The sequence below is a fragment of the Sinohyriopsis cumingii genome, chromosome 18 (assembly GCF_028554795.1).
Source record: "Sinohyriopsis cumingii isolate HCF-2022 chromosome 18, ASM2855479v2, whole genome shotgun sequence".
Taxonomy (NCBI): domain Eukaryota; kingdom Metazoa; phylum Mollusca; class Bivalvia; order Unionida; family Unionidae; genus Sinohyriopsis; species Sinohyriopsis cumingii.
The window spans coordinates 2,371,275-2,501,351 of NC_142978.1; the positions used below are offsets into that span (position 1 = coordinate 2,371,275).

Here is a 130,077-nt window from a genome sequence, read left to right on the forward strand (position 1 = left end):
TTTTATTAGTATCAAATTCAGTATATACGTTGACAGTTGCAAAAACGATGCAGAGAAGCTAGGTTACGATAAACCTCTCACATCGTGTCTGTTTCTGTTTGTATATCATACAATGAAGTTGTTTTCCTTGATTCGGAATGTTTTAAAAGTATATAATCGAGAGTGTTGCTTTTTTGGTGTGGTCCGTCGCAGAATTACATCATTTGACAGACCCCCTAGTTCGGAAAGTTAAAGGATTTTATGTCTGTTTGTTTTACCCTTTATACTGTGTGTTTATTTTATTTAATTGAAAATTTCATTTTGAATAAATTTTGATATAGGTTTTATTCACCGCCCTAACTAGTGTATCGCTAATCCTTAACCCTGGCTGGTTTAGGAGTTAATTACACGAGTGATCCAGGTCAGTGGATCAATGTTGTCCGATGTGTGCTATGTGTCTGTTGCTATATTGTTTTGTGCATTTTTATCCCTTTGTGTTTTTGTTCGGACTTGCTTGTAGTGATCAAATTCTCTTCGAGTTGGTCTTAATGTTAGAACAGAAATGTAGAAGCATTTTAGTGTAGGTAATATATTATAAGATAAGTGTATTTGTTGTGTGTATAGCATAATATAGCATGGAAAAAGAGGCAGGTGTAGGTAGTATGTGTGTGTTAGTGTGTGCGTTGTATGTGTAGTTATTAGAGACAGCAATAGATGACCTCTTAAGGCGTACCCTTTTAAATATTTAGAATATTAGTGGTTTAAAATCTTATTCATTATAAAATGGTGTATAATAGTTTTGAATTAGAAATATTCTCTTGATGGAGTTCATATACAATATTAAGTCATTATATAATATCTTCTTTATTGTTATTTAATTATGAGAAAATTTAGGTTATTATTTAATTATGTAAAAGAAATTTTAATGTAAGTAGAGAAAGAAAGAAGTAAATGTTTTATTGTTTGGTGCATAAAAAAAAAAAAGAAATTCCATTGCTTGTCGCATGGATTCAATTTTGGATCAATTGTTTAATCACGAACTCAGATCAAATTAAGCATCATCGAGCAAGTGAGCACTGTTCATCCTCCACACTTGCTCAGTGAGTGCTAGCTCAAGTGCTACAGATTTATTGTCAAATATTAGCTTGCTTAGATGATTATGTCGTGAGTACATTGTTTAAAAATGAATTTTTCAAGTACCAAATATAAGTTCAGAAAACTCAAGTTACAAGTTACCAAGTTTTTCTAATCTGGCAATTTGGGAGCAAATTATTTTTTGTTGAGATCATTTTGGAAATTTTCAAATAAGTCTAACAATATTTATTTAGAATTATTAATTTTCATGATGGAGTTGATATACAATATTTAAGTCATTATATATCTTCTTATCGTTAATGTTGTTTGTATATAGGAGTTGCATATCGTCTGATATTCATTGGTGTTCATAGGCAGGACTTTCATGTTAAATCCATCTTGACTATGGACTGGTAATTAAATACTTATATGCTTTTATTTACAAATTGTACAGATAAAAATTATTGTGTATAATAATTCGAAATATTATGTAGGCTTTGCTAGTGAGTAGTTTTCTTTGCCATGTATTCCTCATTATTATTCTTCTTTTATCATCTCTGTTGAGACTGACTGTACGCCTTATCTGTTCTTTTCCTTTCATTTCTTTCATGGATTCTCTTGTCTCATTCTTGTCCGGGGACTTGCATTCCTTAATGAACGCCGTGATCTCTGCTTCAGAAGGGGTTCTTGGCGTTGACGCTGCTCTTTTTCTTTTTTTGGGTTACTATTGGTGTTTCGATTTCCTGTCTTTTTTGGGTTACTATTGGTGTTTCGATTTCCTGTCTTTTTGGGGTTACTATTGGTGTTTCGATTTCCTGTCTTTTTGGGTTACTACTGTTGTTGCTGATTCCATTTGTTGATCCGTTGATGTATCTTTTTTCTCTGTGGCAATTGTTTCTTCTATGACTGATATTTCCAAGCTGGTTTGCGTATTATTAGATGCTTGCTCCAGATTGTTTGGAGTCCCTGCAGAATGTTGCTCTTTCAAGATAAAATAGGGAGCTATCTGTTTCTCTACCAATTTAGCTTCTTCTCTCTTTCTGTATCCTTCTGGCTGTGCTTTTGCTTTGTTCCTCTCCACCGAGCTAGTTTGATCAGCTGATTCCTATTTCCCCTGTGAGAGACTTTCTGTACTGTCATTTTGCACGTGTATCCTGAGGGGAATCCCCAGTATGTGGCTATATTTGTAATTTGTACTCCGTACTTCTTCTGTAGCTTGTTTTTCAGTTCAATTGTCCATATTTCCAATGGTAGTCCTGAGAAGTGGACATCTATCGCGTTCTCTCCTAGGTTCTTTATCAGAGGTGGAGGGGCGTATATTTCACCGCCTTACCTCTAAATTCTATTGCCTGGTTGTTTCCGTATAGAGGTTTGTATCATTTGGCCAAAGGAAAGTATAGCCCTTTGCCACCAATTTGTAGGCTCTTGATATCACAGGTCGTTGCCCCTTTTGATGCCACATACTGCAATATTTCAGCTGGGCGTGGTCTTTCTGCCTCAGTGAAGTTTGTAAAAGGGCAAGGACCTGCTATCCCGCTGATCTGTAAGCAAGTAGTATTCGTCCATTTTTAGAGTTCTTCAGATCTGTGGGAAAGTAGTTCCTTATCTTCCCTCTCTTTTCTGCATGAGTTAACATGGACATTTCAAAAATTGAAACTACCTACTTTATGCTTTTGAAAGGGGTTAAACGCCATAAAATTTCCAAAACTCAGAAACACATAATTTTCTAAATAGTATAAATAATGGCAACTTACAGTATGGGTATGAAACTAAAGTATATTTCTGAGGTCCTTGTAAGAATTCACAATAAATTATAAGATCAGGATTCATTATATGTGAGCGAAAAACAGGTACTCCGAAAAGATCTGTCCTGGAAATCAATACTATTTACACGAGACCAATTACAAGATGATCCTTAATGTACAGTATTTATATCTCAAGTGATGTAGATTACTTGTTTTAGCTCTCCATCAAAAAGCTTTAGATTGTTGTAACTTTGTTGCATGTGACATACTTCAACTTGAAGTAGATGAATCTGCATGAACTTGGAAACTGTACTTGTTGCGTTTTAATGTATCGATCCAACGTAGAGTCATTGTAATGTTTCACAATAAGCATAGATAGGAACGAGTTGTTTTTATGATAAGATATAGACTACAAAGCATCCAGGAAGAAGGATTTTATTGCGCAAGAACTTACTCTCTAGACACTCAGCTACAAATATTACACATATCAACGCAATCGAAAATTAGCAGATTAACAGAGGAACCCAACTATCGTAGAACGTGAAAATTCAACGAGCACAATTCAATCTAATCGAATATATACTATTTCTAACGTGTCTCAATCTGAAATAGAGTTAATTTTTGCTTCAGATGTTTCAGGAATATGGACCAGGAATTTAAGTATTCTATATTTGCAATAGTCTTTTAGCACGGTGGTATCCAAGGATCATTCTAATCATTTCAGTCCAAAGCCAACAAAACTGAATTATATGTTTGTGTTCAGTTTCATCATTATTTCCATACAAATCATTTTACTATGGTTGATGTTAAATCTGTAACGTAGGTTGATAAAGGAAAGCAGTCACATGGAAAACCGAAGAAAGCAAGGCTGCTTTTTCCTGTCTATGCATGTAAGGGGCCGATATACATTGGCGCTCATTCAATTGAAATATAAGGTTTAGATTCTGTTAAGAGGTTAGTACTCATTTATGTTGATGGACTTTGATTCACGTGCAAGTAAGTTCCAGCTTTTATCTGATTGACAGCGGAACATACAATAGTAAGTCCTTATACACTGTCATCTTCTATTGTTTATTTGTGGGGCTGTTATCCAGTAATAGCAGGAAATTACTTATATATAATCTTCAAACATTGATAACTAGCAGTATTGTCATGATTAGTGACATCAAGGAAGCAAATGTATATGTCTGGCGAAATATGCAGGGGAGAATGAGCTACCAGTGAGGGTTTGAATAGCATGATGGGAAATGTGCATAGGAGAATACTCTACCATTGAGATTTTGAATAGCATGATGGAAATAACATTCAAGACTTTTATCCGATTCTTAGTATAAGCAATTTCACGTCTGCATATCAGTAATATTGCACTAATATAAAAGAAGTCATAATAAAATTATTCTGTTGAAACTTCTTACTCACACAACTTGCTGATGGCGAAATAAGAGGTGTGTGCGCACCCGCGCGCGTGTGTATGTGTGTGCAGGAATGGCCTGTTCAACTCACTACTCAGAAAACGAAAAATAATGCAGGTCAGTTACAAGGAAAGGCAAATGTGTACATATTGGCAGCGTATGTCTATTAGGACACACATTCAAATTTTCGTTGGCTCAAAATGTGTATAGAGGTGCGAAAACATTCCATGCCGATGGACACACGAGGCCTCTTGGTACATTAACAAATGAAAAGAATATACGGCTAGACAAAGTCGCTTTACAAGTTGATGGGTGGATATTACAGGAATATAAAACATGTTTTTTTTTTTCTTGCAGTACTTATATCGTAGGTGTTCATATTGACACGTTACTATTGAATCAGATAAATTTAACTGTTGTGTTGAATTATATTGAATATAAACCACATAACATATTGCAGAATATCTGCTTTTAAAGACAATCCAAACTATTGTAGATGAAATTCTTACTAACAGCAATTTGTGGATTATATAATAAACTCAAGTTATAACGTACTGACGTCACACATTACTGTTCTTTCAAGTAGGATTGCTGGAATGCTCGTATTAAACTTTCGATTGAAAAGAGTATAGGTTAGGAGGTTTACTGAGGAAGCTGACCACAACAATACATTTGAATACAATTTACCTGTATTCTACATAGTGTTCATCCTTTTAGAAAGCCACGAATAAGCCAGGAAAGGTCCATAAAGACATACTATATCATTGGGTAAAAATGTAAAGGCCTATATCGGAACTAACAGTAAGTGCCACTCGATGAGTCTAGACATAACGTGGTTATCTCCCCTGACTAAGCTTTCTGTAAATCTCAGTAAAAGGAAGATAACTGCTTCAAAATTCATTAAAATAAAATCTGCATTGTCTGAATGGTAAATTAGTAATAAATTTAAATATTAATTTAAATAATTGAAAAATAATGTTGAAATCCAATTTATGCTAAGGTGCAAAAATCTTTCAAGCGGTAAATTGGTAAAAAAAAAGATATCTGAGTTTATAATGAAGTAATATGTTTTGCTAATATCCTCAAATTTCAAATTCACATTGTGCATCAAAACATCAGATTCGCCTTTTAACCATCTGCGTATCTAAGGATGGTCGTATTTTACGTTTTATTTACCTAACACAAGTGTGACGAAGTAATCTTGTAGAAAAAATGTATTGTCTTTTAAACCAGCAATGCCAGTTACTTCCTGCAAGATGCTTGTATCCGTTGATGCATCAATACTATTGAATGAATCCTTAAGATCAAAGACCAATGTAATATTCCCATGTCACGCATATTCATGGTATTATCAAGATAGTCATGTGACCCTTTTACAGGATCCAGCTTCACATACGTCGAATTCGGAGGAATCATCACTCCAAAGCAATCTTTAAATGAGTCACGTGTTACAACAAACAAAAGCATTTTCTAGAATTACTTCCATAAAATGTTCAGCGGAAAGATCAATGTATAAGCTACATATGTGTCACTACAAAAGATCAATGTATAAGCGACATATGTGTCACTACAAAAGATCAAAGAGCGAAAGACATCATAATGGGCATCCACTGTATACAGAGTAGATTAGTCTATGGGCAGACAAAACTGTTGTGTTATCTGTCTATGGACAGACAAAACTGTTGTGTTATCTGCCTATGGACAGACAGACAAACTGTTGTGTTATCTGTCTATGGACAGACAAAACTGTTGTGTTATCTGTCTATGGACAGACAAAACTGTTGTGTTATCTGTCTATGGACAGACAAAACTGTTGTGTTATCTGTCTATGGACGGACAAAACTGTTGTGTTATCTGTCTATGGACAGACAAAACTGTTGTGTTATCTGTCTATGGACGGACAAAACTGTTGTGTTATCTGTCTATGGACAGACAAAACTGCTGTGTTATCTGTCTATGGACAGACAAAACTGTTGTATTATCTGTCTATGGACAGACACAACAGTTGTGTTATCTGTTTATGGACAGACAAAACTGTTGTATTATCTTTCAGACCATTTCTTGCTTATCAGAGCAATTATTAAACATTCTCAAAGCATATAATCTTCAAATCGTCATTCGGAGGGGTTCTGGTGTCTTTATTAGTGTAAACATATGCAATTTTTATACTTGTTATACGGTGACGCAGAGATGCGATGTCCGGTTTAACTCTCCACGGTGTGTAGAATCCAGCTCTCCACGGTCTGTAGAATCCAACTCTCCACGGTCTGTAGAATCCAACTCTCCACGGTGTGTAGAATCCAACTCTCCACGGTCTGAAGAATCCTCTCAAAATGCGAATTTAATACACATTTTCACTTCTTCACAAATCACTGTAGGTGAGTACATCTTAGCGGATGCAGCGCTAAATGGTAACTGACATATGTGACCTAAGCTTGTGACTTAGCGCATGAAATGCTGTCGTTATCTCCCCTAGGTACGCTTAAATCGACTCTGTGTTTTGTTTTAACAATGTGCCTTTTCTATGTGAGAAGCATTGCTTTAAGTCTCATTTTATATAACAAAAAACCTGTGTGTGAGAGAGAGAGAGAGAGAGAGAGAGAGAGAGAGAGGGAGAGGGAGAGAGAGAGAGAGCAATGAGAGCTATGATTGTGCTTTCATAAAGTGCATCCATTGCAATTTCCATACGATGGATGATCGAATATAATCGCTTAAAATCATCTGAGCATTCTAATTACGTTTGTATCTTTTATACAGTGGTATAGAAAAGTTTTCTTCTATGGAGTGTAATTAACTTTTATGTATTTGTTTCAGGACCAGTAATAGAAAAGTAGCAGTAAGTTTTTCTATTTCAAAAATGCAGATGGTGCACATTTGTACCTACACTACAGACTCATTACCTACAGACTCGTTACCTACGGACTCATTACCTACAGACTCATTACCTCGAGTGGTCTTGGAGCATAAGAGCTTATGCGATGGCCTGTCGTTCCTATTCCGTTTGCGTACCTTTGTTGTCACTACTCTTAAAAGTCTGGGATGATTGCCTTTAAACATTACACATACATATATCCCATGGTTTAGTTGGTCCTAAATTCAGACTTTATACATACATGTATCCCGTGGTTTAGTTGGTCCTAAATTCAAACTTTACACATACATGTATCCCGTGGTTTAGTTGGTCCTAAATTCAAACTTTATACCTACATGTATCCCGTGGTTTAGTTGGTCCTAAATTCAAACTTTATACGTACATGTATCCCGTGGTTTAGTTGGGCCTAAATTCAAACTTTACACGTACATGTATCCCGTGGTTTAGTTGGGCCTAAATTCAAACTTTACACGTACATGTATCTCGTGGTTTAGTTGGTCCTAAATTCAAACTTTACACGTACATGTATCTCGTGGTTTAGTTGGTCCTAAATTCAAACTTTACACGTACATGTATCCCGTGGTTTAGTTGGGCCTAAATTCAAACTTTACACGTACATGTATCCCGTGGTTTAGTTGGGCCTAAATTCAAACTTTACACGTACATGTATCTCGTGGTTTAGTTGGGCCTAAATTCAAACTTTACACGTACATGTATCCCGTGGTTTAGTTGGGCCTAAATTCAAACTTTACACGTACATGTATCCCGTGGTTTAGTTGGGCCTAAATTCAAACTTTACACGTACATGTATCTCGTGGTTTAGTTGGGCCTAAATTCAAACTTTACACGTACATGTATCCCGTGGTTTAGTTTGTCCTAAATTCAAACTTTGCACATTCATCTTTCCCGTGGTTTAGTTGGGCATAAATTAAACTGTGCCGATATCATATCCAATAACCTAATATACACATGCGACATTCTATAAAAGATTTCTTATAATGGCTAGATAATTCTAAATGAAAATGATGTCAATCAGATATTGAACAGGACCATTATGGTGGTCATCTTGTTCAATTGTGTTATTGATACTCCTTCTTAGTGGAAGGTATTTTTAATATGGGTTTTCCCTACAATACTTTTTATAATGTTCAGCTGGTCTTTAATTAAAAACAAGACCCATCAAACATCCAATATGGCGGTCATGGGAGTAGCGTGAACATGTCGTTATTGATACATCTACAACAGGGTGGTTGTATCGACATAGGGTCTTCACTTTAGGACTCTGTTTGGTAGGCATTTGATTATTAATGAAAAGCCGGCTTAAAAAGCTTGATACGGTGTGGTTCATGAAAATATTGTCTTAGTGGAATGGGTGTCATATATATATATATATACAATTTATTAACAAATAGAGATAAACAGTTTACTAGGATAATCTTTATAGCTGTTAAAGTGGTTATCAGAACTCAATTTATTTAATAAAAATATAATAAAAATATCGTGTGCATTACGGTTACTATCAAGTATTTTATAAATAATTAATCATGTTATATTCATAATTAATTACAAATTCAATTTCACTTTTAAAAAATTAGTAAACTTATTTTTATGTTATTAGATTATACTTTTATCAATTAAGATTTTCTGCAAAGTAAAATAATATGAAATATTCATATCTAATTGTAAAAGGGGACATAATTCAGAAAAAAATTAATAAAAAATTACTAAATGTCATATAGTGTTTTTGAATTTAGACCTTTTGGATATACCGTATTAAGACGGTGAATCCAACAGGTTTCCTTTAGTAGACGTTCCATTTCAGAATCAGCTTTAACAATAGGTTGGAAGGAGAAATCTTGCAATGTATGGGAATTTTTGTTAAAATGTGCGGCAACATGAGATGAAAATGATTGATCGATATAATTTTTTATATCTGATCTATGGTGGTTCATACGTTTAGATATTTGTTGACTGGTTTGTCCAACATATTGGATGCCACATTTTTTGCACGTTATCAAATAAATAACATTTGATGTTGCACAATTAATGTCACAACGTATATTAAAAGTTTCTTTCGTATTATTACTATTGAAAGAAGTATTTTCATTAATAAATGAACAGTGTGAACATCTAGGTCTATTACATTTAGTTGATGATCCTATTTTATATGATGGTTTTTCTAATTTGGAATTAGTTAGGAAATCTTTAAGATTTTTAGTCCTTTTATAAGCAAGTGTGGGTTTGCTTTCGTGTAGCGATTTAACACTTGCTTTACATGATAAGTTTAATAAATCCCAATATTTATTGATAATCTTACCTATATTAGGCAAACTTGGATTATATTCAATAACAAAAGGAATGATATCTTCATTTCTACTTTTGATTTTATATTGTAAAGATTCAAGCTGTGTAAGAGAAGATACCTTTTGGAAAGCAGTATTAATGATGTCAATAGGGTAATTTCTATTTAAAAAATGCTGACCTAGCTCTGTCAAAGATGATTTAAAAACAGCATCATCCGAAATAATTCTTCTGTATTTTTTCGCTTGACTATATGGTATCCCATTTTTACATGATTTAGGATGGCATGAAGAATATTCAACATATTGATGAATATTCGTGTTTTTAACATGAACCATGGTAGTAATTTCATTATTTTCATTTTTCATGACATCAACGTCCAAGAATGAAACTTTAGTTTTAGAGACATTGAATGTAAATTTTATTGTTGGATGTAATTTGTTTAAACTGTCTATAAAGTAATAAAGGTCTTCTAATGAATAACTCCAAATCATAAAAATATCGTCTAAAAACCTTAACCATACATCCGGTTTTAAGAGGCATTTATTTAGAAAATCATTTTCTAATTTTCCCATAAATAAAGATGCATAAGCAGGTGCCATAGGACTACCCATTGCTGTTCCCATTTTTTGGAGATAGTTTGTATTACCAAATTGAAAAAAGTTATTTTCGAGCACAAGTTTTATCAAATCACAAATATGTTCTTTTGATAGTTTATATGTAAATTCGTTATCTTCAAGATAATATTTACACGCTTCGACACCATCATTGTGTGGTATATTCGTGTAGAGTGAAACCACATCAAGTGTAACAAGGAATGAATTTTCCGTTAGTTTCGGTAAAGATTTCAATTTGGTAATGAAATCAAAAGTATCTTTGACGTATGAAGGTAGTGATTTCATTAGTGGTTGTAAAATGTGATCAATATATTGCGATATCTTATTTGTAACTGAGTTGTATGTAGAAATAATGGGTCTACCTGAGTAGTGAATGGGGCCACCCTAGGGACAATGGGACTTAGCATTAAAAGCACCCTGGGCCACTCTAGGGACAATGGAAATTTAACATGGAGAAAAACGCTGGGCCACTCTAGGGACAATGGGAATTTAACATAGAGTTTGGGCTTGTCTAGGGACAAGGGGAATTGAACATTGGAATAGAGTTTGGGTTTGTCTAGGGACAAGGGGAATTAAATATGGGATTTTTTTTTTTTTAAAATAAAGTTTTTTTAAATTTAAATTTAAATTTAAATTTAAAAAAGGGTAGGCAATGGAAAGGCTATCTCTTTTCGAGAAATATGGCTGGCCCTGAAAAGGGCCTTTGGGTTTTCTTCTTCTTCTGCTTCTAATTTCTTCTTTTTCTCCACCAACTTCTTATTTTATCTCCAACACTCTTTCTCTTCTTTTCTTTCTTTTTTTTCTCCTCCTCTTCTTTCTTCTTCTCTTCCTCCACTTCTTTCTTCCTCTTTTCATTTTCTTCTTCTTTTTCAATTTTTTCATTCCATGCTCTCATCCTTATCCTTTCCTCTTCATCCTCCTTCTCCTCCTTTATCTCTTTCATTACACCACTTATCTTGTCCTTTACCTTTCTCAAGTTATTAATTTCCATCTTTACACGATGGGGACTATAGGAATAATGGTCTTCAACGAGTCTTATTAACATCTGTTCCATCATTCCTAAGTTGTCTAAAACGTCGTGCAATGTTTGTATTTTGTCCATTTGGTTAGAAGCCATCTTCTTTGTAGAATGGTTTGAACGACGAATACTGTGGGTTCTTATAGTGAAAGCGCGGACGTGAAGGAAAACATCCCCTACTTTTCTCATTTCATGTAATAAAACCCAAACTATACTCTCCACATACGCTAAGAAACAATAAACAAAATCCATAATCTACTATCCACACAATCGTACGTGATCTGTTACAAAACCCAAACTATACTCTCCACATACGCTAAGAAACAATAAACAAAATCCATAATCTACTATCGACACAATCGTACGTGATCTGTTACAAAACCCAAACTATACTCTCCACATACGCTAAGAAACAATAAACAAAATCCATAATCTACTATCGACACAATCGTACGTGAGCGGTTACAAAACCCAAACTATACTCTCCACATACGCTAAGAAACAATAAACAAAATCCATAATCTACTATCCACACAATCGTACGTGAGCAGTTACAAACACAAACACACAAACACATACCCTCGCACTATGAAAAAAGAGTTAGTGTTTATAATCACACTACTCTATCTACACACACACACACACACACACACACATTGGCAAATCGATAGTTATTTCTTTTCTAGAGTATTGGGTAGCCCTTAAAAGGGCTGGTTTTTTTTGAACTCCAGATGCACCTATCTAATGGTTGCACCTTCCTAGCCTGGCGCCACACACGCATCTTCTTCCCCAGTCTCCTTTCACCTTTCTTCTGGGGAGCGCAGAGGGAGGATGATTCGCTTCAACACCCCAATCCTCTGTCTCGGGAATATTGTACGACATCCTTTCTTCTAGTTTCTTTTCCTCCTCTTCCCTCTGTCTTCTCTCCTCCTCTTCGTTCTTCATTCTTTCCTCTTCTACTATAGCCTCCGCGGCCAGTTCATTTAACAGGCGCCTGACATATTCCAGATGTATCTGGAGTTCAAGAAGTTTGCTTATTCTGCTATTCATTCTTGTGTTGATCAATCAACAAGGGTAGCTAGACTGCCCAGCGAGTTTCAATTTATAGTGAAAGCGCGGACGTGATGGAAAACATCCTCCTAAAACATAAAATTGATCTTACCTAGATCATAACCAAAAAACAACAACGCGCGGACCTAAAAGAAACACTCACTCACTTTTTTATGCTACCCATCACTATTTTAAAATTTTTTTATAAATCACTTCAATAGACTATCCACATACGCAAAGCAATCCAATCTAACCCCAAATTTACACCTCAAACACCAAAAAAAAAAAGACATCATTTTAATCTACTATCCATACCAGCTTACTTAACCACTTACAAACACAAACACATACCCTCACATTTTTTTAAAAAAGAGTTAGTGTTTATTTTCACACTACTCTACCTACACACATTGGCAAATGGATTGTTATTTCTTTTCTAGAGTATTGGGTAGCCCTGAAAAGGGCTGTTTTTTTGTTTGCTATGGCATTCTTTTTTAGTTTCTAAGAATGCGATGTCCTCTGAGGATAGACTTTCTGGCGATAGGTCTGCTTCTTCGAAAAGAGAAGAAGAACTCTTTGGTGTCGATACGACAATCGACAAAGCCTCTGTCAGCTTCAGGTTGCTGCTGCTGTTGTTGTTGTTGCTGCTGTTGCTGCTGTCTCTGAAGTCTGTACTTCTCTGTCCATTCTTCTTTTTCCCTGTTCATTTCTTCTCTGAAGAGCTCTTCTATCAGGTCTTCAGTGATTTTTAACATTCTCACATTCTCTATTTCTTCTGGCTTCGGTATCAGACTGTGTCTGACCCTATGCAAATTCACGTAGGCTTCGTTGAGTTTAGCTAGTTTGGAACACATCTTCTTAGGAGGATGAGTCGACAATAGATGGTTAGACTGGAAACAACCCGGTTCTTAAAGTCAAAGCGCGGACGTGAAGGAAAACATTCCCCACACGGTTTTTGAGTCGCAACGTTTAGTGAGTGTCATGAGAGGGATAGTAAGAAATGAAAGAGCATCAATCCAACATTCTTATAGCTAAACTAACTACAAAGGCATTTTTTTCAAAACACAACATTTTTTATTCAAAAATCACTTAACACTAAACAACAACTCTAACATTTTTAACAATAATCCAACAATATAACATCAAACAATTTTTTCAAAACACAACATTTTTTATTCAAAAATCACTTAACACTAAACAACAACAACTCTAACATTTTTTAACAATAATCCAACACTAAAAGTTTCTCCACTAGGTAAAGAGGGATAACAGTCTTCCATGGTTTCTAGTAATCTAGGATGACTTCTCTCAAACTGTTGATTTCTATGGTATTATCGAATTCTGCATACAGGATGACGTTCACCGTTTCATCAGGGTCTCGGTCTTTAAACTGAATTTCCACACGAATCTGGCCGGATTTTATAGGGTGGAAATGTCCCTCGTCGCTGCCTTGGTCTGGAGTGAAATCGAAAGCCCACAAAGCGTAGCCTCCTGCATAATCCTCGTACGTAATACCGTGACTGGTATTGGTTCCTAACTGTCCGGTGGCTTCGTACAGGGACAAGTACGATCTCAAGTAATTCTTCTTGGTAAAGTCAGGTTCGAAAGGTCGGGTACACAAGGTCTTGCCATCGCGACTGACTTCGATTTTGGACACGCCAAAGTGTTGAAAGTAGAAAGGATTTTTTTCGGCAGCTCCGTTGAAGGCTGTATTCTCGACGATACCAACGATCAAACGTTTGGGTAACTGTCCTTGGAACAGATGATCTTCGATCATGGATCGCTGTCCCTTGGGAATGGTGAAGGTTTTCACTTCCACGCGTCGTATGGGATACTTGGCAGTCGTTCTGCTCAACGTCTGACTGATGTCGTTTCCCACTTTAGGTAACACTTCCACACGGCGTACGTAGAGTCTGGCTTCTAGGATTTTGGTTTTGTAACCGTCACTATCAGCCATCAGATGGAAAGCGGCACTGTTACGATTCAGTCTCAGGCGGACATCCACCCCGTTCAGCAAATACTTTTCTTGCAACCACATGTCCAAATGCAAACGATCCATCAGTTCTAAACTTGTGTCGGCTCCCGTGATTCTCTTTCTTCGTTCTAGAAATCCATCATTGTTGTCTTTCTTTTCATCAGTTTCCAAATTTTCAAACTTGGTAGGTTCGTCATCTTCCCATACCACACAGGCATTGAGATGAGTGTTCTTGGCATCAATTCCGTACGTCAAGAGATTTTCCAGGTAGGCACAATAAGGGTAAGTATCCATGCTGCTACTGACCAGTTTGTTATTCAAGTACAAGTCCACTCCACTGAACAAGGAATGCATGAAATTGTTGACGGGAGCTACTGCTTCATCGTCTATAGGACCTCCAGTCCTATCTAGAATTTTGACTTTCAGGTACAAGTAACTGCTATTCAGATCGATGTAATCTTCGGGCTGTCCTTTGATTTCAAACTCGATGGGAGCGGAATCGGTCAGTGAGGAGACGGGGTGAAATTCCACCCATTGGGATTCTTGCATCGTCATCATCGTGGGGGGGGCATGGCAAACAGGTCCAGTTCCGTCTTGGAACAAGCGCAAGATTCTCGGTGCATCATTTTTTCTCTGGGTCTCAATAATCGAAAACGTCTAAGTCTCGAACGGTTCTTCTTTTCTTCGCCTTTCTCGCTTGAAGTCTGGTGAAAGGGTGTTTTCTTCGTCGTCTCTTTCTGCCTTGTCCTTGCTGAATGCCTGATTCGGTAGCGTGCAGGGCATTTATAGGTGTGTCTTGTCGGCCTAAAATGTCTTTACCCGTTTGCAGCAAGACATTTTTGCCTGCCCTCATGAAGGCTTCTTTAGGGTTTTGTTTGTCGATGATGACATTTTGGAGAAATTCTTTGCCTTGCGTCAGTGCCGCATCTTTCAAGGCGTGCAATCCGCGTGTCACCATCGGTTTCAACACCGGGGCCACCGAACGAAAGGCCGATTTTAACATATCTCCTAAGCCGTGTCCTCGCTGTCGAGCAACCCCTCGGTACACTGGATACATGACTTACTTACGAGTCGTGAGAGAACCGTTTTCGAAAATGGAGTTTCACCGTGACTTTTCCTTTGGTGAATGGAATATTTTGTCCCAGATCTCCTTTTATAGCAATGTTGACCGTGTCCAAATACGACTTGCTGACCGGCAAATAGTGAGGATGGACAAATTCGCGGTGAACGTGGTAAGTGTTTCCATCTTCCTCGTCAGCGTTCGTGGCAGAATCCACTTTGAAAGGAATGACACGCAGTAACGGTACGGAGGTGTGTCCCACCACGTTGTACTCCACCACATCGGAATACACGAACATCAAATTCAGTCCTTGGTTCAGTTCTACCGGGGCACGAAATAACTTGCTAAAAGATTCGTTGTCGTAAACGATGGCTAATTCGTTTTTCTTGAGCATGACCTTTCTCATGTCCATGTCTCCGCCCAACATGTCAAACAATTCAGGACAAAATAAAATGGACATGATTTTACTCCGTTCAAATTTCATCAAGAAGCGACGAGCTACTTTGTGGTACTCCATGCTGACACTTTTGTTGACATGCTCCAAAGCTTTCCCAAACACGCCATTAAACCTGGAGGCTATGGTGCTGACCAAATGATGACCACTAAAATAATAGCCTGGGAGAATGGACAAGTGATAGGTGGTGTACTTTTGTGTACGGGTTTTCTTGTCATATTTGACGTTCTCATCCAAGTAGCGATGGAATTGCTCGTCATGAACTTCCACATCAAAAAAATTTTGATTGGGAAGGACATTGAGGACTTGGGTCGGGTGAATCATTTCTACTAAAGCCACTTCCCAATGGGCTTCGTGATCTAAGGGGATGGCTTGAGGTAATTTGGCCGTGTAACAGCACAACGTGTTGTGGGGAAACACCTCCATGGAACTGTCACTGGGTAAAGTTAAGTAAAATTGGTTTTGGTGACTCAAAATTCCAGAGTTCTGTCGCTGTCTGAGGGGTTACTGGAGGTCAGAGGCGTGTCTCCGTCTAAAATGGGGTTCTGATTGTGATTGAAGTGGTGACTGGCACTGGCACTGGACACAAGGTTCCCGGGGTTCCCGTTCGAGGAGAATTTCAGGGAGGGATTAGGAAGCAGGTAACCGATGCAACTGCTCAATAAAATGGTCCACAATTGTTTGTCTCCTTGTTGCAAACTCAAATTGGCTATGGCTGCCCCGATGACACAATACACCACGAAGATTTGGCAGAAAAAGACGATTTGCGTTTTAGGCACACGTTCTCCACACCACACCCACAAGGGTTGTTTTTGTAAACCTTGCACAGAAGAACTAGGTGAAGAAGGAGTGGTCGACGTAGCTGCGTCTGCTGTGTGAAAGGGCATGATGGTCACTTCTTTTTATAGTCGATGACTTGCGAAGCGTCGATCCAAGAATCAAATCTGGGTGGATATCCTTTCCAACGTACTTTGACTTCTTTGACACGTCGTTTGCCCACTTTACGGGTTCTGCGTTCGAGAATGCTTTCGATGTCGTACACGTCGTCTTCTTTTTTGGTCACACGTTGTAACTCGGGCAAATAAAACGTTCCTTTGAGTACTTCTCCGTTCATGTCTTCCAATTTATAGACGGCAGGATGACGGCCGTGCACTCGTCCAGTGACGCGAAACAATTCGGTCGTCCAGTTAGGTAAGTAACCTTTGTCGAAAGTGCGTTTGGCTTTGCAAATGCGCACCCAATCTCCTACGGCCAACATTCCACTTTTCTCGGGGACAGCCCTCGTCGGGGACGTACCAAACAGGCGCTCAAACACCAACACTTCGTTGTCGGGAGTCACGTCTTGCGGGGCACGTCCGATGCTTCGATGGTAAGATTGGTTGTACGCTTGCACCAGGTGTGGTAAGATGTCGATGTACTTCAGAGTGTGGTGATGCGTAAAATATTTCCACATGCGTTCTTTCAAAGTGCGTTGAAAACGTTCCACGATGCTGGCTTTGGTTTCGGGATTCTCGGTGGTAAAAAAATGAATGTCACGTTTCTTTAATTCTTTTTGGAAAGCTTGGTTCAGAAATTCGGTGCCTTTGTCCGTTTGCCATCGAAGAGGGTGACGACCGCTTTGTTTCAACACCCGTTGCAGGGCTCGCACTAACTCGCTGCTCGATTTGGAAGTCAAGGGCACGACCCAGGCGAATTTGGAAAAGACGTCGATGACACAAAACAAATATTTGTAGCCACGACTGTAGCTGGCCAAATGAGAGACATCGGCTAAATCGGCTTGCCATTGATGATCGATGCCTTCCACTCGGGTGCGACTTCTGACAAACATGCGTCGAATGGGTTTGTGTAAGGTGTAGGTAGCTTGTTCTTGTAACCATCGTTGCACTTGAGGTAAACGGAGACTTTTCAGTCGAGTTTTGGCAGCACGATACAATTTTTGAAATCCTGCGTAACCTGCAGGATGGGAGGGATCGTAGTAAATGCTGGCTAAGACTTTTTCCATTTTTATTTTTTTGTGTTAATAAGACACCCACTCTTGGAGGATGCTACTCTTTTTCTCTTGGGGTATTTTCTTGGATTGCAATGCTTTGCGTGTGCGGCCGGCAATAGGTGTCGAAGAGGAGGATGTCTGAGCGGGGTATATCGGTTCTTGTTTCACTTCTGTCTTCACTTCTGTCTTCACTTTCTTTTTCTCTTGTGATGAAGAAGGGGTGGCCATCATCTTTTTAATCCATCCAATTCTGGAGGTAGGTGGTGTTGTTAACTTGCGTACTTTTTCTGGTGGAGTTTGAAACCCTTCTTCTTCTTCTTCTTCTTTTCCTTTTTCTGTCTTGGTCACTGGTACTGGTACTGGTACTGGTGATGGTGCTGGACTTTTCATCAAGGTCTTAAAATCTTTCAGAGTGGGTAGAGCTGTTTCGTCTAAAGCTTTCTGGTGAAAGAGTTGCAGTCGTTGCAAGAGTTGACAGTACTTTTGCGATTTTTCTGTTTCGGACAAAACTTGGCGATCCATCAAGGACTGCAATTCGTGTTGTAACTGGGACATCTCGCTCAAATTGGGATTGGGAGGTAAATGCGGGGTGCGTTGTTCTTGCCACCGATGGTATTCCATCCATCGTTTGTAAGGCACTAAAGCTAGTTTTCGTCCTTCCATGGGGTTGTCAGGGGTCGATTCTGAGATCTTGGGACTTCCGAGGGCCTTTTTATCTTGCTCCCACCAGTCCTCCCAACATGGTTCCCAAGACTCCTTTCAGTATGGGACCTAACAAGAGAGGCAAAATGCCTCCACGTTGGACCAACATCTTCTTTTTTTGACGAATGGGAATTTTCTTTCGAACCATTTGGCGAAGAACGTGACGATGCTTGCTTAAGCATTGTTTCTGGTGTTTGGACAAAGGGATCGTGCCTTTCAAAACGTTCAAACAACATTCGCACACGGTATCGATGACCTCTTTGGAGGCTGTTTGAATGAGTTTTTTTCGTAGAGGTGGAGAAGCTTTGGACAGGACAGATAACATGTCCCCATGTTTGGCTAAACGTGGTGGCAGTCCTTTCCTTTTCTTTCCTTGGGGTTTTCTGGAGGGTGACATCTTTGAGTCTTCAGGAGCACCTAAAAAACACTGATACCCGACTTGGTCACAGGCCTTTTTTGTACTGGAACGCGTCGCCACTGATTGTCTTTACGTCGTATCAGTTTGAGGACAGGCATGACACGTCGTGCAGGGGTACGCAACGGACTAAATCGAGCCAGTTTTTGCTTGGACAAATCCAGTAAACTTTGTAACATGCCGGATCTTTCATGGACTTTGATTTTGGGAGAAGGTACTTTGTGAGCAGCAGCCACTGCCACTAAATTGGAGGGTCCTGCCACTGGGGAAGTTCTTTTGGGGGTCATCAACGCAGAAGTTCTTGGTGTAATCAATGTCTCCAAGTACTCTTCAGTTCCAGGTGTCATCAACGGAGAAGTGGACAAACGTGAGGATGCCGGAGACGCAGTCACTGCCGTGGGAGATCGTGGTTTGCGAGTGTAAGGTTGCGTCCTGGCTGAAGTGCCTCTCTTGCGACTAGTTTTCTTCTGTGGACTTTTCTTTTTCTGGGGACTTTTTTCTGTTTCTTTTTCTGGGGGCTTCTTTTCTTTTTCCGGGGTGGTGGTGTCTGGTCAGAGGAGGGTCCTGCCACTGGAGAAGTTCTCCTTGGGGACCTGGTCTTTTTCTTCTTGGGGCTTCGTTGGACTTTTGTCTTGGGTATAACTTTGGGGGCATTAGGATCCCATCTTAAGAGTGAGCGAATGATGACCCCTCCTAGAGTACCGCTCCCTCCAGGTTTCGAAATGATTTGTTTTTTGGTTTGAGTGTCGATGCGGGGATCGGCCAGTTGGACCAAAGCGACTTTGTTTCGATCGAAAAAGCGTTTGGTTTGATGAGGAATCTGAATGATTCCTTGGAGTAATTGACGTGCCGTCACCGTGAACCATCGTAAGACTTCTTTGAGACTAGCTTCTAAGACACGAGCTCGTGTTCGTGGATCTTTTTCTCGACTGATGCCATACAAGGCACGAATCAATTTGACGGGAAGATGCGACTGAAGGGACGTCATGTTCACACTGTGTGAGACAGACGAAAAAGGGTCTGAGTTTTTTATAGATTTTTTTATGGGGAGTGAAATGAAGTCGAGGACGGAGACGTGTACAGGACAGGCCCTCCGTCTTGGCACCAGTGGTGAAACAAGTGGGTACGAAATCGCAAATCTTCGGGAGTCGTAGGTTTCAAATCGACGAGTAAATAGGCGTGTGGCGTTTGAGTTGCATCGTCGTACGCCTGAGTCAGCCAAGGCGTTCCTAACTGTTTGGCTAAGACTTGCACTTGCGATTTATCTCGAGGGCTTTTAAACAAGACCACGTAATGCGCATTGAGACTGATGGTGCGATGGGCTTTACTTTGTTGAAACAAATTTTGGGTGATGTAAACGACACTGGCATTACGGTGATGCCCTTTGCGCGTGAACCACAGTTTAATTTCTTCTTCGTCTTCTCCTAACATGTCGTCGAAAATGACCAAATGGGTTTGACGGGAGTCAGAGACGATGCCGTCGTCTTCTTTAGGAATGCCTTCCACAAACACGATGGAATCGCCTTGACTTTCTCGCAAGAGGTTGTACGCCGATTGCCACTCTTTGTAACACCACACGATCCGTTGAGGTGGCCGATCGATCAAATGATGTTTATGTTCGATCAAACGTTTGACGAATTCGGTTTTGCCTGAACCGCTAGGTCCAGCAATGAGCATGTTAAAGGGATGGCGAAGATACAAAGCCTCCCAACTGGCACGATCTAAGTGTTCGTCGATGACTTTGACAGTAGAGGACGAGGGAGCAGAGACAGCAGAGGTAGCCATGGTGTGAGAAATGTCACTTGTGACACGAAAAACAAACAAGACAAGAGTTTATATACTTTTTTTCAGAACACGTTTATTGAATTTTTTTTCCAAACATGAATACGAAAGACAAAAATACATAAAAGCCAAAGGCTTAAGTACAAGAATAAAAGGCACATGATAACCATGAACGTGGAATAAAAACAAGTGTCTGTACAAGAACCACATGTTTTGGGTAAAGTTGTAACCAGTTCTATAGTAGGGGGTAAGGTCACACAAGTGTCCTCCCGAAAGGGTCTTTCAGGCCTGTCCACGACAGTCCTGTCCTGGGTGACGGGTTCTTCTGGCACCGTCACTAACACAGGTTGAAAAGTAACATTTTTCCTTGAATAACTCTCGTACATACTGGGCCACCTCTTGTGTCCAAGCCTCAAAACCCTGGTCTCGGTGATGTCCAACATTTGACTCCTAACCAGTCTGGTTTCTTCTTCGTCAACGACATGGTAAGTTACTTCAATGAACAATGAACTATCGATCTTGCCTAGGGTTCCTTTTTATATACAGACCAATACCGACGTGACCGTACGGCAACGTAAAGTGATTGGGAAGTCGCACTCGCTTCTGGTATACAATTTGATAGACTTTTTCCAAGGGTCGACTGACGATGTGGTGAGTGGGTAAACGTACAATCTTGTTCGGTTGATAGGTGGTCACTTTAAAGTTTCCATCCTCTCCCGATTGCAAGGCTTCTTTCAATACCCCAAAGTTGACCACTCGACTGGTACGATAATTCAGAGTCAGTCCTTTCACTTTACACGTCGTGTGCACTTCTCCTTGTTTGTCCCGGTATTCGTAGCCGTAATTTTTGGGGCCGCCACTGACGAAACTTAGAATCTTGTCGTCGGGATGCTCGTCTGTCCAGGCTCCTAAACGGTCTCCTTCGATGTCAGGGTGCTGTTGACTCGGGTGATGGATGTAAATGCAACTGTCCGTGTCAAAGTACAGGACGCGTTCTTCTAACAGTTCTAAAGCTTCGTACAATTTTAAGCGAGCATGAGCTGTCACGTAAGCCGCAATGATGACATTTCCAAAAGGGTCGTCTTGTACAGAGTCCAGATCTTCTTCGTAATTGACCAAGATCAAATCCTCTCGAACGACGTCCACGTGTTTCATGTATTTGGTTTTGTCGTGAATCATCTGGAAGTAGCGGGAAGGTTCTGTCAAATATTCCGTCTTGGGTAAACACGGTCGTTGTGCCATTTTACCTCACAAGCAATTTAACATCACTTTGGCAAACGATCGCCTGCCTTCGTTTTTTTCGATGTGGTCTAAAGAGATGCCTTCTTGTTCGTAGTATTTCTCTTTGAATTTTATTTGGTCTTCGGGAGTGTGACACCAGGAAGGATAGCCGCTGGCTTCTTGTTTCAGTTTCAAAAAGGCATCCACGTGATCTTGGTTGCACGTTTCGGCACAAGTACGGCACAAGGGAAACATCAGTTTGCCTTGACAATGGTGAGGTAAGACGGGATGGTATAGGTTCGTGGGAGGCAAAACTTTACACTTGATCAAGCCTTCGTATTGTCGAATGTTTTTCAGGTCGATGTGTTCCGTTAACAATTGCGGGTGGCCTACAGGAAAGCGACAATATTTGCACACGTAGGGATACAGCGAACACACGTCCAAGTATTTGATTTCTTCTCCTTTCTCTTCGTCGGCTTGGTACAGCAAACAGGTGGCATTGGTCCTTCCTCCGTACAAACTATCCCTCGGGTTCAGCGGGTCCATGAACTGGTAACCTTGCACGAGGCGTTTAAACTCGGGATCGGTTTTCATACGGTGATCGTACTCGTGTTCCCACATTTCCACCACTTGGTATCCTTCCTGTTCTAACTTTAGGCGCCGCTGACAAGTGTCCTGGTACAAGTCTTCCATGGTTCGTTGCAAAAACTGATTTTTAGTGCCACGGTCAGGGTAACAGACGGGACATCCGTGAAATAAGCAACCGTTAAACTCGTACACGATCTTGGGGTTTTCTAAGTCCCAGCCATCGACCGAATACGTTCCGATGGTCTTTTCGCCCTCTCCGTTGCGGGCATGTTGAATCCACTTGTCTTCCTTGTCGCACAAGTAATGTAACCAACGTAGGGCTTTGACCGAGTATTGACGTTTGACAAAGTGGGTCGTTTGAGGACTGATGACAGCCACAGTGTTTTCAGGCATGAATCGTTGTCGATACACAAAGGAACACGCTTTGGCAATGGTGCAAGCTTCTTTCAAAGGATCGACCCCTCCGTGTTCCATGAACAGTTCTCGAAATTTTCCACAGCAACGTCGTAAAATGTCCACGTCAGAACGACAATACTTTAGCATTTCTTCCTGAAAGTCGAAAGGGTCCGAGGCGTGAGCTTGGTACCAAGCGTAGAAAGCTTCTCGTTGTTCGGTACGCATGTTGTCGGGGTCGTAATAGTGAGCCTCAGGTAAATGGGGGAGAACAGCATGTTGATTGGCTTCCGTATTGAAAAAGTGAGGAAAGTACCCTTTAGCCATTTCTGTCATTCCAAACGTTTTAGGCATTCGACTCAAAGGCATGGCCAAGTAACTCATCGAATCTTTAAACTGCACTTGTCCCACTTGCATGAAAATGATTTTGGCTCCGTTCAAAGTCACTTTAGGACGCTCGGTGCCGTGTTCCGTATAGTATCTGAGAAGAAACTGTCCATCGTATCCGGAGAAATTGTGAGCCATCACTGTGGCATGACGATGACAATCTCCGTAACGTTCGATGTCCTCTTGGCTCCACGTCTTGTCGATGGGATCTAAGACCCATTGGGCAAAATCGGCTAACGTGTTCGGTCCTCGAAAGATTTTTTCACGCCCTCCAGGAATCTTGCTGCAGTGAGGGCAATGACTGAAGATAGGTTCTTGAATGCACTTCTCGCACGCTCGATGAGCCACGCAGAAATTAGGAATGTGAATGCCGGTCTCTTGCATGCATTCGAAATCGAAAAAGGTGAAATTGCTTTTCTTCTTGTGACCATCCTCTTTCTCTGGTGGGGGTTGGTATTTTTGCACGTAGCATTGGTGTTCCAAGTCGACGATGTGGTGACAAATGTGACATTTTTTCTTTCCTCGACATACGTGTGCCTTGGTACTGTTGGTACGTATGCCTTGTCTACACGTAGGGCACAATCTCAGGAGTTGACAAGCACATTTCTTCTGTGAACCTTGTGTTTTCAAATGTTGTTGGTAACAGGTAGGGCTGACAATCGTGCGCAGACAAGTCGAACAAGGCACTGGTTCTTCGCTCAGACAGGGTGGAGAGGCGAAACATCCTGGGCATTTCCATCCACAATGCTTGTGTTGCTCTCGATTATTATAACCATAGTCACATTTCTCACAGTAATATCTGTATCCCAGGAATCCGGTGATAGTGGTAATGGTATCGAAATGGTCATCGTGATGATAAACATGAATGTATTTTCCGTCCTTAAAGTCTTGGCCTCGAAACAACAGAGGTCCGCGCATTTCTTGAGGGTGCACTTTCAAGGTGTAGCGTGGAGCTAGGGCATCTTGCAATTTTTGCATCTCAGGAATGCCACAGGGTGTGTCTTTGGACAGGCCAGCTTGTTGCAACAGGAGTTCTGCTTCGTTTCGTTGTTTGGTTCGGTTCGATTTTCGAATGTTCTCCCAGGTTCTTTTCCATTCTACCGTGTCGTTCTTGTTGGCATAGGTTCGTCCCACCACGATGGCACGGGCTAAGCACATCTGGTCTTGAAGGTTGTTAATTCGGACGAGACTTGTTTTGGTGTTGCGAAGGTCGTCCACCAATAACATCTTTTTGCGTCCTGTCCCTTGAGGAAGAGAGACGTGAGCCATTTTCAGTGTGGCTTTACCATCGGTGATGTCAAACTGGTCATTCGATTGTTGTACGTGTTGAATCTTGTCCATGACTTTGGAAGGGGTTAGTTCTGCGGGTCTGCTAAACTCGATCCAAACAGGGGATTTCAAACCGTCGTGATCTATGGATAGTGTCAAGCGATCGTCTTCTTTGGGTTGACATTGTCGCTTGAGTGAGGTGAGCAAAGAATCCCACATCTCGGTCATAAACCCTTCTGCTTTCTCCAAGGGTACGTCGGCCTTGAAATCTTTAAACTTCACCGTGTAGGTGTAAGCCGTGGTTCTAAATTTTCTAGAGGAGCGCTTTTCCGTCTCTCGAATGGAATAGTACTTTTCAGGGTTGACTAAGGGTGGTGAACTTGGTTTAGAGGGTTCGGATTCTGGTTCACTCATGTCCTCTTCAAATCCACTGGCATGAATTTGTGCCAAGATTTCAGTCCTGGTACGAGGCGATAGATTACGTTTCTGCCTCTTACTTTCTTCTTCTTCTTCTTTCTTCTCGAATGAATAGGATCGTTTCATCTTGAGTGCAAAACGTCAAATGACACAAGTTTAAACACCATAAACTAATTTATAGTCATGACAAACCAGCGTATATAAAAGGGTGTGTGTCTTGTCTTTTCACTATTCATTTCACTCTCAAACCGAGCACAACGATGGAAGAGACTACCCAGATGGAACGTTTCGTCAGAGCTTTGCGAGGGGTCATTAGAAAATTCTCTTCAGACCAGCCTACGGACTACTCTCCATCCTTTCGAGATAAAAGTCAGGATACTTGCTATATCTGTCAGAAGAAAGGGCATTGGTCTTCAGAGTGTCCAGACCGTCAAAAAAAAAAAAAAAAACAGGGGCTAAAAAAGACAAAAGTCAAGATACCTGTTATTATAGTCAAGAAAAGGACATTGGTCTCCAGATTGCCCAAAGTCAGAAGAAAAGAAGGATTCTTCAGAAGAAGAGAGGGATTCTTCGGAAGAAGAGAGGGATTCTTCAGAGGAAGAAGAGGAAGAAAGAAGACAATTCTATTTAAAAGAGGCAAAGAAACAGGAGAAGAAAAGAAGAAGGGAAGAAAATGAGGAAAAAACGGTGAAGAAATTCATAAAACAGAGAGACTAAATAATGAGAAAGAAGAAGTGTACGAACTTTTTAAAGTGTTCTGTTGTGAATTGTGAATTGGAATGTAAAAAATGGATAAAAGAATACATTAATGATATAAGGTAAGTGTCTTTGAGTTTTGATTTTAAAATAAGAAGCTACACTCACGCACTCATACACAGACACGTGCTATAAGGGTAAAATGGGTGGGGTTTATTTTTGAGTTATTGGCAAATTGAAATTGTATTTCTTTTCGAGAAATGTGGGTGGCCCTGAAAAGGGCCTTTTTTCTTTATGGTGTAGGAGTGAGTTTAACCAATCAACTTTAACTGCCTTAAGCCTTTGCCACGGCCAAGGCCTACTTCTGATGATTGGGTTGAAATCACTAAGGGTGGTACGACAGGCTTAGTCACAGGGTTGGCGTGTTTAGCTCGGGAAGGTCGTATTCTCTTCGGTCGTGATAAAGAAGTCTGATACATTTGTTTCAGACTTCTTAACTCCGCTAAAATGTCCAACAGTACGGTAGCCGTTTGATTTTCACCCTCTTGTTTCTTTGCTGCTACTTCTTCTTGCTGTTGTTGCTGTTGTTTTTTCTTACCTCTTCTTGTTGCTGTTGCTGTTGCTGTAGGAGAAAAGCTTGTTCCGCTTCCTTTTGTCGTTGCATAAATTTCTCCAATTCTTCTTTCTGTCTCTGTCTAAAATTCTCCACTTGCGGTAATGACGAAGGTTCCGGAACAAATTCTTGCGAGGTAAGAAAATCCACAAAATCCCAATGTACCTCTTCTGAAAGTAAGTCCGGGTTCCCTTGGGCGGTCTCCCCTGCTGGTGCACCCCAATGGATCGTTTTCTGAATTTCCGTCATGTTGAATCACTGTCGCATAGATTGACTGCACACAAGCGCTAGCGAATCTATATAGACCAACTGACGTCACAGACTAATCTCTTCGGATTGGATGCGGGCTGACTGAATTTTGTAACGCGTCTTTGGATTGGTGAATGAACTCAATCCGTTTCAATCCTACCTCTACCTATAAATAAGCGCAGTTCAGTGCATTGATTCACTTGTTCTCGTCGCTTCAAGATGTGGACCGATGTGCAATCTTCTACGCTTGTGTCTTCCATGATGTTCCGGACGGACATACCCATGTATGTCCGATCCAAGTGGACCGTTGTCCACAGGACAAACACCAGTCTGTGGATACGTAGGATCTACGTAGAAAGACAAGGATGCCTCAAAAGAGTCCTGATTTACGGTCCTACAGTGAAACGCAGCCTAAGGACAAGAAGAAGACCAATGCGGTGCCCTTTATGTTAATGGATACATTAACATAAACCCAAAGGCCATTTTCAGGGCCAGCCATATTTCTCGAAAAGAGATAGCCTTTCCATTGCCTACCCTTTTTTAAATTTAAATTTAAATTTAAATTTAAAAAACCTTTTTTTTAAAAAAAAAAAATATCCCATATTCAATTCCCCTTGTCCCTAGACAAACCCAAACTCTATTCCCATGTTCAATTCCCCTTGTCCCTAGACAAGCCCAAACTCTATGTTAAATTCCCATTGTCCCTAGAGTGGCCCAGGGGTGTTTTTAATGCTAATTCCCATTGTCCCTAGGGTGGCCCCATTCACTACTTACCTGGATATCCTAAAGGTAGTGACTTATCAACCGCTTTATGTATTTTTGGTAAAATATAAAACTGAGGTGTGCGTATTTTATTTGGGAAGATATCTAGTTCATCATATATAGAACAGTTGTGTACAGAGATTAAATTAATACATTGGCTTATTTTTTCTTTCGTTTCTTCAGAAGGAATATAGGAAAGTTTTGTGTAATATTCTTCATCATTTAATTGTCTTTCCACTTCTTTAATATAATCCTCCTTATTCATAATTACTATGGTGCTAGACTTATCCGCTTTTTTAATAATAATGCTTTCATCTTGCGATAAGCTACGTAAAGAATTTAATTCTTCTTTAGATATGTTTGTAAAATGTTTTCTTTTAGGACTGCTATTTAAAATTTCTTGTTTAGTTGCTTCAATATAAAAATCGAGATAAATATCTCGTCCACTAAAAGGTGTAAATGTTGATTCTTTTTTATTGTAAAAGGGCTTATTTTGTAGATGGAAACTATTTTCATACTGTGAAGATGTACATGATTGTGAGAAAAATTCTTTTAATTTTAACGATCTTGTGTATTTAAAAAATGCTTCTGCTAAATTAATATTATCATGCACTTTGGTTCTAGGACAATATGATAATCCCTTACCTAGAAGAATGTAATCACTATTAGAATTCGTTTAGAAAGGTTTAACACAGTTTCTTTTCCTCTTTCGATTTCCTTTATTCTTTTCTTTTCTTTCCTCCATCTGTTCTTGGTTTGCATTTTAATGAATCTCCTATTCTTTCTTCTGTTTGTGTAGTTTTCAACAGATCCTTGAGGGTTTTCATTAGACTTTGTATTGTTGCTATAACCGTTCTGTTGGATTCTTGTGTAGTTTTCTTCGCCCCATTTTTTACTGCATCTGCATAGGTCGCCGTTTGTGTGCCTGGGGCTGTTACGTTTTTTGCTTGATCATTTTTGCAATTGTGTCGAATGGATCTATCATTTTTTTCAATGTGATTTGGTTGATAGGTAATTTTTGCTCTTAGTGATGCTTGATTCATTTTCTTTTCATGTCTTGGTTGTTGGTTATTCCGTGTGTCATTTTTAGTTACTACATGTTTCTTTTTTACATTGATGAAGTCAATTTCATCTGCTGATTTATTTGATTGTTGATTAAGTTGTTGATTATCTCTTTTAGATTTTCCTCTCGTTATTTTTGATGCCGATGTTTCTCTTTGTCCATGAAAATTGTTTTTCTCTCTCTGTAAATTCTGTAACTTTTTAAGTTGATTTGATAAAAGTTCGTCTTTTTTGGATTCCGTTTTTTTAAAAAGTTCTTCATCAAAAATGCCCGTATTTCCTTTTATCAATGTTTTTAGTTCATCCCTATGTTCTTCTAGTTCCTTGCCTATCTTGATCACTCTTCTCTGATGTTCTTCTTTTAGTCTCTCACATAATTCCAAAGAGACCTTTTCCAAAGGGAGTCAATTGATTCTTGGAACTTCTTTGATGCTGTATCATTTCCAATATGAACTTTTAATTTCAAACGCAATCCCTTTGGCACAAGATTGTCTTCCAGACAATTTTCAAGAAAGCGTGCGTGTAATCCATTTTTCATCTGTTTTTCCGCTAATCTCTCCATTGTCGTTTTTAAATAAGTCTTTCTATTGCTAATTCGTGGATCCGAAGTTGATGCCATGGTGTTGTCAACGTTTTCTTGATAAATTATAAAATAAACAACACCAACACGTAGAATGTGTTTGTGGTTTGAATTCAGTCTGATGAAGCATTAAAGCGAAACCGGTCACACATTCTACGTGTTGGTGTTGTTTATTTTATAATTTGTCATATACATATATATATATATATATATATATATATATATATATATATATATATATATATATATATATATATATATATATAGTTTCTCAAAAGAATAATGATATACAGTTATCCATTTAATTGTAATCGAGACTGAGCTGATCAGAGCTGCAAATTGAAAGCCAAACTAAAAACATCAAATTGCTATTTCTCATGAGCGTATCAGCTCCTATTATGGCTGCCATGGTGGTTGTCATTTTTGACAAGCTTCGTATAGCTATTTCGTCTGAAAAAGTTGTTCGCAATATGGACTTTAGGATTTCACTTAAAGACTTATAATGATTTATTGTTGCTTCCAAACATAAATTGTGCTGATCATGCCTCCAACGGTCATCATGGAACTCTTGTTATAAGTAGCTCTTTTTTAAGGTATGGCTATCCTGACAAGGGACTGTCACTAAACGTTTTCTACTGTATGTAGTTAATGATAAATCAAAACGATACAAAAATAACACTAAAATGTGACAAATCGCATCAAAGTTACTTTTTTGGAGTGAATGACCCATGAAAAATTAAAAACAAAAAGTAACATTAGCCCCAGCCCATTGCATATGTTTCTTGCAATACATATTTGATCTCAATAAAATGATCATTATGCAAAATCAAAATAGCTGCATGGATGGCCATTATGAAAATGTATGGATGGTTTATTATCCTAAATGGATGGTTGTATTGACATAGGGCTTTCACAGAAAGCATTATGTCAATATGTAGCTGGATTGTAATGAAAATGACGCTCGTCTAACGTACAACATGGCAGCATAGTGGCCATCCTACAAAAGCTTGTTGTCACATCAGTTCTTATGTACTTTTCAGTTTCTTGGGTCAATAAAGCTCCTTTTATTTAAAATTTTCAAATTGCCTAACAACCAACATTACAATTTATTATACTGCCCATGTGATGAAAGGTAGACAGATTTATAATGAAAGTACTCAAATTGGTATGTACACGTGTATACATTTAATTCAGGAATCAGGATGATTTTAACTACACCTATTATCTATCCATTCAATTTTCCATTCGTTCCTTCATCTAATCCTTTACGTATTAACTGACATCTTCCACACAAAAGTTCAAGTAATGAACTGTTTATTTTATAAGGACAAAAAGACACAATTCATTTCGTTTTATTTTAGGTGGTGAGAAAATTTATTTGCAAATGTTGAGTCAGATAATAAAGAAATTATGACAATCTTAACAAAAGATATAAATGTACAAGTAATACTTAATACTATTAATTCTAATGATCTGTCGTATATAGACCTGTTGCTTAATGAAGTATCCAAAAATAGGCATCGCTATGTGGATAGTAGATTTATGTGCCTTTTCCAGTGGATCTATTTAATACAAATATTATGCATTTATTAAAAATAATTTGACTCAGTTAAATTCAATACATCGAGGATCTTTGCTGTGTACAAACCATTTCACATTCCACAAATAATCGATTGGAATTAAAATGTGTGTATAAAATTAAATCACATCCGAAAAATGTGGACATTATGTCGCATGGCTTTAACGTGCCACATATAAAATTGGACATCTGGAAAAGACACACCAGAGTTTCGTCTCCACGATCTTGCACTCTTTTGACGTAAACTACTTTTGACAGTGTACCTTCATTAGATATGTATGCGGGCAACCCAACTCGAGAGATATGTTTCCAGGAACAAATGTGATTATCTTAATTTAACCTTAGGATTGTTTATGCTGTGAACCTTGTCTTCTAAGATGTTGTCATATGATGGAAATATCAACACGTAACAAAGGAACTTTTGAATGAGCTTTTTAGTAATATATCTGTACTTCTAACAACTAATTAAAAGGAACATCACACTGCCTATGACGATTGCATATCAGCTAGTTTAAATTCTGAGCTAAATTTAGTCCTTTTTTAGAAAGACACATGGGTCAAACCGTGAAGTGGAATAGGGTCTAAAGAAGAACAGATTGGCATGCGCAGAGCATGTTTTCCTGTGTGTTAGGATATATTTGTGTGCAATATTAGCTTACATACTAAAATACCGGGAGACGAATAGTAAATGTACATTGTCAGTACAGAAACAAACAGGCTAGAAACATGTACATAGCATAAAATTTCTCTAACGTGCATCAATAAAGACTTTGAAGTTAACTTCATCAGCGACATAGACTAAAATGTAATTAAAATAACAAGATCTAGGTGAATAAACGTTAGTCTTGACAACTTATATAAACACACATTATGCTAATAAGACAACACAATGCACATAGAGAAATTACAATAAAAGAGATTCATTCTGTATATAAGAATGCAGCAATGTAAATAAAAGCCAACATCAAACTAAAACCTGACATATATCACAGGAGAGAAAGTGTACCAGTGTTTCAGTACCCTGAAAAATACGAAACACAGAAACATATAAATACAGTATTGCAAACAATGCGAATGTCCAAAAGTGTACCAAAAATAGGAGTGCTTAAAACTGCAATAAAATACATTTGAGCGTCGCAGGTAAATATCAATATCGAATGATGTAGATGATGCGGTAGTGGAGAATTAAACCTGTCAAAATATATGCTCCTAAACAAGTTATTTGATATATATAAATATATTTTTTTAATATCTAAAGAAGCATGTTACGGGCAAGCACAATATCATAGAAGCATGCCATCGGCTCAATTCATGGTCAAAAGCCAATGTTTTACTACAAATATAGACCATGAAGTGCTTCAGGATTCAAACACCTAGCTTTGACTGGACTGTTGGGGTATACATCGTTTGCATTTAGTACTTATGCGCTACACCTACTATTGTCGTTGCTTTGCTCAAATAAATATACGCTGAACATGAATTAGCGATTCGTAGCAGAATATACTTTAAACATATCATTTGGGACAATGTTGAACAAACCTAGACCAAAATATTTAGGGATGTTACATGTAAGAAGTACGCTTACATTTAGAAGAAGATCCAACAGAACCTAGAAGAAATCTGGTGGATTTGAGATGAACTACACCAGTTAAATCTCCAATATATTGGAATCGTTAATTGTCGAAGAATCAAAAAGTGACCGAACAATAAGCACAAATAGTAAAAAATCACCAAAAGGTAATAACTGCAAAATACTTAGAATGAATTTATTACAATATGACATTAGGGTGTGATATTATGGTGTGTGTTTGCCAAAAAGGCTTAATGAAACAAGTTGCAGCCGTCGTTGGCACATTGACATCTCACCGCCAAAGAAAGAAGTCCTTAAACAAATTGATAGGGCCATGCTAAGGCTTGAAGGTATTTTTGTACGTGTTAAATAAGTACGTAACCTGGCAATGGTAAAGAATCAGGAACCATAACATAAAGCATACGATAATCAACAAAACATTCCGAAAATATGAAAGAAAGCCATCCAAATGACGAGACTTCAATGCTGAATGGCGATACGATTACCGTTGATGTAGTAAACAAAAGCCTTATATTGAAGGACTGCATCAGATGACCTGACCAAGAGGTAAGCTAATTTCCAGTCACTGAACATGAACTATAAACAGCATGTAATCCAAAGACTTTCAAAAGTATCACAATTTACTGGTGCTTGTCGAGACAAATGAAGATCCTTAATGACTGTGTGTTCAAAAGGACAAACGTTTGTAAAATCTGCCACAATATTGTCTCTCTTCTAAGAGAGGAATCTGTTCATCACAGCAAGAGATCTGAGAATGGATATCGAGCTTTACCAGTAAAGAAAGACATTCTTCTACAAAATATTTAGAATCACGACAACAAAAGTGTATTACACAATGGTCAACACTGGTATGATATTTTACATGGAAAACATTAACATGTATGACAGAACAGTTAACACTGAAGGTGACAAAAAACATACCAAAGAACACTTCAAAAAAGAGCGGCAAAGAATGTTGCTGCTGCATACACAGCATATATATATATATATATATATATATATATATATATATATATATATATATACATCGAGACGATGTTTCAAAGGTTACAAAATGTTATCAAAATATGCTTGTCGAAGCCTCTGCTCTTGCTTTACGCGGAATATTTCTTTTTTGCTGGATAAAAAGAACTATGGATTAAAAGCGGTAGTCAGATTAGACTAACAGATAAACAAAGATGGATATAGGAGCGTATTTTTGCTGTCCAAACATTTAGGCCATGGTTAATATTTTAACATGCACACATGATAAATGTGCAATTACTATCCCAGAGAACAACATAACAAATCACGCATTTGTCTCCAGCCGGAGTTTAAACCAGGGGAAAGAAACAGTGATCTGTCTGGTGTCATCACCAACAGCTAGTCGATTACTGAACTTCTAAGCTCAGACTTCGTTTGATAAAGTCTCACTGTAAAACAAGAATACGCATGAAAAAATAGAAAAACTTAAGACTAAGGTAAGACGTGGAATTCCAGACAGCTTATTGAAGAAGGTGAAAAGCCGTTGGATGCTGCAAGTGATAGATGTCTGGATGTATTGAACTAGTGAAATGCATTATTCGAATATCTATATTTCTAATACAAACTTGGCTAATCATATTAAGCCATTCTATTCACTATCTGAATAAATAAATCGGACGACAAATTATCCTGTTAACTGCTATATCAACTATATATATTGATTTTGTGTATATTTTTTTTATAAAGAAACATTTAAATTATTAACTATATCATAGCATGCGATTTTATTCCACCTCTGTTAGTAGATACACAGGAATGGACAGAGTATATTAGTCATCTAAATGAACATTATAAGTCGCAAACACAATAAAGTTAATAATTTTGTTATCATATTATAATTTTAGTTACGGATTACCGTATGTTCTCGCTTATAAGACGAGTCCAACAGCAAACTGTACAGACCCAGCTGGGTTAATGCAGTTAGTTAGGAATAATCAGTAGAACAAACAACATGGGCTCTGACTGCAAGTGCATTATGCAAAGACATATCATGGTATTTGTTGCTTGCAGCTGGACTCAACATATAAGCGAACACATACGTTATAATGTACACATTTATAACTATTGAAACGTAATGTACACATTAATAACTATTGAAACGTATTGAAACGTAATGAATGGAAGACTTTTAGCTTAGTGTTTTAGAAGATGGATCAGTATTTTGGACAGCGGTATAAAACAGATATTCATGCAGAAATATAACACAGCATGAATTGCACAGTTATTGCGAAATGCAAACAGTATTGCAAACAACAACGTAAAAATAATACGAAATACAGTCAAGCATTATAATGATAAATTGGCGGGAAAAAGCGGCGTGTTTACACTTTGTATATACACTTATACAACTTGCAACCATAAAAATCAAGCCAGTATGATAAATGTTATTGTTTTTCATCTGCTTTTCTTTCAAAATTTATTGGTACATTTAATTAGAATATTTTATCTTTATGATACCTTTTAATTGTACCTACGCAACAGCCTGTTTACAACATTTTTTTAGCAACATATAAATGTGTGTATATATATATATATATATATATATATATATATATATATATATATATATAGTGTATGTTAAAGACATTTTATGTCATGTGTATTACATGTTTTATTTATGCGTGTTAGAGATTTATGTCACTACGTATCTCGAGGAGAAGGTGTCATTTATGTCACCTTGGCATCCATGGGATTAATCCATTTGTTTGCTTTATTGATAAAATGATACAACATTTCTTTAAGGTTCAAGCTTTCCATATGTTCAAATCACATACAAGCTTTCCAAATGTTCAGATCATATAGAAGCTTTCCATATGTTCAGATCCCATACAAGCTTTCCAAATATTCAGATCCCATACAAGCTTTCCGTATGTTCAGATCCCATACAAGCTTTCCAAATGTTCAGGTCCCATACAAGCTTTCAATATGTTCAGATCACATACAAGCTTTCCAAATGTTCATATCCCATACAAGCTTTCCAAATGTTCAGATCCCATACAAGCAATCTTCATATAGAAATGTTGGCAAAGCAAACGGGATAAGGTATTCATAAGTATTTGATCTAAAGCAAAGTAATCCCGACAAGTAAAACTGATATTTCATCTATCATAAGAAAATGCATTCAAATATTTCACCGACTGAAATATTACAGATGCATCATTTGAACAGTCAGCATTCGTGTTTTCATTTCTAAAATTCTAATGATGTGACTGGGTAAAATAATAAAATCCTGATAGTATGATTTAATTTGGGTAAATTATTAAAATCTGATGATACGACTTAATTTGGGCAAATTAATACAATTATAATGGTATGATTTGATTTGGGTAAATTAATAAGATCCTAAAAGTATGATTTAATTTGGGTAAATTAATAAAATACTCATGACATGACTTGATTTGGGTAAATTAATAAAATCTTGATGATACGATTTAATTTGGGTAAATTAATATAAGCCTTTCAGCCTTGTATATCAAAAATAAAATTGATAATTTTACAAAGTATTACAAAATAGAGATTATTTTCAGGACCGTCAAAGCAGTAATAGAATATAACAAGCTAACTATTCAAACTGGCTATGAAACGCCAGCTGTTGGCTACCATAAAACTGACCAATAGAAACTAAGACACCTCAAAAAGTGTATTTCTGTCTCGCTCTAAAAGTATGTCCTATGAAAGAAAAATATGTCTAAAAATAAAAATCTATTCATATACAATGTATAAACTTTTCTAACGACTCCATCTCTCTTTCTCTTTCTCTCTCACACACAGACACACACACACACATACGCGCATAGGACACTGTTTACCAATGTCAGTCCCTATCAGCAAAAATATAGGTGATGTGTCCATAGTATAACTACTCGGCACTGACTTCTTTGTATCACATTGTCAATGTATATTCTCAGCCTATACAAGCCATGTAGTTAGCATTATCGCTGATAAAGTGGTGGGTTGGTGGGAAGCGTAATTGTGCACGATTTTGTTTCCTACACTAGTGCTGGTACCAATCTGGTTCCACCTCTTTTGGACACGATTTCCTTATTTTAACGTTCCTTATACAATAGACCTGAAATGCAAAATGAAGGCTATATTTCAAACTTTGAGACAATCATAAATGAAATATGTTGGTCATACTAGAGGAATGGTTACGAATAGTCATTAATTTAAATGGAATGGACTTTCGAACCCTAAAAATTAAAATGCGGTACCCGTTAACATTTTTTAAGATGATTTTTAAATTGTAAACGAAACAATGTGTGTGAAATACTCTAAAATTGTCATTTTTATTTGCAAGTCATGAAAGACAAACACTGACATTTCTCTACATCGCCCACCCTCCCCTTGCCTAAGCCCATGGGAAAACAAAGGAGTTCTTTTCTTCTTATAAGAAAATGATTTCCTGATTTTACTCAAACTCTGAGTTTAAAAGAGACATAACAATTCCTTTGATATTCTACCATTAGAAATGGTTTGCAATATGAAGAAAAACCTTTTTATTAAATTATAGTTCCCAGCTAAATTCATTGTGTTAGATAAAAATATATTTTTATATTAAGAAATCAGACTTCTTACATTAAAAATAATGTTTCAATACACAAAAACGATAATGTTACAAATTTACTACAGCATATGAAAATGGTTACTTTCAAAGTATTAATTAGGTTGACACAGGCTTGTCGACACGAAATAATGGGCATATATCTATGTTACGTAATAAAAGATTTTCTTGTACAAAATTAAATAATTAATATGTTCTAATATGATCGAACATTAATTTAAAGATTTGATCTCACATAGTGTTGCCTACATTCTTGTAACAGTTTGTACGGTATTCAAGAATGATTCTCGCAAAGAACATGCGGCGTATACATGAAGAAAAAGCGGTGTATACAGGAGATAAAGGAATGGTATAACAGCTGAAAATGGCCTTGTTTAACACGAACAAAGGATAATATATTTCTTTTGATACTATTTAATTTATTTTTAATTTTATATATTTGTTACAATGTTGTGTCTGAAAAAGTAGAATAGAGTAAATGAAAATACAATGCTAGTAATACCGAAAGAATCATGCAAAAAGAAAAGAAAACAACATAATAAAATACGATAGAATAGTGTAGAAGCAACCGAAGAGAACACAAAAGATTAGTACAAAAATAAACCAAACATGATTTAATAGTTCATAGAAAATTCATATAATAGAAAATGAAAGTCTATAACTGGGCAGGACAGTGTAGTACATAAAGAAATAGAAGAAGAGAGAAAATACATAATAAACAGAACATAATGAAATTAAAAGAAGAGTAAAATAAAGTTCTTTACAACGGTGTTGATCACAAAATATCGGAAAAGTACGAAACAGAATGAAATATATTTCAATACATTTGACGTAACTTGTATAGAATGTAACAGAAAAGAATGGACAAGATATATCCAGATGATGAAAGAGGTAACCCTTACTTGCAATACAAGCCGTCAAAAAGGTGGACACATTCCCTGCTATCATGGACCTTAGTACCATGCTAGAAAGTTCCTTCTTTCTGTTAGGGGCCAAAGACCCCATTCCTCCAAGTGTGATCCCTATTGAGCCAAAGTTAGCAAATCCACAAAGTGCATAAGTGGCTATGACTTCTGATCTGATCTGAAGTGAGAATTTATTTTGTCTTATCTTTGTATCTAAACTCTGAGACATTTTAGAAACGATAACTCGACATAGAAAATACTGTACTTTGTATTTTTGTCGTCAAAGCACTTTTAACGAATGAATTAGAAGAATTGCTGATACTGTATTAATGCCGATGGAGTGTGTGTGTGTGTGTGTGTGTGTGTGTGTGTGGATGGAAAGTAAGACATTATGCAAGTTAATAGTCTTATTTAACAGGTTTAGTTTGTACTAACACGCCCAAAACTGTACCTGGAAGATAAGGATTGAAAAGAAATTTATCTACTTATTTACACTTGTTTTCAGACGTTTCAAAATATTTAGTACTTTACCATTTAGTGCTAAGCTCTTCCCATCCAGTTTTAGCATACAAAAATTGCACAGAAGCATTTTTTCTGCCAAGTTTGCATTTTAAGTTTTGTAACTTTACTAATCGGCAGACACTTTTATGTAATATGATCCTTATAGTTAAATACTTAAAATACAAAAAAGGTACAAGTCAAGATGACTGCAAGACGTGTAATTTTAAAACAAACCGTTCCGATTACCAAGCATATCATTCTGACGTAATTTGAAAAAAAAGTCTCAATGTCAAACTCTTTCTAAAGTTTTATAAATTTAACAATACTTATTTTTGTAATTGTTTGTGAGACATAATGGATAGACGAGCCCATCACGTTCGCAGAGCCAATTGTAGTGATCTACATCAAGTTCAACTTTCACCATTTCCATGTTGCATATAAGGTGGAACTGAAACAGCCAATCATTTCTTTTTCATTATTCAAATGATGTAAGATAAACGCAATATATCAGAAATGAACTAGCGCGTGTTCAAATTATTACATTTAAGCATTTTTTATATGTGGTAATAGAAATCCATGTGAGACAAAGGTAACAGTTTTGTGCTTTCAGAGATATGTTAAAGATACTAACCTTTTGTATAATGGTCCACATTTTAATTCTCTCTCTCTTCTTATGTATATCTAAATTGTGTGTTTGATGTTTATCCATGATTGTAGGTTGTAGTTTAAGCTAATAGTCATTTATAAACAACATTTCAAAGAGAGATAACTTGTATCTATGATTGTAGATTGTGCATTAAGATAATGGTAATTTGTAAATTTGACCTAAAACAATCTTCTAGAAGCTCTTGTTTATAATCTGGAGTAACTTTCCATTAGTATAATTGATTTTGTTTCCTTCAGAAAAAGCTATTACAAGATAGATCAAGTGGGGATGTATATAAAAATGTAGGAAACAAAATTGCACATTCATATTCTGCTATAACTTTCTGTGGAATCAGTTTTAGTTGTGTTCAGATAAAAGGTTAGAGGAATTATTTATTTAAATTATTCATTGGAATTACAAAGTGGTCTTTGACGTTTAGACTAAAACACAGCTTTGTGATTATTGTGAATTCATTCACTATTGGTACATTGACACATTCAAGGATATTGACAAATTCAAAGGTGAATTAATTCAGAACATTCAATAATTTTGACCTGTGATAGAATATTTAGTATTATTTGGGATTTAATTCACAATACGGTATGTTCCTCTTAAATTTTCATCTGATAAATTAGATTATTAAATTGGTTGTTGAATTTTACGAGACTGGTTGGATTTGCTTTATCGGTTACTTAGGTTAAGGTTTATGATATTATCTAGCGCCATATTGACTAATAATGTTTTTGATCACGTTTACTACATGCCATAGTGTTCCTCATCTTTTCATTTGTATATGTTGTTATGGGAAAACGATGTAAGTTGGCGAGTCACTGCATATTATCTCACAATACCATAGGTTTAAACTAAATGATGAGGATATACTCTGAATCGGAATATTTCAGTGTTCGTCACTGATAATGATCCTTCAAATGAAAGAAAAATCCACGAGGTTAAGCATGACCGAACTTGCTCGATCTAGATATTACGGACATTGCCGTAACTCACCGAAATGACGCCTCCTTTAAGCGTCTCACTGGTGATGCCCAGCACTATATTATCTCCTTGCCATGACCAAGAACCTGTCCCATTGAAAAATTGCGTATAATTTTCCAGCTTATGTCTGTTACTTATGAGGTCCTTTAGCACTCCATAGGCGATAAATTCGTTGGTGAAAGTTTTTATGCCGACCAGTGAGGCCACTTTTCGGCTGTCTTCAGGTGCCGTGCCCATGAAGTACGCCACTGGGTATAGGACGTAGGAGCAGATGAACTGTAACAATACCACAGACGACAATTAACATCCATCATCATATCACCACCATCATCGTCGTTATTTTTCCTTTTCTTTTTCTTTTTTTCCTTGGATATAAATAGATGTTAAGATTTGTTTGTTAATAAACTCTCATATCATAGCCAATTTCAGAACGAATTTAACTGACATCTAGATAAAAAACACAAGTTGTGGGTATTAGTTTCTGAAAACAAGTTTTCGTCTAACACCAACTAAATATTAAACGTTCATTCCTTGCGGCATTCTTACGTTATCGAGATGCTGTGTTATTAAAACAACTTAACATTGTGTCCCTAAAACAGAAAAGGCTACTTCATGATTTTGCTAACAACTGTTTTTCCTTTACCAATATACAAGAATAGCACAAAATCTACACTTGCACTCATATAAATGAAACAATCATTAATGTGTTTTGCTTCATAAAAAAATGGTAAAATTCCACTAGAGATACAATAAAAACCCTACTGAAACCTGAATAACATTCAGATGAATTGCAAATAGTTAATGCTACTAAAATATTGCTTTCTGAATATCTAGACATGACTTTTTGTGTCTTAAATCGAATGTTTACTGTTCTCGTCTCATTCGGAAAGAAAAAGATGTGCACAATTGTTTGTACTGGCACATGGTCATACTGAAACTAAGTAACTGTCTTATCCTATAATAACATGCAACAAAGATCCATGTTTATCAATAACTATGACTGATTTACTTGCCTCAAAGGAAAAGTTCTGTAATCCGACTCTGTCCCCAAACCAGATTAGAGTGGCGTTCACAAAATCCAAGAGGGCCAGAAAAGCAAGAACGTTTACAGCAATGGCGCTTATTAGCTTGACACTAGCAGTGGCACCGACAGAGGCCGACTCGATCAAATTACGCTCTTCTCTAGGTAATACATAAATCAATAAATTAATAAATAAACAAATAAAATCATGAACAACAGAGGTTTCCATTACTCTGACAGATGTACCTATGTGTTTATCTTTGCGTGTAGGACAATTTTCAATTCCAAAACATATTTATACATAGCTTGTACAATGAGATAGACTAAAAGAATGTATATAAGTTTGAGACATTAACAAACAACTCGGCTAACAAATGATCATATACAAAATTAGTAACAAAATAATACACTATTAAACATACATACATACATACATGCATACATACATACATACATACATACATACATACATACACGCATACATACATACATACATACATACATACATACATAAAATACATTTTGCCTTGGAAGCTTCATGAATCTTACTGACAAACTAGATACAGTTTGTCCACGTATATGGTCTACATTTTGTTGTTACTATAAAATTCAAGTGGAAGTATATAGATGTCAAATGAACTTACGATTTCTCCATCCGCGAGAAATCTCTTGATGATGCCTTGATTTGCTCTGTCTCAGGATAGGTTAGCTTACTAATGGCTAATGACGCAGGGGCGGACATCACCGACGCTGCAAGTAGATGGGTGGCAGAGACCTGTACGTGAAAGACATACATTATACTTATGAAGTAATCTGTGCATCACATCCATCACAAAAACCATCCCAAGGTCACCCTACTAAAACGTCTCAATGAAAGTACAAAGAAAGAATAAAACATAGAATACGACCACTAAAGACGCAGACATTAAATCCAATAAAGGTAGCGTAAATTATTTATGATAGACACATGTGTTTGAATGTACTTAGATAGCCTTAAATGGTCATAAAACTGTATTTAAACGCCCTTTTCTAACCGGTGAAATTGCGTTTACATGCAATATTCAGTTTCGTCAGGCAACTTGTGCGCGACTTTTGTGGTGGAACTCAAAAGAGTGCATAGTTGAGATTCAAAGTTTGTTCCTGAGCTTCATAATTCCTCGTGAATTCGATATATTTGTCTCCAGTTTCTATTATATACCTCCTTTATATTTTTTCTCTTCATCGTATGTAACTATGTCGTTCTTCAACAACATGGCGCTTAATCTTAGTTTATAATTCCTATCTCATGGATCACCATGATCAAATCAATGTGTAACCCTTTAAGTGTTACATGCCAATAAGTGATGCTCAGGGATATGTATTGAAACTGACATGTCGGGTTATAATAGGTATATCCTGCCTGTGTTTTATAGATATATCCATTACATTCTTTGAGATCCTCAGTTAGAAAGTAGTGATCAACCCGACACGCCCCAGTCTTGAATCGCATTCAGTCTTTGCGATGGTTGATATCTTTACAAATGACCAAATGTCTCTGCATAGTAGGCAAACGACAGGAGGTCACCTTTATTAGGTAGGTGAAACCTGAGTTCCCAGAGGCGATCCGATTGCCATCGGGGGTAACATGGACCATACTTCAGCCATATCGCTTTATTCCTGGACTCGAACCAGAGAGATATTGACAGCAGTAAATATGCCTATATCAGATGATATATGTGTGTTTTTAGTAGATATAAAGACATATGTGACTAGTGGTGGGAAACATTCTATTGTTCCGAGTGGCGAAGTCACAAGTCACCATACAAAATGTTTCCTACTTGCCAAGTGAAATATTTCATCAATAAAGTATATTTCCTTTAAATTATATAATTTTCAAGGCCCAAATTTGCATTGATAGTTTTTCAACTCTGTGCCAATGCAAAAACGGCTGCATTACTACATTGATAAAAAGAAGTTCCAAAATATAGAATAATTTTAAGACAGCTCCCTTTTAAAAATTTAGCTTGTACATATAACGTTTTAGATGGTGTCAAATAATGACATTTGTTTCAAAGGAAAATGAAGAGATTTTTATTTTCATTAACATATTTCTTGTACGGATGAATAGAGTAATCGTTGTTGGAGTAGGGATTACAAGAAATCTCTCGGAGTGGTCACATCCGACAGATTTCAGGGCATAATATCTTTAAACAAACATTTAATAATTGACAGTTTGCTTGTGTGGATATTATTTCTTTACTTTACTCATCTCTGCATGTAAAACATTATACATTTGGCCTTAGCAACCTTGTAGTCTAGTTTCCTAACTTTCGACAGTCACATAATTTCGGCTTGCAATCAATGCCCGATTTCTCCATCGTTCTCAGGCATGGTAATAATTGTGTCGAGAATTAAAATGGCTACTGAACAATTTTATGACTATATTTAAAGAAGACATTTTTCCTAAAAATGTGTCCTTTTTTCGTAGTGTGTAAAAGGCACACTGTGTGGTGACATAATATCACAATAGTAACAGTTCATGTAAGTGCAGTCACTAATGATTTTCAGGATTCGTGTGGAAAACCAATCTAGAAACGTTATACTTGAAGCCTACTATTGTTCTTCTGAGTTCATTTTTACGAATGAAGCCTACTGTTGTTCTTCGGAGTTCATTTTTATGCATTTATTTTATGTCGCCTCCACATTGATTAAACGTATGCTATAAAGTCTACAGTCTTACCATATTTTAAGATATGTTCATCCTGGGAGAGAGAGAGAGAGAGAGAGAGAGAGAGAGAGAGAGAGAGAGAGAGAGAGAGAGAGCAGTGAGGTGGGGTAGGGAGAGAGACGAGTGAGAGGAGAAGAATAAAAGGAAGAAATATGCCTAAATTTGGAAATACTGATATGAATAAGGTACTGAAAGGTAGATATAATTCCTAAGGAAAGTAATAGACGACTTAGACATATACAGTTCAATTTATCAAAACCGAACCCGACAGAGCTTTATTTCCAACTCGGGCTTAGCAATAGACATGTGACAATAACTGAAGTTCCATCAGTTAATAAATGTACAGAAATATTCTATTGGTCAGAACATAACCGTGTGATCAGATCCAGTTGCGTTTATATCTATATAAATAATACGGATAACTATTTTAAAGTATTTTCTATCAAAACAATCACGTGCAAAGGAACTAATGTAAACACTGAATCAGAAGGTATACACACTGCATGCCTTTAAAACGAAAATAAAACATTGGGTTTATATTTTATTTAGAAAATTTAATAAACCGATTTAACAGACTCAAATAACAAATCTTTGAAGATTTTTTTCTGAAGATAAACAATGCTTTCATTGACTAGATTTGAGACAGCAAAACCCACTGGGAAACTCAAACTGGTCAAGAAGAATTCAAACTTTGGAAACAAAGATTATTGGGGATATGTTGTACAGTACTTTCACTGCGGCTCGTTACAAATGAATTTAGAACTATAGGAAAATGAATCTAGTGATTGGGAGGAGGGGGTTCAAAGACCAATATTATAACAACTGGACTCACAGCCCTACAATGTAAGATGGCGTCCCTGATAGTTACGATGTTGGGTGAGTGTGAGAAAAAATCCCGCTGTTCCCCCATCGGAATTGTCAAGGTCCAAGTCTTGCATTATTTGATTATTGGGCACCCATCACTATAACCGATAACCGATAGTCTTAATTTTCTTTGTAAGTAGCCCCTGTAGGTAGCCTAAACCGTTAGTGAACAATCTTCATATAGTGTGATAGGAAGGATTGACCAATCTTCAAATAGTGTGGTGAATTCATGGCCTTTCGCTATTCACCTATCAGACCTGCCAACTTGTCTATAATTTATAGCTAGCATAATAAACATTCCAAAGTTTCCAGACTAACGTTTTTGACAGTAGCAGAACGTAATTTATAACGTAGGTCAAAACATTTATAGAGCAAGTGAAAACAAAGAAAATATGCATAGGTTAAATCTAGACCTGAAATTTTTCTTTTGTAAGTAGCCCCTGTAGGTAGCCTAAACCGTTAGTGAACAAGAAAATAGATTTAAAGGAACTAAACTGGTTACTGAGGTGTATGGTGAATAACAATTGGCCAAATCACAATGAAATCATGACAGAACATCAAATACAAGAGTCATTCGTATGTCAGACAAAACAACACATCCTTTGCTTTGAATATTGAACTTCTACTCACATCACATATGCTAGTTTAGATAAAATATTAAAACCCTGCTGCGTAATGCTTAAAACCTTAGATCGCCTACCATTGGTAGAATTATTTGCTTTTATTGTGAATTGGCTATTGCGTTACTGATGGAGAATCCCCTGTTTTATAAATTCCTACGTAGCAGACGCCTCAGCAAGAATTCATACGCTTGAATAAAGCCCTAAAACTGATAGAAAATGTCGTTAAAGAACAAAAAACAAAAAACAAAGAATAAATACAATTTTAGCGAAATGCAATTATAAGAGTTTAATGGTTGTTTTTGTTTCTTCTGAATTTACCGTGGTATAAACTGTCTGTTGCCAGTTCATTCAGCTTACAAGACCGTTTGGGAGTTATTTGCTTTGTGATTAGGCAAATGACAGTTTATACTCCTATAATCTCAGACCTCCCCCCGCGGACATTAAATTCTAATTTTTTTGTAGACGCTTACCCCAAAGCCAATGTAAGCCCCCAACACACCGCCAGCGATGCTTGCAAATCCAGCGGTCATGACTGCATGTAATTCGGATTTCGTCATATCCGCTAGAAATGGTCGAATCATCAAAGGGGATTCGATCTATAATAATAATAATAATAATAATGCATGCTAACGAAAGAGTAGGGAAGTAATACACATCAATGCAGAAACAAAGGCTATATAAAGTCATACAATAATGTTATGTTGTAAAATAAACAAAGTCGATAACGAATTATGTCTTCACAGTACTCATTAGAACAAATACCAGCCTAATCCGAAGACCACCCATCTGTCATTGAAAACGGTTCAACTGGCGTTGCACTGTTGCAACACATTGTTCCGAAAATCACGAGTGCAATGACTGATCGCCAACACACTCCTTTGCAAAGTTCCCACAATCCTTCCGCTTAAAAATCATAAATGAGCCCCTGTAACCCAATCTATATTTTCCCGCGAGGCACATGCAGCTAAAATAAAAAGAAATTACATACCAAATCAGCGTGTGATAAATAAATTGGAGCAAATGCAGCTAAAATAGAATAAATTACATTCCAAATCTGCGTGCGTTAAATACATCAGAGTAAATGCAGCAACAAGAAAGGAAATTACATGTAACCGAAAGCTGTATGTGCTAAATACATTATAGCGCGTGCAGCTAATGTGATGCGTAATGCCTAAAGATTTTAAATAAAGAAAACTAGCACAAAAACCATTATGATGGAAAAAATCTAAAATAAAGTAAGCTCTAGAGTCCTCTGATGAGTCCTCCCCTAGTCAAAGGAATCTGGACCTTTTAACTTTAAATGCTTAAAATTAATAGGCTTCTTGTTTATCTTAAGTCAGATGACCATGGAATTTTGAAACAATAATACGCACCCAAACTAAACTTTGCATGCATACAATCTACACCTTCTCTTCCTCACTGTATCCTTGACCTTCAGCCACTGCATACAATCTTATACCTTCTCTTCCTCAATGTATCCTTGACCTTCAGCCACTGGAAACGTGTCCCAAATCAGTAGTTTTCTTTGTACTTTTAAGGATGAATTTTCTTTTTTTCCCCAGCGTATGTTTTAGTGTCAGGAACCTTATCATCAAGAAGAGTATGCTTAATGGACAAATGACTCACCAGAAGACAGGGTTCACCGAACTTTATATAGTGTGATAAGCTTCGCCAATCTTCACATGGTGTGTGATAGAAAGCATGGCCTATCTTAACATAGTGTGATAGCAAGGATTGGCCAATCTTCATATAGTGTGATAGGAAGGATTAACTAATTTTCACATAGTATGTGATAAGATTATTGGCCAATCTTCATAAGGGGTCATAGAAAGGATTGGCCAATCTTCACATAGCGTGTGATATCAAGGATTGGCCAATCTTCACATAGTGTGTCATAGGAAGGATTGGGCAATCTTCACATAGTGTGATAGGAGGGATTGGCCAATCTTCACATCGTGTTTGATATGAAGGATTGGCCAATATTAACCAATCTTCCATATAGTGTGTGACAGGAAGGACTGACCAATCTTCAGATAGTGTGGTGAATTCATGGCCTTTTGTTATTCACCTATCAGACCTGCCAACTTGTCTATAATCTATATCTAGCATATTAAACATTCCAAAGTTTCCAGACTGAGGTTTTTGACAGTAGCAGAACGTAGTTTATAACGTAGGTCAAAACATTTATAGAGCAATTGTAAACAAAGAAAATACGCATAGGTTAAATCTAGACCTAAATTGTTTAAAGAATTTAGGGTTTTTTGTTAATAGTTAACACTTCCACTTACCGTGCCGAGAAAAATATTCCCAGCGGCGCTTATGGATTCAGCCGGTGACGTATCCATGCAAAAACATAGGAATCGGCCAAGATGTCGGATCACAAACTGCATCACGCCAATGAAGTACATGATATTGATGAAGGTGGCGAAGAACACTACAATGGACAACACCTACAAAGAAGATAGACTGTGAAAATGCACCATTATTAAGAAAAATATTGTATTATTTACTTGCAAATCCAGACTTAGATAGTCAGGTTATAGTTAACATTCTTTTGACAAACTAATTTAAGGTTTTTGAAATATAGGACAATGGTTGACACACACACACACACACACACACACACACACACATATATATATATATATATATATATATATATATATGTACGCCTTTTGACATTTGGTAGAAAAAATATAAAAAAATATATAAACATTAAGCTGACATTATTATTATTATTATTATTATTATTATTATTATTATTATTATTAATAGTATTATTTACATTTGTAAAACTATTTTTACGTCCATGTTTAGTCAAACCTAGTGACTAAATCCAAAACTCAACCACTCAAAGATCACCTCGACAACACCACACTCCCAGGTTCCCAGCAGCATAACATGTCATATATAATGCCTTACCTTAAAAGCAAAGAAATGCTGATACCACAAATCTCCGAAAACGAACGTAACACCTGCCATCGTGTATTCCAGCAACTCTGTAACACGGTCTCCAAACCAGTTGAAAATGTCGTATCCCCACTGGGTCCTCAGGATAATAAGGGCAAATATGTATTGGATAGCCAACCCCCAAAATATGGGATGCCAGTTGACCTGTGAAAATGCAGAAAAGGAATAAAGTTATATAATGGAAGAAATGGACAGACACAAAACTAGAAATAAAATAATATCCGTTCCAATAAAAATAATCTAATTGAAAGGTATTTAATCACTTTAGTAGAATTATACCTAGACTAGAGTTAGTACTTATTTAAAATAACAAATTTCTTTCGACTTAGCAAACTTTCCCAACGCCATTTTTTCCTACTCCTCTAACGGCTCTATCGTGGTCTATCCGTACAGCCGAAATAATGTCCTGTAGCTTGTCAGGCTTGAATCAAATATTTCCACTATTCGCAAGTTCAAGGTCAGTCCTATTACTCATACATGCATACATCGAATGTATGCCAGTAGCAGTAATTAGCTGCAGTTCGGAGCACCTGGAGCATTTACGAAACAAGGATTGGTTATAAAATGCAAATGCAGCAACCTTTTTATTTGCTCATTGAAAACTTCAAATGGTCAATCCAGTCGTATAAATCTCTAAGGTGGTTAGAAAAGATCGCGGCTTCTCTTTTACTAATTAATGCATGTTTTTTGTCTTCAGTGATTTAATGCAACATCATATCTCTTAGACATTTTCCTCTCGTGGAAATAGTTTAATCGCTCCGGATGACGTTTTTAAGCGTAGAAGTTAAATTAACAAATATTTGACTTAACGTTACCATCATTCTAAAGCACACATTTATGCAGAAATATGTCAATCGATTCGAGATAAGCAGTCAATGCACTGGTAGTAACGTATGGAAGGAATTTAGTAATCTTTGTTAGTTTTCGAGTAAATTCTATCCAAACAGTGTGCAGGCTACATACAATTTTGAACCCCTCCCCCCAAACCCTTAACACTAATAACAAAAATATATACATATAATAACAGTGCCTGGATGTGCACTGGATCCAGCAAGGGATCACGTATGTTAGGGATTGATTAAGATAAATGCAATAGACTAACAACGAGCAGTGCAAAACTAGTTGAAACCTCAAACATTTTCCGGCTTTTATTCCAGTAGAAATAGTTATGCAAACTTGTGTAACTTCAGCGCTTTTTGTATTTATAGTTTTTTTTGCCTGTTTTGAGTTTGCCTTTGAAAAAGTCTCAACTAGAGTCGAACATACGTACCCCAGTTAGTAACTATTTTGTAACTGTTCGTTGTCCGTTTATTGTATGCATGAGCGCGCGCGCGCCCACACACACACACACACACACATATATATATATATATATATATATATATATATATATATATATATATATATATATATATATATATATATATATATATAGTTTCTTTTTTGTTTTAATTTTTTATTCATTTTATATTTCCAGAAAATGCTAATTGTGACTCAGGTCCGGTTTAGGACTTTATAATCTTGCTTATCTAGAAATTCGCGCTGTAAAATCTTGAAACAGAATCAGTCTGATTGTCACATTCAGTATTTTGGCGAGAATATTTTAATAATTTATAATATTCACTGAAATTACAAAGTGTTCCATAACACTCTTCGAAAAGGACATTAATTTAGAATTAAAGTGAATTCAAAGATGATATTTTGCACTATGTTAATGTGATTAATGAAAAAACAGTTGGGACATCATGACACTTCAGGCCATTTGTACATTAGTACATTCGAGACTACATGCACATCACTACCTTCAGCGTTGGATCTTATTTGGAATACCACTAGAATTTAATTAAAACTTTATTCATTAGCACTGGTAATAAAACGTTTGTTACTACTTGCGATTTAATAGTGGTATATATAAATGGGGGTTAGGGATCCCTTCTTCCCCTACGTGAAAGTGTGAGCGATGCCCAAATTGATATATGCTACTAACGTGTAGGGGTTTCTTGCTCAGTCTTTTTTGGCTTGTGAGAGGGTGTGGAAAGGATGTGTTTGTTGTATATCGAAGATGTCTGAAGATAGTGCTCCCGCTGGCCCTTGAGGTGTGACCGGTCACAATAATAGCGACCTGTGTGTGTTATTACGATAGTGGAGTTGGATGAGTCATCGTCCGAGAAGTTAAAGCGTGTGAAGGAGGATGTAGAGTATGCGAATAAGGATTTGAGTTTGTGAGAAAGCTGGGGATGAATACGAGGATGAGGAGTTGTTGAGGTGTACTCACGGGCATCAGAGTCCTGTTCAGAAATATAAGCATCAGTATCACATAAAAATAAGTTAAAACGTTTTAATCTGTCAGTGTCGGAGCAATATCAATTTTAACAGTTACTGAATATAGTGACGCGATATCCACTTCCAGGTCAGATGAAATTTATTAAATTTGATTATGTTTTTAAGTGTAAATATTTGAGGTGATGGGTGTCCCCGAACGTTTAGCGAAATGTAAGTTAGTATCTGGTTAAACCATACCAGAAAGCGTATGGTAAAATTATTTCAGAACCTTTAAAGCTGCCGTTAGAATCCACGAGTTGAATTGTTCAGGATAGCCAAATCATTTGACGAGCGCTTTTTTCCTTTGGTGGAGATACCTTTTTTTGACCCAGAAGACGTCATGAATGTTTTTTGTGTTGTTGTAATTCCTGTTAGTAAAATAAGCATTGAATGTGCTCTCCCGAAGCATCTTTGAGCGTGTCGATGACTGGGATATTTTTTTGAATGGTATCGACGACAAAAGACTTTTTCGATCCAGTTTAGGGGTGCATTTCTTTTAGACGGTAGTTTTTATATACTGATTCTCATGTAGTCACCTATTTTCAATTTAGATCTAAAAATTAGGCGTCTGTTTTTTTTTTTGTCCACTGAAGATGCGTCCGTCGCAGTCATTTTAATGCTGCAGTGCCAAGTGACTTTATTTGTCAACGATTTCTGCAAACATTCTAAGTATAGGTTGGTGTTATCGCTTATGTACCTCTTCCACATGCGCTTTTTAAAGTTCTGTTAAACCACTCAATGAAGTCCGCTTTGAGTTGATTCTGTGCGTAGTAAAAGTCAATAATTGTTAAGCCAGTCTGAGTCGGCTGTGCTTTAAAATTCACTACCATGTTCTGCACATAATTAGTTGCTTCTGCTTGAACCTAAAATGCTATCAAACTCCTCAACGATATAATTTTCCATTTCGTTCTTCAGAGGAACTTCCCATGCATATTTACTAAACACATCGATGACCGTAATGATATATTTGAAGCTCATCATTAGAAAATACATGTTTGAATTTGTTTAGTGCTCGGTGCTAATTTGCTTTTTCGAGGTCAAAGTTAGACAGGACAATGTGGTTTCCTCTTTTTATTTCTTTCTTTATCGTCTGGAAACTACTATGCCTCGTGTTGTTATAGGAAGTTGGAGTCCTTTTTCGATGCCGAGGAGTCCTGGAAGTAACCATCTAGCGATTTCTGCTAACAGGGGAGCGATTAATCCTCTTTTTTTAAAAGCTGTGACCCCGACAAATTAAGAACAATTACTTTTCGAGAATCGGCAGGTTTAGCTACTGATGTGACTTGACTATGGGTCAGCGTAAGCCTATTAAGCCCTGTCAACGCTGACAATTTAAGTTCGATCGATATGGTCTTTTGTGTTTTGCCGTCACAGCAATACGTTTCTTTTGCTGTGGTGATAGCGTTAAATCTACTGGCACCTACGACACTATTTTACCGTATTTTAAAACAGATGCTGTTATTTGTTTTGCTTTTTTTTGTTTTTAATAGTTAATTTCGATAACCTGTCAAAGATGTCACGATGGCGAGAAACAACATTGCATATCACCGTTTTATGTGTGGCTCAAATAATGGTCCCTGTTGCCGCATCAAGTACTAATGGTGTAAGAACCGATGCTAATAATATTGGCGCCATTGTTTTTACGAACGGAAACATAGCCCTGGCAAAAGAACGACCAGCTGTGGTTCCAGAACTACATTGTCGCTTTACGGAATGACGATTGTTTTTGCTTTTATGTTTATAGCATCGTCTTTTCAGTGATGCTTATTTTTCCATTGTCGATACAATTATATTCATTTATTCACTGAGCACGTCCGGCGTCATGAATCTGTCGGATGCCACCAGAGCGTAGCACACTTAATCTACTTTAGCAGGATTTGCAATAGTCCACTGTATTTCGATTGCGGCTTGTGAATCTTTGATGCGTTAGCAAACTTTAGAAATAACGAAATGGAAAATGGGATACAAATTTGCCGAATCTGCCAGCGATACCTGAGTGTTCGTATCCACGTCCTGGAATTTTGGGATGGTTTCCATGAGAATGAGGTGCGCGCGGAAGTAATTTCTGGATATTGCTGGGCATTGTCCCTGAGTTGAATCCGTAATAAATCCATATTGTCAAAAACATTTTAGTTTCCCTCCTGGATTATGCCGCTAACTGAAACATCAGGAACACGTGTCTGTGAAGCTTATTGCCTGGATTGGTAGATAACTAACATGAAATCGCTGCATGCAAGTTTTGTTTTCTTCAAAGTAAAGGCTTTTGGTGATTCTGGGCAGCTTCGTTTCTAGCTCGTGTTAACAGTAGAGGGTGCGATTTTGGGCATCCACACGGAAAGCCACGTCATGGTGAATTGTACATCCGCTGCAGCTGCCGATCTGAGCATGTAGGAGAATCTTTTTCCAGGACGAGCGTGTGCTTTACTCCTCTGAACACCCTGTAGATATTACGACACACTCCAAAACTGCTGCTCAGTGGAAGCATTATGCAGATCTCATGACCGGAATCCGTGAAAGCACGTCGAAAAGCGAATCCAATATAGTATGTTACGTACGATCAAAAGCAAAATGGGTTCTGAAACGCTCTTCGGTAAGTTCAGTTGGATTAGCAACAGCAGCCACTGTAAGCATATCAGCATTGGCAGCGAATTCAGAACTCAAAGTAGCTTCAGTGGTTGTGTCTCTAAACCACATGTTGGTGGCGCAAGTTTGCATGTAGTCATCGCTGAACATGATCAGATTCAGGATCGTGCTAGCTTGTGCTAAGCAGCCATTGACGTCTTCCACGGTCTGATTGTTCTGCTACTATTGTGCCGACTTAAATAACGACATACCGTTGTTTTGGAGCTTGTCTCTAGATCTTTCTGCCTAATCTCCTCCGCCCGCTGAAAGTTGTATTTTTTCCGCGTAATTCCAGAAAGGCTTTATGGGGAATCAAATACACATCTTCGTCACACGTCTTGATATTTCAGTGCGTGCTTGCAATGCGGTTGGTGATGTTCGTGTCCTTGTTTTCGATGTATTCGGACTTCGTCGAGGAATGGTAGATGTGAGTGTCATCATTCAGATAAGATAATCTCTAGTAAATCTCGAGTACATGCTTTTTGTATACTAACGTAGTGACATAAAAATAACACCCTGATGAAACCACAAAGTTACAGTCGAGTGTGGCCGAAATAACACAATCGTTTTAATCCATAACCATATATGATAAAACCAATATATAGCTTTTGCACACCGGCTACGTTTTTCTCAAGATCATGTAAAAATTTTTCTGATCTTACACTTAGGACTGTCCCAGATTTTTAAGAGCATATTTTGGCCTGCGAAGAAATATCCGGTAACTGCGTTGCTGACAACGGGGCAATTGGTGACAGTCCATTGTGGCATTATATTACTATCTAGTTTTGACCACTGCCGTTCAAGCCGCAGCTGATGATCTGGTAGTTTCAGCTTCTGCTGCTTTGAAGGTAATCGGAGCTGTTTTAGAAACGGAACCGGAAAGTGCTTCTCGAAAGAAAGATAATAACATGGATAAAAATCCACTTACTATTTTACGTCGTTGTACACGTGATCGTCTCGCGTTTTATATTTATAACAGCTACTATTTTATTGGTGAAGATTTTCTGCCGCTAAAGATATTCTGTGTCTTACATACAGATAATAGGTGGTTCTTTCGTTGTTGTTACTGACAGCGTTTCCGGACTGATTGGTGAGCCCATGGTGATTTCCCAGGTTTCGTACGTGTTATATGAAGCGAAAATACATGAATAGATTAGGAAGAATCTGCATCAGCGATCCCGGAGGAAATTTATTCTCCGTGGAATAAATCACGCTGGAGGCCGAACCGAAAAACGATAACGATCCCTGAGCAATTGAGCTGTTGATGTGTAAGCTGTTCAAGTTAGTGATATTGACGGGTAAGTCTCCTTCGAGCACTCCATTTCCGTTTAAAATAGCATCTGCTTTAAATGCAATGACGGATCAAATGGAATTAGAGATATCAAATTTTGGTTCTCAGCATAGAATAATTAGGCTCGATTTGGATTTTCATGGCTACGTTCCCGTTGGCCGTGATCAATCTGGAAATTTTAGCCCAATATCAATGATGTTATATAAGCCAGGGAAATCGTGATATGTTTTACTGACCGGATGTCGTTCCATACGAACATTGATTACTGTTCATGGTACGTTAAAATAGCTATTCCATATTTTGGCGGATATCAGCGCGATCTTGCATGACAACTGCATGTCTGAATTAGAATTGATAAAATTAAAAAATTAAAGAACGATCTCCATTGTAATGATGATCAAAGAGAAAAACGTACATATCTTATATGGAAGAACATCGGCCACGGAAACCACAACAGCCCACACAAAAACCACAACAGACACCACAACAACAGTCCTATTCGATTCAGGATCGGTCATTTCCACGATGAGGTATAATCCCACAATGGAATTCCATCGTGGAAATGACCGATCCTGAATCGAATAGCAATGTGGAATCGTCGAGAGGCTTGTTCTTAGATTAGTGCCTGGACAGAAAGTGACGACCCCAGATAGATGTTTAGAAACAGAGTATTTAAGTTACCCGATGAACTTTGTTTTCAACCAATGAGATCTTCGTATAGAATATGTTACAGTTCCGACGCGAGAAGATGATTGCTCAGGAGATGATTAAGGATATCCAACTTTCGTTATCGATTTCCATGACAACATTTCCAGCTTGCTTGGAGATTATCAGTAATTTTATCGCGAGGTGATCTCGGAATGATTTGTGTAGTACAGGGTACCGACGCCGCGGATGATATTGTTGATGTCAGCACCAATGCCACTTCCAGTCATCATTCCATCCGTTTCATTATCAGCCATAATTGAATTCCACTTATTATACCTGCTTGTGGCTGCTGTTAGGACTGTTGCTGTGGTGTCTGTTGTGGTTTTTGTGTGGGCTGTTGTGGTTTCCGTGGCCGATGTTCTTCCATATAAGATATGTACGTTTTTCTCTTTGATCATCATTACAATGGAGATCGTTCTTTAATTTTTTAATTTTATCAATTATTTCACTCATCTGAATTACTTTCTCTTCATCTTCGTACGAGAGATTTTAATAACTCTTCCTTAACTATTGTTTACTTTAGTTAATACGCTGCGTACTGTTAAAATGTCGAAATAAACCTCCTCTAAAGTTACTCTCTTATTTAATTTATTTTTCACGGCTGGAAGATTTTTATCATTAAAGTTGACTTACCATTCTAATGATGACTCTGGTTCTGAATAATTAATAAGTTGCTTTAGAGCTTCATCAAGCCCATCTGCTTCATACGTGCTATGTTCAACAAATTGTTCTTCCCCTTTATACAGCATTTCTATTCTATCCCTGATTTCTTCTTCATCTTCGCGCATCTTTGTTATGTTTGATGCTATAAGTTTCTCATCTTTCTTCATCTCCTCTGTCCTATATTTATTTTTCTTCTCCTCTTTCTCTACATCTTTAATGTCTTCACTCTCAAGCTCTGATTTTCTCTCTAGTTATAGATTTATGTTTTTCTGTCACCTTTTGTGCAACTTCTTCCTGTTGTGATTGCTGTGCCGATCTGAGCGTGTCCAAGAGCTGGTCTTGTTTTTCATTGAACGTGGTAATCGCTTCATCCATGTTAACGAGGACCGGTTTAAACAATTCCTGTGCGGCATCTCTCTGAAAGGCTTGTTGGCCTATCTTATCCTCGATGGCTTGCTGATGTAAAGCCACCAGCTGCTCGATAGTTTGATTATGTCCTCACGCTGACGCCGGCTAGTGATCGTTTCAATCAACATGGTGCTATACGGATATAAATATATAACAAATTGTTATGTTAGTCACACAGATGGTCTGGTTACAGACTGGGATAGTCGATTATAGGTATGAAAAGTTCGTCAGAACCCCTTCTGTACCGCTCAGGCACAGTTTCTGCATCGCGATGAAACATCATAAAATCGTGTTTAGAGCCCGACGTCTCAGTCTTTGAATCGTTTCGTGGTGATACCTCTACAATGGTCTCTCGCGATCGTGTCAATAATAATATTATTGAAACCGGAAAAAGTACAAAACATCCAGTATTACCCCGTACATATTTGGGAACGTCGTAATACAGCTCCTCAAAAAGTTGTATCTCTTCTGGATCTGCAATGGTAAATATTGAATCATAACTGTCAGAATTTGTTTTCAGGGAGTCACGGAACTCGCACAAAGTCCTGTATTTATCCTGACGAGAATTTAATGTATAAATGATCACACGGTCGTAGATCAGCATCTTGTTCAAATGGATATTCATGGGCAGATTTTTTTTAACCATTTGAAACGTTTATAGAGACAGGAAGAAACTGTTTTGCCAGCCAGGATGAGCTTGATCAAATGCCAATCGCAGGGTAATCTCAACATGAACGCATCTCCAGTGTCGACAATATAAGGTACCCTACCGCCGGACGCCAACGACGCACGGTGGTCGCATGTAAATGGATTGGCAAAGACTAAATCGTCTCCGACAGTAGGAGAAATGATAGGACCTATTTATGTAGGAGGAAAAATTCTTTATAACCATACCAGCTCCAACAGGACAGACTCTTGTATCTTCTCGTCAGCAGATCTTGAAGTGGCACTGGATAACAAATATGATAAAACTGGTGGTGTGATTTATGGAAATTTATTTATGACTGGCCAAGTTATTAGCGATCTTTTCATGTCATCACTCCATCTGGAACAGCATCGAAGAATTATTGACGAGTTGGAGTGAATTACCCGGCTGAACCCGAGAACGACTATGATCAATCACTTTGGCACCATGGATCGTTCTATATGGATCGAGAAAGATGCAGGCGGAAATTATACACTAATCGTTGAAGGTATCAGAATTAACAATTATGGTTATGGTAAAATTTTGACCAGCAATAGTACAAAGGTTAGCTTGTACAAAACGACATCGGCGGGAAAACAAAATTTAGACGGACTTACCACTACACGGATAACACCCAGGCGCTATCGTACTCACAGTTGGACTCGTTTGGTGGCACACACTTATCTACCACTGGAGGAACACTCACAGGAAATTTCGCTGTGGCGTCTAAAGCTAAAATCTTAGTTACGGATTATCCACCAACGGCAAACAACGAGATAACCACGAAAATATACGTGACAAAAGCAGTTCTGGGTACATTGCAGCACTCACAGGAAATAGTGGAAACCGGTGTGGAGTGTCTGTACCAGGCTTATTATCTTTTTGCAAATCACCTGGTGTCGTCCGATACTAGAAACGATTAGGCCTCCGCTGAAATTACATCCAATTTCTGGCTTCAGGTGCAGTTGCCTGCTGAAGTAGCCATCTGGAACGTTCAAGTGCGTGGGTGCAGCTCTGGAACACAGCATATTCTTACGTGGAGATTAGATGGAATAAAACTATATAGCACTGCTAATGCTCTTTATAATGGTACCTCTCTTATTGGTTCCACAACGCTTGAACTTTACATGTCCTCCACACGCACTTACACAACGTATTCCACATGTACATTTACTGCGTTCATGGCAGAACCTTCTAATCATGGGTTTAAGTTATATCCAAATTTGTACACTCGACGACTTAATATAAGTCTATGTATTATCATCATCCAACTAATATAGGTTTCATCATGGTGGAAATTGTCCGAGTAGCTATCGAACGTTACTAGTTATTGTTCGACGATACTTACAGGCAGGATGCGTCGTATGCTGAAAATGAAAATCACGTGCGTGCTCAAGCAGACCGTTGAAGTTTATGGAGTCAGGCGAGAAATTTGTGTAAGTTATCAGTAGAAAATACTCAAGAAGAATGGAAACAATATGAGATACAACTGTCTCATATTTCAGTTGGAAAGTTTTTCAGAGACACTATAGACAAGTATATTGCCGTATTAAAATTTTGTACCGATAGAGAATCTACTCATCAGGCAAAAAAACATCCAAAGAATTGTTCACATGATTGACTAGGAACTGCATCCAAATAGTGTTACGTGTTTAGGCTCGAATACATATTAACACAAGAAAGAGTGAAAACAACAAGGTTTTAAAAGCATAACAAATAATTCATTTTCTTTGGAAAAATACTGTAAAAATGAAAAAATATGAGAACTTACGGTTTCCAGAATCAAATCCAAAATTTATACAAGAATAATCCACAAATGTTTTTGCAGTCCTAATATTGAAATGTTCTAATGATTTCAAATTTGAGTCCCAACGAAGAATCCAAGAATGAAGGCGATGACGTAACCTGTAGCCGGTACTGTGCTGACGTCTACAGTTCTTTGTACAAACACAATAATTTATCCTCCGGTCTTGGAAATCCAAACAGAATTTTCAATAAATGTCCCTTTTCAAGAATTCTGCATGAATACAACAATATTTCCGGGGCCCCGAGTGGCCGAGTGGTCTAAAGAGCTCTCCGTTACGGATCACTGCCATCTCACCTCTGTCTGCGTGGGTTCGAGTCTCGGATTCGGCTAATGTGGGTATGTGAGAAAGCTTGCCAGTAGCTTCTCGTGGGTCGGTGGTTCTTTCCGGGGTTTTCCCGGGTTCTTCCTCCACCATTAATACTGGCCGCCATGTATAGCCTATCGCGTGCTGAAAACCCTAAACCCTACAACAACAACAACAACAATATTTCCAGAGAAACCAATGAATCTTTGAGAGTCCAAATAATTTGGAGAAAAATAACTAATAACTCAAAACTCAAAAGTTTGTTTCTGGTCACAACAGAAGAAAACAACTTGACATCAAATGTTTAAAAGCCCTGGACTCTGAGATCTCTCCCTCTAAGCATCACTATTAATACTAAGTATTTCGCAATTTCGGAAATGTCTAATTGCGAAATATATTGCGAAATAGATGATGACGTGATCATATTTACATGTAAAAGTCACATAGCTCCTGCATGTCCTTGATAAGAACCAATCATTTTACTCCTATAAAAAGTTGTTTACTTGACCCTCAATCAAGGCCAGGAACTATGCCAAAAATAGAAATAAGTGTTTTTATTATTAGGAATCTAAGTTGAAACAGGTCAAACTGAATTTTCTGGAAAGTATCAAATTTGTTGTAAACAAAATTACATTATATTGATATGTAAAGAAAATAAAAAATATTTAAAACTCCACAAACAATCAAATCAAGCATAACATAATTCAAATATAAATTAAATCAAATATATGCAACAATATATTTGATGGCGTAGTAAAAACCGGATACATTAAACGACGACGATTTGGACGAAAGAAGGAGGAGGATGCCAACAAACAAGATCACGACTGCATGGACAAAACCGGTATCCAAAAATAAATTTCGCAGAAACCGAAGACTTCGAGCTGCCAACGATATAACAAATTTTAACATGCGGTTTTAGAGTACAAGGACGTGGATGCCATCATGGGAGTGATCTTTATGTTGTATCGATGAGATCAGTTAAGGTAAGAAGCCAAAGAGACAAGTGACCAGTTTATAACAAACCCGAGTTTATGACATATCAACGAATTTAGCTATTTTTAGTTTTTTATCTAGTTTAGACAATTCGGATTTGATTTATCCGACAATCAGTTTTATTCGAGCCAATGAACACACGACTATATTAAATATTATTCAAAATTAAACTCGTTAATCTGAATACCACGTTAATTGTACGTTTTTTTTTCTGGCGATGGTCTGCGACGGATTAGTGTCGTTTGCCTCAACATAAATTTGCATATGTCAAATAACAAAACACGATAATATCAATCCAATGTTCTAATTTTGTAGATTCAACAAACTTCATATGAAGATCTGATGTGATAATTGATACCCAGCCATTATTATTGAAGTTAATTTTTGTAAATTACCTAATGTGTGTATCTTCAAATACCACGAAGACACAAAGTCTGGGAAAGACGTAAACTTGAAAATGACATTCTGTCTTAAAACAAACCGTAAATATGCTAAAAATTGTCGAATAGCCCAATAGATATGCCCTTTAGCAAAACTTGTGTTTTTCACAACTAAAAATCTAAATTTTCTTTCTATAAATTATTTAACTTTATTTATAGAATATTGTTCTGTTTATGTCAGATTCACATCAAGATCAGAAAAAAATGTTTTTATCAATACCCTTTTTAATCTGTAAACGCGGTACAGTGAAATTTACATTGGTATCTCACCATGTTTGAAAGACACCACTACATAACACGTAAGTTAGGCAACTCAGTGTGTATTGAGTAATGACTCACACTAAAAGGAGGCTGAATACTTCATTCCTAATGTTTGCCTCACACAGTTGGTCCTAATGTTTGCCTTTCACAGTTGGTTTCCGCTTTCAAAAAAAAGGAAATTTTACTGTACATCAAAACTTTGAAGGTCATATTGTGCGTGGCAGATAGAATTAAGTGCCTTGTCAAGCAGATCTTAGCTGATCGGATGATATGATATTGAAACGGAAGCCTTCTGACTGCGAATTCAACCCATACAAACCATGTGACTACTGTTCGCATGCTTATTTATCAAAACTGACTTTTTAAATATTTATTTTGGGGCTAACGTTTTAGAGTCTGTATGTTTAAAAATCGCAAATATCTACAAATACGACTGGTGTGTGTGTGTGTGTGAGGGAGAGAGAGAACATTATTTCCTTGAGAGGGCCCCTTATACTTACATGCTTATCTAGTCGTATGGTATTGTATTGATATTTGTAAACGCTCGTACAATTCAAACACATTAACAAGGAGCTGCAATAATGCATACTTTACATAATGACAGAGAAATAAAGCCATGAGATGCATTTATTAAAACCTAACTCCAAACAAGGACAACTATTTCTAGAATATTTTTGCACCCATATATAAACATATCCGTTTACGTTTAATTGCCAAACTTCAGGGTTAAATATTTACCTGTAACTTCAATGCACACAAATGTTAGTCATTGCGACAGGTTGATTACTAACTTGATGGAATCGAGTGAGGAACATTTATACATGTTTAAAGGGTTTACCACGAAGAAATACTTCGAAAATTATCTAACAATAAAGATCTTCCAATGCTTTTGAAAGACAGTAGAAAGTGGAACTGTTCGAAGGTAATTCAGCCTTGGACTTAAGTAGATATAGACGATGACGATGACAACGCCAACGATGCATATTGTAACGACAATGATGACGATGGTGATGATGATGACAATTATGCTGCGTCGACTACGACGAGAACGTTGATGATAATGATAGTCAAAATAAAGATTAGTATGGATACATTTTAACCTTTATCTGATTTGGTCCGAATGATATTTATGTGTCAGACAAGAAATGAGGGATATCGGATGGAACAATGCTGCTATAGACGTTGAAACCTTACTTCCGGTCTGAGCAAAACATGGCTGCATTTATTAAAATTTTTAACATATCTCTTTTTTCTCATCTCAGCCAGGGTGCAATTTCAGCATTACTGAATTTTAATGAATGGGCTCTATAGATAAGGGACCTGTAAAGGAATAAATAGGTAAAAAGTAAATCACCACAAAATGAATCTCCCAGTGTAAATAAAGTAGTTGACATGAGCAAAGGTTAACTGTTATAATACTGATGTAGTAGTAGTAATAGTAGTACTGGCGCTTCTAGTAGTCTTGGCAGTAACAGCATACATATAGTGGCTGTTTAGTTGATACTGTTAGCAACAGCAGCAGTTGTTTCATAGTAGCATAAGTTGTTGCTGTGATGATTGTGCCAGTAGAAATATTAGTACCAGTTATGGTGGTGGTCGTGGTTATAATCTGATCTCAGAACATAGTGTATTGATTATAATCGACACAATGATTCAATGTTCGCTCCAATATAATTGTTATAAATAAGTAAACCCATCTCCGAGAAAAGATATACTTCAGTTCACAGAGAGAACCTTTTGTTTTAACAATTTCGTTTACTGGAATCAACTTTTTACAATAGCCCGGACTGACTTTATTTCATGTGTTTTGTAGAAATGTCAGATTAACGAGTTCCATGTACTTGAAATGTTGAGGTTTATTTAGATTTACAGTGTTACGTATAAAACTTATTTACTTTTTCTCCATGTGCATGTAACTGACAATTATGTAGAACAAATGATTTCATAGCATATCGGCATTTTGCACATGAACACGTGTTTCATGCGTCTGGCCGTCTCTGGGCAATCTGTGTGAGATTCCCGTCACAACGCAAAAAACAAAAGAAGAAGAAGAAGAAAAAAACCGTCTAAAATGTTTCTGAATGTGTTTGCCCTTATAACGCAGCTGATTGCAAAATAAATAAACATCAGGCATGTTCAACCCATCTTTGTTCTTGTCTTTTACCGAATTAAAGATGGTGTTTGTTCTCAGGTGGCGGGGAGAGTTTTCAGCCTGTATTGTTTAATAGTTAAAGATTTGGATATATTTGTGTATTATGTGTTTGAACTTGTGTTTTGTTTAAAATTTATGTAAGGTATATACACATTCATAGTTACTTTACAATATGTGGACAGCACTAAACGGTACTAATTCAGTTCCAATAACAAATCTATGCAAATAACATGATATTAATAAGTCAACAACTTTATCTATATGTGAGAGCTAATGATCAAACTTTAATTTATCAGTATACACGCATCCTAGATGACAGTTTCTTTGCAGTGAAAACTATATGAAGCAGACATTTTTTTTTCATCTACGTGTGTTTGACATCTGCTGTTAATTCCACATCAATGAGTCACGTATTGATTTCAGTAATGAGTGTTCCGAACTCGTTTGTTAAGGGACTGAAACGCCAACAATATGACAATGTCTCTAAATTTTCAGTTACAAGATGGATAAGCTTTAGCAAGATTCATTTTACTAAAATCTAACTTTCTTTATCAACCGACTCTGGCCAGCCAAACCCATTTATACTCTATTTTACGTTCAGCCATTTCCAGACTGGTTCCTTTTTTCCATACTATTAGTACCTTGAGGCCAATAGTCGACTTGGAAGCAGAGCTTTCTATCCATATCTGGGATCAAATGTAGTATGTCAAAAATGGCCTTGATGGCAACTATTTTGAAGTGCTTCAAGGTGTCTTGCACACAATGTTATTCAAAGCTATCACCTAGTTAAATGGATTGAGTGTGCACTGTGATAATCACCTGGAGTCACCAATGACTTCCGGACATAAACAATGTAGGTATAAATTTGGGATTGGGTTGCATAAAAATCGTTCGCTATGAACTGACATCTCAAGTGATTAATATTGTGTGGTCGGTTTTATTATAGGTATCCAAAAATATGCAACTTTTTGACATCACTTTTTTATTTTATTGTTTTGAAAATATTTATATTAGGCACCTAGATGCGGCATTAAATTTATGCATACAATCTGTCCGGTGCACCCTCAAATCGAGAACGAGGTTATTAACGGTTCTCGAACTATGTTCTGGGCGTTAGTGCGAGGACGGCGTTTAGAAGATAGAACTGAGGTAAATAACCTTGTTTTGTGTCATGCCCTAGGACAACCCATTCACAGACTCGTCTATCTAACGTTTGACCTCGCCTTCAAATCTATGTCATGAATTGAAACTGTCCAGCGCTTTTTGCTACAGTGATTATATTAGTATTTAAGCTTAAAGACCGACTATTTTGGAAGATGGAGGTATCGGGTAATTACTATTTTAAATAAAGTCCTTTATTTAGCCTTTGGCATTGTCAGTTCCAAAATTGATGGAACGCGTAGACAGAATAATCTTACAATTGCAACCTGCAGTGCACCTGACGTGTCTTTTTGCCATTGACTTTTGGCAACTTTCGACTAATTTTGCAAATATGGAAAGAATGCAGTTCTTAACTGTTAAAAAGGATTAATTTAAAGTCTGCACAAAATCAAATCAAATCAAAAATACAACTCACGCACACGATGTAACAGAAATATGAAGAAAAAAAATTCATACATTTTCCTATCCTGTGTTAAATGGACACATATTTCTTCCGTACGAGCTATTGTACCTGAATTTGCTATCTAGAACTCTCTAACTTATGTTACTTGTTGCAATTGGTTATGTCCGCCAGAGCCGCATTCCTGCACAAAGATCGTTGATAATAGATGTAAAAGTATATAAGGCGAAACGTGGTGGTTTTATGATCGTCCAATTACTGTATGATTAAATGACAAGGCAAATGTCTTGAATAAATCAGGTCATACCACTACACCATACTGGCTACACTGCTGAAAGAAGTGATTATCCTTTAAATCATTAACGAGCTTGAAAAACAAATTATTCATAAAAACACGAGTATCTATTGAATCGTTTCCTGGACAATATTAGAAGAAGCCAAATAATATACGTAAATATATGAGCAATGTAAAATCTTACCAGGATCATCACTTAAATGGAAACAATGACAGACAGACAGACAGACAGACAGATAGATAGATAGATAGATAGATAGATAGATAGATAGATAGATGCAGATGAAGAGGTTCTCACCTTTGCGGGGTTGGTAGAGGTAAAGTAAAAGATGATGATGTACAACGCTAATCCAGCTACCGAGACTAAATTTCTTGGCTTGTCTATGGCAACATCCAAGATAATGTAGACAACCAAAAATATAAATACTCCCACTTTCAGGAACCTGTACATAAAAATCGATTCAGGTTTCCATAATTGCATAGAAGTGAACGTGCCATATACCACAGTCACTCACTCAGTCACTGATATCGAATGCAAATATTTACGTTAATTGTTTTCGTTTTTCTTTCTTTCTTTCTTTCTTTCTTTCTTTCTTTCTTTCTTTCTTTCACTCTCAGCAGAGACAAAATGACATAACGTGGCCGCTAGTTACATTTGAAATACTCTAAAAATATTTGCGTGGGCTGTGGCACAAGCAAAATAAAATTATTTGCTGATAAACTACTTCATTGACGTGCCTTATATGTGTACGTAATATGAACATTTGCTTACCAATATGTGCATGACTGCAGAATACCAACATCAACAATATATACATGAGAGCATGATGTCATTAAAAGACAAATAAAACCATCCCCAACCCCCACAAAAAACACTGAATGCGAGGCTATATCCTCAACTAATGGACTTTCAGAAAGGTGTTGCAGAAGTGCTATCTATTTTACTACTGAAATACACACATGCTATTGAAATCTTCCAACCGTAAAAAATGAAATTGATAAAATGCTAAAATTATGTCATTTCAAGATGAATAGTTTAGCACAAGGAAGCCAGCAGGACAAATTATTCCTGCAAAATATATGGTACAAATGCGAAATCAGCATACATATACAGAGTTTGATTCCAGGTGAGAAAGCTGCTATTTAAAATCCGAAATGCACTCAAATCAAATAACAACAATACAGATTCGAAGAAAAAAAATCAATTTGATTTGAAACAATTTTAGATTTTACCACGGCATGACTGAAGATACAACAAGTACAAAGACAAGATTACTGATAACGAGCTAGCAGAATATAACACTGTATGAAAAAGGTTTGGAGATCAGCCTTTGTGTTAGCCACCTACAAACGTAAAATTAACTATGGAATGGGTACTGTTTAGTTTTGGAAGACATTGCCGGTTAATAAAATGAAGTCTTGGCACATGGTACACCTTGCTGATATTTTTCCAATAACGCTCCTGCATCATGTAATGCTTCTGTATGCAAGACAGTAATGACCTGACATATCTAGACTGACATGTGAGGACATATCTAGACTGACGTGTGAGGACCTATCTAGACTGACATGTGAGGACATATCTAGACTGACATGCGAGGACATATCAAGACTGACATGTCAGGACATATGAAGACTGACATGTGATGACATATCTAGACTGAAATGCGAGGACATACCTAGACTGACTTGTGAGGGAATATCTAGGCTGACATGCGAGGACATATTTGGACTTAATCAAAGTATCAGAGAGTACGTAATCGTCATCTTGGATGTACATATTCAAAAACAGAACAGCAAATGAGTCCGTTTCGAAAGTGTCAGGTGCCGTTATAAAAAGTTAAACATTTAGCTTTGACATCCAACAATGATACCACCGAGCTATCACTATTATTATATTTTCTAGTGTATGCCGATATTTTTGTTCTGCGTGTGCGCTATGTACAAATTAATGCTGATCCATTGCTACATCTAACGATGCATAGACTAGCAGAAAAATACTATCTGTTTGTGCAGTGTATTTGCGCATTTGTATTAATGTCATAAGTTATTTGTGTGTTTGATGTTGAAAATACTGACATTTCGCATTTAATCTATATGCCAAGGGTCCCTGTTATGTGTCAGTTTCACCAAATCTTTTGATTCTCTTTAGAATGTTCTAGAAATGCTTGTAGCTCAGTGATCTTCTGTGCAGAGAGAGAGAGAGAGAGAGAGAGAGAGAGAGAGAGAGAGAGAGATTAGGATATTAGGGTAGCAGTTGACATGATATGCAAGAAAATGAGGTTATTATCTAGTATTTTATTTAATCGGTCAGGCATTCGTTTCAGTTAATCAAAGTATATACGTCCTATAGTTTCTATCAGTACACGGCAAAATCGTTGGTTCTGACTGGATTACATAAGTACTGGATTTCTTTGTATTTTGACTTTCATACTTTCTATCCTGCTTTATAAGTAATATTCGAATGACTTTTGAATTATTTGTTTGTACGTGTGTTTTTGCATGCTGATGAAATATGTATTTTATAGTCATATCATGTACACGACCGGGTTAAGGCTATGATGGGTCTAAGGCTAATACAATGGAAGGGTCTGAGCATGAATGAAAGGCCTAAATAAGGACGTAGACCATGTGAGTGTCTGAGGCTATAACGTTTTTAGTCCATGGATTAATAAATGTCGACAGCTCCGGTGGCTTAAGTGATTAGAACGTCCGACTTGGCTGCAAGAGGTCGCAGGTTCGAACCTCGGCCGAATCGTACCAAATGATGCCCCAGTGCTAGACATCACTATAAACTGCCACACTGCAGACATCGTAGCGATATGACTGAAAAATTGTTAAAGCTACGTTAAAAGTTCAAAAATAAATGTTGAATCAACTAATTCTTATAGGATATAAAATCGCTTTTAAGGTCCGGAATCGAACTACTTTATTAAAGTTGGTGCTGACTATTCATTCGTTTCATCTGGCTACTGAGTTTTTAAATACTCATTTCCTAGAGTTTGCTAATTCTTTTTGATGAAGTGGGAAAATTTAAATTATGTTTCAGTAGTAAAAAGTGTATAATAATTCCTGACCATCTGTCGGAAAAAGATCCAGGAGATTCGGAAAGGGGCTCCCACACATTATTATTCTCGATTGTCATATATATATATATATATATATATATATATATATATATATATATATATATATATATATATATATATATATATATATATATATATATATATATATATATATATATATTATATATATATATATATATATATATATATATATATATTTCTTTTATGCCATTGTAATATGAAATATATATGGCCTCGTCTTATCATACACATGCTAATTGTGTTTCTAATGTAAGCTACAGGTGGTTTCGTGCTGCAATGCACATATCTTTTGAGGGTACATGTACATAGTACGTATATAATGCGAACATAATAAACGAATAATACTAAATAAGCAGTAAATCATTGTATTTAATCTTGAATGCTTGTGGAATCTATTTTAAATTGCGAGGATTTATTATTTATCTACCTCGATCACGTTTTCTTTTATTTACAGTACCCAAATATCGATTAAACTAAAACATTACTCATGGTGAAGTAAATGATATCGTTACTTTCTGCTAAAATCGATATGCAGTATGATTTAGACAATTTCATGGAACATGTGAGACACCAACACATACATTTTTTTCTCTCATACTGGACAAATATTTCTTAATAGTAAAATAATATGAAAAAGTTGAAAGAAGTTGAAATGAAGGAAATTATAATTTGCATTCCGACTAAAGCTCTAGAATTTATTGAACTTGCGCGTTAAATTATATTATAGTGACTTTTACTTGCTTGTCTCTTATTATTATAAAAGATATAAATATGAAGATGAAGTAAGCATTTTATTTTTAAAAAGAACAACAGATAACTTTTAAAAAACAAAACAAACTTGTTAAACGTTCTATATGACAGTCAAGAAATTATATATATCACTTACCATCTTGTAAATAATCTAGCTCTCTTCAAATGCTTAGATACCATTGCACGTCCAACGCTTTCAGAAAGGGTGTCCAGTTCTTTCTCATACCTTTTGAACAAGATCTTTCCAATAATAAGAACGACCGCAAAAACAGTGAATCCAAGAAGTCTGTGGGAACCCTCATCTCCAAAACGATAATACATAGCATATCCAAAATATGCAAAATAAGCAGCAGCCAATATAAGAAGGATTATGTATTTCATGGTTGTTTTCTTTGCTTTGATGAAATCGTAACATCCCGTCTGCAGTCTTAAAACTCCCCGTTGGCATCCATTTAGGTCTTCCTCTTTTTCACTGACTTGTCCGTTTTCCATCTGCACTTCCGGATCGAATTTGACTTGTCCATTGGTTTGTATAGTATCGTCTATGTCTAAACGTACATTGTTTTTTTCAGCCTGAATACACAAAGGTTATACATTACCGTTGTTTTTTTCAGCCTGAATACACAAAGGTTATATATTATTGTTGCTCCAAATCAATTGTGAAACAAAGACGGATATGGTTAGTGACAATTATGACATGTGCCAGAGACATCTCATGAACTTCAAAAGCCTTTTTAATCATAACAGATATTATACTTTTTAAGAATTCCTGGAAACGTTAAATAAAGTATGCCAAGATAAATCAAACTTCCATGTTGAATAAGGTTGAAAGGGAAGTATATGATAACTATGTAACACACACACACACACACACACACACACACACACACACACACAGACAGACACACAGAATACAGACCGCCAAACAGACACAAATTGATAGATTGTAAGATACATAATCATTTTGAAAATACATACCTTATGATTGTTTTCGGTAATGAAGGATGGGTTCTCGTAGTCATCTGCCATGAAAGAGGGATTCTCGTGGTGCTGATTGTGCTGCTCTGTCTCTGGGAGTTTCTTTATTTGTGTCAACTGAATTTCAGACATGGCGTATATATGTCAGTTATGATCGTCTTCACTTATCTGAAAAATGACCACAAAAAAGAAGAGAAAACTAGTCATTTTATAGATAACATTTTGTTGGATACATACCATTTGATCCATTGCATAGAATATACCTACGGCGATATCGGACATTGCATCTACTTTGTACATATACACCATGTAGGAAAGACTGTTCACTCTGCGCCCACTCCAGAGCAAGGATATTAAGGGGAGGTAAGTTAATTTCTCAAAGAGTCTAGCTGAAATAATGGCTACCGTTAAATTTGACGTTTTACTAAAGATTTTCATTTCAGAAAGACACACAGTCATCAAATACTTAATTTAAATTCCTGTACTTGTGCTGTTTGGTTGCTACTTGCAGATAACACAAATTGACAAACATCGCTCACCGTAAAATTGTATTATTATCAAAACAAACAGTTCTAAGAAAACGCTGAAGGCAAGTTTGCAATTCTTTGGTCTTGTCATTGAGGTTTAATTTGATCAAATAGAAGCAGTGATAAACCGAGTTCTACCAGTTGAAGTCCCATACATATGAAATCGATGTATTTAGAATAAAGAAAATAACGACAGGCTTTGAAATGCATCCATAGAGTAGAATGTACTTCAGATACAATATTATAGGAAGAAGACACCCAATAAATGGTTGCATTAATAGGTTTTGGTTTTGTCATTTTATAGTACATAAACATTTTGAAGGTTATGACTCGGCTAGGCAGGTAAATGCCTTGCCAAGGACATAACACACTGGTCAAGATGGAAAATCCGAATGTGGGAATCAAATCCCGAATACATCACGTGACGAGTTCAGCGTCTCAAAGACTGTCACAGCTGCTCCTAACTGAAATAATGTATCCAAGGTACTAAATTTGCATGCAAAAGCATACTTAACATTAGCGTTATACCACGAACATGTAAAATGATACTATGCTAGCAGATTTCAATGTTATATCATGATAACTCCTTGTAGTGTATCAACAATATTCAAATTCATTTGGTAATCTCGTTAAATGTATTTTCTTTGGTGAAGGACCTACTTTATATCTATTAAACGCTTGTGTTGTGAACCTGAAATACAATGAAATTGTAACAATTGTTTAATGTTGCAAATATGTGCGCCGTAAGACAATGCGTATTTATTGACCACGTCATGAAATAATTTTATTTCCTGTAAACTGCTATATACCCTCTTAAGTCACGTTATGACCACGACTGAAATTAAAGTTCTGTCCTGCGTCGATAATGACAGCAACGATGGGATGACGATGGTGATAACTGTGACGGTAAAGAATGATAGGAAGAAAGAACATAAACCAGAAAAGCAGTAAAGGCATGAACGTCAGTTCTCTCAGAATGCTTGCTAGTTGGAGATACACTAACCATAAAGTACCAAATATATTAAATATAATATATATGTGAACAGAATTTCCCTTTTAATGATTATGTTTTGTTCCATGTTATTTTAATGATCATTGAGGCGTCGTAATATTGTTACATGGATCATTCTATCAATTAACGAAATTAAGCATCAAAACTGAGAACAAGAATTTAAAAGCGCTTCAGATTTTTATTTGAAATACAGCAAACAGGGACAGACAAAGCATTCAAGACGCTTTGTTTAGTTTGCTGTACAGAAATACAAGTAGGTTATTTGATGCCGAGCCTTTATTTATTTAATCTACTAAATCTGTTTTGTATCAAGTTCGTGAGTTCTTTTGTCTGCATTGTCACGTGAAGTGCAGCATAGTTTACAGAATATAAGAAGTAGTTAAGTGTATACATCAAACTGTGTACACTGCAGTGTGATCGGTTTATCCGAAAGCAGTGTACGCTGCAAAGTCCTGTATATGACTTAGTGGTAAAGTGAGGAACTGTTTTGATACTGGTGCTGTTTATATACATCACACTCAGTGCGTGTGCTCATATAGTGATGCCTTGTACACACGAAATTGCAGCCTACTTACGATGCGCCATATCTAATGCTGTTAAGCCATTTCATAAGCATCCGTTGTATATTGCATTCTCCATCTTTTAAGGATGTTACCTATATTAATTAGAACAATTTAAAATTACTCAAATAAAAGTATTTATCGGTGAATTTTTATATGAATGCTCTTCAATAAATATTACTTTCAAAGTTCCACGAGCTTCGGAAATCCCCAGTACTTTTGAATTCGAATAAATTACCACTTAACATATCCTTCAAATAGTCACATGCAATGTTCCTCATTGCCTGGTCCATATTTAGAATTACGAGGTTGTCCAAATTATTCAATTTAGTGTGAGGATTAATCACTAAATGACTAATCATACGATTCAGTTATAATAATCCCTGTTAATTCCTATTAATTCAAATACGATGGAGTTGACATGAATGGACAACATTATCTCTTGATTGTTGTGGTCGACGGTGGCCTACCTGTGATTGCTGGTGTTTCTTTCATCACAATTATTTTAGGTCCATATATTAGATCACTGTCTTCTAGACTTGTCTCTATTATGTATCGTTGCGAGCAATATAGGGAATTTAATCGCCCATAACCTTTAAAAAAATTATCTCTTGAATTGGTTTGGTCTTTTTATGCATGTGTCATATATCGTTTCCCTTCAACATGATTTTTCTCAACTGCATTCACAAGTTTGAACAGACTTGCATCAGAGCGTACATGGCTTCCATCTACAGTTCTTGTGGCTGCTATCGTCTATCGATTAATTTTGCATATAATATAGAATGTTAATTCATATGCAGTGATCCATTTACTTATTTTTGCCTGGTTTAGCAGATCAGAGACTCAAAAAGCAAAATGTGTTCTTTTACATGCTTTCTTTCTTGTGTCTTGTTTCAGCCTATCTAGGTGTTTCTGTCCTTTTCATTAAGTTTGTTGGGGTAATGTTTCTGGTATCTGTTTTGTCGCTTGTAATCTAATTTAGTTCTGTGTGATCTAATGTATCATTTATGCGCACGGTACGAATCCTGTTCCAGGGTGTGGTGTCCATATGCAACCCGTGAGCAGCTCCCATGCAGCTATTGAGCAGCTTTTATCTTGCAAATGTGCAGTCTGGTCTGCCTTATTTAGTAGCTCCATAAAAGTTTCCCTTCCAAAAATTGCTCTTGTCTGTAAAGGATCTATGTGACGATGTACGAGTCATTCTTCTTTGACACATTTTGAGAAGTCTTTACAGTTAAATGGTGGTCCACTGTTGCTTTCCAGGTGCCGATGAATATCATAGGCCACACAGATCTTTCTTAATTTCTCTTTCTTTGACTAAAATCTATAATAAGGATGATTTCTACTTCCGGTATCATGTTTTCTTGTCAATAAGAAATTGATTGTAATGTCAAGCTGGGCAATGTCCTCTAAACACTGCTGCTTCAACGAGTCATGGTTTGCTGCCCGAATAAAAAGTCCATAAGGTATTTTCATCTTTTCCAGGTTCATAGACTAATTCGTGGTCTACATCACGCATAGCCATCAACCACTTTTGGACGTTGCTTTATTAAACATGGACAAGGACGGTTTTTGGGCCGTACTAATATTCAATCTAGGTGCTCCTTGAAGGTAGGCTGAATCGATTCTTCTGTGTCTGTCATGGTTCGCCTGGTGAAATTTACGGGTTAATGTCTTGACTCCGTTTCTATAAAAAGTCACAGTAGACAGTCCTTCGTTAAAGCTGGCCTCAACTCTCACAAATATGGGTCTGCTGGATTAAAGTAAAATATTGTGTTCTCATTTGTAGTATTGTCTTTCATCTTTTCAAATGCAGTGTCCTCTTTCTGTACCCACTTGAATCTGACTTGTAGTGCATACTTGTCGATAACTTTGGATGAGTATCTAATGCACAGTTATGGACCTGAGTCAGGGATAAGGTGACGAAAATTATTAATATTGATCCTGTTTTTGTATTACGTCACACGCTCAAAGCGATGGTGTATAGACACGGACGTGCAATATGCTTACGATGTGCTATATCTATCATATTGAATGATGCCATTGTATAACAGTCTATTGGGTATTATGCACGCAAGGTGTTGCTGTAAAATGACATTAGTTACAGTAATAAGAAGAAGGTAAATTCGTAGCTTAACTTACTGAATCAAGTTCCTTGTCTAAGGACACACCAATGTCGCTGACACGGGTTTATAACATGTTGGGATTCGAACCCTAACGCTCTCAGTCCCGCGTACAGCACGCTGGCCACTGAACCATCGCATTTTCTGCCCCCATCAGTCGCATCTTGTGAAACGAAGAAGAGCACATCGAGTCTGTTCTAAATCCGAGTCATTGTGCCGAAACATTTAGTTAGAGTTTTGGCATGTTTAGAGCTTTTGAGGCCGCAGACAACACAACCAAGACTAAGTGAGTTATTCAAGATATGCGGTAATTTCCAGGCTTATTAATGCAGGAGTTATTGAATTGTTACTTTTAATATGCTTAAGTACATGTATCATAGAAAAATAATCAAGAATATATTTGTACAATTTGGAAACCAAAATGATTAAACGAGTACTAATTAACTCGGGTATTATATGGTTCACATCGGTTATTAAGACAAACAAAACAACTTGAACAACAACAAGCAACTAGAACAACAAAAAGCAACCAGAACAACAAAAAGCAACTAGAACAACAAGCCACGATAAATTACTGAAGGTATGTTGCTCCTGTTGGCATTCTCCGCATGAGATTTCATGAAGAAAAAAAAAACTTATATTTTTGGCAATAAAAACTATATTACTTCAGAATGTCAACTTGTGCTACTGAGAAAACAAAATGAAAATAACGAGTGAAATGTGTTAGTAGGATGCAGAATTATGTTGCACAACTGTAATATTTTGCTTTGTTTTTTATATTTATTAGTTAAAGCTTGTCATATTTAATTGATCAATGTACCTAATTACAACTAAGCTTTTGGTTTTGTGAGGATACACCATTGAAATTGTTATATAATAACAAATTATAACTTACCTACCATTGTGAATTCTCTGCAATGCATTCGATGTGCATGTGAAACATCATAACCATCTCGTGGAATCAAATAACGCCCTTTGCTAATAACATACATGTCCGGCGTTACTTATGATAAATTCACAACCTTTGGTTATGATAGTTGTGAAAGGTTAATAGCTATATACCATTATCGTTCCGGGTGAGATTATGATATATCTGACAAGGAACATGAATAGATGGATGAATAATGTATACTTCTTTAAAGTTACTACTTGTATTGTATTATTCAGAGAGTGAATGTTGATTGTATCTTTCAATCCAAAATGGTTAGCATATGGTTCGGTTTCTATAAATAGATGCTATCCAAAATGACGAGTAAACGGTTTGGTTTCAATAGATAGATGCTAATCCAAAATGGTTAGTAAACGGATAGATTTCTATTGAGAGATGCTCTCCCAAAATGTACGGACTTTTCCATATTATATGGATCCTAAATGATATTAGCGTTTAAATGAAAGAGCGGGACTAAAATATGGATTTTTTTGGTGATCATCAACATTACTTTATTTAAAACCACTGTCTTTGATCGAATGTCAAAATATCTCAGATTTTTTTGAAAAATCTGATGCATCAAATAATAACATTACCATGACAAGCAAAGGTAAATACATTTGTGTAATTCAAATAAGGAACTAAATCGTTATGGGTCTGGTTTATGTTGTTTCATATGCCTATATTTCCGAAACCCGTTCATCGAATCTAATCATACTTGAGCCTAAGACAATTCATATTAAGACATGTTTGCTGACTTCTATGACCTTGTAATCAATATCACAGTCGAAAAAGAAGTCAGATTAAGTTTGAAGTATTTGTTAAATGTTCTTTATTTGCCTATATTTTCTAAACCTCCTCTGGATTTTCCTCATACGTAGAATAAGTATTATAATGATAAGACAATTCATTTAAAAAACCCAGTCACCATTTTTCACCTTGGATCTAAGGTCGCATTAATGTGCAAGTTTCGATAAGGCTGCTTATATTTCCAAGTCTACAAAGAATTTTCTTTATAGCCTGAATGAATTATTTTAAAGCTAAGACAATTCATTCGACAACATATTCTCTCTATGTCCTGACTTTAGGGTCAAGGTCACACGTCTTACATAACTACTTTGAGCGTTGTCGCTATATGCAGACCTCGCTTTCTCGTTGAATGGTATCTTTTATAATAAAAAGCAAAATAACATCCATTGACTGTGGGTTAAAGACATCATTTGTGCATTTCCATTGGCCTAATCCCTATATCCAAAACAATTCTGAGGCACGAGGGTTAAGTCTACGATAGCACAAGATTACAGTAAGTTTTAACAGGACTTGCGTTTTATATATCTTATGTAATCGCTTATAAATCGACTAAAGCTAGAAACTGCACAGAATCAGATCTGCCGCTTTAAAACGCGCCGGCTAATCAAGATTTATGCAGTTAGTAAGGAATAATTATTAGAACAAAACATCGCTCCTGTCTTGATCTTTCAACTCGTTATGATAGATTAAAGTCTTTGTTGTTTGTAGTTGGACTCAACTTGCGAGCGGTATATATATATATATATATATATATATATATATATATATATATATATATATATATATATATTCAACACAGAGGAATCGCATAATAGAGCATTTGAGCTTGGTAAATTAGAATTATCTATTTTAAATTTAGAACTGTTTTTTTGATCGAATATTTGTGGTATAGCCAGGACCGCAGCAACCGTGCCTCCGGCAATGACGTTGAATGTGCATACTTATATAAATTGACACCAATACACACTGCAAGAGAGGACATCCCTTAGCCCTGGATACCACAATTATGCGAGTATATTAGTTCCTTTAGTACCACTCTATTCAATTGTTAATACTTTATTTTAATTTTCTACCTGTATGTTTTGAGATCTTTAAGATTACTATCCTTCAATATCTTATGTATTTGGGTATCAATACATATTTTTGGGTATCAATACATATTTTTGGGTATCAATACATATTTTTGGGTATCAGTACACATTTTTGGGTATTAATACATTTTTTTTGGGTATCAATACGTATTTTTGGGCATCAATACATATTTTTGGTATAAAACATTGGTAACCGGTGAGTTGAATTTACATAATCATGTAAAATTGTAAAAAAAAAAATTTATATTTTTTGTTGAGATTTTCAGGATTAAGTTTTGGACATCATAAAAATCTTTCTCTTTTCCTTTCTTTCTTTCACTAGGGGCTCTCAGAGGTATCTTTGCCATATTATGCTATTTCATTAACAACAAAATCTCTTAAAAGTAACCTCCTGTAATTGTTCTCTAATGCCACCCATATTGTACGCAAAAAAAAGCCAATGTGAAAAACATTTTTAACGAGCAAAGACTCAAAGAAAGAAGAATAGCTAGCATACGAAATATTCTTTTATGTTATTACTTTGGTTAAGATAAATATATAAAATATTTTTAGATTGTAGTAATCCAACAATCTGTATCGGTTTCAGTAGATGCTCTGATAGTTATATGACCATCGAATCCGAAAAATAAAATTAGTCAGATAGTGTATCCCACCTATTCACATCATCCTAACGCAAATCCTACCAGTCCAAACACAAATCTCTTAATGTTGAGCGCCAAGCGAGGCAAATGCTAGTAACATTTTTATAACTCTTTGGTATGACTCGGCCTGGGAAAACCCGCGACCTCCAGCATCCGAAATCAATGCTCTAAATACTTAGGCCATAGGAGCGAAAAAGGTGGCTACATCAACATGATGTATGAACAATGTACGTTTACACAAAGTTTATGATATTCTTTTGATTATTACAATAATAAATTTGATACCCTTATTTGTGAAATTGGGGACAATGACAATGCAAATGATGGATTTCAAACTGTGACGAATAAGCGAAGGCGGGTAAATAAAGGTTGGAACTTTAGCGGATCTAACGATTTTTGACAAGCATCGATGGAGTAGCATTCATGTTTGCATTTACAAGTGATAAAGTCGGGACAAAGGGTCATGTCGGAAGGTAAGTTATCGTGTAAATCCGTCATTTCTTCCGCATGAACAAAGTTGAACAAGTTATTGAAGTCACAAATAAATGTATAGATCTGTTAAAGATTGTGGTATACAAATTGATATATATTTTGAACTGCGAAGTAGGGGACACAATTTGATATTCTGGGCTATTTAAAAAGAAAATTGTTTTGATGCGAAATCTTCTTTGTAGTCAGCAAAAGCTTCGTGTGTTGCTCGTTCGCATAAGTTAGACGTACATCACGGGAGGACCGCTACGCCTAGGTAGTGAAGCGCGAACGTAAGATATTAGTGGCAATAATAGAATCTTGTGGTACCGACGAAACGTTAGATAACGCCAAAGTCTTGAAGGGTACTAACGATTCAGTTGATAGAGATTATCCGCGATAAATTGTGCAAACATGGAAGAAGTTGTGGTCAAATGTTAAGATGCTACGCCAATGAAATTCGGGGGGGGGGGGGATTTCTCTCCACTATCCAGCCAAGCTGGTTATTCATGGGATGATTATATGTGACAAATTCCCAGAATACAACGAAATGTTCTCGCAATATGTCATTCTTTAATGTACAGCCGTTACAGGCAAGTCAACAAAGCAATTTTCCAGTTGACCAGTTGCAATACGCATTTATGCAAAGACAAGATAATGAACAACAGTAGACTGAATGATCGAGCAAATTCATAGCTACATCACAATTTAAAGAAAGAATTAGAATCAAATATGGATGCAGATGAGGAACACAATGTTCGAAACAGAGATACAATGCCACTCAAGGCAGTAAGCTCAGCTGGTTCAAAGCATATGACTCGTAAACAGATAATTAAGTTTACTGAGTACAGACAGATCATAAAATAGCAAGCAGTGCCGAGAGTTCAGTGAGTAGAGATTGGAGATGAAATAGCGAGAAGTACAGGATGTTCAGTGGGTATATACAGATGATGAAATAGCGAGGGGTACAGTGACTTGAGTGAGCAACGGCTGGTGATGAAATAGCGAGAAGTACAGGATGTTCAGTGGGTATATACAGATAATGAAATAGCGAGGGGTACAGTGACTTGAGTGAGCAACGGCTGGTGATGAAATAGCGAGAAGTACAGGATGTTCAGTGGGTATAGACAGATGATGAAATAGCGAGGGGTACAGTGACTTGAGTGAGCAACGGCTGGTGATGAAATAGGGAGAAGTTCATCGCAGGAAAGAAGCATCGCATCTAGACATTGAAACAGAATTGGTTGACTATGAAGGGCAATATATTAGTAGCGCAACAGAGCTGACAGGTCCATAATCTGTCTATATAGAAACAAGTGGATGTTTCCTCCAATTCTCATACGAATTCCGTGGCAACCACTCAACCGAAAAATAGATTACCTCCGCCAGGAATTCATTCTATGTTTCGCTCGAATGCACCAGCAAACATTCCTGGATGCCAGTCATCAAGAAAAAACTCGCCAACAAACACGCCTACCCAAATGCCGCTCCTCATCAATAAATGTTGTCATTCAACAAGCCACTTTTTATCTGCTGAATCAAAATGACACTCATTATGTTGATGAGTCGAGTTCATTGACACCAACAGCCAACGTGACATACAGGCAACCGTAACCAGGGCAATAACACTTTACATCGAAATAACCAAGGGTCATTACAGGACAATAAAAACATAGAATGTGGTTTAAGATGTGGTACTAAAATTTCAGTGTCTCAGAAGGGTTAAATTTGACTGTTCAATACACAGAGGAAACATTCTTGATTTATGTGCTTGCCTTTGCCATATGGAACCAGACGGCTATGTTTGGAATCTAGTAGGCAAGCCATGTTGGATATAAATATGTTTAACATCCTAATTCAGTCAATGGTAAGAACAAAAAGTAATTGAATAAAGATGCTGAATGGATATACGTAGTGACTTAAATGTTCGAATGGCAACACGGCCACATTCAAGAGTGCTCTGAAAACTCACTTTTTTCGACTGCAAGAACAAACTTAAAGACCTAATGTTTCCTACCTTAAATATTCTCAGCATGTTTTTTATGTTTTCTAATTTCATGGTGTTTGTTTTTGTAATCATATCATTATTTATGTTTTTTTATCTTACAGGTGTTGTCTAATGTTGTAATGCGCTTAAAGCTTCTAAAGATTAGGCGCTATACAAAGTCCTCATTATTAGTGTTATTATTTTGTTGTTGGTAATAATGCTCAATATGTGTTGCATTACCCGGCGAGTATGTTGTTGGTAATAATGCTCAATATGTGTTGCATTACCCGGCGAGTATGTTGTTGACGATTATAATATTCAAACCACATATTTAAAAATACCGTACAGCCAGACTCTGATGGTATTATAATACTTGACGTTTGCAAGCAAACAGGTTTATGTATAATGAATGGGAGAGTAGGAAATGATAAGGATTTTAGGCATTATGCCTATGTTCGACAGGGTGTATATAGTTAAATATTTGTGAGCTTCATATTTTATCAGAACATTGTGTTGCATGTTTCACGTTAGAGTTTATTGCCGTTATATTAGTCTGTCGTACTATCAGCCAATCAACTCAATTAATTGAAAAACCTATCCTCACGTTCCATCTGGGCAGTTAAAAGGAATAAAGACTCTCTCCATCAAAAAGAATATATCTGATATTCTTCAACATCTGCATTTAACCTTTGAAAAAACTCAGTGAATGTAACATATGTTATGGGTTCGATCTTTTCACTCAAATGTATAATAGCTAAATCATACATTGATGTCTTGCATTAATTCTGATTTGATTTGCATTCATTTTGTTTTAAAAATCCAGCCTTTTACTTCGCTTATGTTTAGTCATTAATTTACTGCACCTCTGAGAATGTGTTATTCATAGCTGCTGTGCTGTTGTTGAATAAGAGCTTTACCAGAATCTTTTATTGTCCTTAAACATGAAACAAGTCCCAGAGTAACATAAGTTTTGTGTCCTTTCTTAGATTTTGCAACCTCATCATATAATTCTCATAATATTCGGTAAATGTAGCGTCATTCGTCATTTTTTTTGTATCCTTCATTGCGTTATTCTTGACGTGTCCATGAAAGTAAATAAATATACTTGTGCATATCTCCAGTCAACCTATTTCGTGCAGATCATGTATTTATATCGATACTAAAAGTGCAAAATCTTGGTCATTTTTGGAAAACACACACAATGATCCTCTTCCGAAATATGATATTTGCATTCTAGACACCGGTAGTCTAAAACAAAGTGCAGCTGTACCGTCGGGCCATTCTATGACTTGACTAAATGCACGATTATAACCTTATTATGATTCATGAGTGAAAAGTTGCATACTTTTATTGACACGACACGTCCATTTTATATGAATGAGACTGTATTCAAAAGTTAACTTGAACCAGGTGTCAATTAAAACGGGTTATCTCGGTACCAGTAGCCACAATTTGTGATTCGATATTTACTTAAACTCACATTGCCATCCGACCAAATATTGCCTTTTGCTTGGTATCCATTTATGTTCTGGAATTCAAAACTTATTTCCAAAGCTGTTGATGTCTTTTATCTTTGATAATTTCAAAGTAATTACTTTTCTCAGTTTCATATTCTTTGTAAAATATAAGTGACAGTGATCAGTTAAAGTCTACCTATATCCTGTCAAAGTAGCATCAATCAACAAAGTACCTCGCTAGCAATGGGTACAACACAAACCCCTCCGCTTAGGGTAACTTTTCGAAACTTTAACTAAAATGTCATCAGTCTGAGAACACACTCCATAACATATTTCCTTGTTCGAAAGCTAAACATTTCCTCACTAAAGATACAAGCTATACTGTGTGGCATACTCAATTATCTATTTGAATGTAAAATATCTCCCTTGTAAAGTGAAACTTTTCCAAACAGGACATTGAAGGTGGCCAGTATATAAAATTTCAATTCGAATAGTAATAAACCCTGCAATATTTGGCCAAACATATTTAGCCATTCCGCAGGTTTCGGTGATGCCTGTCTTGCGAAGAGTGTATCAATCTGACTTTCAAATGAATTCAAGGCAATATACTATATACACAAACATAAATGAACTTAAAATATGTGCATAGCCGACGATTTCGGCTTTCAACAGTACCAAATATAAATTACTTATATTTATGCAATATTCCTATCTCATTGTATATAAATCTTTAAAATGAAGCGACAAAGACGTTATATACAATCCATGTACCGTGAGGGTGAGGGGGAGAGGAGAGAGGGAAAAGAGAGATACAAAAGTGTGGCCTTTATTGAGGAGCTGGTAGCCTTGTTTATGTCATATAGCAGTTGACGATGTCTCAAGAATTCAGTTTTTGTGTCACTTATCCGCTAAGTCAAAAACATAAAATATGCACGTCTGCACAATATATTTGTATGTAATAAATGATTATTCAGAAGGCAGACGGTTTAATAAAAATGTACCCGAAATTAGTATAGCAACGGACAAATGATTGGCTAAAGTTTCAAAATGCCATATCGTGCATAATTAAACCCGTACCGTCCTGAGATCTTTTATATGCTAGCCTTATTACAATTCATTAGAATGTATTGTTCTTCTATGATCTTTTGAAGTTTTTTTTACCACAATTACATGGGTTTCATGCTGGGTACACAAGCCTTTAATGGAAAGGATCAACTAAGTTTTCAAGATAACAATGGCAATAGTACACACTATATGTCTCCATCAAGATTCATTAAGTACCTACCCGAATATAAACGCATCAATTTCTTCTGAATGTGCTACTAAAATTCGAAACAAACCTCTAACAGTCTCAAAACAAGCAGAACAGAAAAATTCATCCCTCTAGCCCGTTAAAAATGTCGTAACACCATGTCCTACATTGAATAGGTGTATTTTTAATTATCTTAGAAGCATCTTCTGTATAAGTCTGGCGAGATTAATATGAACTAAAGATAGAAGTGACTTATTGGCCTTCAAAAATATGTCGTCTACTTGCAACATTTGCAAGTAAAAGTCTCTTTATGGTTGTAAATTTATCATGGTTACTACATGTGAAGTACCAACCTAACACTCGGTATATTTAGATGAGCAAGTGCTCTCCCACTGATACAGCCACTATTTGCCAATTTGTCTCACCCACTTCGCACACCACTGAATGTCTTACAAGCTACAGGTTTGGTTGTTTATATCTTTGAAGCAAATGTATAAGCTAGGTAAGATTGAAATGAATCAAACGTATAGAACTCACTTATTGCAGGTAAGATTCATTCAGGGACTATAGGTCTTGTCTCTTTATGGGCATAAGTTTATGATGATTACCAAATAGAGGTACCTACCTAAAGGTAGGCATGTTAGATGGCTTCAGGCTGAACCTCCTATACATCTAGCTTTACCCCAACATCATCACATACCACTATATCGATAATACGATACAAATTTGAGACATATTATCTTTGCCTGTTGGTATTTTTGAAAAATAAAGGAAGTGCTGAAAATATTTCCATAAGTTCGCAAGAGAAATAAATAATTTAAAAAGCTTATTTAGATGGGGGCGAATAACATGTGTATAATTTGTTCACTTTCCTTAACGTCATCCTACTGGTTTAAGATTACAGCAAAAAGACAGCACAAAGACGATTTTAAAAAAAGAATTACTATTTTAGAGCACTATGGTCTTAAACTAATTAACTGAAAAGAACGAAAACCAACAAATGCTGTGCTGCAATATTCAAAACAAATATAATTATCTTCCTAGAATACAAAAGTGAAAATTAAAAAAGAACTTAAATGTTGTGAGTTAAACCACAAATATTCCAAAATGTTCTATCACGAGTCCTAATGAATAAGGTTCTAATTAAATTCAGTGGTTTTCCAAAACAAAATCCAACGCTGAATGTGTTGATGTGCCTGCTTTGGGCTGTGACGTGGTTATGTGCCAATAGTCTTTTGACGAAGCACAATAATATAATCCAAAATGGCATTGTCTGAATTAACTATATTTTAAGTTAATGTATCTGTCCAAGAATATTATCAAAGAGCACTTTGTACTTCCAGTGACTAATAATTTAAATAAATAATATTTCCCAAGTAAAAATAATGAACATAACAATAAGGACTAATTCTGACTAAAAATGTTAAAGCAAGATGCGTAATTTCTCAAGCAAACAAGACTTCAAAGACCCCTACTGGATCTAGGTTGCAATTACCGATTTATGGAAATGCTTTAACTTAACGGATTTTCCATTCTTGAGTATTCGATATTCTCAAAAAGACAAAATCCGTTACTAACTATAAAATAAAGACTGTGGTAAATACCAGGTAGGCTACGTATTTTATGGTGGTGGATTGCAATGTTCAGACTCAGATTAAAATAAACTTGCTTTTATTAATAATAATCTGAATATTTAATCCACACTCATAGGAAAATTACTTGTTATGTATTCTATTGTTTACAGAACAAATGTTACATGTCCGGTACAACATAAATTTGATTTTGGGCATGTTCAATTTTAATTTCAATTATAAGTACCATATGATAATGGGTAAAAAAGTAACAATAATAGAAATTAAATATAGATAAGAACTGGTACTTGGAGAGATTATATTAGCTGATGGTACTAAAGACGCTCCAGCTACCTACTCACTAGTACTTCACACGTTACCTTTGTTACCGCCCTCATGGAATGCCGAAAGCTATTTCAGAAAGCGCCAAAAAAAAAAAAAAAAAAAAAGAAAGTGCGTTACAAACAAAGCTGCCATTGCTGGGTAGGGTTAGAACAAAAATCTCGTCTGATTATATATTCATAATACTACCAAAGTGTACACCTGACTCGAATCATACTGGCCATTTAAGATATCAGATATGTTTCTGGATTTGATGCCCACATTTTAGCTCTCCGCGTTAGTGTCAAAATTATAAATTTACATAATGAGGAAGATGGGGATCGAAAATAATGATCTTGCATTTCAGATGAAAGGTGTGAATGGAAAATATTACTTTGTGCATCAGGGTCACACTTATGCCAAAGATTAGCGTGTCATTCAAAGTTCATTGCACACACTGTTACAATTTCAATACACGTTGTTCTTTCCCCGACTCATGGACAAACACACGCATTAAAGTCAGACAAATATACAAATAAGCAGATAGATAAAATGATACTTACAGTTATCCAGCTTGATATCCATAGAACTTCACAAAAGTATAAATCTAACTGTATTCTCCTTCTGGTGGAAAAACATATAGATTCCAATGGGAAAGTATGAGGTTTATATTTTTCTCCTGGCTGACACTGCTGTACTAATAAAACCTACGGCAAATAGCGCGTGGAATACAGCCCATATACTGCATAAACAAATAAAGTTTAAAGGAAAACATAAGGCTTACCTTTTTATTCGGATGACTAACCAGGACTATAAGATACCGCCTGGTTTGCACACACTTCTGAGGTAAACGTCCTATTTCCACTTTCTTTATTTACAGAATGTCTTTCGTAAATGCGAACAGTTCGAAAATGTGATTTGTATCAATCATTAACCAAGGGATATAGGCAGAACTGTAAAACAATCTTCATCAAGTACCTGGAAAAAAAAATAGCCCACATAAAAGAACCTAACATTTTATGCAGTTTCAAACAGTGAAGGTCGAAAGACAGCTGTACCGAAACGGATATAAATAGAACAAGTGGGATTAGGTCATTATACCCTGAATAGTTTTAATTTATTTCCTTTTGTGTTCATATTTTACGTAGTTGGATTGTAATTTCCAACCTGCCTCAGGCCGTTTGATCATGAGCCGAAAACGAAGTATGAAACAGAATCAAACAGGTTAAGATATCCCAATCCATCCTTCTTAGGAATTTTTTTGGAGATAAGCAACAAACATTAACAATCTCCAATACTACTTGTGTGCCCGTGAGGCTGTTCATCAAAATCGAACAGGATAAAACAGGTACGCGCGAATGGTGGTCATACGAGCACACCCTGTTGAATAAGACGTATTTCGATAACTAAATTACAAGATAAACTTGAAAGGTAGTTTATATAATTTTATTGAAGTTACTGATATGAGTATCGGTGATATATATATATATATATATATATATATATATATATATATATATATATATATATATATATATATATATATCGCCAAGCAAAAGCGTAGAGAGGTCAATACGTACTGGACGTTTGAGTACATTCAAAGATATAGAGATTTGATTTTCGTTAGAAACAGTTATTCATAGGTGTAACATATATTAGAGACATTTATCTTTCATCTACTTATCTTTCATCTAGCGTCCGCTGATGCTGGAGGTCGTGGGTTCGAAACACGTCTGAGTCATACTAAAGACTTCTAAAAATGGTACTAACAGCTGCCTCGCTTGGCGCTCAGCATTAAGAGGTTAGTGTTAGGATTAGTCGGCCTGATGTCAGGATAATGTGACTGGGTGGGACATCACGCTACATGTCTGCGGCATGATGTCCCAGTACTAGACATCAATTTAAAATGTCACATTGCAGACCTCGTAGGGATATGACTGGAAGAGTGTTAAAGCTACGTTAAAAATCTAAATCACAAAGAAACACACACACTTTCTTCTTTGGAGTTATATGATATCACTTGCATAGTTATATTTAATTCTTTATAGGGAACATAAGTAGAATCGGACGCACTGAGACTCAGAAGAAGATTTTTTCTGAAACATTGAAGTCCAATGTTAAAAAAGAGATATATTTGTAAACTACGAATGATGAAATGGTACTTCAAGTTTTCAAATGTTTCTTAAAGAATATATCTGGCCCATACATAGGGCAAACGTTTTCGGAATCATGTTTAAACGTCTGATGCGATATAGTTTGTTTCAATGTCTGGTGTGATATGGTTAAACTATTTATAAAATATAGCAAATTTGTAGACGTTTCTATTTTTTCAAAATTAGAATTCCACATTCTGTATATGCAAGCTCAGCCCCTACACTTCTGTTAAGTCCAACTTCAATACTTGCAGCTTCCTTTCTTCAATTTGTAAGCGGTATATTCTAAAATTGGTCTGATGATAGATTAGTAGACAGGCAGACAGACAAACAGACGGACGGACGGATAGATAGGTAGATAGATAGATTGTATGCTTTCCGAATAAGTTCTCTATTTCTACAATGTAGTTGCACCAACATTAATCACCCGTCAGAGTTTTTCTGAGGTGTTTATTGCTATCTAAAAAAGCAGCAGATGCGTTATACAGAAGAAATTTGTGACGAGAAGTGTGAGGAGGTGAGGCATTTGTTAATAATATGGCTTCTAATTTTGGTTAATTAAAAGCCATTCTCTGGTCCATCTATGTAATCTTGTTGATTTTTGTTCATGGGATGGTAGATAAGAATAATATTTGTAGAAACGTAAGATAAAATACAACGTCAGCACATTTTCGTGTTATAGTAGACAAACTCTCGACATTATTATAATTTTAAATAAGAAAATGTAGTTGACACCGTCTCTTATGTAATACAAGAAAAATGCATTGGAATTCTAAACCACCGTTTGAGTTGTTAATGATACCTAATTTGAAACAATTTATAAAAAAGCAAATACCCCAACCCCAAATAAAGCAGTGAAGCATGTTTCCTCCGACTCCATAATTACTAAACATGTGTTGCAATCCTTTGTGCGAAACTAAATAAAATACCTTAGATTTGTCGCAAACAAACATTCACGTGTGATTATCGTTGATAGAGCGTGTGTGATCTGATAATAAAGATCAATCATTTGGTATATTGTTGAATTATGTGGTAGAATACTCGACTGAAATTTATAATGAAACTCATGTTCGTTCCAGGAAAATGAAGAAATTCCATTCTTATATTCAATTCTTTCAAACAATGTTCCCAGGCAAATGTAGCTTTATCTTACATTTGTACGATACAATTTAGAAAAAAGAATTATACTTGAGGAAAGGCAATATGTGTATAAGCACGTGGGTCCCATTCAAAGGCTAAATATATGAGAAATGCCAGCAACAGAAACGTTTCCAGCATAACGTAAAGACTCAAAACGATGAGTACCGGTATGTTAAAGATGTTATATAAGACAGTAATCTTCAAATACTTACAAGACAAAGATTTACAAGACTTTGAATGGATCGGCTGACGATAGAGTTCACCAAGATTAGCGCACGATGCAAATGTAACATATCAGGTGTAAAACTTGAACTTTTAACAAATTATTGTATGTCCGCGATGATTGGAAATGGAAACATTAGTGGAATTCGCACTATATATGATGAAGAAAATCATGAATGCTACTTTAACGATGCAAGCGTATCATTAATGTTGAGAACACCAAAATAAAGTGAGCAGAAAGTATTAGAAGTTTCGTTATTTTTCCCCCTTATGTGTTCCTTACACATCCGATTGTCTCTAACCCCTTAACACGGTGACGTTTACATGTCTATAACACTTGGCCCAGTCATGAGTGGTAGATTCTATGACAGATGTTAGTGTCCCCAAGGGTTTTCCAAAAAGGGCCCAAAACAAGTCTTTGATACTACCTGGGTGTATGTAGAACAAAATCCAGTAGGCATTCTAAGAAACTTGATGTTATTGGATATCACTGATCGGGGTGTGGTACAGTTCGATATTGTATATTTCGCAATGCCCAGTCATTTGAGCTTTTTTTTTACTGAACTCTGAATAGAAGATACTTTATTCGAGTTTGAAGCTTATATTATGAAGTTAAATATAATGAGATATTTTATCTGAAAATGCCTGTTTTCAATCATTAATATATATCCATATGATCATTGAGATGGATGTTATGATACTTTCTATTCGCCCAGTTTTAAACACATAGTAGCGGAAGAGAAAATTAGACGGTAACGGGCACATCTGCGCTATAGCCGGTTTGCACCAATTAGATAAACACTTGTGTGTATGTATATAAAACCAAGGCCATTGGGGCATTGGGACTTAATAAGTGCAAACCTGTCTACCCTGGAAAATTCAAATTATGTAGCAGAACATGACGTTATGAGTACTGTAAAACACATACACAGGTGTTACATGATGGCCCTGGGGCACGACTATATCTTAAATGTGGCATCTGAATCAACTCATATAATTAAATTTGCCAGCTCTTTAGATCTGTTCGTGAATACTATATGACGCGCAGAATTAAATCGAAACCACGAACAGATGTGACAAAACAGACAGAGACAAAAGGAAATAAAACAGAAATAAATTAAATACTAACCAGGATTAAAAGGGTTGCAGTTTCTGACCCTGATAAAATACATAAAATAAAACAAATTGTCGACAAAAGTCTTAATTAGAGCGAGGCTTCACCCACCCCTAGCTTACACATGCCTTATGTGCTACCACTAAAACTGATCGCAAGGCTGCATGGTAAATACATAATATATCGTACGAGAAAAACTGACATACTTGAATTATTGAGACCTGTAATTGCAATGAATCCACAACCACATGTTTCTACTGCAGCACCAACAAGAGCAGCGACTACAAATAAAACAAATGTACAGTAACTCAATCAAATTGCACAAATCATAATACCCGAAAACCAAGGGGTGCAAAAAATGTTGACATCCCTGCGGTATTAGACGAGTATGAACAAAACCATCATCATCGTTTTGCATCTACTATTGCTACTAAAGCGGCTGAGTACGTTCGTGCAAATCACAGGAAACACAAGTACCCGAATTCAAATTTATAAACGTAGTGGCGAATTGGAAACTCGCATGGCAAGTATCCCACCCATCGACGAACTAGGTAAAGACGGTCGACGACTATTGACAAATGTGACCCATGTAATCGTAACGGTGTTACAAAGCTTTCGTCACACTAGTGTCAAAGCAGACATTGTGCTCCGCGCTTATCTTGTTATACAGCTTCGTCATGAAAAGGATGGATTAAATCTACTAAACCATGGATTTACAGTGGTGCCCGCGTAATCATGAACTGCAGTGATACCAGAACCATCAATGATGTAACTGGCAGAGACATTGAAATCCATGCAGGTTATTGCTATGATGCAGTTCGATATGATAGAATAACTGAGCAGTTATTCCATTATTGATTTCACGTTTAATTACACGTGTATTATACATATTGTCTATTAAAACTTTCTGGATGTTATTCAGCTGGACGGCGCGGTGTTGATATGGATGTGTCAGGGTTTCCACCGAAACATATTTTTCTGCGTCTACTAGCGGTGTTGTTGCTGGTGTTAATCCAGGTAAGCTTGTGATTTTTAAGATCAAACCGGCAAACTTTAATCGTCTAATGCGGGCATTCAATATACTATTGTCAAGCTCAAATGCAACTTTGTGGCAACAAAGTAAGGTTGGGTTCACTAGCAACGGTGGAATCAGAGAATCTGGCGTGTCAGTTGAGAATATCAGAAGCTATGTTGATACAGCTAATGGTGAAATAACACAAAACGTAGATCAGCAGATCGCTAAGGTGCATGTACCACCACACACAGTAACCTTTTGGAACGCAATTACAACAATTTAAGAAAAAGAAGGAGAGAAACCAATATCCTTTAAAGAGGCAGAATTAGCGGATGGTCGACTTGTATTTTATTCTGGTGGTAGAAACGGTTTACATACACCTAAACCTCACATTTTCAAGGTGCGAGAGTCATTATCACAATTGTTTATCATAACTTTGAACTTAACGTGCGTGAGCACGACTGGGGGTGCTGATAAATGACAAGAGGGGTCGTGATTTTGTACCACTATCATTTATTCGGACGCCGGACAGTGATATTTTCGATTCTTCACAGTCGTATTATCAGTATCATTAGTCAGTGATGATGAAATCCAACTTGCTGTGCTTAAAGTTTATCCTGAAGAGTGCTTAACTGTCTTTGGTGTTTGTGTTTAAGACTGGATATTTTGATCATTATATAAGTAACGGATACTGACTGTGATGATGAAGTTGAGAAATTTACCACAGACGGGATGTTGGACCAATCGTCAGCGGAAGTTAAAATTGATAACAATTTTGCTCCGTTTCTTGATGAACATATGCGTGAAAACGGCGTTACCATACCCTCTTATACAGAGTCATACAATTTTGTAAACGTCAAGTAGAAATTGCCCTTTGGAATCATCCTGATGTACCTCAACAAACTCGAGGTCATCTTGGAACCCTTGCATGTAAACATGACAACGCACAGTCGTTGACGGCAGCACCCGGTACAAAACCTCTCCAGGATTGTTTCAACAATGGCAATTTGCATTAACCCATGTATTAACCCCAACTAAGTTCACTAAATAATATTTTATACATACGTTAGTGAACTGAAACGAATAAAATTCCCACTTTCGTTCAGCAAGGACCCACCTGTTTGAATAACATTTACTGGGCAAATATGATCGTTTGATATGTAAGTTTTGGGTCTAATCAGTGCCACTTTCAACGAAAGGAGTGATGGATTCCCAGAACGCACTATTGCCGGAGATTTAAGTATTCCCGAGGCAGAGGGTTTCAATAATTGTATGACAACTGTACCAGTACAAAAATGGCATTGGCTAGAAGTGTGTATGCTTATTGCGCCTGGGCGTGATGATGAACCGGAGCAAGGCATGCCTATCATACAATTAAAATAGGCGATCGTATTATCAATAAAAGAACTATAATGGACCATCAGTCTTATCAAAATGAGAAAAAAAATCGAATTGGATAAAAATCTGCGAGATAAAATTACCAAAAGAACAGCGCTGATTTTCAAATACCACCGTGCATGTTTGGTCGTAAATGTTCTTTGTGCTTTGCCTCAGCAACGACTGCTGGTCTTGGTGTGACTGGAAGCACGGTTAAAAAAACAAATATCGAAGGTTAAGCAATCGTTATTATTATTGGACCTTTATCTATAGTAACTGGTGTCTCTGGTGGAGATAGCAAATTAATTTCGTTCCGACTGAATTCAGCAGTACTGGTTGATTCAGAATAATTAGCAGTCACACACATGAGTCTGAATACAATGAATACATATTCGGTTGCAATTGAAGATAAAACAATCCGTGAGGCTGAGTTTGAGATTGTACTGGCAGAAATGGAAAAAGACAGCGCTGTCTTACGAAAAGTGAAAGTCGAGTAATCTGCTTTTAAGTAAAAGAAGATAAATAAGTGTCAAAATCACAGGTAGAACTTTCGCCAGAAACTATTAAGGAAATACAGGACCTAAGTGGTTGTGTTTTCGCAAAAGAAGTCCAAGAACTATATGGAATATGCTCAGCCTTTATAATTAATAGACTTGAGGCCCTTCAACAAGAACCTCTACCGATACTGAGCTTTGATATATTTGTGACTATGTTACACCTAATGAGTCGGGAACAAATGAGAAATGATGACAAAAAGTTTGATAAAATCCTCAAACTTGCATTCGTAACAGCCACAAATAAATCGATCGGTAACACAGTAATACAACATTCAGTAAAGTAGAATCGATGAAATATTTTAGTCTGTTGTGAAGCCCTTTGGGGACACTGATATCCGTCATAAACTATATCTTTATTCCTCTTGGCTGGGTCACATGTGTGCAAAAATAAAATGTATAAGCATGCAGCAGTCATACTATGTCATGGGGTGTAGAGACGAGAACAGGTGTCAGGGCCCAAAAAGGATAGAAAAAGCCAAACACCCTACTTTCATACTACTCAGACGTGCAACGTAATCTAACAGTGAAAATTGTCCAAATCAGGCTATTTATAGTTTACTTCATATAAAGACTTTGTTCAAATACTCTGGCGTTATTAAGCTACCCCTGAAAAGCAATAATCAGGATAAAAAATGGGTCACGCGTTCTACTCGTTTTTGTGTGTATTATCATGTATGTAGACACGACTTGTGCTAGAAAGTAGTACATGACAATAACACGAATACGGTTTGTAGCTTTATATACTGATCTGGATTATAACGTACTGAATATGACACCGTCTACCTGGAGAGGTATCGCTATAACAACGCTGAGAATATTAACATCATGTAAATGTAGACAGGAAGGCCAAGGACGATACATTTCAGTTTTACCCTGTTACTTTATCCTTGCCATGTAAATATGCATGTTTGCTTTTGTGTGTGTGTGTGTGTGTGTGTGTGTGTGTGTGTGTGTGTGTGTGTGATTTGTATGTTTAACGTAGCTCTAACAATTGTTCAGTCATATCGCTGTGATGTCTACAGTGTGGCTGCTTATAGCAATGTATAGCACTAGGGCATCATGCCACCGACAAGTAGCATGATGTCCTACTCAGTCATGTTATCATGACACCGTATCACCCAATCATAAAACTAACCTCTTAATGGAGCACGCCTAGCTAGGCAGCTGCTAGTACTATTTGTATGTCTTGGGTATGACTCGGACGGAATTCGAAATGGCGACCTCTCGCATCCGAGGCCGACGGTCTAACCATTTAAGCCCACTGATTGGTCAACTAAATATGCATTTTTGTAGGTACAATCAAACCATGTTGTTGATCTACGAAATGGATACAAGTTCTGACTTTTGTATTATTTGGCAACTATCTGCATGTACTGCTTTTGGATGTTAGATAAACTTTGTGTATGAACGGATATGGTTGTGATTATTGCATTACTAGCGTGGCAAATGGAAAGTAAAATATCAACAATATTTGATAACCATTAAGATTATTAACTGCCGCCGGTGTGAAAATTAGGAATATGAGAAGATTCCGAAAGATGATTCATTGCTTCCAATGTTTTATTTATCACATGATTACTCTGGTAATTACAGAGGAGGATCCGGCCGTTAGGGGTGGGTGGGCGAAGTCGGCATACACTCTCCATTTAAACCCCACTTAAAATTAAAAAGACGAGGTATGCTTTTCTAGAGTTGTTTTGTTTACAGGTATATAGTTAAAATTATGCCCTAGAAACGTCGAAAATGCAGAAGGTTCCAGTTGCTTCGCCCCCTGCCCCCCCCCCCCTTTGGTGGGCTCTTTCTTCAGACCCCTCGCCAACTTGCTTAACCACGCTGCCACCCGATATTTCCTGATCTTTCTCCTGTGTTATGTCAATATGCTGTATCATATTATTTGTATGCAGCACACCCCGGATTAACTTCACTACACTATTCGGCTTTGTATTACATACAGTTAGTAAATTTCATCACGTGCTAAATAAAATCTTAGAACATATAATCTGTACGACGTGTTTATTAACTTCACTCGAAAAGAGCATTCATGCACGATTTTACATCAACAACAACCAGTAGAATATATTCCGCTATGTTCTTTCAACAGTGTTCACATGTGTTTGTTTTCATGCTAGGAATATATGCTACCCGATGTTTTGTTGTACATTTCTGATCATTTTGACAACATATTTTCTATATATGTGAGAGTAAATTGCCTCTAGATTATGATGTATAGGTGGTTATTCGAGGCCAAGGAAAATCTCATACGTGGTCGGTTGTGGTAACCGAGGTAAATAGTTAAGAATTTTAGTCATATTAAAGTTAACAATCAGAGCCGTTAGTAGCGTACTAAGGGTAAATTACGCCCGGGAGCGACGATGATTGCGCAAAGAGGTTTTGCAGCCTCAGGACCTATGGTCCCGGGGTTTAGACTCCCCGAAACCTCGGGCGCCTGTGTCAACCTCCCCGTACCCTTAAACCGTGTTAGTAGGCTACAGAGAGCACCTCTAAAGCACCGTGACAGGACTACAGTGGAAATGTTTACCTACACTGATTGCTGCACGATGTTACCTGACTCAGTTCAATGATAAAGATTCGAATGTCATGGAAACATCTAAAAGCTCTTCCAGGAGACATTTTGCGCTCACATTTCGAATGGCGATAAACGTTTAAGTTTTCCATCACTTGGATTAACATGAGTAAACGAACGAGCTTATACTTGTGAAACTATCAATCACCCGTAGAAACTATCAGTCTATCACCCGTAGAATTTCTAGAAAATAAAATCTGCTGATGTACAAGTACATGTATAAGTAACCTAGTATACTTCTAAAGTATTTCCTGTTAGACAAATGTAATCAAATAAGGTGCTTCTTGCATCAGTGACACAGGATTCTTACTTGGCAATACATAACTCTCAGTTGTAGAGATTCAGACTAAATTCAGTTTCTTACGATATGAATGTCACTCCAACCTAAGCTCGCAACAGAATAATCGAGCATTGCACCAGTCATCTCACTCGCTATGGCGATCACAACACAAACACATACACACATACACGCAGAGAGAGAGAGAGAGAGAGAGGCATAGAATTCATACTATAATCATTGGTTATACTTTTATCATCAGCACATTAGTACTTTAACAATTCCACATGCAATGACCTGACCTAATTTTCACTACAGTCATCAATACGTTTCATCACATTAAGACCTTGCATCGCCTTGCTTATCAAATTTCGACAAGATTACTATTTCGGTGCATGCTAGATATAAAACAAGGGTCGGAAAACCAATATTTAATTGTGCAGTTGCATACCTATCAATCCTTTTTATTTTTTAAACACATGCTAGGGAAGTGTTCATATTTGAGGCAATTCTCTATATTTCCTGTTGGATAAAGCACAGTTATTTTCAGGAGAATGTGCGATATTTTGACCGTACTTTAATCATTGATATTAAAGTTAAGTGAATAACTAGCACTGGTATAAACTCTTAAACGCCTAAGTTATGTGAAAAATGAATAGTTCAAAATCAAACATTTATTGTGGTTAGAAACCAAACAACATTGCTTACATAACGCTCTTCAGCCATTAACTGCTTTCTCATCTAGCAAATTAGGCAATATAAGCGTAAAAAGATAACCTTAGAATTTGCGATTGACACTGTTAGTGTTCCCGTTGAGTTTTGTACTGTAAATCCTACAGAATAGTCAAGGGACGTCCAATCTTTTTTATAAGGGGGTCTAAAACAGACAAAATGCTTACGGTCGCAGTCTTCGTGAGCAAGAACACTTCCTTATCGCCAATCAGTCATGTTAATTAAATGCATATTTTCAAACGAGCCGCCTACATGACCGCGGGTCGCACGATAAAAAGGACTGGGCCACATATAGGCTGCGGCCGCGGGTTGGACACGCCTGACCTAGTCGGTGGACACCAGCTTCTAAAAATAGGGCTCTAGCCTTGCTTGTTTCTCCCATGCTTTGCATGTGTCATATTATCTATGATTAATATATACTCTGATTGTTCCACATATACGTAATGAAGCAGGTAATTGAATGGTATTGTTTCTTTATTTGATGTTGTAAAGTGGTAGAAGTTGTCGATAAGTATCCGCGTCATGACATTATGACGCCATTCATCTCTCACCATACATTCAATTATGTCAGTATTGAAATTATAAATGAAGTTGAGTGCCAACTAATATCAATATTTGCAATTTCTAAGATAAATGTTCAATATTTTTCTTCGATGATGATTGCAAATTAGAGTATATATTAACCATGATATTTTATGTGCAATATTTGATTTTGGGGTGGACTCTTCTTCTTACGTATCTGATTGATAATCAGGCCGGCCACTACCAAAAACAATTTGTCCACCCGAGTTATTAGACACTACATATACCATAGATATGCTTACAAGCAACATGTCGGGAGAGTGATTAGCTAGAGCATCATGGAAGGGTATGTGTGAATTCATTTTGTGTGAAGTTCTGTGAGCGTGTTATCTCGATAAATGCCGTATTTTGCATGTCATCATACCCATCTCAGTGTTCTAACTGACGAGGAAATACGATACGCAGGCATACATTGACAGGTGTCCAAGGAAAACTAAACTAAATAACGTTTTTCCTTGCTACATTTTGTAACGGGATAAGCTGTGTCTCTGAGAAAGGAAAAACTGTTTCGTTGTTTAGAAAGTATATCGAGCAAAATTATGAATCTTTGCACGAAATAAAGACATGACTGAAAATCCATTTAACAGTGAACTGTATATTTCTTTTATATTAGAAGTATGCAGGACTTCACAAAAAGCAAGTAGGTAGGGACAAACATTTATGCATACTGTATTACTTAATCATGTAGATAAATACCTGTGTACATACAGACACGCTTACCTATCTACTTACATACAACTCTTCTATTTCAGGATTTATTCGAAACAACATATTAGCTAAAATATAAGAAACTGCTCGCTATTCTTCATGGAAATGACGCATTTCTTAATGTTGAGAACCAAGCAAGGCAACTGCTAGTACCATTTTGATAACTCTTTGGTATGACTCGGCCTGGGTAAAAGCCGATACCTCCAGCATGCGAAATGACTGCTCCATCTACTTAGGACACCAGATCGAAAAACATTGTTTATTATATCATCGTTATGTATGAACACTGTATGCTTCCAAAGATAACACAAAGTTTATGATATTATTTTGATTATTACAGTAATAAATTTGACAAGCTTTTCGGGAAATTTTGAGTTTATTGGTGGCAAATAAGGTTTGTTAATTTACAAAAGATGGTTTGCAGTAATATAAATGTTTTAGAAACATAACTCTTTTTGTGAAATTAGGGACAATGACGTGGGAAAGATGTATTTCAAACTGTAAGCGAAGACAGGTAAATAGAGGTGGGTACGTTCGGGGACCTAACGATTTTGGACAAGCTTCGATGGAGTATGAACTACCATTCGTTTTTGCATTTACTAGTAATAAAGTCGGGACCAAGAGTCTTGTCTGAAGGTATATTATTGTGTAAATCCGTCATTTCTTCCGCATGCAACAAGTCACAATAAATGTGTAGATCTGTTAAAGATTATGGCATACAAACCGATATATATATATATATATATATATATATATATATATATATATATATATATATATATATAATTTCGAAGTAGGAAACACAATTTGGGGTATTTATTAAACTTATAGAGAACAGTGTTTTGATACAAAATTTTATTTGCAGTCAGCTAAAGCTTGTTCGCATAAGTTAGAGATACATCACGGGAGCAACCCTTAAGCCGAGGTTGTTGTTGTTGCTGTTATATGGTTTAACGGAATTTTCAGCACAAGATAGGCTATATATGGCAGCCAGTATAAATGGAGGAGGAAGAACCAGGGAAAAACCCCGAAAGAACCACCGACTTACGAGAAGATACTGGCAAGCTTTCTCACATACCCACATTGGCCGAGCCTGAGACTCGAACCCATGCATACAGAGGTGAGATGGCAGTGATCCGTAACGGTGAGCGTTTTAGACCACTCGGCCATTCGGGGCCCCATGTTACGCTGAGGAGGTGAAGCGCGAACGCAGTATAATAGTGGCATTTAGTGACTATTATGATACCGAAGAAATTTTAGATAACGCCAAAGTCTTCAAGGGTACTAACGATTCAGTTGATAGAGATTATCCGCAAGAAATTGTGGAAGCAAGGAAGAGGTTGTGGTCAAATGTTAAGATGCTACGCCAATGAGATTCGGGAGTTGGGTGGCTAAGTCTTATCCACTACCCAGCCAAGCTGGTCATTCTTGGGATGATTATAAGTGACAAATTCCCAGATTGGCTGAATGCAATGAAATGTTTCCGTAATATGTCACTCTTTTATGTGAAGCCTTTCCAGGCAAGTCAGCAAAGCAATTGTCCTTCTGACCAGTAGGATTACGCATTTATACAAAGACAAGATAATGAACAACAGTATACTAAATGATCTAGCAAATTCATAACTACATCACAATATAAAGGAAGAATTAGAATCAAATATATATGGAAATGAGGAACACAATGTTCGAGACAAAGATACAATGCCACTCAAGGCAGTAAGCTCGGGTAGTTCAAAGCATATGACTCGTAAACATATAATAAGTTTAGTGAGTACAGACAGATCATGAAACAGCAAGCAGTTCAGAGAGTTCAGTGAATACAGATTGGAGATGAAATAGCGAGAAGTACAGCAAGTTCAGTGGATGCAGACAGATGATGAAATAGTGAGGAGTACAGCGACTTCAGTGAGCACACGCTGGTGATGAAATAGCAAGAAGTACCGCGCCAGGTAAGAAGCATCGCAGCAAGACATTGAAATAGAGTTGGTTAATCATGATGGGCAATATATTAGTAGCGCATTAGAGCTGACAGATCAATAATATGTCTATCTATAACAAGTGGATATTTCCTCCAATTTCTGATACAAATTCCGTGCCAACCACTCAATCTAAAAATAGATTTACTCCGCCAGGAATTCATTCTATGTTTCGCTTGAATGCACCAGCAAGCATTACTGGATGTCAGTCATCAAGAAAAAACTCGCCAACAAACACGCCTACCCAAATGCCGCTCCTCATCAATAAATGTTGTCATTCAACAAGCCACTTTTTATCTGCTGAATCTAAATCCCACTCATTATGTTGATGAGTCGAGAGTCGAGATCATTGACACCAACAGCCAACGTGACATACAGGCAACCGTAACCAGGGCAATAACACTTTACATCGAAATAACCAAGGGTCATTACAGGACAGTAAAAAACATAGAATGTGGTTTAAGATGTGGTACTAAACTTTCCGTGTCTCAAAAGGGTTAAATTTGACTGTTCAATACCCAGAGGAAACATTCTTGATTTATATGCTTGCCTTTGCCATATTGAACCAGATGGCTATGTTTGGAATCTAGTAGGCAAGCTATGTTGGATATAAATATGTTTGTGAATGTAACATATTTTATGCGTTCGTTCTTTTCACTCAGATGTGCAATAGCTAAATCGTAACTTTACGTTATGCATTTATCTTCAATTTATCTACATTCATTTTGTTTTAAAAATCCACTGTCTTTTTTGGTCATCCATGTTTAGTCATTAATTTTCTTTAAATCTGACAATGTGTTAACCTTAGCTGTTATGCTGTTTTTGAATTAGCACTCTACCAGAATCTTTTATTTTCCCTAAACTTGAAACCATTTACATAAAATATTGTGTCTTTTCTTAGATTTTGCAACCTCATCATATATTTCTTATAATATTTGGTAAATGTAGCGTCATTTTATGTTTTGACCCTTCATTGCTTTATTCTTGAAGTGTCCATGAATGTATTTAAATATACTTGTGTATATTTCCAGTCAACCTACAGATCATGTGACTCTAATAAAACTAAAAGTGCAAAATCTTGGTCATTTTTGGGAAACACGCTGATAAGACTAAAAGTGCAAAATCTTGGTCATTTTTGGGAAACACACCAAATGATCATCTTCCGAAATATGATATTTGCATTCTAAACACCGGTCGTCTAAAACAAAGTGCAGCTGTCCCATCGGGCCATTCTATGACAATGACTAAATGAACGATTATAAACTCATTAAGATTCAAGTGAGAAAAGTTGCATACTTTTATTGACACGATACGTCTATTTTATATGAAGGAGACTGTATTCAAAAGTTAACTTGAACCAGGTGTCACTTAAAACGAGTTTTCTCGGTACCAGTAGCCACAATTTGTGATTCGATATTTACTTAAACTCACATTACCATCCGACCAAATATTGCCTTTTGCTTGGTATCCATTTATGTTCTGGAATTCAAAACTTATTTCCAAAGCTGTTGATGCCTTCTATCTTTGATATTTCAAAGTAATTACTCTTCTCAATTTCATTTTCTTCGTAATATGTAAGTTACATTGATCAGCTAAAGTGTACCTATATCCTGTCAAAGTAGCATCAATCAACAAAGTACCTCACTAGCAAAGGGTTCAACATAAACCCCTCCGCTTAGGGTAACTTTTAGAAGATTCAGCCAAAACATCATTAGCCCGAGAACACATTTGATAACATATTTCCGTGTCTGAAAGCTAAACATTTCGTCACTAATGATATAACCAACTGTGTATGACACTCAAAATTATATATTCCTGAATGTAAAAGATCTCCACTGTACAGTGAAACTTTGCCAAGCCGGTTATTGAGGGCGGCCAGTATGTACAATTTAGATGCGGGTTTTAATAAACCCAGCCACATTTGGCCGATAATATTTAGCAATTGTGCAGCGGGGACCGGTGTTGGTGCTGCCTGTCTTGGGGAGAGCATATCAATGTGACTTTCAGACGGATTCAAAGCGATTTACTATATATACAAACATAAAAGCGAGAAATTGACTTAAACTATGTACATAGCCGACGATTTCAACTTTCAACGGTACCAAATATGAATTACTTATATTTATGTAATATTCCTATCTCATGGTGTATAAATCTTTGAAATGAAGCGAAATGGCGTTAAATACAACGCATGTACCGTGAGGGTGAGGGGGAGAGGAGAGAGGGAAAAGAGAGATACAAAAGTGTGGCCTTTGTAGTTTATTGGGGAGCTGGTAGCCTTGTTTATGTCTTATATCAGTTGATTATGTCTCAAGAATTCATTTTTCGTGTCACTTCTCCGCTAAGTCGAAAACAGAAAATATGCACTTCTGCACTATATATTAGCATATATTAAATGATTATTCAGAAGGGAATGAAAATGTACCCGCAATTGGTATAGCAAAGGACATAGGATTAACTAAAGTGACATAATGCCATATGTATTGTTCTTCTATGATCTTCTTATGTCCTTTATCACAATTACATGGGGTTCATACTGGGTACACAAGCCTTTAATGGAAACGATCAAACAAGTTGTCAGGCTAACAATGGCAATAGTACACAATACATTTCTCGATCAGGATTCATTAAATATCTAAAAGAAAATATAGCAGACTAGAAACATTCATCACCCTAGCCCGTAAAAAGTATTGTAACACCATTTACTACATTGATTATGTGTATTCTTAATCATATTAGAAGCATGTTGTATATACGTCAGGTGAGATTAAAATGATATAAAAATAGAAGTGACTTATTAGTCTTGAAAATTATGTCGTCTGCTTGCAACTTTTGCAAGTACAATTCTGATTACCAAATTGAAGTAACTACCTAAAAGTTGGCACGTTAGATGGTTTCATGATGTAACTCCTATACATCCAAAAATTTCCAGATTTTCCACACCCACATCGCACACCACTACATCCTTATCACGCAACAAATTTGAGACTTTTATCTTTGCCTGTTTGCATGAAGAAAAAAAAAGGAATGTAGGGCTGAAAATATTTCCATAAAAATGCAAGAAAATTAAATTAATTTTAATTGCTTATTTAGTTGAAGGCAGGTAACATATATATATATATATATATATATATATATATATATATATATATATATATATATATATATATATATATATATATATATATATATATATAATGTGTCTACTTTCCTTAGCGTTGTTATGTACATTTGATTTAATTATATCTGATTTAACATATGTTTATTTCAATTCAAAATGTTTGTCAGTTTTTAACTTTTTTATATTTTTAATTACATGATATTGTAATGTAGTTTTATTCACTAAAGATGATACTTTTTTTAGAAAATAATTTGACCTTAACTCTTTTTTTATAAACACCAGTTGCTGATCTAAATCTTGACCTGGTTTCAGAATTTGTAGCAACCATCGTATACAAGTTCTATTTTATTTTAAAATAATTGGTTGTTTTCGAGTTCATGACGGGACTTTATCTTTAAGATGTAAACAATTTTTTTGTATTTTTTTAGAATAAAATGATTGGTTTTCGTCAGGGTCACGCTGAGTAAACGTGATCTGTAACAAGTTCTTGCTTCTATAACCTTCCAGAAGATGATCACGCGACCTCTTGTTTATCTTTTAGAAAGACCATATAACGCATGCTTTGGAGAATTAATCTCAGTAGAAGCTGGGCTGTTAAACAATTAGTTGTATGTAGTGATGTTTGGAGTTATTTCAAATTACTTTGATTCAAAAGGATTAATTCTGTTTTTTTACTCTAATGTAATATTGTGGAACAAGGACAGTTTTTTTAAATACAATTTATTCAGCTATCAGAAACCGGAGTGATGTTTCTTGTTTCTATTAGGAACTGTATACTTCAACACTACAGATTGCAGCATATGTCATCGTCTTCCATCTTGGATTCTTCGTCGGAATTCGAACGTGAAATCAGTAGAATATTTTGTTATTAGGACTACCAAAATTTTATTCTTGGATTAATTTTGGATTAATTTTGGATTTGATTCTATAAAACAGTTCATTGTTTTCATTTTTACAGAATTTGTCAAGGGAAATAAATTATTGTATATGTTTCAAAGCTTGTTGTTTTCACTCTTTCTTGTGTCACTGTTTATTCGAACCTGAACAAGTGACATAAGAGCGTTATCATCTTGGCCTAAGATTATAGCCAAATGACGGCACAAAGACAAATTTGTTTTTAATAAAATACTCTATTATGACTCTATGGTATTAAACGAATTAACTGAGAAAAGCAAAAACGAACAAGCTTTATAAAATCAAATTAAATTGATTTTGCTAGAATACAAAGTGAATATTTTAAAAACTTATGTATTGTGGATTAAATCACAAATAGTCCAAAACGTTCTATCACGAGTCCTAATGAATAAAGTTCTGATTATTAAAGATGTTAAAGCAAGATATGTAATTTCTCAGGTAAACAAGATTGCAAAACCCGCTACTTGACCTAGGTAGCAATTACCAATTTCTGGAATACTCTGACTTAATGGAATTTCAGATTGTGGTAAATACCAGGTAGGCTACGTATTGTTATGTTGGGGGGGGGGGGGGCAATTCCAATGTTCAGACCCAGTTTAAAATAAACTTGCTTTTATTAATAATAATCTTAATATTTAATCCACAATCATAGGAAAAATACTTGTCATGTATTCTATTGTTTACAGAACAAATGTTACATGTCCGGTACAACATGAAGTTGATTTTGGGCAGTGGGATAAAAGTAACACTACTACAAATTAAATATATATAACAACTGGTAAATGGAGAGATAATGTTAGCCGATGGTACTAAAGACACCCAAGCTACCTACTTACTAGTACTTCAAACGTTACCCTTTTCCCCACCTTCATGCGACGCAGTTACCCACTGAAACCTTGGTCAGCTAATGCAAATAATTTAAGTGTGTTGCTAACACAGCCTCCATGGCCCTGGCGGGATTAGAACAAAAATCCCATCTGATTATGTATTTATAATGCTACCAAACGGTACGCCTGTCCCGAATCATACAGGATATTGAGTATATCATATCTGTTTCTGGATTTGATGCCCAAATTTTACCTTTCCAAGTTTGTGTTAAAATTATATATTTTACATAATGAGGAACATGGTGATCTACAATAATGCAATTGTATTTTAGATGAAAGGTGTGAATGGAAAATACTACTTGTGCATCAGGGTCACACTTATGTCAAAGATTAGCGTTTCATTCAAAGTTTACTGTACACACTGTTACAATTTCAATACACGTTGTTCTCTCCCCGACTCATGGACAAACACACGTATTAAAGTCAGAACAAACACAAATACAAATAAGCAGATATATAAAATGACACTTACAGTTATCCAGCTTGATATCCATAGAGCTTCTCAACATTATAAATCTAATTAGTATTCTCTTTCGAGTGTAAAAATGTAGATGCTTACGGGAAAGAAAGAGGTCTGGTTGACACTGCTGTACTAATGAGGCCTGCCTCAAAGAACGCGTGGAATAGACCGATATCTACACTCCATATACTGCATAAGCATATAAAGTTAAAATGAAGACATTAAAGTTACCTTTTTTTCGGATGACTAGCCAGGACTATAAGATACCGGCTGGACTGTCTACACACTGAGTTAAACGTCCTATTTATATTTTCGTTATTCAGAGAATATCTTTCGTGAATGCAAACAGGTCGAACATGTGATTTGTATCAGACGATTAACCAAGGGACAGAGGCAGAACGGTAATTGATCTTCATAAATTACCAGGAAAAAATAGCCCACATAAAATGAACCTAACAGTCACTTCAAAAGTTAACGCTGGAATGATTAAATGTTGGACATCTGAAAACAAATTATGCAGTTTCAAACAGTGAAGGACGATATACTTATAAAAATGGTATTAATAGCCGTCTCGCTGGCGCTCAACATGAAGAGGCTAGTGTTAGGGCTGGTCGACCTGATCTCAGGATAATGTGAATGGGTGGGACATCATGCTAAAGGTCTGTGGTATGATGCTCCAGTGCTAGACATCACTATAAACTGCTACTCTGCAGACATCGTAGCGATATGACTGAAACATTGTTAAAGCTACTTTATAAATTCAAATCGCACATTCATCCAGACACATACACACAGGCCACCATAAGTCTGCCTATTACATAAGCGAAATGGTCGTCAGTCAAGGAGATATTACCTAAATAAACAAGGCTATTGTATGACAGGAGGTCCTTGACGTCAAGCAATTCAGAGGAATAAACAAGGCTATTGTATTACAGTAGGTCCTTGACGTCAAGTAATTCATAAAAATAAACAATGCTATTGCATTACAGGAAGTCCTTGACGTCAAGCAATTCAGAAGAATAAACAAGGCTTTTGCATTACAGGAGGTTATTGACGTCAAGCAATTCAAAATATTAGCAGTTTCATCTTAGTCAGTGCAAGCTAAACAAATTTTGTGCCTTCGACATTGAAGTTACGAACACAAAACAATAATAAATAACAAATGCCTCCCACTGAAGATATATTGGAAATATTTGTAACAAACTTAAATCCTGTCCCAAATAGTGTGCCCATTCCGGATGAGACTTACAGAAATGGTCAAGATTGGTTTTGTTTTCTGTTCGTCTGATTCTATAGTTTGTTTCCTTTATTCTTTATCTTTTCTTTCTTTCCGCAGAAACAGAGACATTATTTTAATATTTATTAAAACGCATAAAGCAACGGTTCAGTGAATCAGGAAAAAATGCATTGCTTATCGGGTAACTGCACTCTACTTTACTTTAAAGGAAGCAGTAGCTGTTAAATGACTCTCGCAGGAGAGATCCCTCCAACCTCACCGCAAATGTGTTTTCAATGACTGATCCACCCAGATGGGCGTCTTTATATTACCTGATAAATTCCATATTACCAGTCAGATCTGGGTTGTATAGAATGAGTTTGGTGCTTGGGTAATTTACCTATCGAATTTTAAGAAGTTTCGTAACGTAATATTAACCTTACAAACTTCGGTCAGCCGTGCACTATTTATTGTAGTTTGTTTTCAATAGTCAAACAATGAGAAAGAATCGCGTTCATGCCATTAATGCAGAACTATGATTTCAGTTAAGTACGGTTCTTATTCTTATTCTTATTTTACCTGGATATCAACGATTGTTCGGTTGTTGCTATTGTTGGTATTCTGTTAACTCTCTTTTTGAATCATTACGGTCTACAAAATTTAGCGGGTGAAGGGCGTGTTTATGTTACCTGACAAATTCCATAGTATCGGTCACATCCGAAGTGGCATAGAATTCACTGTCTGTCTAATTACCCAATTAAATTAGGGGAAGCTTCTTAACGTAGCATGAACGTTACAATTATCGGTCAGCCATGCGCTGCTTATTGTAGCACATTGTAAATAACAACTAGCAGATCCCCAACACCGACTTAAACCGAGAACACAGTTGACCTTTTGTTGAACAGGAAAACATATTGAGCAGGTGCTACAATGCCAGAAGCTAGTACATGACCCAGAAACTGACTGAACTCTAGTAAACTTGGGTTGAAAGGGTACCAGGAGATGGTCTATTTGTTTTATCGGAAAGCGACATAACTAATGGAGGGGGTATTCCCTTGCTGTCACTAGCAATCGAAATTTAGCATATATATATATATATATATATATATATATATATATATATATATATATATATATATATCGGCATATACACGTCGCCAAACAAAAGCATGGAGTGGTCAATACGAATGTATGTTTGAGTACGTTCAAAGAAATCGTGATCTGCCGTTTCATTGGTCACAGTTGTTCATACTGAGAAGAATCCTGTTCTGTAATATTGTCGTCCAATGTTAAAAGACAAGATATATTTGTAAACTACGAACGACGAAGTGGAACTACTTCAAGATTTCAAAAGTTTCTTAAAGAATATCTCTGGCCCATGCTTAAAGCAACCGTTTGGGGATTAATTATGTTTAAGCGTCTGCTGCCATATGCTTAAACGATTTATAAAATATAACAAATTTGTGGACGTTTCTATTTTATTTCAAATTAGGAGTCCATATATGGATGGATTGATAGATGAACAGATTTTATGTTCTCCAAGTAAGTTCTACATTTCTACAATGTAGTTGCACTAACTTCCATCACCCGTCAGTGTTTCTCCGAGCAGTTTATTGTTATCTAGAAAAGAAATAAATTTGTGTTATCCAGAAGAAATTTGTGACGAGAAGTGCGAGTAGGTGAGGCATTTGCTAATAATATGGCTTCTGATTTTTGTGGATTTAAAGTCATTCTCTGGCCCATCTATGTTATCTTTGTTGATCTTTGTTCATTGGATATTCGTTAAGATTAATATTTGTAGAAACGGAAGATATAATACTACGTCAGCAAATTGTCGTGTTATAGTAGACAAACCCTCGATATTATCATAATTCTAAAGAAAGAAAATGTAGCTGACACCTGCTCTAATGTAATTCAAGTATAATGCATTGGAATTTGAAACCACCTTTTGAGTTGTTAATGATACCTAATTTAAAACAATTTATATAAAAAAGCAAATACCCCAACCGCAAATAAAACATTGAAGCATGTTTCCTCAAACTCTATGTTTACTAAATTTGTGTAACAATTCTTTGTTCCAATCAAAATCAAATACTTCAGATTTGTCTCAAACAAAACATACACATATAATTATCATTGATAGCGCTTGTGTCATCTGATAAAAAATGTCAATCAGTTGATGAACTGCTGAATTATTTGGTAGGATCCTCGACTGTAATTTATAATGAAACTCATTTTCGTGCCAAGAAGGTGAAGAAATTCTTAAATTCAATTTTTGCAAACGATGTTCCCAGACAACCGAAACTTTACCTTAAATTTGTACGATACAACTTAGAAAATAGAATTATACTCGTGGAAACGCAATATATATATATATATATATATATATATATATATATATATATATATATATATATATATATATATATATACATGGATCCCATCCAAAGGATTGAGATAAGAGACATGTCAGCAAACAAACGTTTCCATCATAACGTAAAGACTCAAAACGATGAGTACCGGTATGTTAAAGATGTTATATAAGACAGTAATCTTCAAATACTTACAAGACAAAGATTTACAAGACTTTCGATGGATAGGCTGACTATAGAGTTCACCAAGATTAGCTCACGATGTAAATGCAAAATATCAGGTGTAAAACTTGAAATTTTAACAAATTAATGTATGTCCGCGATGATTGGGAATGGAAAAAGTAGTGGAATTCGCACCATATATGATGAAGAAAATCATGAATGTTACTTTAGCGATGAAAGCGTGTCGTTTTTATAGAGAACACAAAAAAATAAACCATACAGAAATAAAAAGTATTGGGCTAATTTCTCCCCTTTATGTGTCCTTTACACGAGCCCTTGTATCTACCCTCCCATGACATAGCTAGCCCTTATGTGACATTTACATGACTATCACTTTTATTTTTATGCACACTTGACCCAGTCATAAGTGGTAGAGCCTACGACAGATGTTAGTTTCCCCAACGGGTTTCCCAAAATGGCAAAAACAAAGTCTTTGATACTACCTGAGTGAATGTAGAAACAAATCCAGCGGAGTGTATTTATACAGGTAAGCATAAATACACACTTCAGATTCATCAGCTACCCACACATTACTGATCATAACTATACAACACAGAGGCTACGTATTGATTTTTTTCTACACACTGATTAAGAAACATACAGCTGTGAATATTTTATATTAAAGAAATGGCGTGGTCGGTTACATTCAAATGTTTAATTATACTTAGTCGATTGACTTTCAAAGTATTAGGAACGAGTTTATTGTAGCTATTAAATTACTAAATGACTGGGATACAAGAAGTCTAGCAGAAAAACTGAAACTTGCTGTATCGTTTGAATGCATTATTTTACAGATTTATCAAGGAGGCACAACAATTCTATGTGCATTTTGAGAAATATTTCCAAACTACACCTATACATTGCTTAACATGGGAGTGACCTTTGAAATGGAATGAAACAAAATTGGGCAGATCTGAGAACGAAGAAAGATAAAGAATTTACAGAATAAAGTGCATAAAGGAGTAGAGTCGGAATAAATGAGGTATAATAATTTTCCGACAGAGTCTGAAATTTTAATAATTCTAGTGAGACCTGCTTCAGCTGTAATGATGCCCAAGAGTTAGTCAATTAAACAAATGGTTTGGGCCTTATTATTTAAAATACCAATTGCACTAAGACTTATGCCGAGTTACTATAAATTAATAGCAATCAACTCACCCATCCAAGGAGATGAGTTGTTTTATGAAATAACATGTTACGTCGCAGAGCAGATGCAGCGCAAGAACCGAAAACACGTTTTAGACGCGGGTGCGTATTGCGCATGTACGTTATGATCAAATCGGTCAAGGTCTATCTGTCACACAATGCAAATAGGCGATTGCGTTATTAATAGAATAATTATTATGGACCCTCATTCTTACCAAAGTGAAAAAATAACCGAAGCGGAACAAAATTTGTGAGATGAAATTACCGAAAGATCAGTGCTGATCATCAAATACAAACGCTGAGGTTTGGTCGTAAATGTTATTTGTGTTCCTTACGAAGCAACGACTGTTGGCCTAGGTGCGATTGGAATCGTGTCGTAAACAATCATCGTAGGTGCACCAATTGGGATTGTTGTTGGAGCTATATCAATCGCAACTGGTGTCTCTGGCGGTGATAGTAAATTAATTTCGATGCGACTGCATTCACGAGTACGAGTGTATTCCGAAATGTTAGCATTTATAAAAGCAGTCTAAATACAATCAGTAAACTATATGCTACTGAAGATAAAACAGTCAATGCGGCTGAGTTTGAGACTATGCTGGCAAAAATGGAAAATCATATAGACAATTACGAGCACAAATAAGTGACTGCACGTGTTTCAGAAAGCATCAAAGTAGAGTAATCTGTTGTCTTTTTTTTAAAAAAAAACCAAACAAAAGAAGATATATAAATGCCAAAAACACAGGTAGACCTTTTTCCAGAAACTATTAGGGATTTAAAGGGCCTGCGTTGTTCTGTTTACGCAAATGAAGTCCAATAACGATATGGAATAAGCTCAGCCAAATAATATCATATATGGAATGTTTTCAAATATTACTCTGAGGTCAAGTCATCTAATAACACTCACAAAGATATACAGCTTATATTTTAATAGCCTTTATACCATCGAGCAAGAAACTCTACCGATGCTGAACTTTGATATATTTTTGATGATGTTACATCTTATAGGAAAAATAAGACATGATGAAACAAAAGTTAAAAAAAATCCATAATCTTTCATTCATAACAGCCACATATAAACCCATCAAAGGAGCGGTAACACATTAACACCACATTCACTCAAGTAGAATCAAAGACTTGGTTTTGTCCCTTTTTTAAATCCTTTTTGGGACACTGATATCCGTCATAGACTATATCAATGCCCCTCTTGACTGGGTCACGTGTGTGCAAATTAAAAGTGATAAGCATGCAACGGTCACTTATTGGCAATCTATGTCATGGGGGTGTATAAACAGGGATGGGTTTCAGGGACCAAACGGGGCATACAAAATCCATACGTCCTACTTTCATACTACTCATAATATTTCTACATATACTCGTGCAACGAACATTAACAGTGAAAATGGTCAAAATCATTCTAGTTATAGTTTACTTAATATAAAAATTTTGTTTAAATACTCTGGTATTATTAAATTACCCCTGAAAAGCAACAATCAAGATATAAAATGGGCCACACGTTCTACTCTTTTGTGTGTGTCTCCTCATGTATGTAGACAAGACTTAAGCGAGAATGTAGTACATGGCAAAAACAAGAATACGCTGTGAAAACCAGATATTGATCTCGAATATACTGTACTTAATATGTCCTCGTTTACCTGGAGTGAGTAATTAGGATTTTTAACGTAGCTTTAGCAACCTTTCAGTTATATCGCTGCGATGTCTACATTGTGGCAGTTCATATTGCTGTCTAGCATTGGGGCATTTTGCCTCAGACATGTAGCATGTCCCACCCAGTCATGCTATCCTAACACCAGGTTGACCAGTTCTAACATTAACCTCTTAATGCTGAGCACCTAGCGAGACAGTTGTTAGTACCATTTTTATAAGTCTTTGACTCGGCATGGGTTTGAACCCGCAATCTCCCGCACCTGAGGCTCTAACCACTAGGCCATCGGAGCGGGCCGTCTACCTGGACAGGTATCACTACTTGAACGCTGAGAATACTATCATCGTGTTATGTACACAGAAAGGCCAAGGCTAATATATTTCAGTTTTATATTACACGTGCCAAGTAAATATGCATGTGTTTGTGTGTGTATATAAGTGTGTGTGTTGTATTTTTAACGCAACTTTAATTTTTATTTAGCCTTATCACTACGAGGTCCGCAATCGAGTGATGTAAAGCGCTCACCGTTGGGGATCCTTGCAATCTCACCTCTGTCTGCGTGAGATCGAGTCCCGGGCTCGGCCAGTGTGGTTATGCGAAAAAGCTTGCCGGTGGCTTCTCGTGGGTTGGTGGTTCTTTCCGGGTTTTCCCGAGTTCTCCCTCCACTATTAATACTGGCCGCCATGCATAGCCGATTTTGTGCTGAAAAATGGCGTTAATCCCTATAACATCAACAACAACAACGATGTCGGCAGTGTGACTGTTTATAACGATCTCGAGCACTAGGGCATCATGCAACAGACATGTAGCATGATTTCCCACCCAGTCTCATTATCCTACAATGAGGCCAACAATTCCTAATTCTAACCTCTTAATGTATGGTATTTCAGCTGCTAGTAACATTTGTATGTCTTTGGTATGACTCGGACGGGATTCGAACCCGTGACTCTCGCATCCGAGGCGTACTTTCTAACCATTTAAGCCACCTGAGCAGTCAACTAAATATGCATTTTATTACGTATGCTGAAACCATTTCGTTGATCTATGAAATCGAAACTGGTTCTGAAGTTCGTGTTATTTGACAACTATCTGCATTTGTTGCTTTTGAATGTTATATAAACTTTGCGTATGAGCGGCTATGGTGGGAGTACTGCATTATTAGCGTGGAAAATGAAAACTAAAAAATCCACAAAATTCGATTACCATTTAGACCATTAATTGCCGCCAGCCTTTTACTTTTAAAATACATGCTAGGGAATTCTTCATATTGGAGGAAATCGGTCATTTTTCCTTTGGAATAAAGCAAAGCTATTTTCAGGATAATGAATGACCGCACTTTAATTCTTGATACTAGCTTAAAGTTAAGTGAAAAACTAACTCTTGGTTAAACTGTTTCTCGCCTGAAGTTTTGTTAAAAATGAATAGTTCGAAATCAAACGTTTATTGTGGTATAAGCTGTTAGAAACCAAAATGCATTGCTTATATAACGCTCTTCGGCCATTATCTGCTTTGTCATCTAATAAATGATTGCAAAATAAGCGTAACAACGATAACCTTAGAACTTGCAACTGACATTGCTTTTGTTCCCGTGTAGTTCTGCACTTTAAGGCCAACATCCTAGTCAAGTGGCATGTAATCTTTTTTTTTTTCCTGGGTCCAAAACAGACAAAATACTTAAAGTCGCATTCTCAACGAGCGAAAACAATTCCTTGTCATCAATTATGCATGTTAATTAAAATGCATATTTTCAAAAGAACTGCCTATATGACCGCGGGTCGCACGATAAAAAGGTCTAGGTCACATATAGGCTACGGGTCGCAGGTTAGACACGCCTGACCTAGTCTGTGGACACCAGCCTTTACAAATAGGGCTCTAGCCTCGCTCATTTCTCCCGTGCCTTGCATGTGTCATATTATCTATGATTATTATATATTCTGTGTCCCATTTGCGTAATGAAGGGGGTTGTTGTTGTTGTTGTTGTAGGGTTTAACGCCATTTTTCAGCACACGATAGGCTATACATGGCGGCCAGTATTAATGGTGGAGGAAGAACCCGAGAAATCCACGGAAAGAACCACCGACCCTCGAGAAGCTACTGGCAAGCTTTCTCACATACCTACATTGGCCGAATCTGAGACTCGAACCTACGCAGACAGAGGTGAGATGGCAGTGATCCGTAACGGAGAGCGCTTTACACCACTCGGCCACTCGGGGCCCCTAATGAAGGGGGTAATTGAATGGCACTGCTTCTTTATTTTGTTGTTGTAAAGTGGTAGAAGTTGTCCTTAAGTAAGCGCGTCATGATTATTATTATGACGCCATTTACTTCTCCATACATTCAAGTACATCAGGATTGAAATTACAGACAAGTTAATTGAAAACCTATTTCAATATTAGCAATTTCTATCTGAGAGTAATGTTCAATGTCTTTATTCGATGATGATTGCATATTAGAATATATATATATATATATATATATATATATATATATATATATATATATATATATATATATATATATATATTAATTGTGTATTTTATGTGCACTATATGATTTCGAGTGGACTCATTCTTCTTACGTATCTGATTGATAATAAGGCCGGCCACTACCAAAAGAAATTCGACCACCCAAGTTATTAGACACTACATATACCATATCCTATAATTAGAAACAACATGTCTGGACAGTGATTTGCTAGGGCATTATGGAAGGGTACATGTAAATTCACTTAATCTGAAGTTCTGTGATCGTGTTATCTCGATGAATGCGGTATTTTGCATGTGATCGTACCCATCTCAGTGTTCTGAGGAGGAAATACGATACACAGGCCTACATCGACAGGTGTACAAGGAAAACAACTACATTAATCTTTACCTTGCTACATTTCGGAACGGGATAAACAGTGCCTCTGAGCAAGGAAAACAGTGTTCCGTTGTTTAGAAAGTATATAAAGCAAAAATTATGAATACTTGCACAAAAAAAAAAACAACACGAAATGACTTAAAATCCATTTAACAATGAACTGTCTATTTCTTTTATATTAGAAGTATGCAGGACTTCACAAAAAGAAAGTAGGTAGTGAAAAACATATATACACAAGGTATTACTTATTCATGTAGATAAATACCTGTGCACATACAGACATGCTTACCTAGCTACCTACATAGAAGTCTTCTATTTCAGGCTTTATTCGAATCAACAAATTAGCTAAAAATATAAGAAATTGCTCCTTATTCATCAAGAAAAGAGAGCGGTAAACATGTTTGTCTCCTTGACAGCTATTGTTAAATCTCAGTACGTCAATGTTTACTATGCAGGTAAATACAGTTCATATTAATTACAGTGAAGGTGCAGTATATGTAAAACACACGTGACCAGCTGAATGCAATAAACACGATGTATGTATGTATGTATGTATGTCACACACTGACTTTCACTTATTCATTTGTTTTATTTCTGCATTAAATAAGATTAGATTTTCAATATAATAAAGACCTGAGAATATGTTATCTGCAGTCGACTGTGTTAAGAACGCATTATCCGAAGTTGACTGTAAAAGATAAACTCATATAAACAATATTACCATGATTGTGGCGTAATAGTTCTCACCAGTCGAGATGCTCGTGCACTTCATGATACCTGACCAAACAAAATCTCTATAAAGCGACTATATACGAGGTAAAAATTGGGCAGTCATAGGTACAATTTCTTTGGACAGGAACTACAACCTGGACAATTATAGCGACGATATTAAGCCGCATCCAATCCTGAGTGTTACGACTAGGTTTAGACTGCTAACGGGAGACTGTGGTTGCCAGGGAATCCTGCCATAAGGGCGGACAAGCTCTCAACGGAGACTTCAAACGGGAGATTGTGCCAGCTAGAGATTCCTGCCACAAGGGCGGACAAGCCCAAGACATCATAAGAACGTAGAGACACGAGAACCCATCAAAAGAAGTATCCTATAGTTCACGGTACAGTGGAGAAGCCATGGGAGGGTGCACCTGTACAACGAAGTAGCCATTTAAGGGCGTATCTATAAAGTGAAGGAGCCAGTTAGAGAGCATATATACTCAGTGAATAATAATCCAGTACAGAAGTATCAGTGAACATAAGGTGCTTTTAAGAACTTTAATAAAGGACAAACGGTGTACCTGCAGTTTTTTGTTTTCTTTTTACTCTTGTACAAAAAGTTTTTAATTCATCATCCACACTTAATTAAATCATCTTAATGTGTGCGCGGGGGCCCCGAGTGGCCGAGTGGTCTAAAGCGCTCTTCGTTACGGATCACTGCCATCTCACCTCTGTCTGCGGCGGTTCGAGTCTAAGATTCAGCCAATGTGGGCATGTGAGAAAGCTTGCCAGCAGCTTCTCGTGGGTCGGTGGTTCTTTCCGGGGTTTTCCGGGTTCTTCCTCCACCATTAATACTGGTCGCCATGTATAGCCTATCGTGCTGAAAAATGGCGTTAAACCCCACAACAACAACATAATGTGTGCGCGTGTTGTCTGTCTGTCGTCTGTCTGTTTGTCTGTATGTATGTCTGTATGTATGTATGTATGTCTGTATATATCTGTATGGATGGATGTATGGATGTATATATGGATGGCAGGGGATGGATGTATGCATGTACGGCTGTAAGTATGGATGTGTGGAATGATGGACGGATGGGGATGGATAGATGTATGAATTGATGGATACGGTTTAACGGTATATCGGCACAGTTTTGGCCGTATAGAGTTGATGCGGTTTAAGTATCCCAAAGTTAAGCTTGGAAAAAATGGATATAGTTTTATTTCATGTCAAAATTACATGTCTTTGCAGTATCTCTTAGCATCTTGGTAAAAATGCGAAGTTTACTTAAGAAACTAGTAAAACTTGTATTTAGTAAATACGATTACCTTAGGAAAAGTGACTGCCTCGGTGAAAGTGATTGCCTTGGCAAATGCGGTTGCCTTAGTAAAAGTGATTTACCTTCGGTGAAAGCGATTGCTTTAGTAAAAGTGATTGACTCGGTGAAAGCGATTGCCTTCGCAAAAGCGCTTGCCTTAATATAAGTTATTGCCTTAGCAAAAGCGGTTGCCTTAGTAAAAGTGATTGCCTTAGTAAAAGTGATTGGCTTAGCAAAAGTGATTGCCTTAGTATAAGCGATCATCCTATTAAAAGAGGCCGTCTTAGTAAAGCAATTGCCTTAGTAAAATCGATTGGTTCCGATAGTAGTTTAAACACAATTTGTACCCTTAAAAGCCGCTTCTTCGTGTGTCTCCTTTTGAACAATCCCAACACTTTAGCGTAACAGCATATCAGTAGACCAATGTATTGGAGATAAACCAGATTTGACTTAGAGACGTCCCAATATGTCCATCATGACGATTCTCACAGCCCATGACGTAGAAAAGAATGTTTAAAATTAACCGGTCATGTCTTTACAATAGCGATGTACATTTTAACCAGATCTTGGCATATATTTTCATTCATTTAATATATTCATTCAAGACATAATTAAGAATTAGATTTTGCTTTCCTTTAAGAAATGTACTTTTTATATTGTCATCCTTTTGTTGGTTTTATTGGCAAAGAAAAATGTTGCACAATGAAATATCAGTACACATTGGACTACCTCTCAAAGTTAAAAGTTTGCACAATACTAGTTACATCCACGCGCTTTTGGTACAACAAAACTAATCCTTGTAACATAACTGAAAGAAAATGGCACACCTAGCACGATCATCAAAAATTTGTACAATCGTTTGTCAAATATGGCAAAGGCTCATGTCTTAACACGAATTGTAAAAATATACTTTATAGTGTAATGGCATGTATGAGAGATCTCGTATATACGGAAAAATAATTCCATTCTGCGAAAACATTTTAATGCACGAAAACTACCGTGGATTCTGGTACGAAAATGACGGCCAGTTTAGAGACTGTTTTCCTATTGCAGGGGTTTCACCCGGTAAGGAGATCAAGAAAACTAGAAATAGAATATATAATTAAAAGAGTTCCATTCTTCGAAATTACTACAGTGTTCGAAGATTTTTCATGGATATAAAACAAAAGGACGTCCTGTTTAAAGAGTATAGCAATGAAATATTTTAGTGTGTGTGTGTGTGTGTGTTGGGTTTAGATTTTAACGTAGCTTTAATAATGTTTCAGTCATATCGCTACGATGTCTGCAGTGTGACAGTTTATAGTGATGTTTAGCACCGAGGCATCATGCCTCTTAAGGCTGAGCGCCAAGAGAGGCAGCTGCTAGTACTATTTTTAAAAGTCTTTGGTATGAATCGGCCAGAGTTCGAACCCGAAACCTCCTGCATCCGTGGCGGACTCTCTACCACAAGGCAACTATTTTAGTAACAAATCACAAAGTCTAGAATGAGTTTAAGCGTTTCTAAAACATTTTTCATCACCATTAAGATGTATATATTTTCACATTTGTCAGAAAATGGAAAACGTAATCAGTAAAAAGACTGGCACAACAAACTTGATAATTCTATGATAACCCCTTTTGTAGTTACACCAAGCATTCCCGCTAAAACGCATAAATCTATAAAACGCTCTATTTTCAACCCCACAAAGTGCATCTATTAATTTTTAAAAAATAGATATTTCATATATAGGACGGTGACAACTGCATCACATGTATTACGTTAATGAAGAAAAATATCGACCATCAACGGAACGATTTACAAAAAGTCTTTCTCTAAGGGCATCATGGAACAAATATGTTGTTGTTGTTGTTGGGATTAACGCCATTTTTCAGCACACGATAGGCTATACATGGCGGCCAGCAAGAGAAATACCGACCCACGAGAAACTACCAGCAAGCTTTCTCACATACCCACATTGGCCGAATCGGAGACTCGAACCCACGCAGACAGAAGTGATACGGCAGTGATCCGTAACAGAGAGCGCTTTAGACGACTGGGCCACTTGGGGCCCCTGGAACAAATATTACAAAACAGAAATAGGAGAAAATGGGCCAATGCACATTGTAGGCATAAACTTAACTCCGAACCTTCCTAGCACAACTGCGTTTTTACACTAGACTATCTACATGAAATTGTGCATTGATGACACTACGTGCATTTAACATGGAGATACCTTTTAGTTGTGTTGTTAATAACAAAATGAAACACATGGTCAATTATGCGAAGCTGTTTGTGCTGCCTTAAGGAGAATTCGAAAGATTGTCAAATCCGCTCTCCCTACTACGCGATACTGTCCTTGATGTTGATTGTCTGGGAAAAATAGGATATCTATTGACCTGTATCAAGTACCACTTAGTAGTGTATATCGATACAGTACCACTTAGTAGTGTATATCGGTACAGTACCACTTAGTAGTGTATATCGGTACAGTACCACTTAGTAGTGTATGTCGGTACAGTACCACTTAGTAGTGTATATCGGTACAGTACCACTTAGTAGTGTATATCGGTACAGTACCACTTAGTAGTGTATATCGGTACAGTTTGTATTACCTGCATATGGGAAACTTCAGCTGTATATCACCAGAAAAATCTGGAAAAAATGTGAAACACGACAATAAAGACCAACAAAGTAGCCTACTGGAGATAAATTTTCTTCTTTCAAAATTACGAATGTAAAAATAATTCATAATAATTATATATAAATAACGATTTGCTATGGTTATTTACCTAAACTTTGCACCCAGTATTATGAAATATAATGCTTTGGCACCTTATGACTCTTTGATTCGGTTGAAACAGGTAAGTTTCCATTGGTAACAATGTACTATGAATCTCAGACAACTAAGGGATAAACGGTCAAATTATTGCGTTCTTTTCATTTAACATTACTAATGTAAATTGCATTTTTTAAGATCCATACGTGGAAGCATTGTAGGCAGAGGTAAATTATCAGGAGGCCTTTGCTTTTTTAATCATACTTTACTCCATGGAGACGTTTAATTCAGGAAGTAGTCCCAATTAATTTCACATATGAAATTAAGATTCTCAAAATTAATCCTGAACAACATATACATTTCATTAAGGCAGCACTAAACAGTTTTCGGCTGAAGAGGTGGTCGAAGACACATTTTAACCTTTGAAGCTACCAGCTATCACTGTAAAGCTCGATAATTTTTCGCATGTGTACATGCGGAAAGGAGACAAAGAGTGGATTAACAGAACTAACAGAGATATCGGCACAACAAAGCCGATCCTTCTGTGATTATCCATTTGATGTTCATACTAACCTCCTCCCCAGAACGCGTGGAAATCTTAAGATTCGCGATTTTCAACCCCATGAACAACCTCTTTTAAACAATTTTGGGTATATATCGCATATATTATTTTCATGGAAAAGAAAGAACGATTTTCCACAAACTCATTCATTACCCCAATCGTAGTAAACATATAAAAACACATAGGGGAACTTCGGTTACTGTCCTTGCACTTTGTAGGCGAGAACTTAATCTCCAGCCAAACTAGAAGAACCATCCATGTGTCGTTATGCATAAAACATAAAAACATACATTATGGACACCATTGTAAATAAAGAGGGAGAATAATGAACACAAAGTATGCATCTATTTTCAGTGAACAAAATGACCCCATTGACGGTTGAATATTATCTAAGAATCGTGATACTAATGACGCTTGCGAAACGTTCTATGTAACGTAGCCTGTCATCATCACATGGTCTCGTAAACATACATAACAGTACACGCCTCGTTAGTCTGCACTGAAAGTAGACAGGTAACGCTTTGATTACGAACCACTCGGGCATATCCCCTTCCTAACCAGCTGAAACTGCTTTAAGAAAATCCCATCATGTCCCGTCTTTTCAATAATATTGGCATACGGCCAATATTACATCTATTGATGATACATACAATTGGAACGTTGAATTTTTGTTAACTGATGTGAGATATAAATTCTGGATTTACTTCCACGCTTATTTATATACTTATTTCCGAATAGTAACATTTTCACATGATTTTATTCAGATTTATTCAGATGGAGATAAAAAAATATCTCTCTAATTAAATGATCTTTTCAAGTAGTGTGAAAAATTATACAGCATCACTACATCACTGCTTGAAGACGGATGGGTTCAACGCTATGTCAGTTTCCGTCTCAGACCTCCAACATGTCCTACCCTATGCAAGTTAGCTTTTTATAAAGCTGATTAAAAACAATTTGGTGGAGGGGGGAGGGACGGAAAGGGGGGTGGCGGGTGGAGAGGGATAAAAATGGGATTAGAAACGAACCTAAAACCATGCAATACATCAATTATAACAACGGTCAAAATTCACTAATTACGAAGATTCTCATCTCTTTAATTTTTGTATGCATCTTAATGGGGTTTGAATGTCAAAGAAGAATGTTTTGGCTTCATTATTGTCATTTACACATCCATGGCCAGAAAAATGTGTCATGATATAACTATTAGTATATTACACGAATAATAATAAGAAAAACAGAATTGCAATAATAAATGAACACACAAAATCAAAGTCTTACCTTGAATCTTGATGATAACGTTACATCTGACACATACAAAGCTTGCAGGTGAAGGCTTGCATGACTACTCAAATATTGTCACTCCTACTTGGCTAAAACGTCACGATTAAAAGTAAACAACCGTCGAGACAAGTAATTTGGGACACACGAATGGAAATTTTGTTGAATTGTTCGATTGCAGGTCGGTGATTTAGTGTTTATTGAACTAAAGTGATATTTAATACTATTCATTTCTATGCTTGTACTTCTTGAAAAAAAAGTTGTGTCAGCTTGTATCAAATACATATTTCACGCTTCATTTGAGAATCATTTGAATATTCATATACATATGTTGTGTGTGGCTAGATAGTGAGATCTGTGCCATATGCTTCTGTTTAAGGAGACCTTTATTATATACCTGAAGGGAAAATGTTGAAAATGCTTACAAATATATTCCTACGAACAATTTGTAAAATCGAGCAGTAAATATAATATGTATTATATTGTAGGCATCATACCTATTCAGGCGAGGATATGTGACCCGTCACCATTCTTTTCTGAACGAACGTCTGTCACCCACAGGGTACACCTAGACACAAATATTAGCAATTAGTGTTTTCGTCCTTGATTTAGCTACATATTTTGGTGTGTGTGTTGTGTGTAATTTAGATTTTTAACGTAGCTTTAACAATTTTTCAGTCTTATCGCTACGATGTCTGCAGTGTGACAGTTTATAGTGATGTCTATCACTGGGGCATCATGCCGCAGGCATGTATCATGATGTCCCACCCAGTCACATTATCCTGACACCAGGCCGAACAGTCTTAACACTAGCCTCGTAATGCTGAGCGCCAAGCGAGGCAGCTGTTGGTACAATTTTTGTAAGTCTTTGGTATGACTCGGCCGGAATTCGAACCCGCGACCTCCTGCATCCGAGGCGGACGCTCTAACCACTAGGCCACCGGAGCGGTTACATGTTCTGGTCGGATATGGTAAATTATTTTATAATATTTCAAAAATTTAATGTATTGTTACATGCAAAAGACTATCTGTTATCTTTTTTATGAACTGACCTTACGTCTGCCTGAACTTCAAATCTAAACTTATGTATGTCTGGACTTAACACCGGAACTGTGTAATATTACACAGCTTTCCACCTGTACATTATAAAAAGAGCACGTCAGTAGTGTAGGAGGCTATCCAGGAATCAGATGTGACGGTCTGGGGTCATATTAGGAAATCGTGTTAGAGTATCATCGGTTTAACATTTGAATGTGAGTATTGCGTAAATTGTAATTTACCATTACGCCTCCAATATGTAGGTGTGTGTATGTGGTAAACAAAAACTTGGCATTCTAAAATTAGTACGTCACGATCCATTGATTCCAGAGTGGTTATATTTTAGATGCAAGGAATGGTACTCGGATGTAAAGGGAAAAACATGTGGGTGGGAGAATGGGGACACGGGGAATTAGATATTATTGGTCGCAAAGAAAAATTTAATATGGACAGCATTCACCTTCCTACTGAATAATAATTACTACACACACAAATGCATATATATATTAATAACACTCCAAAGTTTAAGGAAAGAAAAGTATGAATAGTTACATACTATACACAAAAACATACTTATACACTGTCATACATGAAATGTTGAGAGAGAAAAGAGTAGGCGTGTTCACGCACATTACACACAAACATGCTATCATAATATCACACATAATACTAAGAGTGCCTACATCACGAGCCAGAAAAAAATATGGAGGGGTATACCATTTAGTTGTAAAAGACATACAAAGGAAAACTATACAGGGAATGATTCAGTAACATATGTCTGTTTCTGAGGAAATTGATTGGGCCTGAAAAGGACCGTTGGGGTTGTTAAACAAAATGGAACCTCTTCATTTTCTTTTCTTCTCAAGCTTCTTCCGACCATCGCTTTTTGTATTCTAACACTCTGAGATAACCTCGTCTCATCACCTATATCGTTGTGACAAAGACGGCGGCCTCTGTCCTTTCCTTGATCGTCCACTTGACTATGTCTTAAACCGGTATGTTCATATAAAGCAACACATTTAGGATAGTGGTCGAGCTCTCTAAACATACTGATTTATCCACAAAAAAAACCCCACTGGCCCAGGGATTAAAGCCCTTTTTTACATAGTCAACCGGGACAGCAAAACTGTTTTTGAGGTACCACTAGTCACGACGCATGTGATATAATTCAGTCAGGGGCGTATTTTCTATCTTCCAACTACAGTGGACGCGTGACGTCGCTTTATAAATACCTACTCGTGAGCGTTCTAGAGATTTAAATGTGCGGAATAGTATAAATACAATATGACATAGCTAAAATGAAGACATTCGGGGCGGCTGGAATGAATACATCTTATAGTGATAGTACAACAACTCATTATGTAGTGAATGCTATTCCAGTAGAGTGACTTGCGTTTAGATATGACTTTCTGCCGGTATCACCTTCGTCTCCTTCTCCATCTTTGCCAGCCTAAGGATTTATTAGGAAAGTGGAGGAAAAGTTTCAGATTTACTACTACAAAAAGAACAGAGGTTTGTTCAAAACAAGAACAAGATTAAAAGAGGAAGTATCAAGATGAGATGAAAATTCTGATTGGTTATAAAAACAAATGGTTCACTTTGTTGCATGACATTTAGAAGTCTGAGAAATGTAGTACAGATGTATATGCTGCAAAAATACTATTTTTGTGTTTGTTTTAGGCACACTAATGCAGTATATTCTAAGTTAGACTGAGTTAAGAGTAGAAGAGAAATGGAGCCAGAGTAAACTGCTATCGGAGTAAGTGTCCATGTTTAGGGATTGACGGACGGATTTCACTGGTGAAACAATGTTCACACTAGAGAGTCTACTTCCGTTATATGTACAAGTTAAAATTAGAGATTTTTCATCAACATATCAATTAAGTTTCCTCACATATGACGAGGTGTGTGTGTGTGTGTGTGTGTGTGTGTGTGTGATTTGGATTTGTAACGTAGCTTTAGCAATTTCAGTCGCTACGATGTCTGCAGTGTGGCAGTATATAGTGATATATAACACTGGGGCACCATGCCGCAGACATATAGCTTGATGTCCAACACATTCACATTATCCTGACACCAGTCTGACCAGTCCTAATCTTCTAATGCTGAGCGCCTAGCGAGGCGGCTGTTATTACTATCTTTAGACGTCTTTGCTGTGACTCAGCCGGGATTCGAACCTCCGACCTCCCGCATCCGAGTAGGAAGCTCTAACCACTGGGCCATGGGAGCGGTTCATATGACGAGGTATTACTGCAGCGAATATTTCTTACAATAAATCTATAAATACTCCATGTGCAATAACCTAATGATCAAAACCATAAATCTACATACGTAGTTTAACTTAAATGGTGATTTTGACGAATTAATAATTACACTGGTTACCAAAACAAATAAAATTGTCTTCTTTACTGAATGAGAACTATTCATCAACAAAGGTCACACAAATAAACTACATGCAGTATCAATTTTGATGATGTCATGTACATCACCATTTCGACTGCTTAATAGATTTCAGAAAGAAAATCAAATTCATACAATTTAAATCTGTTGACGATCACATCTTCCCATCACGTCTTTCTACCAGGTCGACAATTAAGTTTACTCACACGTGAAGAGGTGTTGTTGCACGAGCAGTTGTTATCATAAATAGCGTTACTGTCAATTTACATGACCGAAGGATATTTTGTACATTGCCATTTTGATTGCTTGGTAGACTTTTTTTAAAGAGCAAATCAAGATCATACAAGGCGAAACTGTACCATCAGGTAATTTTACTGAATAATATATTATGTTTAAACACTAATAGTTACCATCTATTCACACCTTCGCACCTTACTCCACATACAAATCAGGATGTCCGTTAATAAATATGATCTCCTCCCAGTCAACCAGCCACTCAACCAATGGAAGCATCACCATATATGGTCCATTCACACTCCACTGAATCTTTCACCGAATAAAAGCATTTATATATAAAAGATATTTTCCTTTAGTAGCAATATCCTCAACTGAAGTAGTATAATTGAACGTAAAGACTATTTGTGTAAATTATTTTTTTTAAAATTAGTTTTTCCTTAAAAGGATTGCAAAATTTAAAAGTTTATTTAAATGGTTATATGATTTATAAGGATAAAAATTACTATCTACTTAAAAAGCGGGATACTTTTTGGAGATTATCTGAAAATCAATATTTTCATTCATTTCATATTTTACGATCTATTAGTGAAACCAAAATAATTTTAACTGGCACCTAAGATTTTTATTTAAATGAGACTTAATGCATTAGCCTAACTTTCATCAAATGTTACATTTGTAATAAAAACAATAAAACTTTAGTAATAATCCTATACAAAACTTGAAATGTAGAACACGATTTACATATAGATCAAAATATATACATATAACGTCCATTTTGGAATTATTGTTTGGACCTGTAAAAATATAATATAGTTAAAAAATGTTAACTTAATTATACAAATTATTCAAAACAAATTACAGTAATTTCTTAATCTTAAGACGTAATATATGTATACATAATATGATCTATAACGTAAATATCAAAGAACAGTTCAAAATTATACTTCCATCGTAAGGATACCATTAGAAGTTTGAAAGGATCCAGTCTACTTTTGAACAATTTGAGCAAATCACAATAAAGTCAATAGATATACATATCACCTCTATCTTGAATTGTATCGTTACTATAATCAAGAAAATTTGTTTTTCGTATTAAAACATTTCATCGGATGACAATGAAATTAAAACTATAATCATCGCGTTTATAGTAAGTGTATGATACAATGAACATTTATGCATATCTCATCACGGAGTGTATTATTAAATATTTTAAAAACAAGTCTAACACATCTTCAAAAAAGTAGAAATCATTGTATATACTTACACATATATGTTTGAGACAGACTATAATTTGAATTCTAAGAATCTAATCTAGTTTTTTAAAAAGTGCAAATACGCTAAGAAAAAGTACAACACTATTGATATTAATGTTCAAACATGTATATATTGAAGCATGTCAATATTGAGTGCTTCAGCTTTATATGATTTATGGCATAAAGTATTATGTACATAACTTGACATTTTAGAAAAATAGCCATAATTCTGAATTTATGAATTGTAGAATAGATTACGTCATGAAAATACAGAGCACATCAATCGGACATGAGTTATGTTATAAATATACGAGCCAGATATTAGAAGCTTTACATCATAGTATCACAATATTAAAAGAAAAGCGATTCGAGATAGGAGAGCTTAATCCATGGGAGGTAACTCAGATGAAACTTTAAAATAATCCTTGTGAAGGTTATCGATGATAAATTATAATGCTCAAAAAGGAAAATGTGAGCTAATCACTAAAGTTAAAAACCAATCCTATAACTGATAATATGTAAGTATATAACATATACATGGTTAACGTGAAATGATCAATACGGGTTTGATACTACATCATACAAAAAAGTTTAAAAATGTTCAGAGAACTTTTATGGACAAAAATGTTCATGACGTTTTTATCCTATTTTCTGATTTTTAACTTGTGTTCAACTGCTAACAGCATAGAGCCATATTTATTAAATTATTTTTCAGGGTTGATACAGTTATAATTTATCCATCATGATTGCCATTATTCATACCTCTGTCTCTATTTTGTCCAGTTACAACCGGTTTTTCTCGCCTTTATTTCAGGTTCATTATCTACCTGTTGGTTGACTTTTTCGCGTTTATTATTGCTGATTGACGTCTTCACGTTTATTAATGCTGGCTAACTTGTTTACGTTTATTAGTGCTGACTAACTTGTTTACGTTTATTAGTGTTGACTGACTGTTCTCGTTTCAAATGCATTTTGACAGAGAGTATTTCAGTTTATCACTCCATTACGTTTCTGTTGACGAGTTGAATACGTTTTTAAATATTTCTTTATTAAAGACTTAATTATGTTTTGTTATTTCCTTTTATGTTTCTGTTTTTGCTCACCTTTAGAACACATGTGTGTTTGCTGAGGTATTTTTGCACGTTTTTATTATGCAAATATATCATCCTGGAGAGAGAGAGAGAGAGAGAGAGAGAGAGAGAGATTTTGTAAATAAAAGGATAATTTTTTCCCCAAACATTCTTGAATTTGTTCGTTGAGACGAAAACTAAAAGCAAATTGTAAAAGAAAACTATTTCCAAGGAGGCGCGTATTCTTGGCTAGGGAGTATGGCACATCCTAGAAAATGAGAAGCAAAATATTATAGCCCCAGTCTTTTTCCTAAAAATTTACATTTCATAAAGTAAAAGAAACTCTCGTTTTTGTTACACGGTGAAACAAATTCTCATTTTAAATACAAACAATACAATTCATATTGTTTTTACCTTCTTGGTACAAAACATTTACCTGTCATAAAACAAAAATCATATTAATTTTTCCAAATACTGTGCTCATAGGGGGCCCCGCGTGTTAGGAGCGAGTTGGGTGGGTGGGCGGAAGTAATCTGTAATAAGGAATCCATTCTATATATAAGAGATATTTAAATATTAACTTTTATCATTAAAAATATTAATATCTATTCATAGAAAAAATATGGACATAAATCTGTCTCGCAGCTGACATAATGTTAGGCCTATCAAACAACAGCAATTTTACGCGGTAAAAAAATAGCCCAAACGATCAAATATTTCTTATGTGATGCAATTCCGACTGCATCGTGTTCCAAATCGACGAATAACAATATCCGGTCACAAATACAGTACAATCAATATGGAATTTCTTTATTCACTAATCATCCTTCCGATGAATATCCAACAACTTTCAGTGGTGAAACTAAAATACCTTAGGTGCAAGCATTTTACTAGGATCATCTAACCTAAGTGAATAAAATATTTGACAAAAGCTGTACATTATTAAACTCGTTTCATAAAGTAAACATTAAATCATTACTCATTTGAGATCCTCTATTTATTACTGGTCTTGCGCCGTGAAAGGGAGTTTTTGTATAAACTTAGAAAAATATTTATTCATTAAAGGTATTTATATTAATTAAATAATTTATGTCGTAACATCGGCGGATCAAATTCGACACTGGGTATCTCGTGAGATTAATGTAATATGTGTTGGGGTTTGTATCAAGACAAGAAATCACCGACATAGATTATTTTTCTCTCCAAATATTTTCCAATGAAATTAATATAACCCTGCGCTTCTGCAATATAGTTAGCAGACTCAACACACAGTATAATTTGTAATGGTGCAAATTTATTATAGATGTTCTCTCGAAACACAATTAAGACTGACGTATGGGTTAGGCTTGGCAGCCCGTGATAATTAGCCTCTCTTATTTGATGGCATGACTGATTTTAATCAGAACCCACTTCGATAACGGTCAGAGATATAGAAGAGGCCAATGGGAAATGACAAAGTTGTGATAAGCCAGACCTAAATGGAGCTTTTGAAAAAGGTGTCAAAAAAGAATGAAATAGTTATTAATAAAGAGGAATTAGAGGAAATTATTTTAGTTTTGACTGACTTGTTAAAAGTTTGGAATTTAAATAAATTTAATCGTGATTGGCTTAAGTTAAACGAGGAGGTGGCGTGCTTCCCAGACGAAATTCAATGTTTTGAAGTAATTTCCCTTGCAAAATTCGACAGTCTAAGTTTCTGCGGGAAGCCAAGAAGTCTGACTCCGAGATCAGCAAAAATAACTTTTCTCGTTAAATTGTCCAAGGGACGGGTGTCTGGAAAGTGAGGGGGAAAGAAATTCGGCTGCATAGTAAGAGCGAGTCTCAATACAGGACATGGTTGGTTTCAATTGCGTGCAATATGTTCTTTGAGTCTCAATACAGCACATGGTTGGTTTCAATTGCGTGCAATATGTTCATTGATATAATTATTTGTTATGTGTAATTATGTGTTGCATTTATTCGTTTAAAATTAGTATTTCATTTTCCATTGTGTTTAGAAAATAATTTTGCAATAGTGTTTTCTTGAATGTTATATGACTCATGAAGAATGTCATACAAAATATAACCGTTCCGGTGGCCTAGTGGCTAGAGAGTCCCCATCGGAAGCGGGAGGTCGTGGTTCGATCCTTGGCCGAGTCATACCAAAGACTTAAAAATGGTACTAACAGCTGCCTCGCTTGGCGCTCAGCATTACGAGGTTAGTGTTAGGACTGGTCGGCCTGGTGTCAGGATAATGTGACTGGATGGGACATCATGCTACATGTCTGCGGCATGATGCCCCAGTGCTAGACATCACTATAAATTGTCATCGTAGCAATATGACTGAAAAATTGTTAAAGCTAAGCTAAAAATCCAAATCACACACACACACACACACACACACACACACACACACACACACACACACAATATAACCTTGATAAGGGTGTTCGCATGTACTCGTTTATATGTATTCTAAGACTTTCAAGCATTACTTCTGAAAAAAATCGTGTGAATAGAAGAATTGATCTGTCTTAAATGATATATATATCATGCATGCTAAGAATTGTTTTTATTATGTCGATGTCAATGTATTGCAAGTTAGCAAGTAGTGCAGTTATGACAAGAAGTCCATGAATTGATTTGTGTAATTAAGTGATTAATTCTTTTCAGCCAATAAATCGTAAGCAGGTTGACCCACATTTGGTCTAGCTGTGCACAACAGGTTGACCCACATTGGGTCTAGCTATGCAAAACAGGTTGACCCACATTGGGTCTAGCTATGCACAACAGGAGCTTACGAGAGATTTAGTAAAGGGTCAAGTTATGTCTTCTTGGAACTAGGAATGTCGAATAGCTCCTGGAGACACATACATTTTCTGGTATTCAGGGTTTTTGGTATCAGTTGTCAGGCCGCTAACGCACCATACTTTTAGTCTGTTGAGTTACGATAAGACGATATCTGATATAACAAGAGTGGTAATATTGCTCTACGCCAGAAAAAGAAAACCCTTGCGATTTATTTATAGCTCCATATATACGCTACACAGTGGGACAAGAGAAGAGACAGTCGAATTACGGCTAATGGCCGAAAGAGGCTGGAGAATTGAGAGAGAAGAGGAAAATTAATACGGCGACTCTGACCTGTCACCAACAGCGAATCTGAGATAACCAGAAGCAATTAGGTTATTCCGACATGTTGAGCAAATGAGCTCGAACCTATGATGAGCATTCTTTTATCAATATAACGAAACGTCTAAGTGCATTTCATATAAGTTCTGTTTCAAGGAGAAAGTGTATCATTCAAATGTCCTGTCCAATTTCATTTTCTTTTTTTTAATTGATTAAACTATTGTATTTTACAACTTATTATCTTGTTGTTCTATTCAATATCTCTACATATATCTTTGTAAATCCAACCATTGATTTAATATTTTATGTTATTATTTATTTGATCCGGGCAATAACATCATGGTAAATCATCGCCTGATAACGATAACCAAGCCACCACACAACAAGTATGGTCTCATCTAACACACCATGAGAATCTGGAGCAACATGTTATTGTCTGCAAACACTGCACATTAATACGAATACGTTAATAATTGCAAACCGGTATCCTGTCGAACTTAAGTGCACATATTTTACTCATGAGAAAATAGAAACATAAGACATGTGACATTATTACTATATTATTTCATTTATTTGATGGATGTCATACGAAAATAATAAGAAAAAATTAATGTTTTAAACGGATAACCTTTAACTTTCATCAGGACCAATCTGGAAGAAGTTCTATGTTAGTGAATGAAATAAAACAATACTGGGTACACAGCTCAAACTAAATGTGTAATGAGCGTGAGGAGATTTCTAATTCATAATTTCTTAGAAATTTGTATCTTATATCGTAGAAATATACCAAGTTGTGCTATTATTAGCGAAATGACACGCTACATGGAAATCATCTTGTGGGATAGCGTGTTGACTGATGAATAAACCATTCTGATTGGAAGGTGCCGAAATTTTCATTTGCAATTGCTTCGTTATGTTAGATAGGCCTACAAACTGCATCGGATTGGGGATGGTTGGCTGACTGGGGGTGTTTGACGAAATTTTGAAGAACACAGGTCTCACGTAACACATTTCTAGTTGCTGTCGGCATGGCGGTAACTCTTGAGAGAGTTTACAATTTTGCAGCTTGTATTCGTCTGTATCTCCTTTAACTAGAACTAATCTAAATTTAGTTCACAATTTTGCATTAAAGAAATATCACGCCAATTGATTTAGCCTGTTTATCACCTCAAAGTGCAGCATATTGTTTGAAAAATTAAAATATTTTAATAAATTTGATGGCCCAGTAGCGAGGATTCCAAAAAGTTTATTCATGTGATCAGTGCAGAT

At 36.5% G+C, this 130,077-nt stretch overlaps 1 protein-coding gene across 6 annotated transcripts; it reads right to left on the bottom strand.

The window, feature by feature from the left end:
• Window positions 1-29,980: 29,980 nt before the first annotated feature.
• Window positions 29,981-119,779, bottom strand: LOC149775967 (solute carrier family 28 member 3-like). Of its 6 annotated transcripts, XM_089940944.1 has the most exons (13): window positions 119,700-119,716; window positions 117,693-117,732; window positions 69,022-69,189; window positions 68,180-68,616; window positions 64,482-64,626; window positions 47,621-47,812; window positions 46,987-47,148; window positions 45,169-45,294; window positions 41,149-41,279; window positions 40,497-40,665; window positions 39,496-39,759; window positions 37,341-37,521; window positions 29,981-35,946 (listed from the first exon to the last, which is right to left on the bottom strand). In XM_089940944.1, exons 3-13 carry the CDS (start codon window positions 69,151-69,153, stop codon window positions 35,924-35,926), a joined length of 1,962 nt encoding a protein of 653 aa, XP_089797070.1. In that variant the 5' UTR covers window positions 69,154-69,189; window positions 117,693-117,732; window positions 119,700-119,716; the 3' UTR covers window positions 29,981-35,923. The 6 variants fall into 6 exon arrangements, with proteins under 6 accessions (XP_089797070.1, XP_089797069.1, XP_089797071.1 ...); XM_089940943.1 differs by lacking the exon at window positions 117,693-117,732 and having other exon boundaries at window positions 119,700-119,779; XM_089940945.1 differs by lacking the exons at window positions 117,693-117,732; window positions 119,700-119,716 and adding an exon at window positions 103,602-103,722.
• Window positions 119,780-130,077: the final 10,298 nt, after the last annotated feature.

What these genes read in the sequence shown, in the direction of transcription:
- LOC149775967 (XM_089940943.1), bottom strand. Translation starts at nt 69,153, where the DNA reads ATGTCTGAAATTCAGTTGACACAAATAAAGAAACTCCCAGAGACAGAG. An exon ending in GGAATATTTTTCTCGGCACG is followed by an intron (nt 45,295 to 46,986) that starts GTAAGTGGAAGT and finishes TTATTATTATAG; the next exon opens with ATCGAATCCCCTTTGATGAT. An exon ending in TTAAAGGAGGCGTCATTTCG is followed by an intron (nt 37,522 to 39,495) that starts GTGAGTTACGGC and finishes TTCTCACTTCAG; the next exon opens with ATCAGATCAGAAGTCATAGC.